A 144,179-nucleotide genomic window follows, 5' to 3' on the forward strand; every position below is an offset into this window, starting at 1 on the left:
TTTCCCTTATGTTATACTATTTTATTTATACATTATTTCAGTAGAAAATTGCAGTATAAAACTTGTCTAATTAGAGCCTGATATACTTCGTATTTTCTTTACTTCCTGGTAAATTCAAGGATCTTGGAACATGTAAATGCATAAGTTACCTTCTAAATAAATACAATATTCTTTAATATGTATGTTATATTATTATTGTCATATATTTTAATTGCCTATATACTTTAGATGAAAAGGGATGTCATGTTTTGTGTCTTAAATAGTCATAAATTTATCTTTTTTTTCTCTTCATTTTTTCTCTTTTTATATGATCAGAAAATATATTTCTTCTACTTGAAGAACTCCTATAACTTATAGTGTGGTTTACTGTTGACACATTTTTTCAGTTGTTTGTCTAAAAGTGAATTTGGTTTTTATTTTTGGAAGGATATTTTTTACTGAATATAGGAATCTCAGTTCACAGTTATTTTGTTTTCACATATAAAAAATGTAATTTCAATGTCTTAACTTCTGTGGGAACTTTTATTTTTTTTAATTAAATTAAATTAAATTAAATTTTTTTGTGTGTGTATGTGTTCCAAAATTCATTGTTTATGCACCTCACTCAGTGCTCCATGCAATATGTGCCCTCCTTATTACCCACCACCAGGCTCACCCAACCCTCTACTCTCCTACCCTCCAAAACCCCGAGTTTGTTTCTCAGAGTCCACAGACTGTCATGGTTTGTCTCCCCCTCCGATTTCCCCCAACTCACTTCTCCTCTCCATCTCCCAATGTCCTCCGTGTTATTCTTTATGCTCCACAAATAAGTGAAACCATATGATACTTGATTCTCTCTGCTTGACTTATTTCACTCAGTATAATCTCTTCCAGTCCTGTCCATGTTAATATAAAGTTGGGTATTCATCCTTTCTGATGAAAGCACAATACTCCATTGTATATATGTACCATATCTTCTTTATCTATTCATCTACTGAAGAGCATCTTGGCTCTTTCCACAGTTTGGCAAGTGTGGGCATTGCTGCTATGAACATCGGGATACAGATGGCCCTTCTTTTCTCTGTGGGAATTTTAACTGTTAGTGTTATTGTGGTCACTTTGAAGGCAATGTGTCTGTTCTCTCTAGCTTTTAGAATATTTTCTTTGTTTTCAAGCATTATAGGTATGATTCTCTTTGTTTTGTTGAGATTAGTGTTTGTAGAATTTCTTGTATCTGTAGCTTGATGTATTTTGTAAATTTTGAAATATAATTAACCGTTGTTTCTTCAAATATTTATTATATTCTATCCTTTCCTTTTGCTTCATTGTATTAAACCATTTCCCAGATGTCCCTTACAATACTTTCTATAATTTTTAAAAATTTTACCTCTCTTGGCTTCAATCATTTTTTTTTTTTTGGTCTTTTTTCAACTTGAGCTACTATACTGAATTGGATTGACAAATCAGATATATAAAATCAGAGATCCTACCCAGAACCCAGTGTTACTAATCATTTCAAGAATGCATGCAATCAAATGGCCTGGTTCAAGGTGGGAGTGTTCTGGGATACCATTATGCTCCTTCTTGGTGATGGCTCCTTACTGCATCAAGCATGTCCCTTTGCTTTAGAATAAATGAAGTCCCTGAGTGAGAGAAAGTGTACAACTTTACCTGTTCTTGATTGAGCAGTTATGTTGTTTCCTGTTAAGTAAACTCCACTTTAAAAAAAATTAAAGATAGCTTCAGTGTTGTCATTATTTTTTTTAAACACTTAGTATTTTGTTTTTGAAATGATTCTCTTTATTTCACTTAATGTATTTCTTAAATTATAACAAAATTTCTATCTTCATTATCTATGATCTATCAGTAAGAGTCTGCCTATAAATCCATCATTATAGTCTTTTCATTTTTATCTTTCCATGACTTTCTAAAGGCTCATCAATATTTCTTTGCTTGGTTCAATACAAATGCAGTCTTGTAGAATATGTCTAAGACTGTGGCCAGCTTAATTTACCACAATCAATTTACAAATGACCAGGAATCTAGAAATTATCAGAATGTGAAACTTCTATACATTTTCAGAGCCTCAGTATATCAATTTGGCTGAATGTTTCGAGAACACTACATCTATGTGGGTAGCACACAAAAAATGTTTAATAATAGAAATGGTAAAATTGACAGGTTTATTTTAAAGCATCTATTCTGGGAAGAAATTCCCTCTCTTCATTTATGAGGTAATTGAATAAAATAATCAGAACTCTTCTGAAGTTAATCTAGGGAACACACACACATAGACACACACCACATTTTCATATTTTTGTCAATTACATTATTTATTTAAACCCCCAAACTTACAGAAAAACTTTATTTTGAAGGATCTTTTGATAGTTTTAAAAATTAATCCCAACCCCTCATGGGAAAAATTCTGTGAAACTAAAAATACTCAGAGAGAGGTTCTGAAGGTAATTCCCAAATTAGAGTGTTGAAATGGTATTTAACAATGGTGATGTTTTTAGGTTAAGATCAAAGCTTCAGGGGCACCTGGGTGGCTCAGCTGGTTAAGCCACTGCCTTTGGCTCAGGTCATGGTCCTAGAGTCCTGGGATCGAGTCCCACATGGGGCTTCCTCTGCTCTGCGGGGAGCCTGCTTCTCCTTCTCCCTCAGCCTTTCCCCCTCCTTGTGCTCTCTCTCTCTCTGTCAAATAAATAAATAAAATCTTAAAAAAAAAAAAAGATCAAAGCTTCAATACATTGAAAAGAAACAATACATTGGATATATACTTTTTAATTTTATTTTAAAGCCTGTGTTATAGTATAGTTATAACTTAAAATATAGCTTTAATTAACCCAATTTATTATCCAAAGAAGATCTTTTATTATTCACTTCTGGTAAGAAAATTACTGTGTCTTTATTTGAGGCATAATTGGACCTTCAATAAAGTAAATTGTAGAGTTTTGTTTTTGACCTCTGTATCATGAGATTTCTTGCAGGTTAGTAGGGATTTATAATACAAATTTGGGCAAAATACTGTAACAAAAATAGGGTGGAAAAGTAATAGAACTTTTGAAATCTACTAAACTATTCTCACAAATCAAATTTATTAAAACTTCCTTCCTTGGGCACCTGGGTGGCTCAGTGGGTTGGAGCCTCTGCCTTCGGCTCTGGTGATGATCCCAAGGTCCTGGGATTGAGCCCCCGCATCGGGCTGTCTGCCCAGCAGGGAGCCTGCTTCCTCCTCTCTCTTTGCCTGCTTTCTCTGCCTGCTTGTGATCTGTCAAATAAAAAAAAAAATCTTTAAAAATATATATATTTCCTTCTTTTTTCCCTTTATGGAAATTTTGGTGTTTGTTAACTTGTTTGGTTAGTTAGTTGATTTCTCTTCGGGCTTTTTCCCTAAGCGTATCACTCATTATAGAATATACTTTAAAGTTTCTCTCTTGAAAATTTGATATCAGTTGTTGACTTTTCATAAAAACTATAGTTTTAAAGAAATAGAATTATGTGCTTATAATTTTAAGCCTCATTGTATTTTTTTATCTGTTCACTCTGTTGATCTATCTTCTGTCTATCCAGCATCCATTCATTTATCTATCTATCCATCCATCTATAATTGTTTGTTCCTTGTTATAAGATCGTTAGCTCTGACTTTTCTAACAGTATTATAGGCAGAGTTTAATTTTCACATATAGACACATTTTCTGAGCTATTGAGTACAGTTTTTAATGTAACTGCTTTATAATTCTTTTAAAGAATTCAGCTGAACAAAGAAATAATTTGACATTATATTAATAGTTTTTTGAAGATCTGCAAATCATGATTAGAGAGTGATTTTCTTGACATTTTGTTTGCTTTTTTTAAATAAATAAACTCTAAGAACAATTTTAGATTTACAGTACAATTAAACAGATAATAACAGAGTTCCCACATGTCTTACATTGTTTCCTCTGTTATTAACATCTTATATTAGCATGGTACATTTGTCACAATTAATGAACCAATATGTTATTGTTAACGAAAGTCCATGCTTAGATTTCTTTAAATTTTAATTTAATGTCCTTTTCCTATTCTAGGATCTTAGCATGGATGCCAAAATAAGTATAATCCACTTATCTTCTTAGGCTCCTCCCGATTTTGTGAGTTTCTTAGACTTGGCTTGTTTTTGATGACCTCGACAGTTTTGAGATGTACTGGTCAGGTTCTTAATAGAATGTCCCTGAGTGAGGACTGGTCTGATATTTTTCTCATGATTGGACTCTGGTTATGTGCTGTTGGAGGGAAGTGCTGTTTTCATCACTTCATATTGAGGGTATATACTATCAACATAACGTTATCATTAGTGATGTTCACCTTGATCACCTGAATGAGATCGCATTTGTCAAGTTTTCTTCTCTATAAAGTCAGTCCCCTTCCTCATGCTCCCACTTCCCATACTGTTCTGTTTGGAAGAAGTCATTATGCACAACCTACAATTAGGGAGTGAGAAATTATGCTCCACCTTCTGGAGGGTGAAGTAGCTATAATCAGCTTTATAAAATAAGTCATAGATAAATAACTTTTATTTTCATTTGGATATGACAGTTTGACATGGCCATTTTGAAGTTTGTGACACTTCGATTTACAGAAAGCAAACTGATTACATTCTCAGCTCTTTACAGAACACATGTTTTTGTTCAACTGTCAAGGTATCAAAGTTTGATTGTTAGTGTAATGTAATCTAGCACATCCTGACTATAATGAGACTTTTAATTTAAAATCTTGATTTAAAATTTAACTTGAAATCTCTTTAATTTGAGAATCTTCCATGCCCTTAATAAACTCCCCAAATTTATCCACAGGGGCAGTCTCTCCTACCTAAATTTATTAGGTAAAAGGCTGCCTTTTTCAAGCCAACAGTGTTTTGATAGGGTTATTACATAAGTGGGAGAGGTCATTCAGATGGTAAAAGACTCCAAGAATATTGATTACATCACTTCAAAAATATTAAGACTTCCTCTTTCCTATTTGTTTTCATTAGGAAAACAAATCATTTATTAAGTTTTTACAGAACCTGAAAATCCTTGCATTAATTAGTGTTTTCCATTGTTTGTGGAAAGTCCTTATCAAATATAAAAATTCTCTGGAGAAACATTAAATTAAAAAAATAATAATATAACTAATATTTTTAAAAATTTTTATTTATTTAACAGAGAGAGCACAGGCAGGGGAAACAGCAGGTAGAGCAGGGAGAGGGAGAAGCAGGCTCCGTGCTGAGCGAGAAGCCCAATGCAGGACTCAATCCCAGGACCCTAGGATCATGACCTGATCTGAAGGCAGCTGCTTAACTGACTGAACCATCTCAGTGTCCCAATACAACTAATATTTAAGGACAGTCCCACATTTTGTGGGTGCTAAAGCTTATAGTTTTCACAGCATCTGCTTTAAGAAAAAGAATGTAAAATTAAGAATTAAACTATCTAGAATAAGAAACAAAATAGTAAGTATTACAAATTTAAAAATATAAATACTATAGCAATCATAAAAACAAAAAAATTATCTCCCTAATATACCTTAATATTACATTTTTTGTTTGTCTACTTACTCAACTGGCAATATTTTTAAGCTATATACTATACAGAGAATAGAAATGTGTCTTTCTTCTTTATGGTTGATCAAAATGTACATTTTATTCTTTGGAGTTTAGAAAAACTTTCAGGTTTATAATTCCTTATCAGTAATGTCATGTATATTTTAGGATTATTGTCAAAGTTGGGAAAGGCTATAGGTTTTCAGGGCATTTTAACTTGCCTTGTGCAGTAGCTAACTTAAATGTCCCTACATTTTTCCAGTGTTTCTTTTCATGAGATTCACTTATCTGTCTCACGTCTCAATACTACCTCTAACCCTGTCACAACAGTGGGTCAGACTCAGCTGGAAGATGCAAGTATTCTCAAAAATTTTTTCTGTGCTGGTATAACCAACAATAACTTGACTGTAAACTCCAGAATTACACCCCATAAACTAAAACTAATATATCTCCAACACAGTTATCTCTTAGCTGGATCCCAAAAAATGTCTGCAGCAGCATCAAAAGCACACTACCATGAGAAATGTCATGGAGGAGAAATTGGAATGGTCATATTTGATTATGTGAAAAATCCTACAGCTTCCAAGAGTCATGTTAAAATATCATACTCTTACAAATTTACAAAAGCATACAGCACACTCCTAGGGATTCTTCCTAAGGAGGAAGGAAGGAGCTTGATCAAGTGAAGGACACTTGAGGTAAAAACACATCTGGTAATACTTTATGCCATGGGTTGTGTTGGTGTTTGTCTCTTTTTACCCAGGAATATTCAATGATATACTGGTAGGAACTCCCCTGTATTCACTACCTAGAAATCAATTAGCCCAAAGTAAGACTGAGGAACTTAGAACTTTAAATAAATGTTGATTCCAGAAGATTCATAAGTTTGGTGCATGAAAGACTACAGACTAAGAAAGTTTGGGTTGGGGTTCCGTGCTGGCAAACACAAAATCTCCAAGAGACTGCATGGAAACTCTTATCTTTGGGGGAAAGAGAGTGAAAGAATCAGGGCATGTTGAAGCCAGTCATCACCATTAAGGCATTTTCCAAGATCTGGACCTGTGAGGTCTTAGGTTTCAGCCTTTGACTCCTGATCGCCAGCACAGCATTCTAAGGTTGCCTAGAGTTTTGGGATTCTCTTCCTGTCTGCTGTGTCTGCAGTCATTTACAAGGTCCTAGACATACTAAGAAGAATGCAGCTAACTCTACTTGAGAGATTTCCTAATTGTTTGATGAAGCTGGAGTAAGAAACAAGGAAGGGCATCCAGGAGATCAGAAAGCATGGTGAAGAGCAAGGACATTGTGAAAAGCCACTACACGCCAGGGAACAGTGATCTCAGTGGGCTTGGTAAGAAATGGTGGTGGTAGTCAACTAACCAGAGATGGAGCAGGAGAGTATGGGTGAGACTAAGGAATCTGGATACATAGGATATTCCAGGCTTGAGAGAACCAGGGGATCTTTGGTAATATGAAGATAGGATGATGTTTATTTCACTACATATAAGCATAGTACTGAGCAATTTGAAAAGCGTATTCTGTCTTCCAGGGCAAGTGACTAATCTACAACTTTTTAAACAGCACTTGAGTAGACTTCGTGAGCTAATACATCTCTAAAACAGATTTGATTCAGGGAAAATAAGAGTCAGCAAATAGTTCTTTCATTTAAAGGTACGCAGTAGATTAGTGATCAGAGACTAGATTTTACAGCTGAGCCTGGGGTGCCTGGGTGGCTCAGTCAGTTATGCATCTGCCTTTGACTCAGGTCATGATCTCATGGTCCTGGGATTAATCCCTGTGCCAGGCTTCCTGCTCAGTGTGAAGTCTGTTTCTCTATCCCTCTGCCCCTCCCCACTGATCATTCTCTCTCTCTCAAAAAAATAAATAAAATCTTTAAAAAAAAAGCGCCTAATCATTTTTACCCAAAACTATTCCAAATATAGGAAGGCACCAGAATGTTCAAGAGAATAAACTCTTATACCACTCATTTCTTGGAAGTCACAAGATGTTTCATGAATTTTAACAATATTAACATGTAGAAAATATTGTTATAAATAAGGTAATACTATGTTTAGTCAGCTAGCCTGTGTATCTTAAAGTCCTCCAATAATGTTTTTTTTTTTTAACCAGAGGGAAAAACTAAACCAAATCAAACAAAAGAGCAGCTTATGTATTAGATTTTTCTATTTTTGCACATCTTCCATAGGATTTTCTTATATATGTTCTAGTGTCCTCTGTGGGGTGGGTATACAGTGCTCCCGCCGCATAGAACACTTGAGCTACCAGAATATGACACAGACTGCTTTCTGAACTTTTGTTTTCTTATCTGATATCTGCAGAAGTTTTATTTGTTCTGAGTTCAGACTTGGTGTGTTCTTTGTACAGATGGGCAAAACTAAAAAAAAAAAAAAAATAATAATAATGTATTTTTTTCCCATCTAAACAGAATAGAGTTACACTATCAGACTTTTCATTCAGACATACCCACAATGCACGGTCTTGCTCTTCACTACAGGAGTCAATGAAATGAAGACATATCATTACTCCCAGGAGAGCTATAGAGAAAAACAGAAATTTTATATTTGGCAATACACTTTGGGTTATGTTTAACACGTTTATATAGGGAGGAGAGTGTACACATAAATGTCATGGACTGAAAAAAATTTTAGCACTTTCCACAGACAATAAATTGTTCTCAATTCAACAACCAGTTTTAAGGTAAAGTCAACTTATTCTAGGAAGAACTAAAGATCTCTGACAGTAAATCTTGTGATACCTAAGATAATTTTTTAATGTACAAATTGTGAATAATTATCAAGCAATTTTACATTTGGTGAGACTTTTTGTTCAGTCTTGTGTTTCTGATTTTTAAGTGTTTACACTGATTCTAGGTGATGCCATGACCACCTACCAGCTAGCTTATTTTCCAGGTTTTTAAAAGTTAGTTAGACCATGTGCTTCAAGGAATTAGAACCATCATGAGATCACATGTAGGCAAATCCTTGCCAGAGAAGACACATTTCATTATTTTTAGCACTTTGTATAAGCCATTGTAAAATTTTATTACAAACACATCTGTAAATAGGGCCACATTTCTCTGTAATACAGAATTGGATAGGTTACACAGATTTCCCTTTACTTTAAGCCTTTGAGTATTACCAACTTGTGGTCTTTGCTGCAACTTCCACAGAACTTCCCTCGCTTTTCCTTGAACTTCACTGATCCATTACAGTCTCCTTTGCTGATGTTTTTTGTTTTGCTGACAGTTTATTAGTCATTAGAATCAGGGATCATCTATCTATGTGAGTCCACTGTACTTTTTCTTACATAGGATACACTGCCTGAAGCTTGCAAAAATGTGCAACTACCCAAAAAGCTCTATTTTTGAAGAATAAGCTTTGTTCTTGCTTGAGAACCATGGCAAAAGTATCAGTTTCTTTGAGTTTATCCTACTCCTAAGTTGTTGAGCTTCTTGGATGTGTATATTGTTTTTCATTATGTTTGGGAAATTTGGAGCCATCATTTCTACAAATATTCTTGCTGCCCTTTCTTTCTTCTTCTGGGACTCACATTAAGCATATGTTGGTATTCTGACGATGTCTGCCAAGTTTTGGTTCATTTTTTTTTTTTAATTCTTTTTTCTTTCTGTTCCTCAGACTGGAAAACCTAATTGACCTATTTTCAAGTTCAATAATTTTATCTCCCACCTCACATATGCTGTTAGCCCCTTCTAGTGATTTTTTTTTTCATTTCAGTTATTATACTTTAATTCCAGAAATTCTCTTTGGTCCCTAATTGTAATTTCAATCTTTTTATTCTCTATTTGGTGACATATTGTTCTCACACTTTTCTTTAATTCTTCAGATACGTTTTCTTTCCATTTTTAAACATATTTTTAATATCTAAGTATTTGTCTAGTAAATCCAAACTCTGGGCTTCCTCAGGGACAATTTCCATTCTGTTTTCCTGAGTATGAATCATACTTTGCTGATTCTTTGCATGTGTCATCATTATTTGTAGAAAAATGAACACTGGACATTTTTAATAATATACACGGGCAACAATGGAGTCAGACTCTCCATGTACCTCAAGACTTGTTTTTATTGCTGTTTGCTGTTTCCTTTATTTCTCACTTTAGCAAATGTGCTGCCAAAGTGAGCACTGTTGTTGCCTTTATTTCTGTATAGTTTAGTGACTTTCTTGGACTGATTCTCTAAAATCTGTATTCCTTGTCATCTGTAGCTATTGAAGTCACTGGTCACTGCTTGGTAGCCTAGCAGTCAGCTAACAACTGGACAGACACTACCTTAAATGCTTTAAACCAACAAGTCTCCTACCTTTTGCATTGTGTTGAAGCACAACTATGTGTGTTGAAGCACCACGTCCACATTCTGAAATTTATAACCTGCCTCAGCCTTCCTTCCAGCTTGCGCACGCCTCAGGGTCATCTAGAAGTGAAAAACTAATGCCTTCTGAGCTCCTTCCTGGGCACTTTTTGCAGAATTTTTCTTCCATTTCTGGGTTGATGGGAGGTTTTTGTTTTTGTTTTCATTTTTGTTTTTGTCTTCAAGGTCACTTGTTGGAATTTGTAAAATACCCTTCTACATTTACTGAGATGATAATGTGTGGGTTTCTTTTTGAGATTGTTAATATCATAAGTTATATTGATTGACTATGATTATAAAATATTTATTGGCTCTGGGGCACCTGGGTGGCTCAGTTGGTTAAGCATCTGATTCTTGATTTCAGTTCAGGTCATTGTCTCAGCATTGTGAGATGTAGCCCCACATTAGGCTCTTTGGTCAGTGCTTGGGATGCTCTCCCTCTCCCTATGCCACTATGCCAGTCACTAAAATAAATAAATAAATCTTCGAAGAAATATTTATTTGCTCTTCCATATCTTCTGCTAATATTATTTGTAATATTTATGTACAGTATAAGCAGAGCAGAGTTTAAAAGTGAATAACTAAAATATACTCAGGATATAATTAACAAAACTATACTAGATTCCTCTGAAGTAGTATGCACATATATAAATTAGGGAAAATTTATATTTTTTTCTATATAATACACGAGATATATTTTCTCTATATATAATACATGAGACATATTTTCCTATTTTGTATTTTTTAAAAAATACAATTGTGTTTAAAAAAATACAATTAAAAAAAATACACAATAGCGTAATTGCTAAATAAACATATAAAATTCTAGTTAAGGCAATAAACAGTATTTAAAATTTTTTTTCCAAGATGGTGCAGCCACTTTGGAAAAACAGTATGGAGATTCCTCAAAAAATTAAAAATAGAGCTACCCTATGACCCTGCATTGCACTACTGGGTATTTACCATAAAGATACAGATGTAATGAAAAGAAGGGCCATCTTTACCCCAATGTTCAGAGCAGCAATGGCCACAGTCGCCAAACTGTGGAAAAAACCAAGATGCCCTTCAACAGACAAATGTATAAGGAAGATATGGTCCATATATACAATGGAGTATTATGCCTTCATTAGAGGTGAATACCCAACTTTTGTATCAACATGGATGGGACTGGAAGAGATTATGCTGAGTGAAATAAGTCAAGCAGAGAGAGTCAAGTATCATAGAGCTTCACTTACTTGTGGAGCATAAGGAATAACATGGAGGACACTGGGAGATGGAGAGGAGAAGTGAGTTGGGGGAAATTGGAGGGGGAGACAAACGGTGAGAGACTGTGGACTCGTGAGAAACAAACCAGGGTTTTAGAGGGGAGGGGAGTGGGGGGTTGTGTGATCCTAGTGGTGGGCATTAAGGAGGGCACGTATTGCATGGATCACTGGGTGTCGTGCATAAACAATGAATTTTGGAGCACTGAAAAGAGAGAAAATAAAATGGAAAAAAATATATAATTCAGTTGATAAAAATTTGAAAATTGTGAGATATTTAGTTAGTTTTATAAGTTTCTAAAATTTACATCTTGTCTGTATTCATTACCTACTCCAATTCTTAAAAAATATATATAAGTAAAATAATATTTATTTCCATGTCGTTGCCTGACCTAGTTGGCAGGAAGAAGCATGAATAAAATGGCAGCAAAATGCTTGTTAGCAGCCTAAGTTAATACAAACACAAAAAAGCAAAAAACAAACAAACAGAAACACCAGGAAATAAATTCTTAGATTTCTTAGCATGGTAGTTCCTCCTAAGCAACACCAATTTATCAGGTAGAACAGGTGAGACAATGCAAATTTAGGGATATTTAATGTACTACATGGTCTTATTTGTAATGCCTTCAGCAAATGGCACATCTGGGTAAAGCCCAAAAAGTTTTGAACTTGTAGTATCAGTGCTACTCCTTTTATTCACTGATCAAATCTTCTGTCCTTATAAAACTTCAACTGCCTTTTTGCACAAACCAACTAAACTATTCCATAGAGCTTCACCTACAGTGGAGGTATTAAATAACTTATCAGTCTGGCCTCGGTTATTACTAATGACTTAGTTTGTAAGTAACATTTTCATTACAGTATTATTAACCTGAAAAGAGGACCCAATCCCTGCTCTACTAGAGAGGCACCAGCCCTAAGCAGTCCCAATCCAGTCCCTAAATACACCAGATTCAGCTTCAGTTGTACTCTTGGCTTACTTCACTCTTTTGATTGCAGGAAGTTTTGCGTTGACCATCTTCTCATTCATTCATAGCTAGTCTCTTTCTCCTGATATCTCTTTTGTGGTGTCTTATAAATATTTTATATCTATTAATTGCAAATTCCCGCTCCAACATAGTTTGTTTGTTTATTTATTTACTTATTTGACAGACAGAGATCACAAGTAGGTGGTTGGGGAGGAGCAGGCTCCCCACTGAGCAGAGAACCTGATGTGGGCCTTTATCCCAGGACCCCGAGATCATGACCTGAGCTGAAGGCAGAGGCTTTAACCCACTGAGCCACCCAGGTGCCTCAGTATATTTATTTATGATAACTACAAACAACAATCTCCCTTTTATATCTTTATGGATTTCTTTTCTCCTTATAGAAAGAAGTCCACTTTTTCATTATTGCATGTCCTCAGTTGGTGGATCATAACATTTTATAAAACACACTGTACAATATAATTCATTCTGTTTAATTTCATCCATATAAACCTGTTTTGAATCCCAGTTAACTTCAAATTGACAGCTGCACTGTTTCTTTTATCTAGCAAAAGTAGCAAGATAATTGCAAAGACAGCAAGGTAAAATGTGGTCCAAAAAGCCTAGTAAAGGGTATATCAAAACAGATTCTTATTTCCTAAAATATTAGTATAATTCCAATCTGAATATTTTTATTTTTCAAGAAGTGAAATTTGAATTGTCTTTTTCTATTGATTTATCATCAATTTCCCCCCAAATCTTATTAATTTAGTGACTCTCTCATTAGAAAAAACAGACTCATAAATGAAAAATGAACATTTATTTAAAGCAGGTCTTTGGATATATGCTCTGGAGAAAAAAAGAAAAAACAACAGAAAACATCTGTAGTGTGAGTATAGATGGAAGACTCTTCGGTCATTGTAAAAACATACAAAGACATTCCCACATGCATCTGTCTATCTTCTCATTGGGCACTGGAGATAACAGAAAAATAGCAGAGCAAAACTGAGCTCTGATCTTCACCAGACCATTCAACCTCTACTGGTAACACCAGCTGTGAAGTCCATGTGGTGCAAAGTGCCTAAAGGCGCAAATGTGGGGCTGCTTGTGCCCTACACATGTAGCCCTGTTGGTATCAAAGCAGCTCCCTGGAGGATACTTCAGCTCCCAAAGACTATTTGACCACATTTCTAGAGCTTTCTGATATAAAACACTTTAAGAAATAAAAGATAATATATGAAGGCTTTCATCCCTATCCCCTCAGACTCCATTGTAATCACCTTGTGAGAAAGCACACCTCATTACAAAACCAAATTGCCTGCCTCCCAAGAGCGACTTTCAAGTCTGGGTGGATTTTACTTATTCTCCAAACAACCAAAAATAATCAAGATGATTGTCTTAGTTTGACAATGTCTGATGGCTTTTGCATAATAAAGTCAGAAAGGTTTTCTTTTCTCTGTTGTTTTTTAAAAGAAAATTCCTTCTGATAAATGAAGACTGTGTATAATTGATGCATATTAAAAATAACGTTATTAATTCATGTCATATGAATACTTATAAACAGTTGTATTATAAAAAAGCAGTTTTAGTTTATCTGCATTTAGAGATCTTAATCACATCATTTAGAAATTAGCCAGAAGTGTCTACTCTTATATTATTCTTCTATTATTTAATCTACCTTTTGTCCTTGAAATATTTCCCCTTGGTATATGTTTGTCTAAAATGCAATAGCACAATCACTAAGACATCTTATATAAAAGTCTTCTTAAGGCAATAAATCATATAGTATTTAAAATGCTTCTTTCTAAGTAAAGTTATTTTCAAGTGCCAGGGAGAATCTCAAACAACTTTTTGGAAGAGAGCCAGCAGAAAAGGTGACCATAAATTTAATGTAGCCTTTAGTTTGAAATTACATGGATCAAATTAGTTGCTGCTTTTTCTGTATTCTTGTGTGGCATTTCTTTGGTCAGTTTTCAGAATTGCTTTGACTTTGTTTTTGCAACCATGATCTGAGCTCATAAGACCTACATCATCAAGACGCTTAAAGAAATGCTACTGCAGTTCTCAATTCAGACATGCTGAAAATATTTGGAGGAGCAGCGTGGTAAGTATATTTGCATGATGACATGAGGGGTCTCCTAAGATGAAATATACCATAAATGTGAGGGAGCAGAGAGAAGAAGGAGAAGGCAGGAAGGAGAGAGAGAGAAGCAGAGACAGAGTTGGGGGGACAGAGAGTGGAGGTAAGGGAAGATGTTTAGCAGTATTCCAGGCCTCTATGTGCTAGACACCAATACCCCTCTATGCCCCGACTCCACCATTTGATGACAATCAAAAATGTCTCTGGATATTGCTGAATGGACCTTGGAAACTCATCCCTGGATGAGAACCACTGATATAATGGAAAGAGAGTTTTGTGCAAAACATTGCAGTATGTTACACAGATGGTCAGTTGGATTGGCCTGCTCTGCACCCCAATATATCCAACCAGAATCAGAAGTGCAAAGTGTACATAGATATATGATGAAGATGAATTCCATAGAACCTATTAGGAATATTGGTAGACCTCATGGCTGCTGCTGGATGAAGAAGGCTGTCAGAATTATATTCCAAAGTATATTGCATCACTTCCTAGGAACTTGCTGGAAAAAATACATACATAATTGTGTGTGTGTATATGTGTGTGAATATATATATATACATATATACATAAGTAAATATATATATTTATATTTGTATGTATCCACACACAAGCACATGTGACTGTTACCTCTCTTTTTTATTCTAGGCTCATGAAATAGTTGTATAGAATTTAAATTTATTACTAATAGTGGCCCTGTTATAATGTAACTCCCAGACCTGTGTCAACTGAGGAAAGGAATATTGTGTTATTATTAATTTTAAACGACACAAAATTATTTCTTTCACTTGCAACCTTTACATCTAATAGTACACATTTATAAGTTTGGTGGATATGTTCGTATTAGAAATTTTTGCCAGTTTTCTCCATTAACTAAAGCCAGAGTGGATTAAAAGACACATAGATCTCATTGTGCCCCGTAAGACTGGTCTCAGGGGTACAAGCACCACCTGGGAATTTGTTAAAAATGCACATTCTTAGGCACCTGACTGGCTCAGTCAGTAGAGCTGACTCTTGATCTTTGAGTCATGGTTTCAAGCCCCACATTGGGTATAAAGCTTATTTAAAAGAGAGAGAGAGAGAGAGAGCAAGTCCTCAGGCCCTTAGACCTACTGAGTCACTCTACTATTCCTAGTTTTTTAAGAGTCTGTCTTATAAATGGATTTTGACTTTTATCAAAATTACTTTTCTGTATTTTGGGAGACACAAATTAACATTTTCTTTTTAGTCAGTTAATGTGCCTTGTTTTAAAATACCTTTTCTCCTATTAAGACAATATATGTCTGGAGTAAACTTAGCTGGGATAAGACATATCATCCCTTTTATATATTGTTAGGTTTGTTTGACTATTATTTAGTTTTCATATTGGACTAGGCATCTATCTTTATGAATGAAATTAGATTGTAGGTTCTTTTTCTCATATTGTCCTCATCTGGTTATGGTAGCAAGTTTATAAGAACCTCCTAAAGCTGGTTGGGAAATACTACCTCTCTCTTACAATGAAATATTTCTACAGGCTTCTAATTTCCTTCACTTGAGTGTTTGAAAGTACTCATCTTTAAACTGTATGGGTAGAAGGTCCTGTTGAAAAAAAATTCAAATAATGATTTAAATGTTTCATGATTATAAGACTGCTTAGGGTTTTATTTTTTTTTTCAATCACTTGTTAATCTACACTTTTCTAAGAATTTTTGTTTGTTTGTTTAAGCTTTTCACTTATCAGCTTAAAGTTATTCAAAATATTTTCATCCTTTTAACTCCTTGCTCTTCCAGATACGTTCTGCAGATAGGCAGTACTAGCATCACCTGGGAGCTTTCTAGAAATGTTCAACCTCAGGTCCCACTCCAAACCTACTTAACCAAGTCCTGTTGTGGGCTGAGTTGTGTCCCCCACCCCTCAAATTAATATATTGAAGTCCTAATCCTCAATACCTCAGAATGTGACTATAATTGGAGATAGGGCCTTTGAAGAAGTGATTAAGGTCACATGAAGTCACATGGTGGGCTCTAATTAAATATAATTGGTGTCCTCATAAGAAGAGGAAGAGGCCCCAGGAAGTGCAGAGGAGAGGCTGTGGGAGGACGCAGATAAGCAGGCAACCATCTATAAGCCGAAGTGAGAGGCCTCTGGAGACACCCAAACGGCCAGCACCTTGATCTGGGACTTTGAGCCTCCAGAACTGTGAGAAAATAAATTTCTGTTGTTTAAGCAACCTAGTCTATGGTATTTTGTTATGGCGGCCCTAGTGAACTAAGGCCATCCTCAAGTTATTTGTAATTACTTTCAGTCTTGAGAAGCCTTGTTTAATCTCTCCTGCATTTGTGTGAATACACTCCTTTTTATTATCAATATTGGTTACTTGTACCTTGTATCTTTTTTTCCTTGATCAGAGTTTCCAGAAGTTTATCCATTTTATTAGACTTTGAAAAGAACTAACTTCTGGCTCTCTTGATGCTCAATATTATAGTTCTCTGAATTATTTTATTATTTTCGTCTATTACTTTTATGATTTGCTTTCACTTTGAACTTATTCTCAGATAGAATCTTTAAGGTTAGTGTTACTGATGGCTACACAATGGGGTATAATATTCATTTTAAATTAGTGAGACATGTCGATAACCTATAGATGACTTAATTGCCCATATGTCTTAGAAATATTCAGCCTTCTTAGGTTTGCCAAAATTTGGAAAGACTTTCCTTTCGTCAGTTTAGGGAACTCTAAGCGCCATGAGCGCTGTAGGGGCGGATCTTGTCACAAGGATGTGGTTATGCTGCTCCAGCGGCAAAGGGATGAGACTGTGAGATGCTGCTTTACAAAGGCTTTGCAGCCATGCAATGCAAGCCTATGGATCCCTAAAACATTAGTAAGGGTGTAACTCTTCTTATCAAAGAGACTAGGTGTAACTTTCCATACTGTACATGGATATTCCAAGGATAATCACCAAGACCTGTTGATTTTACTTTCAGACATTTTTCCATATCTTCCTTCAAAACTTTAGTCCAAATGGCTATCATCCTTCAAAAAATCGCTATAATATCATCCTATGTTGGAGATATCAAATTAAAAAATTGGTAAGTGTTTGTAGGATAATCAGGTTTCTCCCCATGCTCTACAGGTATCTCTAGGATCTCATTTATTTAGCTCAACCTGTGTTGTTTTTTAAAACTCTTTTGTTGTGAATACTCTGCTTTTTTAGGATGTTGACTTCATTAACCTCCCCTAAGGGGCTTCACACATGCTGACCTCTGGGTCAATCTCCAGTGTGCCTTCACCTGATGAATTTTTCTTAACCCTTCATGGTTCCACCCAAATATCAGGGCCCTGACTCTGAAGACTAGATTTGGCTCCTTGGCCGTAAGTTCTGACTGCCTCCTGTGTTGTTGGTGCATGTGATTTTTTTTTCTTCCCCCATAGAAATCTTAAGATTAGCAATTCAATAATTGTGTAATTAGCTATTTCAAGTCTCTTACTTCACTATCATGTAAGCTTCACAGGTCTGTCTCATTCACCACTCTAGTGTTTCAAACAAGTGACAATAAATAGAGACTATCTAAATTAAAGCAAATTTAATAAAGATTTTCAGTCCATTTCTTGCACAGCCAACTTTAGAAACTCAAATTAAATGGTCTTTTCTGAAGTTATAATGAAATTTTCTTTTAAAGATTTTATTTATTTATTTGACAGAGAGAGATCACAAGTAGGCAGAGAGGCTGGTAGAGAGAGAGAGATGAGGAAGCAGGCTCCCTGCTGAGCAGAGAGCCCGATGTGGGACTCGATCCCAAGACCCTGAGATCATGACCCGAGCCGAAGGCAGCAGCTTAACCCACTGAGCCACCCAGGCGCCCCTATAATGAAATTTTTAAAGGATAGTAAATCTGATTGTGACTCATAGTGGCCTTCTGGGTGATGAAATTTTATTCATATTAGTCCTCAAAAGATAAAGATCTCAAAATAAGCCTTGATCCTACATTGCAGTGGTATCCAAAGAGCCATTCTTTAACTTATATAATATGGATTTGAGGGTGTGTGTTTTAAATAGACTATTTTTTAGAGTAGTTTTAGGTTGCAGTGAACCTACACTGACAAATCATTACCCAAAGTTCATACTTTGCATGAGGGTTGACTCTTGGTGTCGTATACTCTATGGATAGTCACAAATGAAAAACATCATATATCTACCATCAGAGTGTCATAAAGAGTAGTTTTTCTGCCCTAAAAGTCCTCCATTCTCCACCTATTCATCCCTCCCCCCACCTACCTCCTGGCAACTTCTCACTGATCATTTTACTGTCTCCATAGTATTGACTTTTCCAGAGTGTTATATAGTTGGAATGGCTTGACAGTTCATTTCCTTTTAGCACCAAATCATCTTTCACTGTCTATCCATTTTGCTTATACATTCCCTACTGAAGAGCATCTCAATTGTGTCCAACTTTGGCAATTATGAAAAGCTGCTATAAATATTCACGTGCAAATTTTTTGTGGGCGTAATTTCTCAGCTTAGTTGTGTAAATACCAGTGTAATTGCTGGATCATCTGTTAAGATTATGTTTAGTTTGAGAAGAACCTGCCGAACTGTCTTCTTCTTGTTTGGATAATAGTCCTTTATCAGAAATGTGTTTTGTAAATATTTCCTTTCAGTCAGTGGCTTGTCTTCATTCTCCTAACAGTGACTTTCACAAAGCAAATTTTTTTAATTTTAATAAAATCCAGCTCATCAATTCTTTCTTTCTTGGATTGTGCTTTTGGTGTTATATCTAAAAATTCTTCATCAAGCCCAAGGTCATTTAGGTTTCCTCCTAGGAGTTTCATAGTTCTGCATTTTACATTGAGGTTTGTGATTCCTTTTGAGTTGAGTTTTGTGAAGATCTGGGTCAAATTCATTTTTTTGCATATGAATGTTCAATTGTTCCACTATGGTTATGGAAAAAATTTATTGTTTTCTATTGTTCCTGGCTCCTTTGTTGAAATCAGCTGATTTTATTTGTGTGGGACTCTATTCTGTTGATCTATTTATTAATTTCACTAACACCACACTCTTGATAACCATAGCTTTAGAGTAAGTCTTGAAGTTGGTTTTCCAAGTCTTCCAACTGTATTCTCTTCCTTCAACACCGTGTTGGCTATCTCACATCTTTTACCCCTCCACATAAACTTTAGAATCGGTTTGTCAATATCAATAAACTTTAGAATCAGTTTGTCAATATCCACTAAATGCCTTGCTCAGATTGAGCAATATTGTGATAAATCTATAGATCAAGTTGGAAAGAACAGATTTAAGTTTTCCTACCCTTGAACAAATATTTTTCCATTAATTTAGTTCTGTTATATTTCAAAATGGTTCCTTTTCCCCCTTTGCTGTCAAAAGCAAGAAGGGACTTTTCTCTGATACTCACAGCAAGAACCTGGTTGAGCTCTTTAAGGTAAAACTCACAAAAGTGTGAGTCCTACCAAGATCTATGACTGGATCCCTCTGGAGTTTTAAACTCTCAGACTTGCCTACACTGAGCCACCCGCAATCCAGCAATTATGGTTCAGGTTTTCCTACCCAGCACCCGTTCCTTCGGAGGTTTTGTGCTCATAGGTTTCTGACCTAGTAAGTTGTGATTCTTTATATTTATCTTGATCTTATCAGTTTGGGGGATAGCTGTTTGCCCCATGACCGTGCTTCTCTGATAGATCTGAGTTATTGATTTTTCAACTTGTTCAGCTTTTTACTTGTCAGGATGGAGTGATAACTTCTAAGCTCTACTTGCTGGACCAGAAACACTTATAATATGAAGTTTTAAAACTTCATTTGCTCATACTAGACACACGTGCTCTCACATATGCCAGGCAGGATTCTCAGGGCTTTCTACATTTTAACACATTTCAAACCCGGGATTACTCCAAGAGATAGTTACCGGTGTAATTCTATTTTACAGGTGAGGAAACAGGCACAGAGGCTAAGAAATTTTCCCAAGATCCCAAGCCTGTAAGTGATGACACTACAATATGAATCCAAGTTGTTTTAATCCAATCGATTAACTGACGTGCTGCTTTTTCTTTGCTTTCCTTTTCTAGAAACTCTTCGGTACCTTCCACCCTTTCTTCTTTGCAGAGTAGTCTAATTTAATTTAGGAATACTGTCTTGATGCAGCCAGATCCTTGAAGGGATCTCATCCTTCCAAACTGGACCTACATCATATTTAGTCTAAGATATTATGATGTTTTTATTCTTGCTTGTAACTGGTTTTGAAATGGTCATATTACAAAATTCTTGTTGAAGATGTTAGAGAAGTTCCAGGAGACCCTTTGGAAATGTTCCTCTTTATTTACTATACATTATCTTGTCTAAATGTGTTATCACATTTTTTTGTGGCTGTTTCTACAGCCATCTTTTGAAGCTAAAAGTCTAGGTGACACGGTGAGGTTGGCAGATTAGCGATATGAGAAGATTGTATCATTTAACCGTTCAGTTATTTTAATCCTGGAGTCAGCCTTGTGAGGAGTTTTTACGCAAGGCTCTCACATTTCCTAGTTGTTGAAGATGATTCGGAAAAACTTTGATAAGGGTTTTTGGTAATTCCTTGTTGAGAGTAACAAACTAATGCACAAACCAAACTGAAAAAGCAAAAGCAAAAACAAAACAAAACAAAACAAAACAGCCCAGAAAGAACTATGAGTGCATTTAAAATCACTTTTTAAGTTATGTATTTTATTTCTCAAATAGAGAGCATTTCCTGCTATAAGGTCCAGAAAATTTGGTCCCTGAAATTAAAAGCATCCTGAAGACAATTTTAAGCAATCTTTTAGGCAAAGTAGTCCTCATAATTAGTACGTGGTAACTGAGGTCAAACTCTCTTGTTTCAAATTTCATTACAACATTTAAAAATATGACCTCAGACATGTTATTTAATTTGTCCATGCCTCAGTTTCCTTGCATATAAACTAGAGAAGTAGTAGAATCTATTCCAGGGTTTCTGGGAGGATTAAATGACATATGCTATGTCAAGTTCTTAGCAGGTAGTGAAACCTCAAAGCACTAAAGAAATGTGAGCTGTTACTGTAAGTAACATTTTATTTTTTCTGGGTAACAACATTCCTCACTAATTTTTCCCTGCCCTACAAGATAATCAAGTTCCTACAAGGGAAATTTACACAGGAATAGAATTAGTTCTAGTTACTATACCTCACTAGGTTTGCTTAAAACATTCACAATATGTGTAATTCTAAGAAAGAAGTTAGAATTGTTTCAACTAAATCACTTTAGAATAACTCTAGATTATAGAATTGGCTTTTTATTCTAGCCACACTGTTAATTTTCCATCATTCAATATAGAACAACAGAATAAAAATTTATATGATGTTAATCTTAAGAATGAAATTTATTGTCAAAAATTTAGTTTTCAGTTTATGCGTATTGACTATTGGATACAAAGTCGAGATTCTGATGCCTTGTATGCTTCTTTTAATTGATTCTTGAAAATGATTATAGTAATGAAATGAAAGTTTCATCTAAATACCCCAGCATAAGACACTGCTGTTTAGTATTAGACACTGACATGTACTAGTATGAAAATAAAATTGCCACTTCCAAGATATTAATCAGTTCCTTTGCTTCTCTTTGTAGCAAGGTTTTAAAAATGCATTTTCCCAAGACTCTTATTCATTTATTTTCTTAGATTTTTTTTTTTTAATCCATAGACCCAATGATTCCCTCTGATAGCCTTTCTCATTTTATTCTCAATAATGACTCTTTGGGGAGCAATGCTATGGGGAATGAGATTGATCACCCATCACTGCTTCTGATGTGCTGTTTAACCAAGCTGGTGAACCATAGACTGTCATCATAGAGGGTATCAAATCAACAGTGTGTGCCATGCCGCCTACACTCCTGTGCACCTAACAATAATGAGAATTCTTGTAGTTCATTAGACAGACCAAGGAATTGCTAAGTAAATTTCAGGACAAAAATGTTTTATGTGATCCTGGGTAATCTATGTTACTAAAGAAGTTGAAAACTAGCGTCCCAAGTATGTGACTTTCTGATTTAGACCCTGTAAGAGGAATTCCAGCATTTAAGTTACAGTAGGCAAATAAAGGTGTTTCAGTTTTGAACTTAACCACGTGATGATATTTTTTAAAGATTCATGATTATTAATGGCAGAGTCTTGTCTGCCAAATCATTTCACCAAAACATGGCAATTTATTGAGCTATTTTGTTTATTTTTAAATTCTTCCTCTTTGGCTTCGTATCATTCTCTTCTTCTCCTAAGATTTAGAAAGCAAAAATATTAAATCATTATATATATTATTTCATTGTTTTGCACATTAACTTTTGCTCCCTGGTGAGACTGTCTCATTTTCCAAGAGACCATCCATGTTTTCTGTTTATTTCATGTCTTACAGTGGCCAGACCTGTCATAATAATTGAACTTTGATCATATGTTAGTAGAATTATGCTGAACATCTTACCCTATTTGAGTAAATAGGCTTGAACTAAATATTCTTAAATACTTTAGTTTAGAATGTATTTTATTTTGAGGATGGTTATTTGTAATAAAAAATCAATCTCTCTTTTTCATACATTATTTGCCATTCATCCTGTTTTATCCAAATATACATTGAGAATGATTTTTTTTAAAAAGTTCTAAGGAGATATAGATTAGGTCACTTTCACTTGATCAGTAAAATCTTCTTGTAGCCAAAACAAATTTTGTATAAAACAAACTTTTATTTATATGAACAGACATATCCAAGGTTAATAAGGTCTTGAATCTTTTGAGAATATCTATAACATTGCCAATTCATATAATGAAGTAATTATATGTTTTATGTATTATACATTATATGTTAATATGGAGTGACATATATATGTTAATATTTAATATATGTTAATGTGGGATGATTACATATTGTGGAGAAATGTTTTCTGAATCTTTTTTTAGAAAAAAACTAAATGGTGAAATGTTTATAATTTCAAGATTACAAATGAATTCTTTATTTGAAAATAAAGATAGCAATAGCATTTCAAAGTAATATACTAATTCTTAACGTATCTCATACTCAGTTGAATGAGAAGAGCGCTTTTCCCCCCTGTAGTTCTCTGTCAAAGCTGATCATTTTCTTCTTGACAAAGCCTATGTTTTTATCCTTTCTACTCAAATTCTGGCTTAGAGAAGAGTGCCTGGGACATAATAGATAATAAAAAAATTTTATAGGAAAATCGATTGAATGAAAAATCATTCCACACACTAATTGTTTTTTTTTTTTTTTTGGTGGAAGTTTTATAATAGATTAAGTTGTCAGCATATTTCACAGGAATTTTGCTTGCCCTTTTCTGTATTAAATTTACCCAACAGTTGTGTGTAAAAAAAAAAAAATAAAAGAAATATAATGGGATAGATAGAAAGCAACCTCTTCGAGCGTCTTTGCTTGATAAGTGTATTTCGACATTGATGATGCTAGTGCTTTTGAAGTCACTACAGGCGGAACTCCACTAAACCTTATAGATAGTCTTTTAACTTTATATGTGCATTATGTGAGGTAGCTTAATGAAGAAGGAGGGAATATAAGAAAGAATAATATGCACTTTAATAAATCATATATCCTTGTGCTATTTAAATGTTTCTTCAAGGTTGATTGAAACTTTAACCTCAGTCTCAATAAAAAAGAAAAGCTTCAAATTTGCCAGACCTTGAATTTTTACAACACTATGTTGAATTATGCAGTGATCAGTCAATTATTCATCTCCCTCAGCCTGAGATAGCTGTGCTTTGAAAAGCATGCAAAAATGGGGCTACAGAATGTGATGCTGTGTCAACACATTTCACTCAGGATTGCTTACAAGACAAATTTTTGTTTCAACATTGATTCTAGTTTTCTTGATGTTTGCTTCTAATAAGGTACCTGTTACAAATCAATTTCAGTTTGCATGCTTTAGTTTCTGATTCAGGATGATACACTGCCAAAATGACATTACTGCCTTTTCCATAGATTTCTACACCCATGTGAGAAATAGAGATCTTTCATATTTCAAGGTAATCTTAACACTGGACTGCGAAACAAACCTACTTTTTTGCTAATGGAACACGCAAGAATGGATGAACTCGTTCCAATCTGTGGAATAGATTTATCTGCAAGAGTTGAAATTCTTAAAAATAACCCATCAATAAAATCAGTAGAAGGGTGGATGCAGGAATATAAGGGTGTTGGTCTCATATCTATTGGCAAACAAGGATTCTGTTTGGGAGGCAAAGAGGAGAGAAACAATATAGCAGAGATCAAGGGGGTAAACCTTGAAATTTGAATCCTGAGCTGAAATCATGATTTACCAGGTCTTTAATCTAAGGCAAGTGGATTTATCTCTCTGAGCCTCAGATTCTTCATTGTCATGAAGGAGGGGAAAAAAAAATCAGTTCGTAGACTAGTTATGAAGATTATATTAGAGTGTGTATTGAGTGTTTAAAATGTTTGGCCCAAGGTAGGCACTTAAAAAATAGTACCTATTTTTATTAACTACTGGACAGAGATGAGAAGGGAGATTCACAGAGATGTTTTGATGCCGGGATGCACACTTCCTAAAACTAGTAAATTTGATAAAATACTCCATGCACTTGAGTAACAAGTACTAGTCATAGTATTTTGTCCAACATCCATTACCATATTCATGTTCGATACAAGGTATCTAAAATTACAAGAGTATCTCATATTAGCCAGTTGCTCTGCTTACTTTTAGTATCATCTTTGTCTGTATCACATTCCCTTTCAATGGATTTATCTTATTCTGATTTTATATGATCTTTCCAGCACAACTAGAATATTCAGAGACCCAACATAAATTATGGAATTCAAATCTCAGTTGATTTCCTGTTAAAAGGCAGCACAAAGTTGACAGTCAAATTCCCCATGTGTTTCAGGGAAGCTGGCTGAATAGAATTGAAAATCTGGGACCTATTCAGTTCAAGTGCACTGTGCCCACAGTTTCAGTTTTAACATTAAAGACTATAAGATTGAGATATCTTTTCATTTTAAAAGAATACTAAAAATGTATATGTTGTCAAAATATTTATTCATGATTACAAAATATACAAATTCTTTCAAAATAAGCCAAAGAAGGTAAATAATTAAAGATATTGGATAACCACCTTCAAAAACCAAAACTAGTTACTGTATTTTAAAAATAAATATCTGCTAACTATAGAATTAAAAGTACCGGAAACTAATTTACCAAGTGCATGAGACATGGAATGTTCCAGATACATGGTATTCCTTCTTAAATATTTCTAAAATAAAATAAACCCAAATTAATTAGCACAAAAGTTATGAGACCAGATGCACACCATAGTCCATACAGAAAGGACACTTGGGCAAAACAACCTGCAACAAACTGAAGTGGAGATTTTTACTATATGGAATATAAACTTATATGCACCATTGCTTTCAAAGGTTTAATTCTCTCTTGTTAGATATACTAAGTAAAAATCAGTGGAGCAGGGGTTAATGAATCTAGGTTCAAATGAATCCCAGCATATGCTCCATTAATCTCAAAAAACTACCCATTTAGTTTATTTAAATAACATCTCAGAATATTTAAACCTGAGAAACCTTAATGGCCCCTGACCTCATTCATAGGCCAGTGTTTACCTAAATTTTCCCAACTTCAAGTATGGTCATTGCAAATTCTTATATATATTTAAGTGATTGTTGCACAGGATTTGACATTAGGAAAGGCTAGATATGTTCACTTTGCTTTACCCAGACTCTATCAGGAAAACACCAAATATGTTGAAGAAGCAAGACCAAACACGGTAAACAAACACACGGGTTTGGGAGTGAGAAGCTACAGATCTATGTCTAGGTCCTGTCACTTCCATACCCATGGGCGACTAACCAAATATTCAACCTTGATAGGTCTCAGTTTGCTAGTGCAAAAAATGGGGGTGATCATATTTACATTGAAGGATTATCCTAAGATGAAATTAGCTACAGGTTATAAAGTACTTCTTATGGTCCTTAGCATCTGAAAAGTGCTCACACATAGTATTTATAGACCTATCATGATGGCCTGAAAATGGAGGGGTGAAGTAACTGGTTTTCAGAAGTCTTTCCCTCGTCTTAGTAACCTAACATGCTTCTACCAAACAACAACGTCTACAGCTCTGTCTGTGATTTTAATCAACATTTGTCTCTAGCCTTTATGTTTCCTTTTCTCCATTCCTTCTTGTTTTATTAAACAAATTCCTATCTATGTATCTATCACCTGTCTATATATCTATCATAAATATACATACACAAGTTTACACCACCCCCTTTTTCACTTTGAAAAGATGATTCATCCTATTTTCTCCAATTATTCATTTTTTTAAAGTGGGGTATATATCAGAGTCTTCTGCTGAGATGTCCCAAAAATATAGATAAATGGGTCCCCTGCTAAGCTGGAATCAGAATTCCCAGGGATGGAACACAGGAACAGTGATTTAAAATTATAAAGAGATATTTTCCTGGGTTGTGCTGATACATTAAGAAACAGGGCAGTGGAATATCTGATGCTTCTTTCAGGTAGTTCTGCTGATATATGAAGCCCAATAAATAGTCAGGGACGAAGAGTAAAAATTATGTAATTCATTAGAAGGAATAGTTTTATTTCTGCATTTATTTATTGATGTCTCACCTTGTTCCTAAAAATGAATCAATCCAGTTTTAAAATAATAGGTATGTTGGCATGCTAAAATAGATTAAATTAAGTGAAACTAGAAAGAGAATAACAGAAAGAGGAGGAAATTAAGATGAATTTGGGATGAAGGTTAGTATAAAACATTCAGTATATAAAGACTTATGTACTTGCTAAATATAGGTCGCAAACTTCACTCCAAGCTTTGTCCAGCCAAATCAAGGAAAGAAAAATGAGCTTTTGTGGTGTTTACCTGATCTACGAAATAAAAATAAGGTCACGGTTGAGGAATCATAATTATTCCTGATAGACCAGAAATAAACTTCTACAGTCTATATGAACATGATATGAGGTCCAAGTAGTCAGGCATAGACTGACATACATTTTTGGGCCAGGAAAATATAAAACTTCTAAGAAAAATCAAGACCTTTTGTGTTTTATACCCAATGCAAAGATCTGATGAAGACTGAAGTCTCCTTGTTCCCAGATCAGTCTGAAAGTTAACTCCAGCTCTAGCATCATCCAGAGAAGCCTATAACTCTCTGGGGAAAGCTTCCCAGCATGGTTCTCTAAATTGTCCAGCTAATCTTAAATATCTTAAAATATCTAGATTTATTTTTTTTCTAGGAAAGCATTTTAGTCTTGGAATGAATTACTACCTCTCCTCTAATCATGCCAGAGGTAATAACATGGTTGCTAAAAGGGCTTCTTCTACTGAAGCTAGTACAAGCAATGAGGCCATTATAATTTAGGGTGTGTTCCATCCTTTTGTAAGAGGTAATTCCACACGAGGTGACTGTAATAGATACAGTATGCTGTGATGTAGTATACAATAATAGAGTGTAATATAGCACTGTAGGACTGTGGACCTTAGAATGACAGTCCTGGGCCAAACAACTCAGGACGATCAATTTGATTTACACACCAGGCTGATGCAAACCAAGGTACATGAGCATCATGAAATCCATTTAGTCCTACATGCAGTGATGGAGGCCTAGAAAATAGTCATTTTCTTTCCATCTTTTCTTGCTGTTCAATTTTGGTTGAGTGCCATATAATGTACTGAAATAAACTGTCAACATCCACTGCCGTTGCTCATTGGCGAAAAGCTCTGCTGCTTTTTGGATGGTTGACAAAGTGTCTATGGCATTAACATGGAATCTTTCTAAGTATAAAATTAGATGTACATCATGCTAGAGCGAAACGCTGCTTTGCTGATCACAATACTATACATACACACTTTTTTTTTAACACCTATGATTTCATTTAAATTCCATTCAACAAATATTTATTGGGCAGTTTAGGCACAAGTACTACGCTGAGTGCTGGAGATGCAAGAATGAATAATACATGTTCCCCGCACTTTAGGAAATCATAATATAGTGGTAATACAGGTGTAAAAACAAATAAATTATAATAAAACATGAACATTCTTAGAGAATGGAAAGGGAAGGTGCTGTGGGAGCTCAGGGAACAGGACAGTTAATTACTTCCAAGAAAGTTACTGAAGCGGTGACATTTGACCTGAGAGGTAGGGATTTTTCCCGTTCTCATCAGTAGGATGAACATTTGCGTACGTCTAGAAACATGAAAATTTTGGGAATACCACAGGCATGTTTCAGGGGAGACTAGACATGGCTGATTTGCTAAGCTCAGGAATTTGGATTTTATTTTGCAGCCAGCGGACAGGCACGGGTGGTTTAATGTGAAGAAGTAACAGAATTTTTTCTTTTTTTTTTAAGATAATCATCATGTGAAGGAATTAGAGAAAGACTATGACAGGACACCATTGCAATAATTTTAGATGAGGACAGACTTGGAGTAAGCCTATTGCATTGGAGAAAAGAATAGAAGTCAGCATTGAAAGACCCTTCTAAAAAAATGCAAAAATATTTGGTGGGCAGTTAAATTGAAGTCTGTAAAAGAGTGGGTAAGATCCAGAGGAGAATCCAAGCTTCCATCTTAGAGGACTATAAAAATGAGTGCTGACCCTTTTTATGAAGACAGAGGATGTTCTGAAAATATTAAGTTGAATTCAGTTTGGCACATGTTCAATTTGAGGAACTTGCAAGATAATGCATGCATGTATGTTGGTTAAGCATTTGGAAGTATAGCGTGGTTCTCAGGAGGGAGGGTGTCTGGGAAAGAGACTTGAGATCAGCTGCATGTAGAGTGTTGTTTCGGTCATGGGCCTGAATCAGATCCTCTGTCAGGGGTTTAGATGCCTCCTCATACCCACTCATTCTTATCCTGCTCATTCTTATCCATCTCTGTGACTCTCAGCTACTTACCCCCATTGCTGTCCAAGCCGCCGCTGCTGTGATCAGTACTGCATAGACGCTGACTGTCTTTGTGCAGGAATACGCCTCATGTCCACACCTTGTATATTTTACCTTTTGTCTCAAGACACCCCTTTTGCAACATGCTGTGAGCCACTGGAGAGATCTGCTTGGCCTCACTGTATGCACAAACTGAAAGTAGAGGAGGCTTAATGCACTGTTGCAGTAAAACTGTGATTAATGGAAACCAAGAGCCAGTACGTAAATTACGTTCTCCTCTTCCTCAAAATTGCCTTCTGCTAGTTCACATGGACTCTCAGTACATGACCCAATGTAATAATCCATCAAACAATTACACTTGTTAACAATGGGGGCCTCCAGCTTAGTTCCGAGCCCCTCATCTTGCTTCTCCTTCCTACCATATCTCACTTCTTCTTTACCCATTCTAACTTCATTGGGAGTCTATGTTCTGATAGAATATCAGATACAGTAGTATATAGTAGTATAGATAGAATACTGAAACAGTAGTAGCTCTTTTTTTTTTCTTTTTTAAAAGATTTTATTTATTTATTTGATAGATCACAAGTAGGCAGGGAGGCAGGCAGAGAGAGTGAGAGAGGGAAGCAGGCTTCCTGCTGAGCAGAGAGCCCAATGTGGGGTTTGATCCCAGGACCCTGAGATCATGACCTGAGCCAAAGGCAGAGGCTTAAGCTACTGAGCCACCCAGGCGGTGCCCCATGAATAGTAGTAGCACTTAAGACTTCATCTAAGACAGTGCTCTCTGGAGAACCTAGATTCTATCACATTGGGAAAACTATATCATATCTGGGACCAAAAGGGAGAAGGAAACCCCTCAGTAATGTAAACAGGTAAAGTTTCATATAAGGAATCATTAATTATAACCAGGGTTTATAATAATAAAGAATTGACCAGAAAGAAAAAAAAATTCTTAAAAAAACATAGAAATAACAGCTATAAGGAGAAGCCACTTCCTATAGGGGTTGAGCAAGAGCACCTGAAGGAGATTTCCCTCAGGGCTTAAATCAGGATCTTGTAGAAGTCACAGCTCTGGCTCACTGAATGTCAGAGAAGTCACTGTGGTACCAAACCACTGGAACATTTCTGAAATCTGCCCCTAGGAGGCTAGGGAAAGCTGTCCACTGGGAAGTCCCTCATTAGAGACACCCCAATCCAAAAATATCTAAGAAGCTTGGTGGGGGAAGTGGCTGGCTGCTAGGTACTACTGGCTACCATACACCATAGGAATGGGACACTGCAGAAGACATTGGTATTGAGGAAACCTGGTACTGACAAATGTGCATGTGCCGTAGGAAATTGCTTTTCTTGCCACCTCCCACCCCCAACGCCCCCCAAAAAGCCCCCACACTGCAGGCACTTGGCCCTGGGAAAGTTGAGTGCACTGTAGAAGCTGGATACTGGCCAAGACATCTGTGTTACGGAAGTTGTCCTGTGAGCACCAGAGCCAGAAAGAAAAACTCTCCTCCTTAAACATCACTCAAGTGCCCTCTACTGACAAAGCTTCATCTTATGCTGGCTGGCAAAGGGCTCAAATCCATTTCCACTGAGCAGACAAAAAGGGTGAGAGAAGCAAATACCAATAATTCAATACCTGCCCACAGACTAAGATAACCACCTTGGAAAAGTGTCATAGGGGATGAGATTGTGAGACAATAAATAATGTAGCCAGATGTATCACGACATTTTAGTGGGTCCCTACCACTTTGAGCCTGTGTGAGAGACAGATGGAAAGATCTAAGAACCAAGGAGAAAGGGATGCTCGAAGGCCAAGGAGATCACAGATTTGAGAAGCAGGATATGGTTAACAAAGACTTTGGAGAGGTGAGAAAGGATGAAAAATGAATAAAGTCCTTTGAATTTGGACATGTGTAGATTATCGTTGCTACCAATGAGTGATGTGTCAGTAGATGATTTAAGGAAGAAGCTAGTATATAAGATGGCATGAAGAGTAATTAGATATTGAGGGAGCAGGTATTCAGGTGATTTTGAGACAAAATGGAAAATGCGGTAATATGACTGATACGTGGCAGAAAGTGTCTTTACTATGATATTATTGCTGTCATTTATTAAATGAGAAAAAATACTTGACCTATTTATGGGTAGAGAAGAAAGACGTGAAGAGATTAAGGTTGGAGGAGTGGGAATGTTTGCCTTGGAAAGGCAAAGAAGGATCCCTTCTCTTCTGAGAAAATATGGAAAGGGTAGATGAGTCATTATGTTGGGAAAAGAGTGTGAGGAGAAGCTCTGGGCTATAGTTAGAAGACCTGGAGTCTGGCATTTTTTCCCCCTCCCCTAATAATGGACTATTGACCTTCTATAAGTCACACCCTTACTGTTTCTCAATTTTCTACAAGTTAATTTTGCGGTATGAACTCAATGCTATCTCAGATCCCCTTGGGAGCTAACATTTCATAGCAATGTTAGGCTCTCCATTTTATAGTTGGAAAACAAGGAGCAGGAAGGATAATTACTTGTCCAAGCTTATCCAGAAAGTCAGTAATAAATTTGAGAGATGCACATAGGACTGGAGCATTGAGACACTGGCAAAGTGCACAGAATGTTTTGTACAAAATCTATTTTATATGAACCCCCTGAATAAGCCAACTCATGAAATGTTAGAATAGTACATCAAATATGCCTGTAATGCAGAAACATAACGTCAGTGGAATACTGCCCAGCCTAATGCCAGCCCACCCAGTGTAACGTACATATGGAATACAAAGCAGGTCTCAAATAAAAGGATATGGTAAGATTTATACCAAGGATGAGAAAGGGGAAAGAGAAACAAAGGGAACTCATAGGTACCTGAGACAACTGCAGCCAGTCCCTAGAAACAATAATATTGGTAGTTTCAAAATGAATAGTAATACAGAGGGACTCCAAGGAATTTACCCTTTCGGTCTCTGCCTATAACAGAGATCTTCAAATTCCATGCTTCTTAAACATTACTGGGCAAACAAGTCACCTTCACGTCTGGCTAAAATGTAGATCCTGATTTAGCAGGTCTGGTGCTTGGAGTGGGGTCTAAGATTCTGCAATTCTAACAGGTGACACAGACCAAACTGAGTAGCGGGGGTCTAGGAAATGACAGTTGGTTGAACTGCAGGGCCAACATTGAATACAAGTGAAATCAACTAAAAAACATGACAAACAATACTGAGGGGGACAAAAGTACAAAGGCATAGACTAGTCTTGGAGGTTCCTTAGAGATTCTGTATGCTCACTTCATATTTCAGCTTTAGTTTTTAAATTCTTTCTTATATTCCCCTTGGAAAAAAATTAACAGCTAATATTTGTAGAAGATTTATGAACTTTAGTGACCATCTAGTGAGTGTTTCTTATAATTTTCTTTGCAAATTGACTGATACCAGAGCCTAAGGGACACTTACAGACCAGAGGAAATTAAGGAGATATAACTAAAAGCAATGTGGGAATCTGGAAGAAAAAGACATAGATGTAAAAACTGGTGACATTCAAATGAGGTTTGTTTATTGGTTAATAATATTGTACCAATGGCAATTTTCTCATGTTAAATTTTATACTAATTTTATATAAAATGTTGATACAGGAGGAAGAGGAATGAGGGGAATAATGGACTCTGCAATTTTATGAGTCTTCTACAAGTGTCAGATTAGTTCAAATTTAAAAGTTTACTTGGGATCCTATGATATTTCTATTTTTAATTTTTTGAGGAACTTCCATGCTGTTTTCCACAGTGGTTATACCAACTTACATTTCTACTAAGAGTGGAAGAGGATGCTGTTTGCTTCACACCCTCACCAACTACTGGATACTTACCTTAAGACAAAAACACTAATTTGAAAAGATTTATGCACCCCTGTGTTTATGCAGCATTAGTTACAAAAGTCAAATTATGGAAGGGATCTACATGTCCATCAATAAATGAATGGATAAAAAAGATGTGATATATAGATACAATGGAATATCAGCCATTAGAAAAGATGAGATCTTGCTATTTGCCACAACCTGGATGAAACTAGGGGGTATAATACTAAGTGCAGTAAGTCAGAAAGAGGAAGGAAAATATTATGATTGCACTTATATGTAGAACCTAAAAAAAACCAAAAAAACAAAAAAACAGAAAGCTGAAGTCAGACCTATAAATACAGAGAACAAACTGATGGGGGGAGGGGAGCACAAATGGGTGAAGGGGAGTGGGAGATAGCAGGTTTCCAGTTAAGGAATGAATTCGTCATGGAGATGAAAGGCACAGCGTGGGGAACATAGTGAGTGATACTGTAATAGCAATGCAGGTAACAGAGGGTAGCTACACCCATGGGGAGCCTAACCCATGATGGACTTGTGGAAACACTACATTACACACCTGAAACTAATGTAACATTATGTAACATTATGTATCAACTATACTCAAAAAAGGGATTGTTAATGAAACCAGATTCTTGTGCTTTATTCTAGACCTACTAACCTAGGTTGCCTGGGTGACTCAGTTGGATAAGTAACTGCCTTTGGCTCAGGTCATCATCCTGGAGTCTCAGGATTGAGTCCCGCATGGGGCTCTGCACTCAGTGGGGAACCTGCTTCTCCCTCTGGCCCTACTCCCTCTCATTCTCTCTCATTCTCTCTCTCTCTCTTCCTCTCTCTCAAATAAATAAATAAACCCACTAACCAGAAGCTCTCCAGGGGAGACCAGGAATGTATATTTTCAACACATTACCTGGGCAATGATTTTGCACAGGAAGGTTCAAGAACAACTTCTCCCACAGCTCCTTCAGGATCTTACTGCAATCCTACCCCCAAGGTAAGGGGGAAGCAGGCAGTTAGAAGGAATGAATGGCTACTCCAGCCTCTCAGCGAGGGTCTGCACAGTGCGGATAATACACCATCCTGCCTCAAAAGGTTGTTCGCCCGCCTGTTGCGTCCCCTTCTCTGGCGTCATATTCTAAACCAGTCTCGTGTTTGGACTGCAGGTTTTTACCTCGTCAGAAGCTACTTGATATTTCCTTAATTTACATAAAGCCTGCCTGCAATTTCTCATGAAGATGAAATCTGCTTTGGAGCATGATATTGAGGTGCCGAGATACACTTCTGAAAGATTCCACAGTGTGGGAAGCCTGTACATCGGAAAGAAATGTTGGATTTTTCGAAGTTGGCTCCAAATCAATCACAAGTCTAATGCCTAACACTGCTGATATGTCAGTCATTTGCCAGAATGGTGTGCCATTCATATTGTTAAATGAACATTTTCATTTCCCAGAGGAGTCGTCTTGCAGCCCATCCTTATAATATGGAACATTGTTCCCAGGCTCTTTACATCAGCACTGCTCCTTACGATGGACCTGTTTCACTGGTTTACATAAATTGAAGGGTGCTTTTAAATAAACTAGGAAAGGACGAATCCTCATGCTGCTTGTGATTAATCAGAGAGATTGTGTGACAACGAGAAGATGCATCAGAATATAAGAGGAATATTATGGACACCAGCTTTAATAATGTATAGTATACATTTAAACAGCCTTATTTGGAAAAGGTCCATATTGACTATATGCATCAAAAGGGTGATTTAGAGGAGTTTCTCTCGTGCATTATGATTATGTAACCAGAACCAGGAAACAGTATTTGTAGTTTCAATCATTTAATGAGGTCTGTCCTAAAATTTAGATTTTTTTAAAGTGTACTTTGTGGAGTTATGCTTTTATGAATTTTTATGAGCTTTAACGAGTAGGTTTAGAAGCTGATGTATTTTTCTTTTCAAATCAAAGATACTACATCATTTTTGTGTAAATTATCTTTATTTTTCTTTCAATTAATATCTCAAACAAATAACCAATCTGGAAATAGGAATGGACCTCCACCCCGTCCCCCATTATTTCCCTGTCGCTGCTGGGTAGAAACCAATCTGACAAGTGAAAATTACAGAGAAATGTTCTGAAATCAAATTTTCCCAGAGAACGAGAAAAACCATTTGCACAGAGTCAGTCATTTCCATGTGCCTCGCTTCAATCTGGAGATCCTGTGAAGTTGTTTCCTTACATATTTTCTTTTTAATTCATCAAGTATCCGTTCGCTAAATGAAACAAAATCCAGTCAGGGTCTGGGCGCAGATACGGACACACCCAAGGCAGACACACAGGAACGCACTGGAGTAAAAGCTTTAACAAATTCTCATTATTCAGGTAGTTAAAGAGGAAGCTAAATAACAGCACCAACCTGCTGTAAATCCTCAAGGCTGACGGAGAAGTGGTTATGACAGCTTTCACATTATCTTAGTGCAGAATCGAGGCAGTAGTCACAGCTGGCTCATATGTCAAAATGTGTCAGGACTTAAATGGTAAAACAGGAGTGCAACAGCAATTGGCTTTTCAATCAATAACACAATCAATATATTTCACAGATATTTTCCCATATCTAAATTACTCTGCAGAGATGAGGGAGCCCGACTGAGTGTTTATAAATCAATAAAACACACAGCTAAAGGACATCTGCTCCTGTTCTTTTACTTCAAGGTGCTGTTTGCCTTTTCTTTCCAACTCTCTTCTTATTTAAGAATGTACTTTTGAGGACAAACAGCCCTCTTGTGCACACAAATCAGCTTACTGCTGCATTTTGTGCACATGATGTTTTTTAATAATTTTGTGCTTGAGCATTCAACTAAGTGGAAGGACAGCTTTTCTTAGCTCCGAATGCTCTGACTGTTAGAATTAATAAAGCAGCTTTCAAATTTCAAGTAATATATGCTACATAAACTTCAAATAAATAATATCAAAGTACAGCATCCAGACTTGCGAGTTGAAATAATAACCCAGGGCATTATTTTTTTTCCTCACAAGGAACAATATTCGTGCCGAAAATTATATATTGTATTTGTGCAGATATGTCACAAATGAGAAAAATGCTGTCCTCTACAAATCTATCCCCTTTGCAGAAAGATAAGATGGGGGCAAAACAAAACAAAACAAAACAAAACTACAATTTAATGCAAAACTCTAATGCTGACATATAATTTTATTTCCATCCTGTATATCAAAATGAGGTGAAGTATGAAGCCTGGTTTAACAAAAGCTGTGGTATTCTGAGTTAAAACTGCCACACTCTGTCAATAGCCTTTATACCACAAAATAATATTATGTCCCACAGTGTCAGTGTTTTTTTTTTTTTTAAACAGAAGGTCATATTGTGTTACAAGTGGAATGCAAATCAAATACATCAATCCATATACTTTTCCTAAGCTTATATTGCCGAGGGAAACATTTCCCAAGTAGCTGACACTAAAACACTAGCCACTAAGGCATCGTGGTGAGGATATCCCTTGTCTGTGCATTTAGGACACGATTCAAAAATAAGGCACCAAAATGGAAGATGTTCCTCCTTGATGAAAGCTCATTTTTGCCACTGTTTTTTTTTTTTTTTTCCTACGAATTTTTAACTAAGAATGTTTACTTCTTATTCCAGTGGCTGGAGTGACTGGTTTACCTATCAAGTTGGCAATGCCTTATGAATAGAGGTGGAATTTCATTCCTGCTGCGAGCGTTACCTTCTGACAATAATTATCCTCACACTTGTAATTGGTTGATTAAAACGTAATTATTTTTGTCAGGTCCCACCTTTTCTTCCGTCCTCATCTCCCACTAGCTCTGTCTTTATACCTCACATCTCAGCTAAGTTGGATCTTCCTCCATCTCTTGAGTATGCCTTGTGCTGTCCAGATTAAACGCCTTCCTTCAACCTGCTGAGAAAGTCTTCAAGTTGTAAACCTATTGCATTTGTCACTGTTGCAAGGCCTGTTTGAAATCCAACCCTTCTGGAGGTTTATCTCACCTTCCAACCAAAACTAGATGCTTTCTTCTGAATTTGTACATTATGTTTCTCATGATCCTATGAGATGCTGAAGTGCGGCCTTCTTCTGTAATTATTCCTTAATGATTGCTTTCCTAAGACTACACTGTAAAGCTCTCTAATGTATGGGACTCTGGACATTTTTTTGATTCTCTAGTTCTGTATAAATATTGAATTGTTTCATTTTTTTCCCTTGAAGGAAACATCTGTTTAAGGCATTTAAAATATTTTATAGAAGACCCTACAATGGGGGTGGCTGGGTGGCCCAATGGGTTGAGCCGAAGGCAGCGACTTCGTCATGATCATGACGAAGGTCATGATCTCAGGGTCCTGGGATGGAGGCCCTCCTCGGGCTCTCTGCTCAGCAGGGAGCCTGCTTCCTCCTCTCTCTCTCTGCCTGCCTCTCTGCCTACTTGTGATCTCTCTCTCTCTCTCTGTTAAATAAATAAATAAAATCTTTAAAAAAAAAAAAAAGAAGAAGAAGAAAAAGAAGACCTTACAATGGACTTTAAACTCCTACAAAAAATTTTACTTTCAGTCATTTCATTTGCATAAATATTCATGAGTGCCTTCTTTCTGGAAAACACTGGACTATAGCACTGGGCAAAACGAACAGATATCCCTGGCTTCATTTTACTTACATTTTGGCAGTAATCAATAAATTGTGAATTGAAACCAAAATGAATATGATTTTTATATAAAATTTCCAAAGATTTAAGACAAGTTTTAAGACCTATACAGAATATATTGTCACAGTTTCCTCATGAGTATGTCCCATGTAATATTTGGTATATACTTACACTAAAAATATTGTGCCTTGTTTACCTGAAAGTCAAATTTAACTAGGTATTGTGTATTTTATCTGTGAACCCTAACTTAAATGCTATTTAATAAATTGATAATAAATAATTTTAATAAATTAAGTTTTAGCCATATACTCTTAATGTAGAATTTAAAATACTGGGATTTTTTTATTTGAGAAAGAGAGCGAGCATGAGTGGGGGTGGGAGGCAGAGGGAGAGGACAAAGCAGGAAGCCCAATAGGAGGGATGTGGGGGCCTCATACTAGAACCCCAGGATATGACTTGAACCAAAGGAAGGTGCTTAACTGACTGAGCCACCCAGGTACTCCTAAGAAGCTGTTTTAAAGATAAACAAAATAAAATAAAAAATGAAATATAGTAGCTTGCAGTGAATAATCTTACTTTTATATTTTCAAATTGTATATGTATACACATTAAGATACACACATATATGCACATGCACACATATGTATATGTATACATATTTATATATACACATATGTATACACACAATCATGTATATCTATATGTATACACACACACACATATGTACATACATACCTATGCATAAATATGGGAAAACACCAAAGAATTTTTGGAAATGCGGGGTTATACATGGAACCAAAACAATACACACCCTTTGAGCATTGGGAGTTTGTTAACTAATTTAATTTAAGTTAATCAAACATAACATGTTGGTTCAGTCTTATCTCAATTGCAAATTGACTCTTCAGCTGTTTCTTTTCTTCTTGTGCCACTGCTTTTCTCTCTTGAAAGCCATAGTCATTTCGCTGAAGTTTTCTATCTAGAAGGCTGACCACAAAACCTTCTCAACAACTCGACCCTTACCACCCTATAAACACACACACACACACACACACACACACACACCCACCCCTGATCAGGTCATACATATACCTATATATTTATATATATGCTTTTTTGTTTTAAAGCTTTTAGCTTCTAATAGTCAAATAGGTAACATATGTTTTAAAGTCGTTGTGATACAAAGCTCAAGAGTTACTTATAGTCATGGTTTACGCACTACTGGAGATAGAAAAATGGAAACCTTAGCTTTTGTTCTTGATGGTGAGCCCTAAGTGGCCTTCCAAAAATCTTGAGAAGTTAAGGACCTTCCTAGTTCTCTTTACGTTTCTGTATAAAGACTTCTCAGGTCAGGCTGAAGAAGTATTCTTTTTGCACAAATATTCCTTTGGCACAAGAGTAGTATCCATCTTTATGGAGATCTAAAATGGGTGAGCTTAGGTCTTTGTGTAGCACAAAAGCATTAAAACAAACTTCTGAAAACTATTATTTTTATTTCTTTAATTCTTTATTATGGAGTAGTAAATGTGTTTTTAAATATTTGTTTCTAAAATAAAACTCATAATAAACAATGTACATATGAATTTAGATTACAGTGAAATTGAAAATTGCCTCTTGCCGACAAGTCAGTGGCCTTACGATGTTCTCAGGTTTGACTAATAACTGAACAGCGACAATAGCAATAACAGCTACACTAACCTTAATTGAGTACTTACTATTTGTCAGGAACTTTCTATAGTCAGTCCAATAAAATATAAATAATAAAATATAACCTCAGTTTAGGTGACAGGATCTATTTATAAAGCTTGGCATTCTGCTAAATATACATGTGCAAAAATAGAGCCAGAAAACAGTGTTGAGAATTTGTGTTCGGGATGAGGGCTCTGAACGTGTTGTAGAGTCTTCAGCCAAAATATAAGATGGGGACATTTTGAGACAGAATATAAACTTGACAGTGGGCAGTAGTTCTTGATGGTTTGCAGAAGAGGAAATACGGCACAAGATTATCCATTCGGCGTTTGGAATTGCATACAGAGATAGTGTTTGTAAAATTATCCATAAATCCTACTTGCCATGAAATTTCCCCCCAAATGTTCAGCCTCCAAATCAGCTTCCAAATCCCTTTCGGCCCTTCAGTGTTTGTATACTTGTTGTGGTAACAAATACCCTTAAAGCTGATGAGGCAAACCTAAGGTGCATATTCAATTAATCCAGGATATAAGCTCGTGCTCTCAGATCATCAGCTGCAGAGTGACTTAAGCAAGGACAGGGTCGGAATTAATCTCGAGGAAGCCAGGCAGAGTAGCAAGTCTTGTACTGCTCTTAAAGACATCGACAGATGAGATCTATATCACGTTTTTAAAACATAGTGAGGACTCAATTTGGTATCTCATTATCGGAAAATTCAATACAAAGTGAAACAGTTCAGAGGGCTCAAAAATATTAATTGATAATGATAGAGAAGAAAGGTGATTGACTAAGGGTAGATTCAATTTGATTCAAAGGCAGCGAATACATGAAAGTTATAAGTAGCAACAAAGGAGAATTGTTTTGTTGACAGTCATGCAAATAAGCATTGACCCATATGCTCAGTGCCTAAAATAAATTTAGTGTTCTTTGTTCACATTTCCTGTCAGCTTGGGTTTTATAACAAGTTACATTTTGTTGGAACTCTGAGAATACTTGTTGCAGGAAGGAGCTTGTCTTCTTTTAACCTGCTGATTGCTAGAACACTAAAAGAGTATGGTTGAATGGAAGGCTGAAGCAATGGTATTTGTAATTTAATTTGGGTCAATGAACATTTGAGGAACCAAATATGACTCTCATGGTCTAATAATTCTTGAAAAGTCTTTGAAAAGCTGGTTTAACATTCTTGTGTATACTTGAAAACATAAGCCTTTAAACTATTTTAATTATACAATATGTCAAACACATATGAATGTACAGAGGCACCTCTATACTCACCAGATAGATGAACATTTTGTCATCTTCGTTTCAAAATTTAGATTTTTAAGAAATAAATAGGGGTTTCCCTGTTATCCAAAACCAAGAGTGTTCCTATGAAAACGTTCATAAACTGAAATGCTATGAAGTGAAGAAGCAATTCCCATTTACTAAAAGCAAAAACCCTCTTCACAATTCTTTCTGTTAGTGAAAACAGGTAGTCAGATAGGTCTTTAGTAAAAGTGAAGTGGTGTGAAGCGAACTTTCAGATAGCGGGGGAAACCTGTATTAGAGAGGGCCTTGAATTGATTCTTTTCATTTTATTCCACATTATCCACTCCTAAGAGAAAACAAATATCCTGAATTACATGTGTGTTCTTCCCTTTAACATGCTAAACTATTACTACAAAATTACATGTCTCTGTATAGCATATATTAATTTTTATATTTTTGATTTCTATAATTATATCATATCACTTGAAACTTGATTTTCTTATTTATCAAAATGTATTAGAGATTCATCGTATCAATATTTATAGAACTAGTATGTTGTATTTGCTGTTTAATATTCCAGTGATCGTAGGACAAATGTATTCATCTGTTCTCTCATCGAATAACGTTTTAAATTGCTTAGCTGTTTGGCTAATAAATGTTACAGTCAACGCTCTTGCACAAGTCTCCTTGTACACATGTGAGGGTTTCCTAGAATGTATAACTCAAAGTGGATTTGTTAAATGTGTGTGCATTTTCAGCTACTAGGTATTGTTAAAATATCTTGTGAAATATTACATATGCTGCTTGCAAAATCAATTTTTGTGTATGTTCTATAAAAGGTATTTTCTTTTTAAACTTTTCTACATGATTTATTTCTTTATCCTAGCACGAAGTTCTATTTATACGTAATTTCTTATAGGGTATTATTTCACATTTTTTCTATAAATGCATTACCAATTGTCCCATTCTAATTTGTGGAACAATGCATCATTTCCTTACAGAGTTATAAACTCACTTTGCCATGTAACAACCATACATGACAAATAGCATGGAGGACATGGGGACTTAGAGTGGAGAAGGGAGTTGGGGGAAATTGGAAGGGGAGGTGAACCATGAGAGACTATGGACTCTGAAAAACAATCTGAGGGTTTTGAAGGGACGGGGGGTGGGAGGTTGGGGTACCAGGTGGTGGGTATTATAGAGGGCACGGATTGCATGGAGCACGGGGTGTGGTGCAAAAATAATGTATACTGTTATGCTGGAAATAAAAAAAAAAAAAAAAGATGTTTATATAATGAACATATATATGTGTGTGTTTTATATTCCAATATTTTCTATTATTTTGTTTCTCCCTGTATCTGTATAAGTCCTTACATATCATATTTTTCTTGCTTTATTGCATTGCCTAGGACTTTTTATTCTATTTTATTTTATTTTTTCAGTGTTCCAAGATTTATTGTTTATGCACCACACCTAGTGCTCCATGCAATACATGCCCTCCTTAATACCCACCACCAGGCTCATCCAACCCCCCACCCCCATCCCTTCCAAAACCCTCAGTCCACCATCTTTCATGGTTATTTCCCTCTCTGATTTCCCCCAAATCACTTTTTCTTTCCGTTTCCTAATGTCCTCCATGTTATTCCTTATGCTCCACAAGTAAGTGAAACCATATGATAATTGACTTTCTCTGCTTGGCTTATGGAGGAAATGTATTTAAATACAATGTTGATTTAAAAAAATGATGTAAAACATCTACCTCACTTTTAAAGAAAATATCTCTAAACTTTCACAGTTAACAATGCATTACAATATAACGATATCGTTACATTACATATATATGTATATGGCTTTTACTCTCTATTTATAGAAATAATTTTCTTTAATCATTAATTTGATAACATTGATAAAATTATATTTATGCTTACTTAATATGATATTTTTGAGACATGCCAGTTTTGCATATGTCAATTTAATAAATTACATTGTTAGATTCATGGAATTAGTACTTTATTTACATACATATATTTATTTTTACACATATATGCATATTTACATTGGTGAGTTTACATTTACATATGTATCTATATTTAAAATCCTATTGTTTTTATTTTTAACATTCTCCCTCTTTAATTTTATATATTTACATATGTATATGTAGATGTGAATATGTATTTACATATGCATATATATTTAAAATCCTATTATTTTTATTTCTTCTCTCCCTCCTTAAATTTAGTATCAATGTCATAGTAATCTCTTAACATTATATGTATTAGCACATTTTTTTCTTTTGCTATTCTCTAATTTTTTCTATGCATTGGGGATTATCTGTATTCTATTTTCTTAAAAATTATCCATAAATTCATCTGTGTCTGACACTTTTATGAGGGTAGAATTTTAACTTCTGATTCATTTTCTTCAATGGGTATAGGCTTGACTCCCCATTTTCTAGCATCAGTTTCTATGCCCCATATATTTCTAGACAAATGCTCAATTCTTAAGGTTTTCTATTTTTTTCCAGAGAGCCAGCTTTTGGTTTGTTCTTCTCCATTCTTTCTTTCTTACTATTACGCTAATGTCCTTTTTCCAAAGGGATTGCTCTGTTGTACATTTTCTAACTTCTCAAACCAGTCATTTTATTAATTTTGTCTCTGTTCTTTCCAAAACATGGATTCGATACTATAAATTTTCCTCTAAGTACTACTTTAGCTAAGTGCTATAAGATTTATTTTATTTGAAATAGTCTCAGTATCATTCTCTTTTAAATGTTTGATTACCATTTTCATTTCTTAAACCATGATGTATTTAGAATGCTTAAAATTTCCAATGGATGGAATTTTATTGATTTATAATTCAGCATAACTTAATCACACATAGACTCATTGTTTGATGTTGATATAAACTTTCTGAGCTAGTGTGTGCTTTTTAATTTTTTGTAAATAATTCATATGTGCTTGGGAGAATGTAAATTTTCTTATTACTACTATACACAGAGATCATAGTTTCTAATATGTCAATCTTGTTAATTTTTATATCCAGACCTTCTAATACTGATATTTATGTGTTTAATCCATCCAGTAATGACAAGTTGTATGAAAATTTCTACTACAATTCTAAAGTTTTAATTTCCCTTTAGTTAAATTTTTTGCTTTGCATATTTTAAATTCACATTATTAGGTCCATATTTTAATAATTTTAATTATTTCAATTCCTCATTAGAAATCATTAAACAATTATATAACGACTCTTTTAGTACCACAGTAATGTATATGCCTAAAGTCTATTATGTTTCAAGTTCAGTTAGCTAAAGTACCTGCCTAATATCTATTTCCCAAGTTTTTACTTTCATCCTCCTGTATCTTTTTTTTTTTTTTTAAAGATTTCATTTATTTATTTGACAGAGAGAGAGAGATCACAAGTAGGCAGAGAGGCAGGCAGAGAGAGAGGGGGAAGCAGGCTCCCTGCTGAGCGGAGAGCCTGATGCGAGGCTCGACCCCAGGACCCTGAGATCATGACCTGAGCTGAAGGCAGAGGCTTAACCCACTGAGCCACCCAGGCGCCCCTCCTTTTGTATTTTAATGTCTGATTTTATCTTTAGTAAATAGTTTCTTGCTGAATGTAATTTTGGAGATCCAACCTGATAATATCTAGCTTTAAGTATTGATGTGTAGAATTTTGTACTTATTATGATTTACAATATGTTTGTATTTATGTCCCATTTTTATTTCTGCTTTCACATGTCTTACATTTTTTGCTCCTCTTTTTTCTTTCTCTTGCCTTATTTGGACTGTTCAGGTTTTTAAATTTATTTTTCTCCTCTACTGCTTTAAAAGTTATAGTTCTATTCTTTTAATGCTTCTCTTTAATTTTTTTATTGTATTCAGTTAGCTAGAATATAGTATCTCATAAGTTTTTGTTGTAGTGTTCAATGATTCATTAGTTGCATATAACACCCAGTGCTCATCCCAACACATGCCCACCTTAATACCCATTACCTGGTTTTTAAATTTTAAACACGCATGCTTTATTGGAATTCTAAAGCTAATCAAATGTCTTTCTTCTGGAGACCTTGAAGTATATACGTAAAGGGATTTAAAGAGAGACAGGAATTTGTGGAAGGACAGTTTCTTGGTATACTATACAACGAAAGAGTTTGTTAGTCTGCTCTCATTAGAAATAGTGGATGGGAAAAAGAGAGATCCCTGCAGTTCTTTAAGCTTCTGAGACCTAGTGCCTGTTAGGATGCAGCAACCTCTAGCCCACCGCCTCCGTCACCCTCATCCCCACCCCCAGTGGAGTGGCAGCATGATCTCCTAGACTGAGAAAATCATAGAGAAGCTCATAAAAGATTTTCATCTCCTGCATAGACATGAAATCAGCAGAGGCTCTAAAACTGAAGGAGAAGTGAGGTGAGAAGGAAAAGATATCTGAGTGGTAATTTAATTGGGCATATGGCTGACACCTCCCCTCAAGAACTGGTATTGTCTAAGATAAGACTTCAGAATGGGGAAACAGAATGACTTTCAGAGTCATGGAAGTGTCATAATGGTAATTTGGGGTCAAAAAGAAATATTAACAATAAAAAACCCTACAATTCTTACATGTCTGAATTTATGAATAAAGACTATTATATATAAAAAAAAATAAATTATTTTTTTAGGGTAAAAGAGATTATGAAAATTGAGAGAGTGATGCACATTTTACCAAACTAAACATTTGTTTAATTATGTACAAATATGTTTAATAAAACATTTTTTTCCCTCTGAAAATAAAGGAAACGTACATTAGAGTTCATGTAGTTTAATAGTCGTGTTTCGGTAGAGGGATGGTGATCCTCAGGGTGCTGGGAGATTTGCTCCTGTTTAACCAGCAGATTGAAGATGAGACTGGACTGAAGTGTCTTGACTCCAAGTTCAGTGCTCTTCCCACAGCCCTCTACTACCTAAAAATGGAGAGGGGAGTGACATCGAAAATGGTAACACTTCTCACTAGTGGAAAGGCACATCAAGAGCAGAGTACCCCCCCAGAATGCCCTTGCCATTAATTATTTGCTAAACCCAACAAGCTGACTAGTGAGAACCATTAGATAGTAAATACTTCAGAATCAAGATTGTACTGCATCATCTAACAGCTGCTGAGAGTAAATATGTAGCTGTAGTTGTTCTTTGTTTTCTAAATACTGTAGGCAAATGGAGAACAATTCTGTAAACCATTGTGATAAACAAAGGCCTTAGGAAGTTACACCAAAAGTTTCTGTTTATTTCAAAGTGTTTACTGTGTTCTGTGTGTATACTAGGCTACTTTACCATTGAGATGGCAAACAACCATGTTTTATGCCACCGTGTGAGAGCCTGAGAGAAAGCATTATTAGCCTATACGTCATTCTATTTCAAAATTCTTAAGAAGTCCAAACATCATTTGACACTAACAAAAGTTAGGAACATAAAATTGTGAAAGGTGGACAAGTCTACAATAGGCAGAAGTAATGTGTTTAAAAAATGTTAGTTGTCTTTGGTAATATGTAAGCTGGAGGGATAAGTTGAAGGGCCAGGAAACAGATGTTTGTGCTAATGTAGACATCCTGACGGTATCTATCAAACCATGATATAGTACTTATTAAGATGTTTAAATACAGAAAGAGATGACAATTGCTTCAACAGGTCAATTTCATATATGTATACTCTGAGCTTCATAAAATATCTATGAAAAAAAAGAGTGAAAATTTAATCCAGAATTGAACAAGGAAACTTAAAATATTAAGTCTGGTATTAATTCATTGATGGTGATATTATTAAAACTAAACATTTCTATGGCCTAAAATATGCTCCAAATGACATATATGCTTTAAATTTGTAGGGCTGTAGTTTGAAAAATTATGTTCAGTACGATGTTCCCAGGACCCTGCAAGATGTTTAAAACTATGTTTCAATATAATGTGTTTACGTGGGAATGAAATTAGCCTGATACTTTACAGTGATTGTTAATACAATGAAAATTAAAGCATAAATGTTGCTTGGGTTAATTAGAAAATTTTATGAATTAAAATACCCACTTTTAGTGATGATTTCAGAGACACTTTATTTTGTTATATGACTTTTATGTCTCAGAAAATTTTTGTTCTAACAATTAAGACTCTTATTATTATTATCGAGGAAACTGGATATCTGAGAGATGATTTGGATAATTAATGAAATGTTGAGTTAAGAGATGATTAATTTGTTTAATTAGACTTCTGTCCTTTTTTCCCAAGTTTTTGTAAGTATGTATACTACCTTTTATATTTTCAAGATAATTCATGACCTAAAAATTTTCAAACTATACGAGTTCTAATTTTGACCCTAACATTGATTTGATTTGTCACTGATCTTCGAAGGGTAAATCATTAACTCCATCTAGTAAAACAGCAAACACGGTCTTTCAGGCTGAGCGAATACACTGTGTTTTAAAGGAATTCCCTGGGTGATACTCCCTACAAACAATTGCCCTTTTGCTTATCCAGTCTTTGTCTGACCGTTTTCTCATAAAAAGGAACAGTTGGGACTTTATATAGTCCCCCCTTTGTCTTCCAGCATTCCTCTGAGAGCAAAAAGAGAACCTTTTGGCTTTAGACTGTTCAATCATTCAATAGCAATCAAATATATAATCTCTCATCTATTTTATTTGTAAACTGTAGACAAGCCAATTACCTCATAGGGCTTAGTAAAATACATATAATGTGTTTCTTCTTATTTGTTTTTTGTTTGTTTGTTTAGCGAGAATTTAATTAGTTAGGCTAGATTCATAACTACTCAATCCATTTCAAAGATGTCCAATGCAGTCTCAGGGAAATATCTCAGACAGACCCATTTCATTCACATTAGTAAAATTCTCATTCCCCAAACTATTTCTCTTTTTAAACTCAAGGCAGGATTGAGGTTATTGATTGCAAAATGATTTAAAAATCTATCAATCAATCATGATTGTTACTAGTTTTCTATAATTTGAGGTGATACATTTAATTTAGAAAACACTGAACACAAATGTATAATAGAGTTACTTGCTAAAGTGTAAAGCATATTATTAATATGGTAATGGTTAAAACAATTCGCTTCTTTTTTTTTTTTCTCTAACTCAGTTTTAACAATATAGACTGTTCTGGGATTCACAGGGTTAGATATCCTTGTGATAAAAAGGGTGCTAAAATTTTGACTTTGACCATGAAATTTGTTCCACTCTTCTAAAGAAACATCACCAACCTGTAAAGGGATTTTAACAACATGTCTTTCAAAGTCAAACAATGCAATTCTTATACAGAGAAGGACGCATTGACTGGTAATGAGGTGTGAGAAGTTTCAAATAGCTTGGTGTGGGACCAAGGTTAATATAATTATGGACCACAAACCCCAAGAAATCATTCACTCTCTTACGTCTGAACTACCAGCCTGCAATAAAAGGTGGTCTTTCAGTCTTCAGTGCACTGATTTAAAATGATCTATTGATCTGGACCAAAGAAAGATGAATATACTGAGGAACGGAGGCCGCCTCCAAGTGATACTGAGCAGAACGGAAGGAATGTAGCTGTGGGATAGGGAATCTTCTTTCTACAAAAGGCTGTGGCAGAAGCTGGGACTTTAAAGAACAATGACAAAGATTGGGAGAGGAATGTCATTCTTGTGGTCCCTGAGAAAATGCATTAAAAGGATGTCAGGAACTACAGAGAAGAATCATACAAGTGAATAAAAGATGGGTTCTTTGCAGTTGGGGACTAAAGCAATAGCCAAAGAGAATCACACAACTTTGGGAACTGTGGAAGCTTTACTTGCTTCTAAAGATTTTTTTTTTCTTTTTTTAGCCCTGGGCAAATGAAAAAATGTGGCAGGGAAAAAAAAAAAGCGCCCATCAAATCATTCAATCATGAACGTTTTCATGTATGTTCTGATCAAGAAAGAATAATATTGAGATACGTGTTTCTCTGGTCTGTGACATCCTACTTTTCATTATTCATGGCCACAGATAAGAGCATATGAGCTTTATAGATAATTGCTTTTTACTAATAATATGTTGGAAAAGAGTACATATATATTTTTTGTATTACAAATAAGCAAGCTTTAAAAAATAGATGTCTAACTTTATGCTGGAAATAAAAAATAAAAAAATAAATAAATAAATAAATAAATAAATAAATAAATAAAATAGATGTCTAACTTTTGGAAACTCCTTGTGTTTGAAGTAGAAAATGCGTTTGGTAGTACAATTTTAAGTGGTTCTATTTGCATTGGTACATGCTGTTTATTATTACATTAATCACCTTTTCTGATATTAAAATGTTAATATATGTGACTCTATCACATTTTTTAGTGACAATTTCCTTAGGTTATAGTGGAAAAATTATTTTAACTCATTTTTCTCCCTCTAGCATAAAAACAAAAAAAAATGCTAGAATATTTGTTCTACTTAAATATCGGTGTAGATATTGTGCAAACATTTAGGTCAGGATTAATCACAATTATGAGCATATTCAGATACTTTAGAAGTTAGAAATTAAAGCAATATAAATAAAATATTTCCATTTTCTCTCTCTCACGCCTCGTCTAGACATGCCTGAACACTCCACAAAGCTTTCCTTCACTCTCTGGTTCCAGGTTTCCTCACTTCTCTCAGCCCCTCGCGGGCTACTCTACAAGGAACAGAACAGAAGAGTGTGTGACTCAGCTCATGTTCTTGAGAGAACACTAAGCAAATATGCTTTCGGCTTGGACTCCAAGCTGGTAACTGGAAATTGGGCAAAGAATAATCATAATTTTGAAGGAGTAAGTGTAATGGGGTAGGAAGTATATGGCCCTAGACTCAGGAAAACTTGAATATAAATTCTGCTTTTGCCACATATTTGGCTAAGGTTTTGACTTTTGCAAGTTTTTCCTATGCAAAATGGGGATAACAGGATTGATTTTAAGGCGTTATTATGGTCTTTTGCTGTCTGTATTTTTTATTGTATATAATTTAGTGGTATATTTATCAAATATATATACAATATGTGTATATAAGTAATGATATATATTGAGTATGTAAATATATGTGTATACATATACACACACATACATTTTAAATACACACACACACACAAACACACACACACACGAGGCATACAGCAAAACAGCAACCTCACACTCCACACATCCCCATTTCTAGTTCCCCAAGCAAATCACTTTTTATGTGGGAAATAACATTTCCTCATGTTTCTTCAGATATTAAGCTCCATATTTCCAAATAATGAATTTGTAATGCTTTTTATAGATTTTTTTCAATTTAAAATGATCTGATTTGTAACATGGTAGATGGTGACTTAGCTCTTATCTTCCACTACCTACTATATACCCCCCCTTGCCACAAATGCACTGGATAATTACCTTTAAAGTAAATTAACTCCCATACCACCAAATTTTGTTTTTTGGAGTTAAAAATGCCTCATTTTAGACTTTGATGGTATTTTGAAACATTAATAATTCATCCTTTTACTATACAAAAGAACTGAAAATATCCTCTTTATATGATAAAACACATAAGGTATTTATTATTTCCTTGTGTGTCTATATGTCCGTACATGATGTTTTTCCCTACACCTGCTGGTCTCCATTTATGCTGGCAAGAGCTTGTCCGTTATCTTTCCGGGCATCTCTTTCACTAGGAAATCCTGTTGCCTCTGTCTTAATTGGATCCTTTGTGTCTTCTTGCTTTGTTTCCCTCTTGTTTTAGAGAAATACATCCTCAAGCATCTTGAAAAGAGTGTACTAGAATTTTGATATCTTGTTTTGAGAACTTAATTGAAAATAATTTTTAATCTCGTATTTGAATGGAAACTTTTCTTTTATTAGAGCTAATTCACTGTATCAAAGGCATTTTTCCTTTTCTTTTAGTTGCCAGGTTGCTATTAATTGGAACATATATAGTTCCAAACTATATATGTTTTACTCTCCCCAGAAATTTTTACTTGTTTTTATCCCACCTACCCACTCCTTAATCATGGAAGTTTTTTGATTCTACTTTTGTTGTTGTCATTGCTGTAGTATTTCTCATGCTCTTCCTTAATATCGATTATTTCCATTATTTCATCTGGCCACTCAGCGAACCTTACCGAATTAGAAATCTTGTGCATTAGAATTTTTTTTTTGCATTATTTTTGACAGTATTCCTCCAAACAATTTTTCAGCTGTTTCAAGTATTCCTATATTTTTGCTTTCTTAAAAAAAATATAGATATAGATATAGATATAGATATAGATAGATATCTCATTTTGGGAAACACACACAAATTGTCTCTTGAAAATTCAATTGAAATTTTCCAAGTATTACTGTGATTTTATTTTCTAATTACCAAGAGTCTCTACTTGAACACATGCCTTTTTTCTTTTTATAATCACTTCTTGTTTATATTTACATCTCTTGTATTTCTCAAGACTTTATAGTTGGTAATGAGTTTTGAACTTCCTGCATTACATTTTTTCTTCATTTGTTTCTTGTTTATTTTGGTTTTTATCTAAGCAGATGGCTGCTAGATCATGTGTGAGTGGGATTGTTGAATGGTGGGCTTCATGACAAGGACAAGAGGTGGAGAATTTCCCTGGAGAATCCTACATGACATACCTGTCGAACTTCTCTCTTGGACCTGGCAGCGTCACCAGTTGGAACTCTGAGATTCCTGCCTCCATGGCATGCTCTGTCTTGCTTATAGCATCTAGGTCTCTGGGAATTGACTGGAAATAAGAAGCCAAGATTTCACTATTTGATGAGTATAATTTCCCTTAGCACCTTTGTTTTCAATATCATACCTCACTCTTGGTTTTGACTGTGCCTGGTTTTTCTATGACCTGAGATTCTTTGATTTACTTTCCCCAGGAATCATTCTTCCAGGTAGTCGTCTTGCTATTCTAAGTAAGGGAGGGCACCTGGTGGAGGTTTGTTCACAGATTTGTGGACCCCCCCCCGCCCCCATGTTTGATTCAGTCCCTAATCTCTACCTTCACAGACACCTGCTGTTGGCAACAATCCTGGGCTGTTCAGGATTCCGCAGTGTAAATCCTGGTACAACTTGTTGTTTATGCACCAGCTTTCTTTGTCAGAATCATTGTCATTCTTTCACATACTCTCCCACTCTCAGTTTTCCAGAATTTTGAAATTTCTTAATTGCTCGTGTCTCTTCTCTTCTTTTCTGGCCTTGCACATTTATATTTTTTAAATAATCATTTTATTGCTACTTTAGTGGAACTGGAACTTATGTAGTAATTAAGATATTTATTCACTCTGCAAAATTTAACCACAAGAATGCCAGTGAGTATTTCTTTTGGTAATAGGACCATTCATTTAAAAAATAATCTAATGGGTTGTCAGAATAAATAAAGAGTGCAGTTTTTCCAATTGGATATGATGTTTGTCACCAGCACCCAAGAAAATGTCAATAGATGCCTAGGACTGGAGCACACTGTACTTCACACAAACACGACCATACCATACTGGGTAAGGTTCAGTTCCACACTATAAAAAGCATTTTACCTACTTAAAAGATAAATTGTTACCTGGAATTTTTTGAGGGGCTAGAAGGATAGGCTCCACAAACAGCTTCGATTTCTTGTAGTATCACTGCTTCAGTAGGATTAGGGAAGTCCCTGCCTCCAATTAAAGAAACCATTGAATTAGGAAGAGTCAGAAACAATACATGCCAGCAAACTAGCATTATCGCCCTCACATTCTCTCTTCCCTCCTCACATTCTGAGCAAATGTATTTCATCAGTGAAACTTCAACCACATCTGAAAGCCAATGGCATCAAAGTGTGAGAAATGTACTTGCCAGCCTCCATGGAATCCTCCTGAAAGAGGCAGGAGTGACTGTTTTAAAAAAAGAAAAAAAAAAAAAAAAGCTAATCTATTATCTAGCTATCCATCTATCTATCTACCCTACGTCTGTGGCCATTAGCTTTGTCCACACGACCATGTAACTTGGATAGTTTAGCTTTGTTTTCTTCCTTTTTATTTTTTTTGTATTTTATTATTAATTTTATTTTTTTTCCTTTTTAAATACAAATAGTTCCAAATGATTGAGTGAGTTCTTTGCCCATTTTCATCTACCCAGGCTTTGGAGTGGAGAAATCAGATGCTTAGATTGATTCATGGTTTGGATTTACAGACTGAGTATAAAAGTAGAAAGAGGATGCAATTGAGATGAATAGTTGATAGACTGGAGTCTTTGAAGAGAAAGGAGATCCAGAAAATACTCCTATCATCCTTAAAGGACTTAACTTATTGATCAGTTTATTAGATAAAATCCTTACCTTCAAAGAGTAAAATCCATTTTAGCTAGTATAAGAAGGAAATAATATAATAAAGTTTATTAGAAAATTCACAGACCTCTTTCAGAGCCAGAAAATCAGACTTGAGGGCTACCCTATCAGAAAGACATAAATTATATTGAAGAATGGCTTCAGCAGAAACCCTATCGCATGGTTTTTGTCGCAGACCCTGCAGACAGCATTGCCAATGGCAGGCACTATGCACTGCTCCTTAAGACTGTCATTTTGCTGTGGAAAAGCCAGATTGCTTTGCCAGCACACTCAGTAGAATAGATTATAGGCAGCACCATTCCTTCATGGTGTTTCTGACTTAACAGAGTTTAGGTATCATGAGTTGCCGCAGAGTGTTTGCTTTTTGAATTTGACAAAGCATGAAACAATTAGGTAGGGAAAATCCAAATGTCCTCCATGATAGGGTTGAAGAGGAGTTATAAGAAATTGATAGGACTAATAAAACAGAATGTTGACATCAGTGACTGTGATATTGGAGTTTAATTTCTAACTGATGTAGCCATTATAGGAAAGGGCAATTTATAATATATAGCAGGCACTAAATGTAGAATAATTAAAGAATAGTAGTACATATAAAATATAAAATATTCCAAATATATATATAATATATATTTTTATATATATATATATATATAAAATAAAAAAATCCTGAAAGGTATGTTTGAATAAAAAGCAGTCACTCTAATACAGAAACCAAGATTTAGAAGATTTTTTGTACATGTCACCTAGAATATATTACAGCAGTTGAGTAGCAGTGGAAAATTAATGGCAAAGTGAACTTATTAATAGCTTATCGATAGAATTTTAATAATTCCAGCATAATGGTGACATTGTTTTGGGCTACTTTGAACCAGACCCAAATTTTCCAAGTACTTGATTTTCTTTGCATTATATTTTAGGATGTATCACACATATATAAGTGATACAAAGTAGTGTAGATAGAAAATAGACCTTTGAATATACTTTCTGGAAATTAAATGTATCAGAAATGATTATAAATGTTTTAAAAATTATAATAAATAATTTCAGTCTAGAATGTACTTCAAATTACTAATATATTTTGAAAAGAAAATAAACTGTCTTCAGAGCAGCAATTTTGATCCAAAACCTCTCACTGATTTACATATTCTGGTAGCACAGGTAGTATTAGGTAAATTTCATCATGCAAATGTCTCTTTCTAAATAAACAAAAACCAACATTTTCTATAAGGCTACACTTCAAACATCACCTAAGATAACTATCACTTTAGATCTTCTGTTTTTGGAACATTTTTTTATGTTATCTCAATAGAAACTGTTTATACAAGTGGAGGATTGGCATACGTGCTTGCTCTTGTTCTCTTGTATTTATTTTATTATAATATTTACAATTTTTTCTAAGGTTATTTTTATGCACTTTGAGATTTGACTGGATCATGTTCTTATTTCATAATAATAAAGAATGTGAGTTAGTCAAAAACAGATTACTGACATATATCTCCTGTATCATAAAGTTTAAAGAAAGGGTTGAAGGTAAATGGCTAGAAAGAGATGAAAGGGTTGGAAAGAGGAAAATAATAAAGATGAAAGGGAGGTAAAGGAAACAATTTTAAGAGAGCTGAAAAAGGAAAAAGCAAAGAGTTTGATATAAAAAAAAATGGGATGTAGAAAGAAGTCAGAAAACAGAAAATTTTCCATGATACTATGAAGGGTCTGAAAGAAATGCATTGGTAGTTTGTTGATGGAAAAGGAAAAGAATAATTTTTCTGAAATAGTTGTACAGTAAATGAATGAGGACTAACCGAGTCTTTAGATAAATGCTATTACGTGGATCAGGGATCATATAGGAAGAATATGAGTGTATAACTGTCATATTGAGTCATATCAACTCAAGGGATCCAGCATAGTTTCTTTGATGTTTTTCAGGAAAACATGCTAGTTGCCCTCCACAGCCGAACCTCAGGGAGTCTGTGATCCCTAACTTCCTTTTGGTAACCCATTATAAACTCAGCTCATGAATTTATCTAAGCCTTTCCTGGACCTATTTATATTTTCAGACTGTATAACCTTTTGGGGTAATGACTTGCATATGTTTACTACCAACTGTGTAAAGTACAAAGCATAAATCCCTTTTATCTTTTATGTTACGTTGGGCATCTTCTAGTTCTGGTGCTCTTTAATTTGGTGAAAAGAATCCATCTTTACCTTTCATGATTTGGCAGAGTTTGAATCCATTCGGGCTCATCTGTAGATTTAAAAAATTGAATCTTCCAAACCTTTTTTTCAATATGCTGACATAGATGGAAAAGTTGTGCCACATAATGTAAAGGACTTTAGTTGCATGAGTTGAGGAAAATTATCTCATATTTCCAGGTCCCCAAATTATCTATAAAACAAAGTGCTTGATAACCTCTAAAATCCCTTCCATCTTCCTATCTGACAGTATACTACTACTCTCCCTACCCCCACACCCTGGGGACAGCAGTGGGGGAAGATATGGAGCAGAGGGACAAAACTATAGTGCAGATCTTTAGAGTGAATCCATGAGGATTCAAATCCCATATTCTCCTCTGCTTAGCTCTATGCCTGGAGCAAGTCGCTTAATTCCACATACCTCAATTTCTTCATCAATAAGTCAGGGATAATAATAGTTTCAACTTCACAAGCTTGTATTTGCTTACCAAACAAATGTGTGTGAATGTGTCTGTATAACTTAAAAACAACAAAGCCACTCAATAAACCCTGTATAAAAGTTAACATGTGTACACACACATACACACACACACATGTGCACCACACACACACACAGGGAGAGAGAGTGCACACAACCACACCTCACTGGACATGTGACTTTGTACAGTACCATTCCATATTGAATCTGGATTTGGCCATGTTACTTGCTCTAACCAATGGGATATCAGCAAAGGAGAACCAAGCCTATTTTGATAAGTGCTTTGGCATGGAGATTACCTTTTTGGAATGTTTTCCTGATCCCACCGTGTAAAGACCAGCCTCACCTCCTTGAGCTATATGGAGAGAGAAGTCCAGTCACGCCAGCTGGAGCTCAGATACTACTTGCCTTACTAACTGCAGCCACAAGAGTTTGCCCAGATGAGGTCAACAGAAGGACTGTCCAGCCATAAAATCATGACACATACAACGATTGCTCTTTAAAATCAGTAAATGTAGGGTGCTTGGTTATATGGTAATATGTATCTGATAGTTTGATCTTCTTCGGTTCTTTCTTATGCACTAGTCTTGAGGATTTATGTCAATGACTGAAAACTCACATAATGCTAAACTAATAAAATCTAATCCCATTCCCTGTTACAAGTATACCCTGTAGATACAAATTTGACAAAGATACGTAATTACATTAATTGGCACATATAAATAATGTCTGATTTTGTGTTTTCAAGGACAGAGACTCAGAGTCAGAGGTTCGCATGCAGGAGGGTGTTTATTGGGAGGTGTTCTTGAAGTTAATGGATGTGAGGGAGGAGGGAAAGCAGGACTGGGTAGTAGGAGAAGTTAAACTGTGATGTGATCAATGCGGTGTCTCAGCAGAACACACATAGGGAACTACAGCTGTGATGGCCTTTCAGAATTATTCCGAATTTTAAGAAAGGGGACCAAGCCTTTGTACCACAACTTTCATCACTCACTGGATGAGGATTACCTTAGGGAAGAGATTTGTAACTTTGGATGATGCAGCTCTTTTTACTAAGGCTTTTTTTTTTCCCCTTTAATTAAATATAGGTCTTATTAGTCAACTATAGTCATAATGTGATCATTATAGATTTCACCTTCTTTATCCCACCAAACACAAAACAGAGCTGTGTCCTAATCTGATTTTCCTCATGTGGGTCACAGCCCTGGTTTGTCAGCAAAATCACCTTTCTCCGTTTCACAGCTGACAGTGACAGAAATTCACTCTTTCACAGATTGAGACATCACCAGCGTTGGAGTGATATGCATGGGCTAGTCCAGTTGTTTGGGAGAGGGGACAGATGTCAAATTAAAGCAGAGCCCAGTGCCGCTTATCTGTGTAATGCTGGTATAATGCGTGCAATGTTCCTGTGAGAGCTGTTTTTCCGGTGACATACACGTTTCTCCACAAGCACACCTAATTGTGCGGTACAACATATAGGAATGTCCCAGTGGGACTCAGCTACTAAAATTCCATGTCACTTTTACCAGTGTAACGTAGGTCATAATGGAATTTTTCACCTCATGAACCCCCATAGATGAAGAGCTTTGTCACTACTGTCATCATAATATGATTATCCCAAGAAATTTCTTTTTCTTAATAGATCTTTGGCTGAGATCATAGTGTTTGCAGCAAACATCCATAACTTCAATCCTTCAGGGGTTCAGTGTCTCATTCTTCTCTACCAAAGACATACAGCTGGTTTCTAAGGGCTTCTAATGATGTGTGGAATGATTTGGGCCATGGAGAGTGGAGGAGTCTGGTCATCCCTAACATGGTCCAGGTTCAGGTTTCAGAATTTAGGACCTATAGGCAATTTTAATTTCCTTATTGACCTTACAGTACTTCCAAACATCCCAATGCCAGATTTATGGGATGCATATCTGATAATCTCCCATTTGGATTTGATCTAGCAGAAATGAAGCTCTTCCTTCATTTGACACCACAAACTGGGAGTAAATGTGAGCAGTTGTGGCCAATCTAGATACAGCAGCTATCTTCATGGCAGACCAAAGTGTACCATATTGCTTTCTTGGGTTTATTTTTAGGCTCCAAGATAGGCGATAGCTTCATAGTGTCCTTGCTAGACTAAATATCCAATGTGGGGGGCCTGTTAAATTCATTCAGATGTCTCCAGAACCCACCAAAGGACCCAACATAGAGTAGAAGTCAGTGAACGATGTATGAATGAAGAAATAAAATGGATGAATGGATATACGGATGAAAGAATACAACCAGGTGCCTAGGCCATTGACTGCTATTCGGAAAGCACAGATTCAACATTGAAGGCTTCTTGGTCATACAGGGGCTCCTGCAGATGCCCTTACTACGGTCTGCTCCCTGAATAACAACCTTGGGAGAAGAAATCAGGATTGGAAAACAACTGATGAGTTCATTGAACTCAGTGTTGCCAGAAGAGTTCAAGGGGGCCTTCTTGAATCCCTCCCATTATGCCCAGAACCACTTTTCCAAAAAGCCATGTTCGAGGGCTAAAAAATACCTTGATCCTTGGGGAGAGAAATCTGTACAGCATTACATGGCATATGTTACCCATGATTTGTCATAATATATTGTAATAAAGAAACTCTGTAGGACTGCCATCTATGGAAGTTTCTGAGAGGCTAAGAAAAGAGTAAACATAGGCAACTGTATTTTGCATGAGGGCAATGTGATTAAGTATCCACTTAAAATACTAGAAATTTAAAAGATATATATAAAATTTATTTTATCATATACACTAAACTATTATATATTTGTCATTGGGTAAAATAAATACCTTTAGAACAGTAAGAGCATGTAAGAACGATCGAGGCAATCTCTCTGAATTAGGCCATTGCACTGAAGGTGCTTGGAATATAGCTCCTCAGGATACATATGAAACATTCCCTTGCCTCTTTGTTTTAATCACATAAGAGAATATATTCTTTGGATTAAGCTGATCATAGTAAACACGAACACACACACACAACACTAAAAATGATGTCTTAACAGAAGAGAAACTGATTTTTTTTTTTTTTTTCAAATAATCTGGAGCTGGTAATGGCAACCCCTATTGTCTTCTACCTCTTTGGCCATTGTTAGTTATGGCCCTCATTGATCTAAGGTGGCTGCTGGAGCTTTAATCATCCCATGTGCTTCCCAGTTATTAAGAATAGAATAAGAAGAGGAGAAAGGCTACATGTTTTTTTGAAGAAATTTACTGAAGTACTAAATCATTTACAACTTTTTACCTGGAACTTAATCACACGGCCACAGATAGTTTCAAGGAAGCTTGTCCAGTTATGCATCTAGCTCAATGTGCAAAGTCTCTTGATGATTGCTGATTCTCTATCAGATCCAGTAGATCTTTATTGTTTGCTGACTTACTAAGCTGAAACAAAACAAAACAGAACAGAACAAAAACAGTTTATCTTCTTGATACACACCCGAAAGAGAAGGAGCAGGGAGAATGAAATAAAAAACTCCATTTAGAACAAATGTAGGGTAGAAAACACTGGTATCATTAGCTCATCAAAATGCTGGAATCCTGCTAGTTACAAATAGTGAAGTCCTTTAACCTGGTAATAGAATGGGTTCCTTGGTTGTATTACCTGTTTGTTCAATGTCTGTTTTCTGGAGAAACTCTTCTGCCATGTTGTCTATGTTCCCTTGTTCCAGACCCTGGTTTCTGAAGGGGTTATTCCTTCCCCATAACCGTCAATGGCTCTTTCTAATTTAGGCAGAGGGTGTCTCTTCATAGAGCCTGTGAAGATTCTAAAGCCCATTTCCTTCCCATAGAGGTTCAGGTATTAAATTTTTAAAGTAACAGACAGCTGTAGTCCAAGTTTATAGTTCTTTTGGCTTCCAGATCTGGTAGGTTTTAAGCCTGATAATGCCTTGAGACCACTTAAAAGAATAGACTTGGGTGGGAAGACAACATACTTAATCTGATCTTTGCTGCTAGCTGCCTCCCATTGTCTGATAGAGAACTATTAATGGAAAGCCTTTTTAAAAGCTTTGGGGCCCATAATTTATCTCCTGGCAATACTGCTTCTTCAGAATAGACTTAAAAGTGCTTCACTTTGGAGCATAGAGAAGTTATCTTCTTTTTTTTTTCCCCTCTTTTTTTCCTTTCCTTTTCTTTTCTTTTCTTTTCTCTTTCTTTCCTTTCCTTTCCTTTTCTTCTTCTTCTACTTTTTTTTTTAATCCTAAAAGTCTCCAAATTTAATGCATTTAGATTGTAGGCCGCATAGAGAGAACACCTTAACATCTCTGCCTGCAGATAAGCTGGATCAAGTCTAAGTTCATCAGTCCTGGAACTTTGTTGAAAACAGTAAAAAGCAGCTAGCACAGACAACATTCTAATTTTCCCACACTTTCCCTTAAGGCCATTTAGTCTGCTTTCCAGACAGCATTTTGTCTGCTTTCCAAAGAAAGGCAGGCGGCAGTTTGACCAAATGTTTTAGCATTGAATTGTAAGTTTTGCCAGGTTCCCAGCCTATAATATCAGTGGTGTTAAGAGTAATCAGATTACACCCTAAATGGAGATACTCATGCTAAACCCCATGTCACTGAACCAAACTTAATGAAGGTTCTAGGCTTGATTCTTCCAAATAAGGAAGACATAGATCAACAAATCAGTGCTTGTCTGTTCAGTCCAAGTTACCCGACCCAGCTCTAGGACTTCCCGTTTACACAAGAAAATAAAGTAAATAATGCTGTTTTAACCAATCAGCAAGTGCCCAGTAGAACTTTCTTTTTCCTGCTTTTCTTTTGCCTCTAAAGTCCCTTGCCACATACAGTTCTTTAGAGGTCTTTTTTACTGCTAGATTGGATGCTGCTCAATTCATGAACTGCTACATGAAGCCAATAAGATTTTTAAAATTTACTCAGTTGAATTTTATTCTTTAATAGAGACACATTTCAGATTCCAATATTTTAATTTTCATGCCCATTTAACAAATTCTATATAAATTAGAATTGTGATAGTCTGACCCAGAAAGTAGTTACTTAAGTAGTTACTTAAGCATCACATGAATTATTTCTCTCTTAGATATTCTAAGTAGTCCAGGGCTGGTGGGTAAGAGCCCATTGCCATCAGGAAGCCTGGTCTCGTTCTCTATTGTGTACCATTCCAGTGAATGATACGTATCCTTAAGTTCACTTGAGGGCTCAAAGATTCTGCCATGGTTCTGATTATCATGTCTTTATGACAAACCACAAAAGGGAAACTATTGAATGGAGCAGAGAAACTGGGAAGCACCCCCCCTCCCCATATACATCATTTTTGTTGTTCCTCTGATTTGAATCATCTTGTTTAATAACTTAACTAATTATTCCATCAATACTTTTTACCATTATTCAAAACATAGTCTTCTGGTTGACTAAGCTCCAAGAGATTTAGGGATTTTGTCTTTTATTCTTGGTAGCAATATGCCCAATTGAAAATTGATTTTTTCCTACTAGGGAAGAAGAAAAGAATGGTGGTTGCAGTAGGCAATTCATAGAGAAAAATGAGAGATATATTTATTATGAATTCTCTAGTACAAAGATACTGCTCTTTTCTTCCCTGACAGACCAGACCACTAGAAAATTATTGTTGATACTCTTTCTAGAAGATCAATGTACTATTGTGTGACTTATCCAAATCAGGATACTTTAACATTGAAAGAGGACAGTATTTATATGCTGGGATAATGGATATAAACTGGGATCCTTTGGGGTAGATAAAAATACATGAGCACTGATATTCTAGTTATGAGCAACCTCAGTATTTCCTGTTACTTACCTTCTCAGTAGCCTGACTGGGGCTAGAATTACTCTAGCAGGCATAATAATCATCATAACGTTAGTAGATCAAAGCATGTTCACAGATATCTTGCTTCCTGTTTTCAACAAACTGTTGAAAAATTTAAAAACAAATCCAATAAACAATTTTAGAAATAAGCTTACTTAATCCAAGAATTGAACCAATTGCTTAAATACACACTAGTAAAGGGTAAAGCTATCATTTGAATCTAGGTATATCTGATGACAAGTTTTCCTCTTGATTTACCACATCACATTGTTAAGAACATTTCCTCCTTGGAGAAAGAGGTATCTTTATGAGTTAGTACCATACACACTCATGAGAATATACATGTACAGGTAGTTTGAAATACCTTCAGTCAGTACTAGAGTGGTAATTCAGTAATCGTGGTGCTCTTCTGGATTATAGTTGACCAAGTGATGTAGTATTTATTTGGGTTTGTCCAGAGTTGGTAAGTTTGTAGACTATTTGCTGTAACACTTTTTTTTTTCTCTGTTATAACAGACATAGCTACTCGATCTTGACATTTTCTTCCATTTGCCTTAGCCTCATAATCCTTTTCGACACAACATTTCCAATGGTCACTTCAAGAATGGACATAAAGGAAGTGACAGTAAAATTGTGGAAGGCAGCTACTAGTTTTCCTCCTCCTATGGAAACATTGAAAAAAACAAACAGAAACTGTCAGAAGCAAATTTGTCAGAACTCTGGAAAATAGTCAAAACATTTATAGTAGCTAAGCAAATGCTGAGTCAAGAAAAAGGTAAATTTAAAGAGTTAGGAACAGTTTTTGTTGTTTTTACTTGCCTTTGTCCCACCCTTCACCACAGCTGTGGAGATCTTTGCATTTCTGGGGAGAACCCACTAATTTCAGAGAGAACAAAGCAGAACTATTTGCAAATTATTCTGTACATCTGTTCTAACCTGTCCAAGGTCTGTCTGAAGGACAATGGAAAGTACTTATCTTGTCTCTCTGTCACCATGCTGGGAACTCTAGTGGTGGGCATTGCTCAAAAACACTATAAGCCAAATTAACAATGTTCATATGCATGAGGAAAAGGATTTCAGTAAAAACAGAGCACCTGAGGCTCTAGAGCATAAACTGAGGAATTTCTCTGGGAAATGAGAATACTCAGAAGCAGCATCTACATTGGGGAATTTAGAAAGCCATGCGCATGCCTTGGCCAAAACACATGCTCAGAGAATACTGGAGTATACTCTAAGTTTTCACTTTGGGCGGATCTATAGGTTCTGTGCAAGCCACTAAGTATGGAATGAGTGACCCAGACCAAAGCCAATTTGAAAGGACTGGCTCCTTTTTAATTGCTAGCTCCTAATATTCAGGATATCTGTGTCAAAACACTAGCTGAATACAAGCTGGGAAGCAGAGATTTTGCTGGCTATTCATGGCAAGGAATGTAGTCTTTATGGGAATAATTTGATGTCACTGGACAGGGAGACTACTATTGTCCTCACCACCTGAAAAGTCAGCTGAGCTTGGGGAAGGCAGAAAATCTAATTTCCAGAGTTACCATATTCTAAGTTAAGTGCCCAGTTTTCAATAGACATAAATCAAGGCATATAAAGAAATGGGAAATGTGTAAAGGGCAAAGTAAATTGACAGAAAATAAAGAAGGTCAGACTTACTAAGTGAAAACTTTAAAACAACTCAAATAGCTAAATAGCTCAAGGAATAGACCAAATAACTAAAGGAATTCATAGATAAAGAACTACAAGAAATCAGGGAAATGATGTGTGAATAAAATTAGAGTATCAGTGAAGAGATTGAAATTTTAAATATGAAACAAACAAATTCTGGGACTAAAAAGTACAGTAACAAATGAAGAATTCAATAGAGGCATTTGATAACAAATTTGAGCAGGTAGAAGAGTTAACAAATTTATAGATAGAACAGTTGAAATTATTGAGTCAGACACAGAAAGAAAGAGTGATGAAAAAAAGTGAATAGAACCTGAGAGACACGTGGGATACCATCAAATGAATCAACATATACATTGCAGGAGTATCAAAAGGAAATAAAGCAAAAAAGAATATTTGAAGAAATAATGGTCAAACAGTACCCCCCTAAATTGATGAAAGACATGAATCTACACATCCATTCAATAAACTATAAGCAGAATAAACTTAGGCAGTCCTCAGGGGAAAAAAGAAATTAAAACTATATATGCCTACACTTAAAGAAATTAAATCAATAACCTAATTTTATATTTTAGAAAAGGAGAAAAAAAGAGTGAACTAAATTTAAAGCTAGCAGAAGAAAATTTTTTAAAAATGTTAGAGTGGAGATAGCTAAAACAGAAATCAGAAAAAAAAAAAAAAAGAATCAATGAAACCAAAAGTACAAAGATTATAAGAGAGCACAGTGAACCAATAAATTGGATAAGTAGATAAAATGTACAAATTCCTAAAAAATACAAAACTTACCTAAACTGAATGAAGATAAAAGGAAAATACTAAATCATCAGAAATAGACCCACATGGATATGTTTGATAGTTTTTTTTTTTTTTTTTTTTTTTTAGGTAGACTCTGCACCCAATATGGGGCTTGACTCCCAACCTGAGATTAAGGGTCACATACTTTATGACTGAGCCAGCCAGGTGCCCTGTTTGACTGATGTTTAACTAAAGTGTCAAGTTAATTCAAAGGGGAAAGTATTAACACTTTAATCCCATGGTGTTGGAAAAACTGAATATTAACTTGAAAATTCAGCTCTTAATTCACAGCACCCACAAAAAATTAATTAAGAATTGATCATAGAACTAAATATGAGTTAAAACTAAAATAAACAAAGGAATAAAAAGAACAACAACAACAACAAAACCTTTAGAAGAAAATATAGGAGAAAATCTACAGAATCTTAGAATTTATAAGAATCTGATCTTTAGAAATTTTAAGAATTAAAATCATTTTTAATAAAATGCTTTTTAAAGTATCAGTTAATTTATGCAGGTACATGATTGTGTGCATTTACTGTTGTTGGTTGATGTCAAGAAAAATCTATCAAAATAAGTCAGTGTTTCAGACTCATTTTACATCTTAATAAGGAGTTAGTCCATATTTACAAGTCCATGAAATGATAAAGGAGAAAGGGAAAAGAAAATAAAAGTGGCAGTCATTATAATAGTTAGTCCAATATATTTTTAAAATAATGAATAACTTGGTGTACATGTGGAGGCAAAGATTGTTTTTGAAACATAACATTTATTATCTATGAAGTTAACAAAGAATCAACTTCTCAATACAGATCAGAAAATTATAATTTTAAAAATAGAGATGATGATGGGCGCCTGGGTGGCTCAGTGGGTTAAGCTGCTGCCTTTGGCTCAGGTCATGATCTCAGGGTCCTGGGATCGAGTCCCACATCGGGCTCTCTGCTCAGCAGGGAGCCTGCTTCCCTCTCTCTCTCTCTCTCTACCTGCCTCTCCATCTACTTGTGATCTCTCTCTGTCAAATAAATAAATAAAATCTTAAAAAAAAAATAGAGATGATGCAAGTTAGAATATGTATAAAATATGATGCTTCAAAATTAGAAGAAAATAGAAGGTGGGAGCTGGAGAAAAAGGGAAATCTGGAATAAAAACATTTGAGTACATCATTTGAATAACAATATAATAATGTTATATCTAGAGTGATATAATAAGAGATCTGTGCAGGTTTAATATTGCCCCAAATAGAAGAATTTGGAAATGACAACATCAAATATTTATTACAAATGTCTGAAAACTGAAAATAGAAATATGTGCTTGCCTCATACTTGACACTTAACGTTTTGCAGACTTCCAGATAGGAGAATTCTTGGTCAATGACATGCAACTTTTTAAGGCAAATTTTTAAGGCAAATTTTAAGGCAAATTTGGTATGAAATCAGTAAGATGAAGCTTCTGGGTCTCTCACTGACAAAGATGCTTAGCAAGACTTGGAAGTTGTCCTAGCAATGTTTTCATGTGGCCGGGCGATTAAAGAAGAACCCCGATATTATTTAAGACTTAGGTTAACAATTTATTAGAAATAGGTATGGGAAGGCTTAGAAAACATGGGCACTGTGAAGGATTTGCAAATGCTTTAGGTTTATTTTACTTTCTGAAAACACAGTGTCCCTCCTCTGTAATCTCAAAGAAATGTTCGTAAATTGGTTTTGCTTTGTTGCAGAGAGTGCACATTTTAAAGGCATTCTTTTCATTTTCCCTGTGTCTAGTCCTGAATCCAAACATTCAATGCCTTCCTGATTTTATGGCCTGGTTTTGTCGACTCTTGTCTCTGGGGTCTCACTGTGATTCTGAAAATGCCGAGTAACTTGGATGCTTGAGATGGAAAAAGCTTTGTTTAAGCTTTATTTAACCTACTCAGCTCACCAGAGTTGGATAGGCATCTCTCAAACACTCTTTTCAATAAACTCAATAAAAAAGGGTTATATAGCCCTCAAGCAATTAATGGTAGCTTATGCCAGCCTGCATAAGAATCAGAGAGAGAACTCTAATATGGCTCTGTCAGGATTTTTTACACATGCCCCCACCCACTGCTCTAACAAATAGTTGGAAGGCTTAGGTTAATTTCAGTTTAGCTTTCTTTTTGGTTTGTAAGCTTTGCCTGCAAAAATCACTGTTCTGTCAATTTCATTTTATTGTCTCTTCTCTAATATTTTTTTCTTGCCATTTCTAATAGCTAGAGCTCATGATTTTTGTGTAATACAGAAGAAATCTGAGATGTTTTCTACTGTTGCTCAAAACACACTTTCCATGTTTCATTTTTAGTCCTCCAGGGATATGAATTCAGCCTCGACATAAGAAATTCAATGGCATGGTTTGATATTAATAAGCTTGGTTTTAAAAATTAGCTGGTATTATGGGGCGCCTGGGTGGCTCAGTGGGTTAAGCCACTGCCTTCAGATCGGGTCGTGGTCTCAGGGTCCTGGGATGGAGCCCTGCATCGGGCTCTCTGCTCAGCGGGGAGCCTGCTTCCCCCCCTCTCTCTGCCTGCCTCTCAGCCTACTTGTGATCTCTCTCTGTCAAATAAATAAAAAAAAAATTAGCTGGTATTAAACTTCATGAAGAATTTAAGAGACGTGCTGGTAAGAACAGGAGCATTCCTGCTTCAGTGAAGGATCACAGAAGAACCAGAGATTCAGAGGCCTGGATCCTTCCCATGTATAAACCTCTCATATTTTCCTAACCGCAGGTTTCTGGCCTCTGCACTTAAACATGTTCTTCAAAAAAGGTAGATCAGAATACCCTTGGAGAATCTCTTTAGATCCCGGGGAATGTGCTCCATATCACTAGGCATCAGGGAAATACAAATCAAAACCACAATGAGATATCACCTCACACCAGTCAGAATGGCTAAAATCAACAAGTCAGGAAATGACAGATGCTGGCGAGGATGTGGAGAAAGGGGAACCCTCCTACACTGTTGGTGGGAATGCAAGCTGGTGCAACCACTCTGGAAAACAGCATGGAGTTTCCTCAAAATGTTGAAAATAGAACTGCCCTATGACCCAGCAATTGCACTACTGGGTATTTACCCTAAAGATACAAACGTAGTGATCCAAAGGGGCACGTGCACCCGAATGTTTATAGCAGCAATGTCCACAATAGCCAAACTATGGAAAGAACCTAGATGTCCATCAACAGATGAATGAATCAAGACGATGTGGTATATATACACAATGGAATACTATGCAGCCATCAAAAGAAATGAAATCTTGCCATTTGCGACAACATGGATGGAACTAGAGCGTATCATGCTTAGCGAAATAAGTCAAGCAGAGAAAGACAACTATCATATGATCTCCCTGATATGAGGAAGTGGTGATGCAACATGGGGGCTTAAGTGGGTAGGAGAAGAATCAATGAAACAAGATGGGATTGGGAGGGAGACAAACCATAAGTGACTCTTAATCTCACAAAACAAACTGAGGGTTGCTGGGGGGAGGGGGGTTGGGAGAAGGGGGGTGGGGTTATAGACTTTGGGGAGGGTATGTGCTTTGATGAGTGCTGTGAAGTGTGTAAACCTGGCGATTCACAGACCTGTAGCCCTGGGGATAAAAATATATGTTTATAAAAAAAAAAAAATCCCGGGAAATGGGTGGTACGGGTTGGTCGGGGAGGTGGGGTTTTAAAGATGAGAGGTTTCAGGGCATTAAGTGGCTCAGTGGGTTAAAGCCTCTGCATTCAGCTCAGGTCATGATCTCAGGGTCCTGGGATGGAGCCCCCCCCCCCCCCCGCATTGGCTCTCTGCTCAGTAGGGAGCCTGCTTCCCTCCCCCTCTCTCTGTGCCAACCTCTCTGCTACTTGTGATCTCTGTCAAATAAGTGTATAAAACCTTTAAAAAAAAATGGGCTGTTTTCTCTTGGTGAGGGGAAAAAGGTTATTTTAAATGGTAGTTACAGAATTTTTGTCAAGTGAGTAACTTTTTTTGTTGTTAACATATAATGTATTATTTGCCCCAGGGGTACAAGTCTGTGAATCATCAGGCTTACACATTTCACAGCGCTCACCATAGTACATACCCTCTTCAATGTCCATCAGCCAGCCACATTAACCCTCTCCCATTCCTCACCCCCAGCAGCCCTCAGTTTGTTTCCTGAGATTAAGAGTCTCTTATTGTTTGTCTCCCTCCCTGTCCCATCTTGTTTCATTTTGCCCTCCCTTCCCCCCTCAAATCCCCACCCTGCCTCTCAAATTCCTCATATGAAAGATATCATAGTGAGTAACTTTTGTAACTTTTTAAAGTGAGTACATCCTAATGGATGTGCTTGAGTATAAATAAGATCTTTAGTCAACTCAAACTAAGTGAAGAAAACATGTCTGCAGAAAAAGTTAAAAGGAGTTTCTTAGGGGAAGCAGAGAATGAAAGAGAAAGAAGAGGAAAAGAGAGAACAGGTGAAAACAGGTGAGGGAAATATACATCAAGGAGAAAGTAGTAGAGACTAAAGGACTCATCAGAAGTTTGCATAATGCTCATAATTTATGTGTTTCTTCATGATAATAGAATTCATTCTCTAAAAACATTCAGTAAAGGTTGTATGAAGTGATATTCTCAAGTAATTATGAAAAACAGGTTGTTTTTCATAAAACAATCCTTGTAGAAAGGAGAATGTCTTCCAAAGGCAAAATGGAAATCAGGTCAAGTTTAGCAGAAGTAGGAAATAGAGCAAGAGATGGGCTTAAGATTGCATGTGCTTAGATATTCACAAACATTGCTGGTACCAGAAAATAGACAGGGAATACTCAATTTTATTTAAAAATTTCAAAAGAGGATTATAAAATTAACCAAAACCTTTGTATACTATTATATTAGTCAAGAAAATATCTTTAGTTGTTTTAACAAAGAACTTCACATTTCATTTGCTCAATACTATGAAAGCCTCTTTTTACTTTCACTTCAATTCAATGTGGCTTAGAAGGATCTACTGGGTGTCTCTCTTGTAGTGACTTAAGGGTCCTTCCATTAGTGTCTGGGCCATCTCAACATCCTGAGCTTTCAGCCAGGTAAATGAGAGATCGAGAGACTAGAGGATTACATGGGACATTTTACAAATGGGCCTGGAAGAGCTTAGATCGGTTCTGTTTACACCATTGGACAGAACCCAGTCATATGGCCCTAAACTCACTGTAGGTGAGGCTGGGAAATCTTGTCTTGTGCGTGCAAGTCTTGCTGTGTATCTGGACTGACTCGGTCACAGGTATGACCATATCTTTGGCTGTAGAAAGAAAGGGGGGGCTACCATTTGGGAGGACACCAAGCTAAAGCTCTAATTGTTATAATTCCTTTAAAATAACAGTTTAAATTTTGTGTTTCTAATATTTAGATTGGGATCAACAGAGCTTAAAGTCCAGGTTTTAGTTGATCCTTAGAAAAACCTATTTTCACATCTTAATACAGGTATCAGTTTTCTTTTACTTTTACTTTTAGAGCAGGGATTGGCATATTGGCATACTTTTTTTCTTATCTTAAACAGTGTCTCTTTAAAATATTGTTTCAGGCTTGCAGAAATACTATGGGCCTTAGTCACTCAACTCTGCCAATGTATCCCAGAATAGCCATAGATAGTTTGAAACAAATGACATGGCTGTTTCCCAACAAGTTTTATTTACAAAACAAGCATCTAGTCTGAAGGTCATAGTTTTCCAATCTACAGTTTAAATAATTGTTGACTTAAAGAATAACCCACAGAAATAGCTTACTTTGTAACCGTATATATATATTACAAATAACATGCAACTTAAGTTTTTAAAAAATCATATGAAAAATTTAGAAGTCCTTTGGAGGTTGTATAAACCTTTTTGTAAGTGACAAATTCTTTATTTAGGAAATAATCACCCTTTGAATATTTTTGATATAAACATTTATCTCATATTGCGTATGTTTGCCATGAGGCACACTATTTCTTGAACTACTATTTAATGACACAAATGTTTCAATTCTTTGTAAGGCCATACATTTTTCAAAATATTTTATATGTTTGAGAGAACAAGAAAATGAGCATGAGCAGGGAGGTGGGGCAGAGGGAGAAGGAGACAACGTCTCCCCGCTGAGCAGGGAGCCTGAGGGAACTCAATCCCAGGACCCTGGGATCATGACCAAAGCTGAAGACAGATGCTTAACTGACTGAGCCACCCAGGCACTCCAAAGCCATACATTTTTATAAATGTGATAAATAGTTTGCAGTCTCTGTATATAGATTAATTTGTATTAAACCCAGGGCATGCTTGTATAATAAATTCAAGTTTTTTTTCTCAAAGAAAAAAATATGTAGATATTTTGAGGAAGCCCTAAAAGGCAGGCATAAATGGTTTCTCTACTACAAGCAAGAGTTTGGAAGGCAGCATTGCTCTTACAACTGGGGCCAGTTGTAAGTTAGAAAATAGTTGGGACACTATTGCCACACAGAAATTGGCCTAAATCTCAATCCTTTAAATAGGCTCAGACTCACTAGCCCAGTAGAAGTTAAGGTACAAGATAGGAACTGCCAGTAGGAGAAGACTGTATTTCCTTCTTTGCTGTCTTCCAGAGGAGCTGACTTTAGACTATGTTTACCTTTATATAGAACCTCACAAAAAGCCACAAGGAATAAACAACAAATAGCAATATTCTGAATTTTCCTGCCATTCCCCATAACATTAAAGATTCAAGGGCTATTAAATATTCTGTGGAATATTAAGAGACTGTTTAATCACGTGTTTACTGCTTCATGATGATCGCCAACTTTCCAGCCTATGATGGTTCAGTTCTCAATTCTGTATGCTCTAATCTGCCAATTCCTGATTTAGGAACTCTTAATTGTACCCACCCACTTCCATTCTCAAATTATGTATTGGTTAGTATGCTTTTGGTTGCAATAATGGAAAACTTGTCTAAAAAGGCTTAAAAACTGCACAGATTTTCTACATATCAAGAATTCCAGAGAGAGGTGATTTCAAGGCTTTCTGAGTTAAATTCTCTACAATTAACTTCACTATCTTCTTAATGTATTTGAAAGTCCATAGCCAACTTGTGTAGCACAGCTTCAGATTTTAATATTAAAAAAAAAAAAAAAAGAATTAAAGGAAAGTCCCCCTTCTACCCCCTGCCAGCACCTCATGTTTTTTGTCAGGATTCTACTCAGGTGACTTACTGTGAAATTTTAGTGGCAACTATTGAGTCATTTGTCCATCCCCTAGATGAAAGAGGGAGACAAGGGAAATGAGTATTTGACACTTTTAGTTTCTAAATGAAAAGGTAAGATCTAGCAGCAAAGAAGAGGGGTTGGCCTGTGAGTTGTTTTTGGATAAATAGATAATAGTGCCTGTCACAGCTCTTAAGTGGATAGCTAGCAAGTGGTATTTTGGTTTCTGGTAGGACTCTATAAACAGGCAAAATTTCACCCAATAGCTGACTCAAATCTCTTATATTGCCTGTAGCTGAGTGCTGAGATGAATGCCCATTACGTGCTATATAGAAGGAACTGAACCCCATTTTGGCTGGTTGTAGATCCCCCTGTCCATGGTACTGGCAAAATATACTCCTGCAGAGCTGTGGTTTTGTTGATTTATTGATCATGATTTTAAGAAAATGGGTAAGAACCCTTACCAAGAATAAGCATGCTTCAGTTGCACCACGGGAGACCATGATTTAGGCCAGTGAAGTGTAATTTGTCATTCTTGGATCCTTTTATGAACAAAAAAATTCTCCCCTCTAAGCAATCCTCAATTGTGTGTATCCCTGGTAGGAAAGAGTGGTCACCCTCAGTCTGAAAACTGAAGGTGTTAAATCTTCACTATCCCTCTTCTGGACTTTCAGAGCTCTCTAAGCTGGTTTAGGCTCAGTCCATTATACTCTATCTCCTACCTATTTGAATCTTAAGTGATTGACATGAGAACATGGTAATGAGATGCCAAAATTACTGCAGCCTCTTCTTTCTGTGAAGTCAGTAGAATTTAAGAATTAAGTTTGCTATAGTCCCTGTTTCCAGCCTTCTTTTTTTTCCTGCTCATTTTCTAAACCTAGTTTTCTAGTCTTTTGTTAATTTTCATGAGCCCCAGATAACACTCTCAATAAATTAAAATCGGCTAAGATCTTGCTTAAGGTAGATGAGGTAAATTTTTCTGCTTGCATATAACCCTCCCCCAACTTACAAGCATGTGTTGGAACTTGACCTAAGCCCCCCGCCCCCACCCCTGCCACCCCCATGCTACAGCTCCACACTGTGTTTGATATCTTGTCCTACCTTGCATGGCCAAGGCTTCCGCAATTCTCGTGGCTTGGACTTGTGCTTGTTTCTGTTCTGGATGAGTTTACTTCCCCTACTTCTAGGCAGAGTTGAGTCAGGGAAAGGAGAGAAGTTGAGAGAGGGCATCCATAGAGATATGTTTAGATAAATTATTTGAGGTTTTGCTACCTTTAATTTGATGAATTTTAGGTCCCCAAACATTCCTTGTAATAATTTCCAGATAAGTCTTAGTAGCTTGGGTTGGCTGAATGCATCAGACACTAAGCACCAATCACCCTTGAAAATCTGTTATCTAGAATAGGGCTCTCCAGAGTCTGGCTAGACATGTGCAAAAACAGGGTCCTTAAGCTCAGGAGCTGTGGGAAACACTTCTTATCTTCCTGTCCAAGGGACAATTTTCTTGCCTCATTCTCTGACTACATTGGCATATATATAATGTGGCAAATGATTACAGGTTATTTTTCTCTCTAACCATCTTCACAAGAGAGGGTCAGTCTCCATGATGAGGTTTTTCAGCTTTTAGAATTGACAAGTAATTCATAATGTCATATAAATAAGCACCACTAATTATTTCTTGGCATTTTTAATGTACAAAATGTAAATCATTATTTTATTTGATTCTCAGAGGAATTTGGAAAGTAAGGAAAGAAGTATTATATTATTTTGTTTCAGAGAAAATAAGAACATTTTAGAGAGTTTGACAGATTTGTCCTAGATTGCTGAAATAATAAATAGATCCAGGATTCAAACCCAGTTTGGCTTCAAATGACAAAGCTCTATGCTCTATGAGAATCATCATTTGTGGTAGATGAAGAAATAACAATTTTTTATAACTGGATCAGAAACATCAACATTCTGTCTGTTTCAGTCAAAGTTTTATCCTCAATATTACTTAGGCTGTGAGAACTTGTGACTGAAAGGTAGAAATAACTACAAAGAAGGAGTTCTAGAAAACAAAGTGTTGGGAAGACAGGAGAAACAGTACCTGGATAGGAAACATAAATGAATTCATATAATAACATGTAAACTGTACCCCAGGACCAGTGAGAATTACAAGAGAAAAGGACTTCCTTCCTTCTAGTCTAATTTCTTTATTTTATGAAAGGCAAAACAGTTTCAGGCACTGAACAAGAACCTTGTTGCATGTATGTTAGTCCACTACAAGTTAATATTATTTAAGCCATTCTATGTGAAAGATGTTTAAAATGCCAATTTTAAAATTTACTAAGTAGAAAATTGAGACTCAGAGAGGTTTAATGATAGGTCTAATGCTATTAGATCTATTAGAAGACAGATAGCGAATGAAAGCTTTCAGCTATAGATTCTGGACTATACTTTTGCCGAAATCTAAACAATGCACTTCAAAATCATCATCAATGCACTGTTTTCAAAGAGAGTGAGATGTACTATATTTTTCTCACACACAAAAGAAAACCATTTGTGGCAAGATGAATGGATCAAATATTTTATTAGATTCATGTAAGGGCCACAATTCAAAGAAAACTAAAAGCACAAATGTTTTATTTTACAAATGAACTCTAAGAACAAAATATTGAATCTAGAATGACTTTGTTCCTAAGTAATTCTGTTTTTTTAACACATAAGATTAATTCTGGGTAATAAAGTTCAATAAATAGTATGCAATTAATAGAATTAGTACAGCTGGGACATGGGTACAAAATGTTACAGCAGATGGAGGATATGTATACTTCAAACAGAGCACAATTGGCAAGCAGAGTAGTTAGTAAAAGCAACAGAAAAAATATATAAACAGTCATATTAAGATGGAAAGCAAACCAAACAGCCTTATTGATGTGGTAATGAATATTGGACTGGAACAAAGATAAAGTGTTTGTTCAAAGGAAAGAATACCAGGAAAAGACTAGAGTTATTATTATTTTTTTAAAAAGAGACTTTAAAGAGAAAGAAAAACTGAATATTCATAAAGGATACTTGACAAACAATCTCAAATGATAGGCCTGATTTCAATAATAAAGTAATAGATTAAAATACATGAAGTAATACAAATGTAATATACATTTATATATTTCATACTTGCTATTTTAGATTAGATATGAAAATTCTTATTTAAAGCTCTTTAAAATCCAAGTGCAGATTTTGCTATAAGGACAGTAAAGTTTAAACATTAAAAAAAAGTGAAATAAAATAGTAGTTTTAAGGCACACGTTTGTGATCCATCTGTTTTTCAGAAATAAAAGGATTTTTAAAATGGATTATTTACCAAACACTGCTAACAATACTACTAGGCAGGCAGTACATTATTTACCTTGTTTTAAAGGTGAAAAACTGAAGGACAGAGAGGTTAAGCAATTTGTCCAAGGTCACAAGGGCCCTAGGGTAAGAATCCAATATATTTTCTAAGATGTACATCTTATAATGGGTCCTACTGTGCTTGCTCCATAGGGGAAAACTCCAGAGAAGGATTGAAGGGTATCCACAACAGTTATATAATTCTTTTTTTCTTTTTTTAAGATTTTATTTATTTATTTGACAGAGAGAGAGAAAGACAGCTAGAGAGGGAATACAAGCAGGGCGAGTAGGTGAGGGAGAAGCAGGCTTCCCGCTGAGCCAGGGAGCCTGATGCAGGGCTCTATCCCAGGACCCTAGGATCATGACCTGGGCCAAAGGCAGGGGCTTAACCACTGAACCACCCAGGCACCCTAGCAATTATGTAATTCTTAATAAATCACTTACACATACAGTTTTTCAGGATTTCCTCATTATAATATGTGTACATTGAATGAGATGGCTCTTTCTTTTTATTAGAAGTTCTCTAATGAGATCTCTGAGTTTTCTAATAATATATTAATAGAGCTTTATTTTAGAAAAACAAAAGAAACAATAGTAAAAACTTCAAATGTCAATTAATTTATTGGCAAATATAAAACTAATATGTGAAATCATTATCATTAGATTTACGAGATCATTTGCTCAACTTTGGGCAAATAAATATAAGAAATTCTATGAAAAACATGATTTATTTTCAAAAATATAAATTTTAAATTTGGTTCAAAGGAAATTGTTTAAAAAACTGAGCAAAAAATGGATACATTTTAAAGTAACTATCTAAAAAAGTACACTAGAACCAAACATTTTTGTAGAATAACCATACAAACTTTAAAGAATAGAACCTCATATTGAAAAGTTTTAAATATGGAGAATGAAGGAAAAAAGATTCTCTAAAGATCTTTTATAAGCACAGCATGCTACTGACATCCGCAGCTAGCAATCCCAACAACAAAAAGACAGGCCCATCTCAATTATAAATATATAAACTAGAATCTTTTAGAAGATACTTATGAACAGACACCAAAGAATGCTAACATGTATAAACAGAATTTTTATCAGGGACAGAAGTATAGTTCAAAATCAGAAAATCTATCAATCTACAATTTTACATGTCAATATGACACAGAAACAAGATCGTTTCTATAGATTCCAATAAGACATCAGATAAAATTTAAGATCAATCTGTGATTATTGAGTGAATCTTTTTTTATTAATTATTTTTATTAGCATATAATGTTTTTGTTTACCTCAGGAGTACAGGTCTGTGAATCGTCAGGCTTACACACTTCACAGCACTCACCATAGCACATACCCTCCCCAATGTCCATAGCCCAACCACCCTCTCCCTACCCCTCTCCCCACAGTAACCCTCAGTTTGTTTTGTGAGATTAAGAGTCTCTTATGGTTCGTCTCCCTCCCAATCCCATCTGGTTTCATTTTTTCCTTCCCTAACTCCTAAGCCCCCCACTCTGCCTCTCAAATTCCTCATATCAGGGAGATCATACGATAATTGTCTTTCTCTGATTGACTTACTTCACTCAGCATAATACCCTCTAGTTACATCCACATCATTGCAAATGACGAGATTTCATTTCTTTCAATGGTTGCATTATATATATATATATATAAAGATGTGGTGTGTGTGTGTTTATATATCTTTATGTGTATATATATGGATATCCATATATATATACACACATACATAAATACATACATACATATATATATATACATCCATATCCATATATATTGATACATATATATATGGATAAAGATGTGGTGTGTGTGTGTGTGTATCTTTATGTATATATATATATATTTATTCATATACATAAAGATACACACACACACACACACACACACACACCCCAAATCTTTATCCATTCATCTGTTGATGGACATCTAGGTTCTTTCCATAGTTTGGTTATTGTGAACATTGCTGCTATAAACATTCGGGTACACATGCCCCTTCAGATTGTTTTAGGGTAAATACCCAGAAGTGCGATTGCTGGGTCATAGGGTAGCTCTATTTCCAACTTCTTGAGGAACCTCCATGCTGTTTTACAGAGTGACTGCACCAGCTTGCGTTAACCACCAACAGTGTAGGAGGGTTCCCTTTCTCCACATCCTCGCCAGCATCTGTTATTTCCTGACTTGTTAATTTTAGCTGTTCTGAATGGTGTGAGGGATATCTCATTGTGGTTTTGATTTGTATTTCCCTGATGCTGAGTGACGTGGAGCACTTTTTCATGTGTCTGTTGGCCATCTGGATGTCTTCTTTGCACAAATGTCTGTTCATGTCCTCTGCCCATTTCTTGATTAGATTATTTGTTCTTTGGTTATTGAATTTGATAAATTCTTTATAGATTTTGGATACTAGCCCTTTATCTGATATGTCATTTGTGAATATCTTCTCCCATTCTTTCAGTTGTCTTTTGGTTTTGTTAACTGTTTCCTTTGCTGTGTAAAAGCTTTTGATCTTGATGAAGTCCCAATAGTTCATTTTTGCCCTTGCTTTCCTTGCCTTTGGCGATGTTTCTGGGAAGAAGTTGCTGCCTCTGAGGTTGAAGAGGTTGCTGTCTGTGTTCTCCTCAAGGATTTTGATGGATACTTGTCTTACATTGAGGTCTTTCATCCATTTTGAGTCTATTTTTGTGTGAGGTGTAAGGAAATGGTCCGGTTTCATTTTTCTGCATGTGGTTGTCCAATTTTTCCAACACCAATTGTGAAGATACAGTCTTTTTTCTTTTTTTTTTTTTTTTAAAGATTTTATTTATTCATTTGACACAGAGAGATCACAAGTAGGCAGAGAGGCAGGCAGAGAGAGAGAGAGGAGGAAGCAGGCTCCCCGCGGAGCAGAGAACCCGATGCGGGACTCGATCCCAGGATCCTGAGATCATGACCTGAGCCGAAGGCAGTGGCTTAACCCACTGAGCCACCCAGGTGCCCCTACAGTCTTTTTTCTGTTGGACATTCTTTCCTGCTTTGTCAAAGATTAGTTGACCATAGAGTTGAGGGTCTATTTCTGGGCTCTCTATTCTGTTCCATTGTCTATGTGTATGTTTTAGTGCCAGTACCATACTGTCTTCATGATGACAGCTTTGTAATAGAGCTTGAAGTCTGGAATTGTGATGCTACCAACATTGCTTTCTTTTTCAACATTCCACTCTGGCTATTCAGGGTCTTTTCTGGTTCCATATAAATTTTAGGATTATTTTTTCCATTTCTTTGAAAAAAATTGATGGCATTTTGATAGAGATAGCATTAAATGTGTAGATTGCTTTAGGTAGAGTAGACATTTTCACAATATCTGTTCTTCCAATCCATGAGCATGGAATATTTTTCCATTTCTTTGTGTCTTCCTCCCTTTCTTTCATGAGTACTTTATAGTTTTCTGAGTACAGATTCTTTGCCTCTTTGATTAGGTCTATTCCTAGGTATCTTATTGATTTTGGTGCAATTGTAAATGGGTTCAGCTCCTTAATTTCTCTTTCTTCTGTCTTATTGTTGGTGTATAGAAATGCAACTGATTTTTGTGCATTGATTTTATATCTTGACACTTTACTGAATTCATGTACAAGTTCTAGAAGAGTTGGAGTAGAGTCTTTTGGGTTTTCCACATAAAGTATCATATCGTCTGCGAAAAGTGATAGTTTGAATTCTTCTTTGCCAATTTGGATGCATTTAATTTCTTTTTGTTGTCTGATTGCTGAGGCTAGGACTTCTAGTACTATGTTGAATAGCAGTGGTGATAGTGGACATTTCTGCCGTGTTACTGATCTTAGCGGAAGAGCTCTCAGTTTTTCCCCATTGAGAATGATATTCACTGTGAGTTTTTCATAGATGGCTTTGATGATATTGAGGAAAGTATACTCTATTCCTATACTTTGAAGAGTTTTGACCAAGAAAGTATACTGTACATTGTCAAATGCTTTTTTTCAGCATTTTTTGAGAGTATCAAATGGTTCTTGTTCTTTCTTTAATTAATGTACTGTATCACATTGATTGATTTGCGGATGTAGAACCAAACTTACAGCCCAGGAATAAATCCATTTCTTCTTGTTCATGGTGAATAATCCTTTGAGTGTACTGTTGGATCCTGTTGGCTAGTATTTTGGTGAGAATTTTCACGTCTGTGTTCATCAAGGATATTGGTCTATAATTCTCTTTTTTGATGGGGTCTTTGTCTGGTTTTAGAATCAAGGTAATGCTGGCCTCATATAATGAGTTAGAAGTCTTCCTTCCATTTCTTTTTTTTGGAACAGTTTCAGGAGAATAGGTATTAATTCTCCTTTAAATGTTTGGTAGAATTCCCCTGGGAAGTCCTCTGACCCTGGGATCTTGTTTGTTGGGATGTTTTATGATGACTGATTCATCTCCTTACTGGTTATGGGCCTGCAGGTTTTCTATTTCTTCCTGGTTCAGTTTGGAACCTAGGAATGTCTCTAGGAATGCATCCATTTCTTCCAGATTGTCAAATTAGCTGGTGTATAGTTGCTCATAATATGTTTTTATAATTGTTTGTATTTCTTTGGTGTTGGTTGTGAGCTCTCCTCTTTCATTCATGATTTTATTTTGTCCTGTCTCTTTTCTTTTTGATAAGTCTAGCCAGGAGTTTATCAGTCTTATTAATTCTTCCAAAGAACCAACTCCTAGTTTCATTGATTTGTTCTACTGTTCTTTTGGTTTCTATTTCATTGACTTCTGCTCTTATTTTTATTATTTCTCTTCTCCTGCAGGGTTTAAGCTTTCTTTGCTGTTCTTTCTCCAGCTCCTTTAGATGTAGGGTTTGGTTGTGTTCTTGAGACTTTTCTTGTTTCTAGAGAAAGTCTTGTATGGCTATATACTTTCCTCTAAGGACCGCCTTTGCTGTGTCCCACAGATTTTGAAAAGTTGTGTTTTCATTATCATTTGTTTCCATGAATTTTTTCCAATTCTTCTTTAATTTCCTGGTTGACCCATTTATTTTTAGTAGGATGCTCTTTAGCCTCCATGTATTTGAATTCTTACCAACTTTTGTCTTGTGATTAAGTTCTAGCTTCAGAGCATTGTGGTCTGAAAATATGCAGGGAATGATCCCAATCTTTTGGTACCAGTTGAGACCTGATTTGTGATTCAGGATGTGATCTATTCTGGAGAATGTTCCATGTGCCCTAGAGAAGAATGTGTACTCTGTTGCTTTGGGATGGAATGTTCTGCATATATCTGTGATGTCCATCTGGTCCAGTGTGTCATTTAAGGCTTTTATTTCCTTGTTGATCTTTTGCTTGGATGATCTGTCCACTTCAGTGAGGGGGGTGTTAAAGTCCCCTACTATTATTATATTATTGTCAGTGTGTTTCTTTGATTTTATATTAATTGATTTATATAGTTGGCTGCTCCCATGTTAGGGCATAGATGTTTAAAATTTTTAGATCTTCCTGTTGGACAGACCCTTTGAGTGTGAGTATGAGTGTCCTTCCTCATCTCTTTTATAGTCTTTGGCTTAAAATCTAATTGATTTGATATGAGGATTACCACCCCAGCTTTCTTTTGATGCATGGTAAATTGTATTCCATCCTCTCACTTTAAATCTGGAGGCGTCTTTGGTTCTAAAATGAGTTTCTTGCAGAGAGAATATTGATGTGTGTGGGTTTTGTGTGTGTGTGTGTGTGTTTTTTTTTTAATCCATTCTGATACCCTGTGTCTTTTGATTGGGGCATTTAGCCCATTTACATTCAGGGTAACTATTGAAAGATATGAAGTTAGTGCCATTGTATTGCCTATAAGGTGGCTGTTACTGTATATTGTCTCTGTTCCTTTCTGGTCTACTACTTTTAGGCTCTCTCTTTGCTTAGAGGACCCCTTTCAATATTTCATATAGGGCTTGTTTGGTGTTTGCAAATTCTTTTATTTTTGTTTGTCCTGGAAGCTTTTTATCTCTCCTTCTATTTTCAATAATAGCTTAGCTGGATATAGTATTCTTGGCTGCATATTTTTTCTCATTTAGTGCTCTGAATATATCACGGCAGTTCTTTCTGGCTTTCCAGGTCTCTGTAGATAAGTCTGCTGCCAGTCCAATATTTCCATGATTGTATGTAACAGACTTTTCTCCCGAGCTGCTTTCAGGATTTCTCTTTGTCACTAAGACTTGTAAGTTTTATTAATAGGTGACTGGGTGTGGACCTATTTTTATTGATTTTGAGGGGATTCTCTGTGTCTCCTGGATTTTGATGCTTGTTCCCTTTGCCATATTAGGGAAATTCTCTATTATAATTTGCTCCAATATACCTTCACCCCTCTCTCTCTTCCTTCTTCTTCTGGAATCCCAATTATTCTAATATTGTTTTGTCTTATGGTATCACTTATCTCTCAAATTCTCCTCTCCTAGTAGTTGTTTGTATCTCTTTTGCTCAGCTTCTTTATTCCTCATCATTTGGTCTTCTATATCACTAATTCTCTCTTCTGCCTCATTTATCCTAGCAGTAAGAGCCTCCATTCTTGATTGTACCTCATTAATTCCTTTTTTGATTTCAGCTTTTTTAGATTTTATTTCTTTTATTTCTCCAGACAGGGTTTCTCTAATATCCTCCATGCCTTTTTTTGAGCCCAGCTAAAACCTTGAGAATTGTTATTCTGAACTCTAGATCTGACATGTTATCCATGTCTGTATTGATTACGTCCCTAGCCATCAGTACTGTCTCCTGTTTTTTTTTGTTTTTTGTTTTTTTTTTTGTGGTGAGTTTTTCCACCTTGTCATTTTATCCAGATAAGAATATATGAGTGAGAGAATAAAATACTAAAAGTGTGGCAAAGACCTCAGAAAAATATACACTAACCAAATCAGAGGATATCCCAAACCAGGGGGTGAAGAAAGGGGGTAAAAGAAATTAAAAATATATATATTTACATATATATTTATTAGACTGGAGAATAGAACAGAGACACCCCCCCTTGATTTTGGGTGTATTTTGGTCTCTTAGAAGAAACTACCTCCTGGGACACCTAGGTGGTTCAGTTGGTTAAGCAGCTGCCTTCAGCTCAGGTCATGGTCCCAGTGTCCTGGGATCAAGTCCCACCTCAGGCTCCTTGCTCGGCAGGGAGCCTGCTTCTCCCTCTGCCTCTGCCTGCCATTCTGTCTGCCTATGCTTGCTCTCTCTCCCTCTCTCTCTCTGACAAATAAATAAAATCTAAAAAAAAAAAAAAAGAAGAAGAAGAAGAAACTACCTCCCAAAATTTTAAAGAAAGAAAAACTTATATATATACAAAAATAAGGGTAAACGTGATGAAGGGATGGAATATGACTGTAAAGATGAAAATTTAAAAAAAATTCTAAAAAAGGAATTGCTAAGATAAGTTGGTTGGAAAAAGAAAGAAGGAAAAAAAGTGGGGAGAGAATGTGCTCTGGCTGAAGACTAGAACAAAAAGCCCTGTGCTAGATTTAGGATATATTTTGATCTGTTAGGAGAAATGATATCCCAAAATTTTTTTAGAAATAAAACAAAACCCTATATGTATACAAAAAATAAATTTAAATACAACAAAGAATAAAATATGACTATAATAATGAAGATTTAAAAAGATTTTTTTTTCAGAAAGGTATTGTTAAGATAAACTAGTTAAAACACTTTAAAAGAAGAAAAGTTAAAAAATAGAATTAAAAAAATACAATTTTAAAATTTTAATTTAACTTTGCAAGACTAAAGAATCATGGGGAGAAAGCCATGAATTCCAAGCATTGCTTTACCCTGTCTCTGGAGTTCTGCTGTTCTCCTTGATTGGTGAGCTTGGTCTTGGCTGGATTTTTTCAAAAGATGCTACTGGATTGTAATTAATATTGTATTAATTAGAGAGATGGGTAGCTTCAAAATATTGAGGGCTTATTAATATCTTCTGTATTAAAGTCACTTGGTAGAATTTTAAAAACTTTTCTCTAAATAGTACTTACACATTTCATGTTGTAGTTTTTATTTTTCTGAGTAGTTGTGCATGTCCTTGCTCCTGTGAATAAAAACTTTTCTTCACTTACATTTTATCTAATTTAGGGTATATATATGACTGCTTTTTAACCAGCCACCATAATCATTTCTCTTTCTGTCTGTCTTTAGTTAATAGTGTAAAATATTGGGATGCCTGGGTGGCTCAGTTGGTTAAGCAGCTGCCTTCGGCTCAGGTCATGATCCCAGCATCCTGGGATTGAGTTCCATGTTGGGCTCCTTGTTCAGCAGGAGCTTCTCCCTCTGCCTCCGTCTGCCTCTCTGTCTGCCCGTGCTCACTCTCTCTGACAAATAAATAAATAAAATCTTTTTAAAAAACTGTAAAATATCATTGTCAATAAAATATCATCTGCTTCTTTAAAAACTTTATATTTTGTTATTCTTTGTGGACAAATTGCATTGAATCCTACTTTCAGAATAATTTTTAATAATAATGATTACAGTAAGCCTTTGTCATGGTCTTGACCTCAGATGGGAGATTTCAAGCTAACTCTTCCTATGAGATGTTTTTATGTCATGTTATAGAGGCAACAGTCTAGTCTACTTTTAAGATTCACTCAATAAGGGAAAGAGACAAGATGGCGGAGGAGTAGCAGACTCAAATGACATCAGGTCATAGGAGTTCAGCTAAATAGTTATGTTAAGTGAAATAAATCAAACAGAGAAAGACAATTATCATATAGTTTCATTCATATGTGAAAAAAAATCTATGACAAAATATATGTAAAAATAAGCATTACAGAAGAATTATGAGAATTGTAACGTATGACTAACACTCCAGCTATTAAAATATATGTTAAAGTACATCAATTAAAGTAGATTGGTATTATTTAACATTGAGTTTCTTGCCTCTTCAATCTGTGATGTAAGTAACCATCATATTTGTTTTTTCCCAAACTGTTGTCTGTAGGCTAGTATCTTTTGTCTATGCAAAAAATAAATCTGTTTGCTGGATGCATTAGAGAAAGACTAACATTACCTTCCACTTTACAGATGTCATGGAGTTTGTTAGCCTTCTGTTGTCTTCATCAGAAATTTAAGTTTTCCTTATGTTCCACATATGAATGAAACCATATGATAATTGTCTTTCTCTGCTTGATTTATTTCACTTAACTTAATCCCCTCCAGTTTCATTCACGTTGATGCAAATGGTGGGTTTTCATCCTTTCTGATGGTTGAGTAATATTCCATTGTATATATAAACCACATCTTCTTTATCTATTCATCTGTTGAAAGACATCTCGGCTCCTTCCACAGTTTGGCTATCATGGATCTTACTGCTATGAACATTGGGCTGCATATGACCCTTCTTTTCACTACATCTGTATCTTTGGAGTAAATACCAGTAGTGCAACTGCTGAGTCATAGGATAGTTCTATTTTTAACTTCTTGAGGAACTTCCATACCATTTTCCAAAGTGGCTGTACCAGCTAGCATTCCCACCAACAGTGTAAGATGGTTGCCCTTTTTCCACATCCTCTCCAATATTTGTTGTTTCCTGCCTTGTTAATCTTTGCCAGCCTTACTGGTGTAAGGTGGTAACTCAATGTGGCTTTGATCTGAATTTTCCTGATGACTAATACCTGGTGATGGGTATTAAGGAAGGCATGTATTGTAATGAGTACTGGGTGTTATATTCAAATAATGAATCATGGAACACTACATCAAAAACTAATGATGTACTGAATGGTGACTAATATAACATAATAAAAAAAGGAAATTTAACTTATTTGAGTTAAATGTTTTGCTTAAAATCACTAATTATTTTTCCCAATAGTAACATTCTAATCACTGTGACTATTCTTCAGTTATTTTAGAAACTCTTTAATCACCAACAGTGTGCATTTTCACCAGGAAATCTTTATGTATTACTAGACTTACCCTCTGCATTATTTTATAGCCTTAATAAGTGGTTCTATATAAGGGTATGAGTAGAAGTAAAGAAATCAGCCATCTCAGCCAAAAGTAATGTTGCTTAGAATTTTATTCATGAACCTCTATTATATTAAGACTGTCAGCAACTCAGGGGACTAAACCAGGAAGATAGTAGTGCTGGCTCCAGAAGCCAGTGCCCCTTGGCTCTCTCTGGTCCTCCAACATTAATAGAGACTCAGCTACTTTCTCTCCCTTTATCCATCTCCATATATCTTGGTGTTCCTTCCTGTTACAGCAGCTGGTTAACTCTCTTGTATAGATGACAACTCCATTTGAGAGATAATGGTCCTATTAATCTCTATAGTTCCTATTGGAGCAAACCCTTTAACAAAATACTTCTAAGTAGATTGACTCCTTTGGGTCAGGTTTCCTACTAATAGGAAGTGTCTATGAGAAGGACTGTGTGATCTGGAATGCTTACTCTGTTCAGGAAACATGAGAATTTCTATGCTCAGGGAAAAATGTTGAATACATCAGTTGTTGGAATGACACTCAAGAAAATCAACATCTTGCAGTAATTTCTATTAATGATCTCTTAGACTTTCATTCTTCCTAACTACATTTATCAAGAATATCATATTTTATTTTGGGAATCCTTGCTAACAACTCCATATACTGCATAAAAGATTATATATTTTATGACTGAGACTTTCTTCTTTGTCACCTTTGAATGAGGCTGGTTTTTTATTTCATAGATTAAGTAACTTTTGTGTCCATAAATGGGTTAATTCTATAGGGATAAATAATATTTGAATTTTTATCACTTGTAAATGTGATAGTTTTCTATAGTTAAAGGTACAATAAAATTTTATCTAAATACCATAAAATGTGTACTTTATACATATAGGGAACAGTTTGGTAGCACATTTCAATATGTAAAATGTATTCATCTATCACATTATCAATTCTAAATCTAGAAAATCTTTTTACAGAAGTACCTGCATATATATGTAAATACAGCTGGCTCCTTGTGTAAAATAGCAGACTAGGAAACAAATTCATTACCTGTAAGTGAAAAATGGATAATTGTAACCATACTGTGGAAATCTATGTAGATGCCAAACTGAATAAAGTAGATTTGTAAGCATTGATGTAAAAATATCTCCAATTCAGAGATCTCTACATACCTTTATGTCTATGAAGATAATGATTTCTTCCACACCATACTATTAAAATGATGGCTTTTGAGGTGGGGAGTATTAAAGTATAATAGAGAAGAAGGAATTTGCTGAGAAATTTTTATTTTTATTTTACAATCTTATGGATTGTTACATTTATTTTAATGTGAAGACATTTACCAATTATGTATCTAGATTTAAAATTTTTCATTAAATTGTAACATATATATGCAAAAGTGCATGAACTCTAAGTTTTCAGCTTCTTGAATTTGCACAAAGCATGAAAATGCTCATCTATTCAGTACCTGGATCAAGAAATAGAATAATACTAACAACCCAGAAGCCTCTCTCCTGTCCCATCCTAGACAATACCTCCCAAATGGCAACCACTATCCTGATCTTAAATACCACTGATCCCTGTTGCCTGATTTTTTACTTCCATAAATGAGATGTTTCAGTATGTGTGCTTGATTTAACTTTATGTTGTTGCATATTTGAGTTTTTAACAAAAATTTATTTAATCCACAAGTTGTATAATATTCAGTTCCGTGAAAATACTATGCATTATCCATCCAAATGCTAAAGGACATTTGGATTGTTTCCAGTTTTTGGCTATTACAAAGAGCTGCTGTGAATGTTCTGCATGTTTCTTACTGAACATAGGCACATGTTTCCGTTGGCTACATACCTAAGAATGCAATTGCTGGGTTATGCTGTATGCATTTGTTCAGGTTTTATGGATCTTAGCAAACAGTTCTTAAAGTAGTTTTCAAATTTTAACACTTATTGGCAATGTATGGGAGTATAGTTGGTTTGATATATTTTTTGTCTTCTTCATTTTAGAAATTTGACTATTTATGTAGTGATATTTCATTGTGGGTTCACCTCTCATTTCCCCTATGACAAAAAAAAAAAAAGATAAGCACCTTTTTGTTCATTTATATAACCACTCCTTAAAGTGTGTGTTTGTGTCCTTTGGCCCATATTCTATTGTGATACCTCTTTCTCTTTTTTTCCCCCTAGACATAATGAGGAAAAAATATATCATTCACTAATAAAATTATTTATGTTTAAGTTATATTGTGATGATTTGATATATGTATACATTTTGAAATGATCACCATAATCAAATTAATTAACACATTGCTCATCTCACAATATTTTTGTGTGTGCATTTGTGTGTGTGTGTGTGGTGAGTACACTTAAGAGTAATTCTTTTAGCAAATTTAAAGTATAAAATACATTATTCTTAACTGTAATCACCCTGATTTACATTATATTCCCAGCACTTATCATCTTATAACTGGAAGTTTATACCCTTGGAAAAATGTCCCTATTTCATCAAGCCCTCAGCCCTTAGTTACCCCTGTGGTAATCTCTTGTTCTTTAAGTTCAACTTATTTAGATTACATATATAAATAAGATCATATGGTATTTATTCTCTGTCTGGCTTAACTCATTAATATAATGTGCTCCAGGTTCATCCATTTTATTGAAAATGGCAGGATTCCATTCTTTTTCATGGCTGAATAATAGTTCACCATGTGTATACGTGTGTATTCTTACATATATGTGTGTAGATATATATGTACAGTGTGTATACACACATATATATTATATGTATATATATAGTGCACAACTGTTTCCTTCTCTCCACATTCTTGCCAGCATTTGTTATCTCTTGTCTTTTTTATAATAACTATCCTAACAAGTATCAGGTATTTGCCTTTTAATTTATTATTTCTTTTGCTATGCAGAAACTTTTTGGTTTGATATAGTCCCACTTGCTTATTTTTGCTTTTGTTACCTGGATTTTTGGGATGATATACAAACAATCATTGCTAAAGTCAATGTCAAGGAGTTTTTCCTCTATTCTCCTCTAGGAGTTTTTCTGTTTCAGGTTGTGTGTTTAAATCTTTAATCCATTGTGAGTGATACTTTTATATGCAATGAGATAAGAGTGTAATTTTATTCTTTTGCTGGAAATATCCAGTTTTCTAGCACCATTTATTGAAGAGACTGTCCTTTCCCTATTGTGTTTTCTTGGCTCCTCTGTCAGAGATTGGTTGATCATACATGTGTGGGTTTATTTCTGGGCCCTCTAGTCCACTCCATTGGTCTATGTGTCTGTTTTCATGCCAGTACTACACATTTTAATTATTATAGCTTTGAAATATAGTTTGAAATCAAATTTCATGATGCCTCCAGCTTGCTTTTTCTCAGGATTGCTTTGGCTATTTGGGGTCTTTGTGGTTTCATAGACATTTTAGGTTTTTTTTTTTTCTATTTCTGTGAAAAATACCACTGGAATTTTGAGAATTCATAATCTACAGTTTTCTTTGGGTGGTATGTACTTTTAATAATTTTGATTCTTCCAAACTATAAATACAGACATCTTTGCCCTTATTGGGATCCTTCAATTTCTTTCATCAATGTCATGGTTTTCAGTGTACAGATTTTTCACCTCTGATTAAGTTTATTCCTAAGAATTTAATTATTTTTGATGCTGTTATAAGTGGGATTGCTTTCTGAATTTCTTTTTCAAATAGTTTGTTGTTAGTATGCAGAAATGAAACTAATTTTTGTATGTTGATTTTGTATCCTGAAACTTCACTGAGTTTATTATGCCTTTATTTTTTTATTAATTTATAGGATTAATTTGTATATTGGAAATAAGTGTTCTGTCAGATTATGTAATACAAGTATTTTTTTCCTTTTTTTGTAGTTCTCTTTTTTTCATTAATGTTTCCAATAGTGTCCTCGATTAACATAATTTTTAATATTAATGAAGTGACTTTTGTCAATGTTTTACTTCTTTATATATTTTGTATATTATATAAGAAATCATTCTTATGCCCATGGCTTTGGAGATATACTATTTTTTAAAACATTTTTTTTTAAGATTTTATTTATTTATTTGACAGAGAGAGAGATCACAAGTAGGCAGAGAGGAAGACAGAAAGGGGGAAGCAGGCTCCCTGCTGAGCGAGAGCCCAATGCAGGGCTCGATTCCAAGACCCTGAGATCATGACCTGAGCTGAAGGCAGAGGCTTAACCCACTGAGCCACCCAGGCATCCCTTTTTTTTATACACTTTTATTGTGTTGCCTTTTATTCAAATCTATAAACCACCTGGGATTGACTTTTATGAATGATGTGAGGTCAAGATTCACCTTTTTTCCCAGTATGGATATTCAATTAACAGAGTCCCATTTGCTAAACAGTCCATGACTTCTTCATAGCGTTACATTTTTCACATTTGAGTTAAATCAAGCGACCATAAATATATGGATCTGTTTCTACATTATTTATTTTGTTACACTGGTCTGTTTGTTTATCCTGGTGCAAGACCAAACTGTCTTCATTGCTATAGCTTTACAACAGGTCCTCAGGTCTGGTAAACTTATGTTTAATGTTTATAATATCTTGATCCTAGAGTGAGTAGCCTGGGCAATGTGGAAGCTATCTTTACATATTCAGTGAAACTTGGGAGAATGGGGCATTAGAATGTGTACTTTTAACTTTCAGTATTTTTTCCCAAAGGAAGAATACTTATGTAAGTGGCTGAGTGTGTTCCTCAAATTATCTGACTCTCTACAGGCTTGTTTTCTGCAGGGAAAAGACATCTGGAAAAATACAGCCATGATTTAGTTGCCTAGATAATATGAAACTTTCATTTTCAATTTTCTTCATTCAAAATAAAAGTGCAGTGTTGTTTTTTGTGCAATGTAACCAGCCACATAATTGTATTTCCCAATTTTACTTAAAGACAAAACATGTTCTTTGATACATTTCTAGAAAAAATCTTGCCCCCTTCTTCTTATACACTTCTCTTCTTGCTTAAAATATTTTCATTGTGTCTGGAATATTGAGCAATCATGTTTTTACAATGACTTAAGCTAAACTTGGAGAACACAGACATGAGAATGAATACCACAAGCTAAAGGAATTGACAGAGAAAGATGGAAGTATGGATGTGGTTGATACAATTAAATTAATTAGGCATTCTTGGACATCACTCTTTGGACTTCTTGTAACATGAGAAATATCTAACACTACTTGCTGGTCTCACATGGTCTGGTATCACATTTTCTGCGGTCAATGAAGTCATAATAAGGGGCAACTCTCAGTTATTCACAGTAGACTTCTTTCTCCCACCTGTAAGGATTATCTCCTGAAGTATACTTATTGGGGAATGTATAGTTATTTTATTAGTGCTAAATAGGTATCTCAGTGTATTGGTGTTCCACTTTTATGTGAGGTGGTTCATTGTTTTGTTACTACTTGTAAGTAAAATATCCAAGTTTCAAAGAATGGTTTTATACATGAGGAAAGATTTCAGATTATCTATAAAATACAGTTGCTCTAGAAGACTTTCATTCCTCTGAACATTTATAAGTAAGAGATCAAAAGTGGTTTTATAGTTAGCAAACAATTTGTTTATGTAAATCTGGTCATTTAGGCAAACTAATGCATATTTGCCTTTAACAAACAGATTAAAAAAAATAAAGCAAATCAGAAAGCATCAGTAAAAACAAAAACAGGTAAAATCACTGTCCTAATGGAATTTTAAATTTAAATTAAAATTTAAAAGGTAGTAAAATACCAATTTTGAAATGAAGTACAAAGAACCAGTAGCTCAATTTCCACCATTCACAATGACTCCTCAAATTACTAATTTATGCCAGACCATACTCATTTTAACAACTTTACAGTTTAAAAAAATACAGGCTTTGTTGTTGTTGTTTGTTTGTTTTTTAAGTTGGGAAAAACATGGAATGAACTGCTTATATTCTCTGTAGTTAATTTTGGAATGTCTCCCACCTCTCACTTGGTGACACTAATTTTCTTCCACCTGTTGGAAAATTAAATAAAATATGAGCTGTTGTCCATTATGATTTGTAGAAATGGCAAATGCAAATCCTTAGTCCAGTTTTCTTGGAGTTAAATACTGTGACTTTCCGGGTTTTGGTTCATGTGTTTTTTGGTTTTTTGGTTCATGTTTTTTTTTTCTTTTTAAATAAATATCAACATTGAAATAAGTGTTGTATTTAAACTTTTAAAATTTTAAATTTACATCTTTTAGTTTTTAAATTAATTAAGCTATTAATTAATAAGGGAACTGACTAATATTTAAGTTCAGATATTCCCCATCATTTCTTTGGATTTAGCAAGCTGATAGAATAATTCCATTGAAGGAAAATCTTAAAATCATGCTGATTCCTTCAGTCTTCAATATTTAAAATTAACAAAAGAAATTCGTACATACATGCTTGGGAAAATCTCTTTTATGCAGAGAAAATAATCTATTGATAAATGTATTAAAATGGTAAATGAGATGCTAATAAGGGCCTATGAAGAAAATAAAGTAAAATAATATGATAAAAAATGTGTGGGAGGAGCTATTTTTTAATTAAATTTATTTGTGTTCAGCATAACAGTATTAATTATATTTTAACCATACCCAGTGCTCCATGCATCTGTGCCCTCTATAATACCGACCACCTGGTACCCCAACCTCCCACCGCCCCGCCACTTCAAACCCTTCAGATTGTTTTTCAGAGTCCATAGTCTCTCATGATTCACCTCCCCTTCCAATTTCCCCCAACTCCCTTCTCCTTTCTAACACCCCATGTCCTTCATGCTATTTGTTATGCTCCACAAATAAGTGAAACCATATGATAATTGACTCTCTCTGCTTGGCTTATTTCACTCAGCATAATCTCTTCCAGTCCTGTCCATGTTGCTACAAAAGTTGGGTATTCATCCTTTCTGATGGAGGCACAATACTCCATAGTGTATATGGACCACATCTTCCTTATCCACTCATCCATTGAAGGGCATCTTGGTTCTTTCCACAGTTTGGCGACCGTGGCCATTGCTGCTATAAACATTGGGGTACAGATGGCCCTTCTTTTCACTACATCTGTATCTTTGGGTAAATACCCAGGAGTGCAATGGCAGGGTTATAGAGAAGCTCTTTTTTTAATTTCTTGAGGAATCTCCACACTGTTTTCCGAAGAGGCTGCACCAACCTGCATTCCCACCAACAGTGTAAGAGGGTTGGGAGGGGTTATTTTTGATAGGGATGAATTGTAATTGAGCTAACATCTTATATAATTTAGGATAAATATACAGCTCCTATAACAAAGTCCCAACTGAAATTTAAACCATTTTTTCTCAATCATGTAACAGTCTTTGGGTTTGCAGTCCATGTGATTGTGGTCCATTTTTTCCCTGGATTTTGGCTTTTCTCCATCCTCTCACCCTCACCCCCAGGACACTGTCTTACTGCTCACGTCAATAAGCATTCAATATTAGATGTAAAAGGTTCATATTCAAGCAAAGAGAAAGAGAAAAGGAGAAAGGAAACACAGGTCTTTTTATTGCTAGGACATCATGGAAAAGTAAATCAAATCCTGTCTATTTACACACCATTGGCCAGCATATAGTCGCATCTGGTACAATGTAACTGACAAAGGATTTCTTCATTTTTGCCATATTCAGTATTTGAGTTCCATTCATAAGGAAATGCTGCATGAATAATTAACAGAGTTTTACGTGAAATGAGGAGAAGGATCAAACTCTGTTAAAATTTTGGGAAATGGTTTTCAGGCCATCATTTCTTCAAATATTTTCTCATTCTGCACCAATCACTTGGCTTCTCTTTCTAGAATGCTAATGAAGTTATTATTATACCTTCTGATATTGTCCCATTGGTGCCTGATCTCTGCTTATATTTTCAGTCTTTTTCTCTTTCATTGTTAAGACTGGGAAAAGTTCACTGAGTCTCTTCTATACCATTCTCACATCTATTATGAAAGCCATGCAATGAAGCTTTTTTCTCCTATATTGTATTTTTCAGTTATATTTATTTCCATTTGGCGCCTGATTCTATAATACACCTTCTATTCCTCTGCTGAAAATTTCTATTAATTTTGAGAGTGACCAACTTTGGCTCATGGAACATTGTGATGAAGAGCTTTAAGTCTGTCAGATGATGTTAACATCTGAGTCATCTGGGATTAACCTTTTTTTTTTTTAAAGATTTTATCCATTTATTTGTCAGAGAGAGAGAGAGCGAGCGAGTACAGGCAAACAAAGTGGCAGGCAGAGGCAGAGGGAGAAGCAGGCACCCGCTGAGCAAGGAACCCGATGTGGGACTCGATTCCAGGACACTGGGATCATGACCCGAACTGAAGGTAGCTGCTTAACTAACTGAGCCACCCAGGCATCCCTGGGATTAACCTTTTTATCATGATTTTTTCCCAGTGTTGCACAGATTTTCCCAGTTCTTTCAATGTCAAGTTATTTTTTGGCTTTCTTGGATATTTTTAATATTGAAAAATCTGAGTCCTGTTAAAATCCTTTGAAGAATACTATACATTTTCTTCTCTGTTGTTTGAGCAGGCAATAGACACAGGTTGAGATCAAAAGTTTCAATTTGCCTTCAGTAGGCAATCCTTCAGAAGTCAGCTCAGGGTTCAAAGTCCATACTCTGCTATTTGAGTTTCCTTGTGCCTGTTCATTCAAGGCTTTGTGTAGGATTTAGGTGTTGGTGTCAACAACAATCCAGTTCTCAAAGCTTTTATCATGCTTATTGGTGTCAGTTCTATTAGTGCACAGATTGGGGTGAGCCTGGGTTTTTGGCAGTTCAGATAAAGTTTTTAAGTATACATTCTCCTCTCTCACTTTCCCAATCCTTCAGCCACTTTTGGCTCTCTGTGACCCCTTTTCCCAGTCTTCTGGTTTGCAAGCCAGAGTTTCTCATGGTTTAACCTTTTGTGCTGGTGGGCAGTTTTGCAGTACTGTGGCCGCCTTCATACAAAGCTAAGAGAAAACTGACAAAATAACCTTGATCTCCCTCACACTTTTTGGGACATTGGGGTCCCTTTCTTGATTCCAGAGGGAGGGTTTTTTCCTGAGATTTCATAAACCCTGCCATGGGAGCATAGAATCTTCATGACTAGAGCTTTCTTGGGACAGGGTTGAAATAGAGAAGGAAAAATGATTTTCCTCCCAATCCATTCTCTGGCTGACAGATGTTCTGTTGTCCCATTTTCTGTCTTGAAAAATGAAATTTTCCTTCCAATTTTCATTGTCCACTTCTTCAACTCTTGGGTAAAAACCAGGAGATAAAGGGAGGGGGGAAGTAAAGTCATGGCATTTTCTTTCTTTTTCAAGTTTGGCTTCCTTGCCTAATCATCTGCTATTGTTTACTTTCCATAGTAATGTAGTCAATCTTTGTATTCTGTCCAAAGGTTTTATTATGATCAAAGGGGAAGATAGGCTGTTATAAGTTTACTCCATCTTAGTCATCCCTGAAACTCTTAAGTTTTAATATTTTATCATTGATGATTTACTCATCAAGCTACCTTTTGGTTTACATTTTTGGTGTATAATTTGCTTAGTGTATTTTTTGGGCTTCAGTGGAAAAGGGAACTTGAAATATTTGGGTGTAGAGAAGAAAATTATGGGGAAATTTAATAGAGATTTTACTTAGTTTAGGCCTACTATATGCTTAAATTATTTTATACCCAATTTTCTGGGACAGAGTGTGAAATAGGCAATTACTAGTGTTTCACTGATTTGTGCTAGCTGGTTGTGGCATTGTACCTGTATCTTGCATTCCTCATTAATCTCATTTCAATGTTAAATTGACATAAGTAATATGTTTTTTTCAACTTTGACTTCTCAAAATGTATTTTCTAGAATTAAAAATAACCTCATAACTTCGTGGAAGAAACGGCAGTGATAAAAGCACATTAGATTCTGCCATTTAATAAAGTATTTACCTAATGACTATTTTTACACCTACTTCATACTCATGTAACTTTCTAATATTTCTTTGAAATCTGATTATATTTCATAGCACAAAAACTATGTAGCACTACACAAAATAGAAAATAGGAAAGTAAGATAATACAACATATACCATGGAGAATATTTTTAATAGTAAATTAAAATTGTTCTGCAAAATTTTTCTGGTGCCTATTAGCATTCTGAAAGATGCTTTCAAAACCACCCTTTATTCTGCCTCCACTTGGTAACTATGTGTGAAATATTTTGATACAATGAGGAGGAACATTGTCTAAACAATTACTTTTTCCTGTTAGTAAACTTTGTATGACTCTATTACTCATAAGCTAAATTTGGACAAAGCAATGGATATAGCAGACATTCAATACTATTCTGGATGGATATAACCCAATCTATATAGCAGTATATTTCCTGGAATTGTTTTCAACAAAAATTCTGCACTTTTCCATGAACAGTAGTTCTCATGTACAATGTTAACCTCAGAACTGACAGGTCAGACATTCCTATCCTCTCATGTCATGAATACTGGTAAAACTCAGAGCTTGATTAAGTTTGATAGACTTCGTGTAAAAAAAAAAAAAAAAAAAAAAAAAAGACAGGTTTCGTGACTCATTTGAATTTATGGCAATTATTACAATGATTAATAAAAGAATTCAGTTTAAAAAATTCTATTAAATCCCATCTCTGCATAAGGACCTGCACAGAGACTACAAAATAAGAAATATATGGAAGTAGCAAAATTGATATCCTTGTGTTCAAGAAACTTATAATTCTAGAAGGGTATATTAAGAAGTTAGGAGAATATTTTTAATCACTAGTGGCTATATAAGAAAATTACTATTTATTGAGAACTTACTATATGCCTGGTCTTCTTTTCTGCACTTTAAGCTGTTATGCTGTTTTATATGAAGTATTTTCCCAACAGTAGAAAGATAGAGTTTAATTTAATCATTTTCCAAATACCTTCAAAAGGTTTAATAGTTTTCCAAAATAGATTCAGTGTGAAGCTTATGATATACTATGAGGCCTCAAACAATATTTTGGGGAAACTTGCCATTATCGTTGCAAACAAAATGCCACAAGAATTGAGGGGGGGGGCCCAAAACTACTTGTTTGATCTCAAGTAGTTCATAGAAGTGGTGCTATTAGATAGTGGTAGGATTTGTTTAGAGTGCAGGAGAGGGCACTGTATAGAGCATAACCCAGAACCTGGAAGTAGAAAAGCTAAAGATTTGATCAAGAAATTGCTAATGGAGTCATAGAGTATTCACAGTGGGATAGTGATATAGAAACAGTAGAAAAAAGTAAGTTTCATTTGAGAGGTTTGTCATTCATCAGGTAGGTGATATCTGCTATAGTTACTTGACAGGAAGAGTGAAGTCATCATGGTTTATCAAGATAAATCATAATTTCTTAAGTAAAATATAAGAGACTGGAGAAAAAGAATCTAGATAAAATACTGTTTTAAGAGTTGAGTCAAGAGGATATTAACAAGGAGACAGATGTGAAGAGTAATAGAAGAGGTAGAATCTATGGGACTTTAAAACTTGCCAAGTATTTTTTGTACATAGAACAGGGGAAACATTAATTAAATAATACAATTTGGGCTTTTATAATTGAAAGAGCAGAGGTGGCCATGAGGGAAAAAGAGAAAAAAAAAGATAAATAGTTTTAAGAAGATGATATTTTATATATTAGATACATTTAATTTGAGGTGAGAATGGGGCACCTATGTGCTTTTATCTATTAAAACACTGGAGATTCTTTTGGGTTTAGGGTGAAGATCTAGGCAGGTTTGAGATACCTCATTATGTAATATTTACAGAAAAATGATCATTGAAACTCTCACAGTGGGTAGAATCACCCAAAAATCAAGTGTATTGGAAACAAAAAATTTCAAAAGTCCTATACATTTAGAAATCTAGAAAACAAACCAAAAATCAACAGAAGAGAAAATCAAAAGCTATATTTTGCCCATTAACACATATAAGCAGAATTCAAAAAGCAGAAAAATAATTGTATTTCCCTCTTTTTATGCTTAAGTGCTATTACATATTATCTCACTTAATCTCAACAACATTCCTCTGAAGTGGGGCTATCATCCCTTCATAGAGGAGAAACTTGGAGCTCTGATGGGCTCCTCTCTGATCACAGGGCCTGTGGATGGCTGAAGTCAAGATTCACACCAAGCAGCCTTTATCTAGATTTTGTACTTTTAATTTTGATGTTTCACTATTTCTTGGTTATGGACAATAACTTATTTTAATAAAAATATTTTATTTTACAAATATACGTAGTTGAAGACTTATAGTCCTTGTTCATAAGTCCTTATTTTACTCTTGGTATCCTTTTAAGCAGAAGTGACCAAGAGAGAGAAGGATTAAAAGTGAAATAAGAGAGATTTCCAAAAGGGGTGTAATCTCTTTAGGGTGGTATAACATCACAATATAAATATAGATATTTATATGTTATTAATACCATGTTCCAAGAGTGACTTTTGTATAACTGATATAATTTGAATTTGTTAAACTTCTAAACAGTGCATGCAATAAATTTCTTATTTTAAATTATTCATGTGATACACACACTATGTCCAAAAAAGTGTGGATCCTCCTAAGAGGTAATTGTTTTTTTTGATAGCCAACAAACTTTTTATCTTGGTATGAAGACTTTTGCCATACTCTAAGAAATTATTAATGAAGAGAATAGGATGTCTAGGTATTGAGATAAATGTTGAGAAAACCACAGTGCTCTCTGCTGTACATAGTGATTCAAGTAAGAATTTTAGGACATCAGTAAGAGGATACCAGGAGCTTCCTGGGAAGGTAAAGCACTAAGAGGAAGAGAATCAAGAGACAGCAGACCTATAGTCCCAAAGGAATTGTTGGAGTTTTCTCTAAGGAAGTAATGTGTACCCCATATTATAAACCCCTTGTTCCATCACGAGGTTGGAAGATATGGTAACTTTTAAATAGCTCATTTATGTTTTGATAATAGTAAAGTTTGGATTTGGTCAGACCTAAAGAAAAGGACTGTGGAATTATTGCATATGAGTCACCAACCTAAGAAGTAGGTTGATGCTTTTGACAAAAGGCAGAATGGCACGGAAGCTGAGTGTGGACTCTGGAGCCAGACAGCATAGGTTTGAATCTTGCCTGTGCACTCACACTAGCTATGTAATAGCTAGATAAAGTTTGGGTGCTCTGTAGGTTTTTTGTAAGGATTACATTAGATTATCCATGTAAGGAGTTTAGAATAGTGCCTACGGTGCAGAAAGTATTCAGTGGTTTTTCACTTCCCAGGATGAACTTCGAATAAATACTTAAAGAATATTTGCTTTAAGTGGTGTTCACTTATTCACCTTCCTGTGGTAGGTCATTGGGTTAATTCTTCATTCTGATGAACTCTGAATTATTCTTACTTTGTACACTGTATTTAGATGCTCCAATATTTTCACCATGAAAATATATTATCTTGAAGTGTTAACCTCTGTTACATATCCTTTCTAGTTTTAATGTTATCTTTTTCCTTGTTACAATTCTCTCTTATTTAGATTTATGAAAGTTTGTCTATTTTATAGATTTTTTTCAAAGAACCAATTTTGGTTATATCCGTGAAACTTATTTCTTTATTATTTTCTGCACTATTATTTTTTCTTTTTAAATACAAGCTAATTTTTTTTAAGATTTATTTCTTTTTTCAGAAATAGAGAGAGAGTGGAGGAGGGCTTAGAGGGAGAGGGGGACCAGCAGCCTCCCTACTGAGTGGAGAACCCAGACTCAGGGTTTGATTCCAGGACTCCAAGACCATGACCCCACTCGAAATCCACAGTCAGATGCTCAACTGACTGAGACACCCAGGTATCTTGATTACTTTTTGTTTTTAATCTCTATTTCTAAAAATTGCTTTTGCTTCTTGTTATTCTTCTAAGTTTTGGAAGTGTAGGTGGATTCCTTTATTTTCATCCATTTTAATTTTAAATTAATAGACTTATGTCTTAATATATTACAAGCAATAGTTTGGTGATATCATATAGGGTTTTAAAAAAATGTATAAGTATTAGTACATACACTTGACATACTTAATAATTTCAATTTTTGTTTCATTGTTACTCAATAATTATTTAGTTATTCCTTAAAAAACAATATAGTCAATATGAGTGGATTGGGGAGGAGAGAAATGGTATCCTTCTTTACTATTGTCTGATTTTCTTCAATAGTCATCTGATGTATAGCCTATAAAATATGCTTTTAAAAATTATTAAGATTTCTTTTGTACTTAAAGTTTCATTTCCAGGACAATTTCATATATTTTAAATAAATGCATTTTCTTTTGGTACATTCAAATGTTCAATGGTTATATTATATTGACACTTTAATATCTATGCTTAGCTTTATCTTAGTATTTTGTTATTTGATATGTCAGTTGCAGAGGGAAAATTGTCATTATATATTTCACTGTATATGTTCCACATTTGCCATTTTGCCCTTTCTTTTCTTTTTTATATTTCAGAATATATACTGATGAACTATAAATTTTAGCAAAATAAAAAAACATAATCCATCCAATTTTGGCTTGAATACTATTCTGCCTGATATTACTAATGCTAAATTGCTTTCAATTTGTAAACATTCCTTGACATACATATATATTTTCTTAAGTCAATTATATTAAATGTTGAGATATTGTGTGTAATACTGCTATTTAATTTCTCATATATAGATTTTTATTTACTCATCATAGATTTCTTTTTAACAATGTTGGATAATCTACATCTCTTAATAAAGGTATTAAATCAACCTCATTTGTTAAGATCACTCATAAATTTGGGTTTGTTAATATGCTATACTATTATTTCTTTACATTTTCTTGATCTTTTACCCTTTACCAAAACCTGTAAGGTTTTTAGTTTTTATCATTTTCTTTCTTCCTTTTTTCTTCCTAATGGCGTAGGGAATATATATCCCATTTAGAGTCTTCTAGTCATTTGCTGTTAATCTTCTTTTGAGACCTTCCATCTATATCCTGCCTCAATCATCACTCATCTTAAGATCAGGGGAGATAGGACAGAATTATAATAATGTTTAAGCAAAGTATTATATGGAAAATTATCCTTGAATATTTTTTCACCCGAAATATCTTTATTTTGTTGTTTTTGTTGTTGTTACACATAAATGAGAATCTAAGTGATTTATAAAACATAGTTTAACATTATTACTTCTTACCAATTTGTTATATGCTTTTTTAGAACCCTGATTTTTTTTAAAGTTTTATTCACTCTACAACATTTTAGGATCTTCTCTTTATCTCTTTGATGTTGAAATGTTAAGATTTGTGTGTAGCTTTTTGCCTTTTCTATTATCCTGCACATTATTTAATGCACCCTTCAATCTGAAGACATGTCAGTTCTCAACTCTTTTCTTCTATTACTTCCTTGAATATTTCTGCTTTTATCCACTTTTGGAAACTTTTATTTATTTTTATTTTATTTCGTTATTTTAGAGAGAGAGAAAGTGGGCAGGGGAAGGGGCAAAGGGAGAGAGAGATTTTTTTTTTAAGATTTTATTTATTTATTTGACAGGGAGACAGTGAGAGAGGGAACACAAGCAGGGGAAGTGGGAGAGGGAGAAGCAGGCTTCCGGCCAAGCAGGGAGCCCAATGTGGGGCTTAATCCCAGGATGCTGGGATCATGACCTGAGCCAAAGGCAGATGCTTAATGACTGAGCCACCGAGGTTCCCCAGGAGGGAGAGAAACTTAAGCAGACTTCCTGCCCAATGTTTAGCTTGTAGCTCAACTTGGGGCTTGCTCTCACAACCCTCAGATCATGATTTGAGCTGAAATCAAGAGTTGGGTACTTGACAGACTGAGCCACCCAGACACCCCTAAAATATTTTTGAAAATACAATTAAAAAATAAGAAGTTCCTCAGCATCCCTGGGTAATTGCTGGATTGTATAGCAATAATTCTTTTTAAAAGGATTTATTTATTTATTTGTTTGTTTGTTTTAGAGGGAGAGAGAGAGAGAGAAATAGCGAGCGCGCACATGCGTGAACAGGAAAAGAATCAGAGATACTTTAAAAGCAGACTGCCCCTGAGGACGTAGCCCAGTGTGGGGCCTAACACCCAGCTCGATCCCATGATCCTGAGATCATGATTTGAGCTGAAATCAATAGTCATATGCTTAATCCACTGAGCCACCCAGGGGATTCTGTATAGAAAGAGTTCTCATGGAACTTTTATGACGTAAATTAGAGTAAGTGGTCTCTCATGCTGTCCTTCTATTCATCTTTCAGAATCATTCTGAACTGATGCAGAATTCAGATACACCATCATGCGTGACTTCTAAGAACACATGCTCTGGGAGCAGATTAATTAGGATCAGATAGCAGTTAGTTCTCTTATTTCTTGGCTGTATAACCTGGGGGTTATCATTTAGTTTTTTAAACAGTAAATTCCTCACCAGCTAAAATAATGTTGAACTACCAATATTTATTACCAATTATTTTGGAGATTAAATCAGATAATGTATAAAGGTATGGAATAGTGCCTGTTACATACTTTTTTGTTTTGTTTTGTTGTTGTTGTTAACCATTATTGTTGTTGGCTGGTTTTTCTAAAATTTTGGAGATTCTTAATAGGGACCAATAGTTTCTATTGTAGAATTGTGGATTACCTTTTCTGGGAATTAGTAGTTACTTAAAATATGGTCCTACATCTTTCTCTCCAGGCACTAGGTCCACTGCTATAGTTTCACTTAAGTATCACTATCACTAATGTTTAGGTCAATCTGGGAATGAAGGAGAGCCTGCCCCACCTAGCTACATCGATGAATCTTCTTGATTTGTCACCTCCTAAAACCAATGACACTGCTGATTGACTTAAGTTCTGATCTGTCCCCAATGTTTCCACGTCTGTCATATTTCAGCCTGCATGTGTTTAGGGTTCAAATATCCTCCAGTTTTATCTCTCTGTGTTTGTACCCACATATATTCTAACCGTTGGGATTCTTCAGTATTTGTGGACCACTGAAAATGCCCTTATTTTTCAAGCAGATGAATTCTTCTTTAATATATATTTTCTGTTATTTGTGAGTTTTGGAGTAGAAGGTATAGAAGGAGGAGTAGAAGGCATAGAAGTAGAAGGAGTAGAAGGAAGACTTCGGTCCTCTCAAACAAATCTCAACAGATTTTGGGGAGTGTCCTTAAAATAAGTTTTTCAGCTTATGTTTTATGGTCTACCCATTATCCTTGCCAGTTTTTTTTTTTTTTTTTTTTTTTTTTTTTTTTTTTTTAATCTCTTGCAACTATATGACTCTGGTGGAGGTTCACCCTTGGATATGGGGACTTTCCAGTTCCCAGTTCACTCATAGGCATCAGTGTTCCAGCAGCATTCCCAGGAAGCTGGTTTGTATTCTTGAAAACCCATACAGACCTTTTCATTCTTTGGTTTCAAGGAATCAATTACTTGTCCAAACCATTCTCCTGGCCTTCAACCCTTGCTGTTCTTCTTCATAGACATTAATATAGGTCCTTGAAATGTATTTACATTAGCCACAGCCTGACAGGCATTGAGCCATGTTTCTTACAATTCTACATTGTAGCATAATATTTTTTCTCTTATGGTAATCTTAAGAAAAAAATACAAATAGCTCTTCCATATTGAAAAACATATATCAATTATTTTCAAAATAATCATCTGCAATTTACTCTTAATAAAAAATTATATTCCACTTAGCTCATAATTTTGAAAAGTAAGATTAAAGGATTAGTAAGTATTATTTAGAGGTCTTTTCTGCCAAGTATTTTAAAATATTATTTAATCTTCAAAATAATTCTATGAAGCAAGTTCACACTCATTTTACCAAATAAATAATTGAGTTTCAAGTATAAGTAGCTTGTCAAAACACCAAGGAAGGGGTGCCTGGGTGGCTCAGAGGCTCAGAAGCCTCTGCCTTCGGCTCAGGTCATGATCTCAGGTCCTGGGATGGAGCCCTGCATCAGACTCTCTGCTCAAGAGGGAGCCTGCTTCCCCCTCTCTCTCTGCCTACCTCTCTGCCTGCTTGTGATCTCTCTCTCTGTCAAATAAATAAATAAAATCTTAAAAAAAAAAAAAAAAACACGCACACCAGGAAAGGCTACATGTTAGATCAGGGATATATAGTCTACTGAACAATAGAGTCTATTCATTCAGTTCCACATAAGCAACTATTAAATGAACACCTTAAACAAAACATCTCTTCCTTTTTTTGAAGATTTATGTGGATGTCATATATTACAATATAAAAATACATATGGCTACAAAATAGACTCAACAAGAAATGATTAGAGAATGATATTTCTCCATTGGGGGAAGGGGTTATTCAAAATGTACACATAAATCTTTAGCCTGGGACTAAAAAGGAAAATAATTGTGAATATTCTAACACTTGATTCCTTTAATCTAGTTGTCCTTAATGATGAAACTCTAATATATTTAATTCATTTTTCTTTAAACATTGAAATATATCAAAAGAGTAATAGTTTAAAAATCATAATACATTGAGTGTCTTTTATTATTCCCACTAAAAAAAATAAATTTCAGAATATAGGGGTCAAAAGTACAATGCCTGCAAAATTAATTTGTATTATTAGGCCAGTTATGTTTTAGCTAAAGCACTGAGTGATGTTAATACGTGCAAAATAGTATCATAATATTTATAGCAAACAGAGTTGAGCTTTGGTACAAAGAGGGAAATGAGATTCCCAGATCAATTTCAAACTATTGTATTGTTTGAGTCATTTCAAATGCCTCCTCTGGGACGTTTTAGATCGTGGGGTTCAGGGTAATTATGCCCTCAATACACATGGACGTTTTCAGGATATAATCATTAGTAAACATGGCTTATGTGATTTATCATTAGTTAAGGAAAATATTCATTGGAAAATCAAATAATGAGAATGCCATGTTTCTCTATAACTTAATAAAGTCAGTACAAATTAGATAATTCAGTGGCAATTACATATGCGGATTAACACTGAAGAAAGTTAACGCAGGCTATTATTTTTAAAATTGCCATAACTTGAATGAAGTCAAAATGTACTTCATGAATGTGTTAGCCTCCAGATCAATTGTGATGGTATATTCCTTGAAAAATAATTTGTTTTTAAAAATTGTATCCTTCAATAACTGAGCAGAAATGATTATGATGGTATGTGGTTTTCAATTTAGATGATAGAAATAAGGATTTGATTTATAGTAATCCAAAGGAGAGGAGAAATATTTGCCCCATAGGGCAGAAGGTGGGAATGTTTATTTAAAGATGTCATGGAGAGCACCGTTGTGTTGGATGATGTAAATGATTTATATTTTTGGCTAAAAATAGGATCCCTCTATCACATCTTCAACCAATTAATTACTTAATGTTCCAAAAGGCTGAAATAAAGCGGGAAATATGAGTATATTTTTAAGCAAGGATTTTTGTTTTTGCAATAGCCTAATTTAAACGTGTTAAACCTGGTAAGCTTATTTAACTTATATGAAACCAGCATTCACTGTGGCATGAGCTCGAAAGTATTGAGGGAATTCTATTGAGGTCAATCAACCACTAACTTTACCTAAACTTAAGAAAGTGAAAGCAATCTTTAAAATAATATTGCCAGAGACTAAACTGTTAACTTCCATTTCAGCTGGCAGCTCCTGTATTTTATTGTTCTCAGTGTACCACAGACAATTGTGTAACTGCTTTCCCTCTGGAACCTCTATAAAAATAGATTCATATCTTAAAAAGCTGTCTAAGGAAGTAGGGTTTTAAGTAAACAATATAATAACTTGTCTTAAGGCTAATCAGAGTTTTCAAATATCAGAGAAACAAGAGAAGCAGTTGGGTTGAATTTTTAGTTACCACTTCTTTAAATGAAATAACTGTAGCCTAAATCTTTTGAAATGTAAAATAATATAGCTTATTTGAAATTCTCATAATTATAAAAGGTTAGCATTTTGTGTGTGTTTCTCTCTATTCTCCATTGAAGTGTCTCCAATACACATTTTAAGTTAATGGACAATACATTTGTGAATGCATGGAATCACAAGCAAGTTAGTAAATACAGAAAACATTTTGAGAAGAATGAATTGAAATATAATAGATATGTAGATAATGACACATTTCAACTGAGAGTGTGCAATAGTTATCTTCCAAGCAAAGTGTAAAGCTTGATTGAACAAAAGATAAAGTTAATACTATCTAATAAGAACAGACTATTATAGATCAGTGAAACTGCAAAACAGAATTATAAGACAAGGGCCAAGCCACATTATCTAAATTAACATTTTTCCAGCATGAACAAGAAGGGCCACTGTAGGAAAGCAAGAGCTAAATAGTATGGCCTGCATTTAGTCAACCTGAAGTAATTATTAATTTATGGTTGTCTGTGATTTTAATGAAAATGAAAGCTGTGAGGAAAGAATTGAGAGAGATAATGTGCCGTGAAATTGAGTTTCATTTATTTAGGGGCCACCTTTTCCTTTTTTGTTGTTGTTAAAGGAAAGAAAGTTAATGCAAGATGTCCACATTAAAATTTCACTAGGATTATGTAACCACCGAGTTAAATGGTAATCATTATATTCGAGCAGAGTTAATGCAAAAGAAATTGAAGCCTGGATTTAGGGCCTATTGGCAAGGGCAGGAGGAAAAAGCCACCGATGGGCCGAAATTAATGTCAGAGTAATAATTATTGTCTTTACAGATATGACGAATCCAAAAGCTATTTCGTCAGATGTTTTATCCTTATTGTCATCATTTGAAAATGCCCCTTTTGGTGATGGCACTGTTGGGAGGAATATATTTCAAGAGTAGGGAGGAAGCCACAGGAGGCAAAACAATCATCAAAACGCAACCTCTTCCTCTGACCTCAAACAAAGTGTTTCTAAATAGTCTTAAGAGTGACAAGCCTTCCAGAGAATAACAGGCATGTCTAGTGTAATAGTGTGGAAAGAACAACAGTTCCTGAATTGAATTTTGTATTTTCACTCTGCAAAAATAACCACTCTGTTTCCAGAAACATTTTTAAACAAGTTGAGTAATTGTTCTAAATTCCTTTCACTAATTACAGTAGTAAAAGTGCTGTTCAATGACTGTTCAGCATTTCTTTACTTTTATGAAAGGATTTTCTGATATTTTAATTTCCAATTTTAGGAAATATAAGAAAAGAGTCTAAAAATGGGCAATGTCAAGATTTATCCCAATCTTAGATGTGGAGAAGTTCTTTGCTTTAGAAAAACTTAGGTGAATCCCATGGAATGGGATGCATTAAAAGCTTTCAATTTTTCTTGAAAATATTGTTGCAAAATATATTTTATCATATATATGTTATGTCCTATGCTTTCTAGGTTGGACATAAATTTATCTATTAAGAATATATTGACTACAGGGCATTGTGGGAGAAACAGAAAATACTTGTCCTTTAAGCATTAAAATGTAGTAGGGTCACTATTCCTGTCTATTCTTTTCTCTTAACTTCCTTTCCTTCCTTCTCACATTCCCTAGTGCCTGCCTTCCTTTCTTTCTTCTACTGAATCTGCAAGCATTTACTGGGCATTTATTGAGTGTTTGACATTGTGCTGGAGTGTTGGGAATACACATTTAAGTAAGCATACACAGGTGGGTACCCGGGTGGCTCAGTCTTCAGTGTCTGACTTTGGCTCAGGTCATGATCCTGGGATCAAGTCCCAAGTTTGGCTCTCTGCTCCACAGGGAGTCTGCTTCTTTCTCACCCTCTGACCCAATCCCACCCACTCATGCTCTCTCTCTCTCTCAGTCTCTTTCTCTCTTTCTCTAATAAATAATCTAAATAATAAAATCTCTAAAAAGAAATAAGAGAAATAAGTAAAGAAGCATTACTTCTATGATTAAGGAGTCTATCTGTACAAACGATTCCATGCTGCATATGGTAGACTTCTGCAAAAGAGGAAAGCTCTAAGTAAAATTGAGAGAATGTAGTCTTGCTTTCTGGGATGAGAGGAAAGGATTGATGGTTTTTTTTAGCATTTGAAAGGCACCTTGGTGGGTGAGAAGAATAGAGCAATTGAGAATATTGACAGGAAACAATGGAGAGCAAATGTTTTCGAGGTACAAAATGGGAGGACTGGAATTCAGATTACCATTTTCCAGAAGCTACCAGAGATCTAAAATACTGGGAATAATGCTTAGAAGAGTGTATTAAGAAGGCTATGTGGCAACTGAAGCCTAAAATGGGAGAAATAGTTATGTCTCATCATTTGGTGCTTAGGAATAAAATCAGGCAGATTTAAGACAATAGGGCAAGGTGAAGGTGGGTAGAGATGGGATAAAGTTCCTCTCCTTGTGGAAGAGAAGATATTAGCCATTTTTGTTTATTTTATGTAAGCTATCTACTGGGACTATAGTGTAGGGAAAGCAGTGTGGAAGTAAAAGCAACTGATACATTTTACTTCATGACGCAAAGACAACTCTGAGTCCCCAGATGGTCTAGTAGGACTCAAAGAGCAGAAATTCTGGATGGTTCTGATCTCAAAGATCCAAAGAGCTTACTTGCCTACATGGTTTTCTAATGGAGAAAAGAGACTTAGGTTGTATTAGCTTGTCTTTCCTGGGCAATTCCCCATGTATTTGCACAGAAGAGCAACTCTCTGTATGAGATTGATAAATAAAATTCTGTATGGACTTGGGATTGTTTAGCCGATGACTAAATATCACTCCAACGGCTTCTCCAAAATTTTCAGGCATTAGAATATCCTGAAGTAAGAACTTCCCAACCCAGACAAGAAGTGCCATATTTGATTAATATAATAAGGAGATAATAGCTCAACAGCTCAATATTACATTAGATTTAGGTGTACAACATAGTGATTCAACAAGTCCATAGGTTATGCTGTGCTCATCACAAGTGTAGCTGCCATCTGTCACCATTTAAAGCTATTACAGTATCACGGATTGTATTCCCTATGCTACACCTTTTATGCCAGTGACTTTTTGTTTCTATTATTTGGAAGCCTGTACCTCCTATTTCCTTTTAACCATTTGCCATCCTCCCACCCACTTCTTTTCTGGTAGCCATTAGTTTGTTCTTTGTATTTGTGGGTCTGTTTCTGTTTTTCAACTCGTTTTGTTTTGTTTTGTTTTAGATTCTACATATAAGTGAAATCATATGATATTTGTCTTTCTCTGCCTGAGTTAGCTCAATACACTATAGGTCCATCCATGTTGTGACAAATGGTAAAATTTTATCCTATTTTTACGGATAAACAATGCTCCAGTGTGTGTGTGTGTGTTTGTGTGTGTGTGTGTGTGTGTGTGTGACATCTTCTTTATCCATTCATCTATCATGGACACTTGGGTGGTCTCCATATCGTGGCTATTGTAAATAATGCTGCAATAAACATAGGCATGCATAGGTCTTTTTGAATTAGTGCTTTCATTTTCTTTGGGTAAATACCCAGTAGAGGAATTATTAACTCATGTGGTAATTCTGTTTCCCATTTTTTGAGGAACCTCCATACTGTTTTCCACAGTGGCTGCACCTGTTTGCATTCCCACCAACAGATCACGAGGGTTCACTTTTCTCTACATTCTTGCCAACACTCATTATTTCTTGTCTTTTTGATACTAGCCATTCTGATAGATGTGAGGTGATAATCTCATTGTGGTTTTGATTTGCAGTTCCCTGATGATGAGTGATGTTGAGCAGATGATAGCCCATTTGAATGGAAAATATTCCTTTGCATTCTTAGATAAAACAAGGAGAAACAGAACCTCTTTCTTAAAATGGAAAAATGGTTTTGTAATACTACTTGAGCTGATCTTTCTGCACATTCTTGAACTGAGTGCTCTTTCTCCATCTCCTGCTCATCTTGAAAATGTCCCTGGTGAAGAATTTCTTAGTACCTTCTCTCAAACTAAGAGCTCTCGCTGTACTTTTTTTTCCCTTTCCCTGAAAATGCAACATTATCACTTCTTGTTCAGGTTAGTGGTATCTGTTCCTACAGAGTTTCATACATGCTTCTTTCACTTTAGGATACCAGAACATTTTATCATTTAAAAGACACATGCAATAAATGATGACTGAATGCTAAAACTAAGGAAACCAGACCAGAAAAGAAATTTTGAGGATCACGATTTCTCCTGCTTAGATAATGCAAAGATTTTGGAATGGTCATGACTCAATTTAAAATACAATTGAGTTGTCCTCAATTGTATAAATATCTAAATATATTTGTTCATCTGTGAGGGCATCATAGATAGGGAAGGGTAAACATTTTTAAGAGGGAGACATTCAGCAAAATATGAGGATATCCACTATTATTCTATTGTCCCACTAAGTTTCATCAAGAAAATGAGAGAAAATAAAAAGAAAATATTTTTGATAAGAAATAATTATGAAAAAATATTATTCGAGATACGCTGAATCATTTATTAAAAAGATAGAATTGATTTGTACTAGCACCATGCATTTCCTTCAGAATACTTTCTTATTGAAGAGAAGGAAGTAATGAGTCTATACTGTTAGGTTTTCAATAGGTCAGTCATATCCTAGTGCAGTTTAATTTTTACATTTACACAATGATGAATGAGAAGAGATTTCTCTTGTTAGGTATTTGAACCTAAGAGAAGTTCTATTTTATATTCTTGAGTCAAAGTGCTGAAATCTGATGTATCTGCAGAGACAAAAAAAAAAAAAAATGTAGTCCACAGCAATAATTTTGTTTTTCATTCTTATATTCCATTATGAATACTTTCAAATGAATTTCCCCTCTGGATTTGCCTACCTGCTAGAGTTCAAACACCTCTTTAAGCAAAGTGGCAATAAAAAGCTTTAATAAATGCAAGCCTTGCTGAGTGAGGAATCATTAGTGTAGAGGTGCAGAAAAACACACTTTCTTATTTGTAGGGAAGTGTTAGGAAAGCAGAGTGTAAAAATAAGAGTCATCAAAATGCAAATATAATAAGCTATTTAAATAAACAAATCTCACACTAATATAGTACACTAAATCCTGTTTTCCCTTGTTCCCCCCAAAGTGGAATTTTCATTTCTTTTCCTGTCCTAATCTAAATTTTTGTTTACTTTAGACCCTTTTGGAATACTTCCACCTTAGCAGGGTTCACATGTGAATAACTGTGAACTGCTGAGGTTGACTCTCTAGTGTTGATAATTTCTTACTTCTGTATATGTCTTTAAAAAGGGAGCAGGAATTCCACTGTTACTCTTGGCCTTCTCAACAGTATACCCATCGTACAGGATCCCAGGGGAGAAGAAAAACATGATACTTGAAACTAGAGAATTTAAGAAAATTAGTTTACTAGCTACCCCAGGTAGGGGCCTGAGAAATACAACTGAAATGGTAGCTCCAAATCATTCTAGATATTATAAAGCAAAACATATTTTCCTAATCAAATGAGTAGCAATATTTTTCTGCCTTAGTAATATCAAATCAATTAATTATTAATTTTACGTAAATGGTAGTTACACAGGAAATGATGCTTAAATCACAGGCCACATACCTGGTTATCTGAAATTTTATTAGGAAGTCCTGTTTTCTTAAGGCCCCGTTATACTGACATGGTAAGTCATGACTGTGATGGTTGTGAGACCACCATACTATGCAAACGAGGACGTATGATAAACCTCTTCAAACCAGGGAATAGGAAGATCTGAAATTAGATAATAGAATTGAGAAACAGCTCAAAAGGGGTTTTAAAAGATCTTATTTGCCACCAAGATATAAGTGGGTATATATACTAGCAGTTAATTTAAGAGAACTGAAGTAGAAACACAGACCTGAGAAGTATTTATACATACAATTTATGGAAATACATACATTGTTTTTCTTAGAGCTGAATGATGATTATTTTTGCTTAATTGACAATTTGTATTATTCTTTTCTTTGCTGGGTAGAGATTGAGAAATGAAACAGATAGATTGAAGTTCAAAAGAGACACGATTCTCAGTTTTCATGATTTTGAAGATGGTATGTTTTTATTTCTTCTCACTTAATTAAGATGCAACATTATGATGGCCAAACTCGGGAATTTGATTATCATACAATTTTAATTTTTTGCTGGTTAATGATTTTTCTTTTTTATGTCTAAAATACTATAAATATTGTTCATGAGTGATTAGACCATGGAGCGTTTTTAGATAAATACATTCTAGCATCCTTTTCTGAAAAGTGGAGGTTTTATTTCCTGCATTTTGGGGCAGCACTACCATTTGCATATATATAATTTGTTATAATAAGTATCATCCATTAAGTACTTATAGTTTGTCAGGCACTGGGCAAAACACTTTTGATTCTCAGAATATCTTCTGCTAGAGATATTATAATTATTATTTTTTTCAACTTACAGAAGAAGAAACTGAGGTCAAGAAAATTTTAAAATTGGTGTAATGCAATCTTACTCAGGGAAAGAGCCAGAGCATGAACCTACAGTATTTGAGGTGAAATCCAACTTCTTAACTACAATTCTACAACTGTGGCTACCAAAAACAGATCTAAAATTTTTTAATGGTGCTATCAAAAGGTATTCCAGGAGAAATTAATTCTAAGGTATTAAAAATGAACAAAACATGTTCATAACATTCTCTTTTAGAAATTGAATTCAGCTGCAAACATGATATTTGAAAAATAATGATTTAAACAAGATAGAACATTGTTTGTTTTTCTCACAAAAGTAGAGAATCCAGAACATATATGGAAGCTTTTCTGAATGAGCCTCATGAATATTCTCAGTTCCTTCAGTCTTTTCTCTCTTGCAAACTTGAAGACTGGCATACTTCATGCTTAAATGTTTCATACTCAACTTGTGATTCTAAGATGACTACTGAAGTCCAGGCAATAAGAAAGATCAAAAACAAAAAATAGGAGTAGATGGTCTAAAGCTACCTACCAATTGAGTCAGATCCCTTTATCAGCAGTTACTTGGAAGCCCCAATTAAAACCTCCACCAATATCATGCCAGCAAGAAGTTGGTCACAAGGCTACTCCATCAACGATGATGGGGTGTCAAATGAAATTTTTCACGTGGGCATGTTGCCATGAGCTCACCCCTAAAACTGTATGCTGATAAAGAAGGAAAAGTGTTTTTTTTTTTTAATTTAAATTCAGTTAGCCAACATATAGTACATCATTAGTTTTTGATGTCGTGTTCAATGATTCATTAGTTGCATATAACATCCAGTGTTCATCTCTCTCATAAGTAACATTGTTCCCAATGACTAAATTTATAAAAGCTTTATTTTTAAATTATATGTAAATATGTACATATGTATGTATATTTGTCTGTTGCATCCTCTTTTTCCTCCTTAAGCATGATCCAGCAGGTTTTATATTTTCTCATATTTCAAATATAGTACAAAGAAAAGATTATAATGAGGCCACTTTTAATAAAAAAAAAAAATTTCTGAGGGCTAGTCTATGCCCAGATGAAGGCATCTTTCCTCAAAATCTACTAGTTCTTAATTTCTCCAGTAAAACCCTGTTCTGCCTGAGAAGTCAGGAGGACATAATTAGGTTAGTGTTCTTCCAAAGTGGGATCACATAAGAAGGGACAACCTAGTTTTTTATTTTTGTTATTATTATTACGCATACTATTACTATTATTAATTTGGTAAGAGATCACTATATTCAAATAGAATAAATGCATTCAATTCATAGTATATTTAACACCTCCTTCTTTGACTTAATAAAGTTGTCCTTGTAATTTTATCGATGCATACAAAGTTAGCTACTTCATGTCACTTTTCCTTCTTTGGTATTAGAAGTTAACCCTGGATAGCTTAAGAAAACAGAAAAACTTCTGGGAAAGTTATGAACATGAGTGAAGGGAAAACTGAGGGAAAAGATTTGAAAAGTACAGAAATCAGGACAGCTATATGGTTCCCAAGTCTGCAGTAGCAGAAACCAAGGGACAATTCCTTAAGGTTAAAGCAGCCCCGATCTCCAGTCTTATCCTGTGGGCAAGTTTCGGATCCAGGCAGAGAGGAGACGGCGGCTGGTTTATTGAGGACCACGTATTAGTGGGGCAGGCATTTGGATCAGCAGAAGGACCAGACTGTCCCCAACGGTAGAGAGAGTTCTCCAATACAAATTCACAGTGTTTTTACCCAAAGTGGCATAAATGACTCATGTTCAGTACATCGTATGCGGGTTTTGTCTTTGTCTGAGGTGGCATACTGAGTTTTCAGTAACTCAAACATGTGAATATCAGGAATATTTGGAAACGCACAGTAATACTTGGACCCACTGTAAAACAATAGGCTGTCCTTACAACATCTTTAATGTTTAAATGCCAGGTGCTGTGGAAACCTTTTATATTTGTCTTATTCTATCAAGATGAAGGTCACATTTTTATGACCATTGATGTCATGCTGTTTTCTTCCTTATTCCTTATATATTTTCAGGCACTCTGGCCAAAAATGAAAAGCACTTCCCTTTGTTTTCCTATGGGATCACATACAACACCGTAGTGGCAAAGGATCCAAATGACTTTTTTCTACTACTAGTCTGGCACCAGAAACTATTTCATCTCCACAGAAGCACCTGCAATCCAAATTACTTTTTGATCCATAGATACATTTATTTTCCTGTTTTCTTCTTGCTGTTGTTTCCATTTCTCTCCAAACACAAACCTAATACAAACTTTAAAATTTACCTCTGAAAAGAGGGGAGGCAAATATGCTTTTTGTATAAACTGGGATAACATTCACATTTACAAGCCAGTCCTTTTATTTGAAGTTTCTATTTCAGCCAGGAACGATAAGCAGAAACCAACAATGTGACTAACATTATACTTTTCATTACGTAATTCATACTTTATGTCAATGCACGTAACCTGACATTTTCAACTGCGTCTCCTGTTTTTTTCTCAACCATTTTTTTTTTAAGATTTTATTTATTTATTTGAGAGAGAGTGAGAGAGAGCACAAGCAAGGGGAGCGGCAGAGGGAGAAGCAGGCTCCTCACTGAGCAGGGAGCCCAATGTTAGGCTCCATCCCAGGACCCTGCATCATGACCCGAGCAGAAGGCAGACACTTAACTGACTGAGCCACCCAGGCGTCCTTCAACCACTTCAGATAAGTTTTTCATAGATGAAGTCTTGCTAACTTTATGGTCTATTGTTACAAAACTTATGGAAATCACAAGGAAAATTTGAAAGCTAAAACAACTTTCAGTGACTTAGCTTCGCTGGTAAAAAACAGTGACTGTCGATGCTGGCACTGGATCAGGTTTAAGAACCAGTGGTTATTAAGAAACAGAACTGAGGGAATATATGAAATGTATTCATAGGTACAGGCACATAGGAACAAGGCCTGAAAATACTTATAAATATTTTTCATTATTAATATCTTTTCATATTAACATGTTTTTATCAGGATTTTAATTCCACTAGTATGATTGTTGTAGGTCCTCATAGGATGATTAATCAAGAGTTCCTCTTCATGTAGATTTTCTTTTCACTTACACAAATTAAAAAGTAAATCCTAAGCTATCAGGAAAATGAGCTGAAATAAAAATACTCTTGCTCAAATTCTTTTTGTATTGTCCTTTCTTTTAAAAAATCTCTTAATTCATATGAATAGAATGCCTTTTGTGGCTCTTTATAAAAACAGAGACAGTGAATTACTTTCAAAGTCTACAGATAGGTGATTGTATAAGACAATACTAAGCTTAAACAAAGAGAGGTTACCTGGCTCACAGTTTGAGTGAGGACATAACAATTTTGTGAGACATAATCATCAATAATACTTCAAAAAGAAGAACTAAGAATTTGGTACAAAATGTCACAGTTTATGAGAACAACAGGCAAGAAAATTGTATACATGTGATCATCCTTATTGGTATAAAAGTGAGATTAGTTCAAAAAGACACTTAGTTGATTCGTGGGCTCTGAAAAGCTGCAAAGCAGAGCATGAAAATGTTACTGTTCTAGGCAGAAAGAAATTTGGTGATTTGAGTATAAGCTACAATAAGAAGAGACCAGTGATGAGGTACTAACATAAACATTTGCACATGATCACGGAAAGAATAAGTGTCCTTTCTCAGGCAAGTTGCTAACATAACTATTATAACACACTTCGTTTGAAAGAACAATTTCTGGGGAAGTAAAATCACACTCATTCCCTGAGATGGACCTACACCTTCCAAACTCTTCTTGCCTATTATCCTCTTACTGGATTTTCCCAAGATTTTGTGTCAACTGTTGATTATCTTCATAATACCCAATTACAGTTCTGTGTGTGTGTGTGTGTGTGTGTGTGCGTGCACGCACGTGTGTGTGTGCATGTGTGTGAGCACGCATGTGTGTGTGGGGGGGGCACACGGCTGTGTACATTTAAGCCCGAGTCAAGTCTCCTGAATCAAGGCAGCAGAACCACATTTTACTTTTGTCAGAAGTGATGCAGGACCTTGATGAGCATGTTGAAAATGGTGTAGATAGAGAAGCTCCCTGTGTAGATTAATTCAGTGCACAGCTGGGGCTGGGAAGGCAAGCCCATTCTAGGGAATGAAGAATGGCCGATCAGGGGTGGAGCTGTCCGCCTCCCTCTCCACAATGTACTAATCCTCAATTTGGCACTGCTTTAAAAGAAAAGAAATCTAAATTGAGGCCAGCTGATTTCTTACTGAATCAGCCAGCTGGATGTGGAGCCAATTTCCTCAGCTTCCACGCTGTGGTAGCCAGGAAATATTTTAATTGAAAGAACTCGATGTTGACAAATACCGAAGACAGCCTATTTATAACTTTTAACCAATATTTATGGAATTCCCTGATTTAATAACATTTCTCTTTAAACTCGATTGCAAAATAGAAAAATTGTCAAGCGAGAACCAAAGCTAAATGATGTGGAAGGGGTAATGAGTAAAACCGGAGAAAAGGAAAGAGAGAAGGAACGAGCAAATGTACACAGATCAACAGGCACATGTCAGTGAGGCCAGTGATAGAAGCATATTCAACCAAAATACTTCCAAGTTGTAACATTTTTAAATATTATAGTTTAGGAGGTTTGATATGATAAAATCAGTGATGCTATGTTTTTAAATACAGCAGTCTCTACAAGGTATGTCGAAATTCTGCAAAGAAGGTGGGGAATTTCATTTTGTTACCCAAACTGAGTGATTTGGCTTAGTTAGTCCCTTTTTGAGATAAAACAACTTGTGTTTAAAATGGCCTTAAAACACAAAATCCAATACAAACTTTCTCTCTTCTTTAACATGGACACAGTGATCTGAAAGTGCCAGCCTTGATCGTAAGGAGGATATTATAATCTTTAAAATATATGCCCTCTTTTCTTAAAGATCATGGCAGAGTTTATTTACCTTGCTCCCCAATTAAAGCTATGTAGTTTTGGAGTTGTCTTTTTATCAAATGATGTTTAATATTTGAAGACAGTGTTTTGCCTTTAAAAGTCGTTCCTTTTCCTCTAAATCTGTTTTTCAAAGAACTTTCTATAATATTTAATGTGATGCACAGAGCCATTTTTTCTTATAATCAAAGATACTATTGTTATAAAGTTACTTTTACACAGCTAAGAGGCATGAAGAATTGGAAAGTAAAAAGGGTTTGGAACATGGCTCGTTCCATAGTGAAACGGTAGTAATATCCAAAATCGATGATTTGTGCATTTCCAGAAACCTGTGAATCACAAATATAATCACATAATGATATTGGGTATTGGGAAGATGGTATTACTAAACATACGTAGCTGGGGGAACTACCGGTGTGTTTTCCATTACTGCTACTGATGATGGAGAACTAGCAAGTGTGGCATTGCTGGTCGCTGTGGTCCGTCTGCTGGAAGGCAGCTCTCCCTAGTGGACACTTTGCTAGCCTATGCCCGGTCTATGCCTCAAGAGTAAAGAACATCCCCATGAACTTTCTGAATACAGATTGATCTACCTGGATAAATAAATATAGAGATGTCAGGTATAGCATATATGCATCTTAAGAATATTGTTACCTTAAATGATAAATTGGTTTTGGGATGGGAATGTTAAAAATCCAATGTCATCTCCCTCTTTCAAAATAAGCAAGTATGTTTGAGCATCGTCAGCCTCCAGATTAGTTATTATTTGTAGAAGTAAATAGTAAGAAGTGATAAGAGACATATTTTAGTTCATTCATGGGAGAGATAAGAGGAATATTTGAATTCATGGAATCTGGTATAAAAACATTCACAAATAAAACCTCAGTGTAAATTTTTTTAAAAATTTGGCAGAGAACTGTTGAGAATTATTTAATCATAGAGGAATGTGCCTGCCATAGAATTTCATAAGTAATCATATTGGGGAGATAGATGCACCTCATTACTCACTTTCCATTTTTATGAAAGGTTCATCCACATGTGCAATGATGCATTTATAGGTTTACACCCTCTTTGGAAAAAAAAAAAAAAAAGGCATTTTGCATTTAGATTGCCCTTCCTCTTCCTAAAGTAGCTCTGAGAAGGCTAGGAGCCTTAAAATAACAACATATAATAAAAATAGAACAATATTGAACATAGTTTGAAACAGTATGTTTTAATTTCATATAACTCATTTAGTTTATTAGATAACTTTTGATAGCACAAAGTTGTGGACTAATAATTATAGGGGAAATATCTCTTTTATAATACTTGCAGCAAAGCGATGGATAATGATCTAGCCATTGGGGTATACAGTCAGCTATGGAGAAGGCCAATTAGGCACATGGATTTTGTCCATTGCTAAATCTTTACATGATCTCATTTAAAAAGTAAGAAGAAATTAAAAAGACATTAAGAAAAATAGAATTAACCCCTGTGCAACCCTCTATACCCTTCTGTTTTTCTCCATTCCTGGAATCCCTTCATTTTTGTTGTGAGGAGGCATCTTTAAAGTTATTATCTGGCTTTGGTCCCCTGTTGTTGTCAAGGGAAGTAGAGATGGTGTCCTTAAATCAGTTTTTTTTTTTTTCCTTTTTTTGCAGAGTGGGGAGTCTCCATTAGCTCGGGAGTCTACCAAATAATGTTCAAAAAGTAGCCCATATGCGCTTATTGACTAGGTACTGTCTAAATCTATGAATAAATTAACACTATGTAAAGAAAGGAGAAACTCCCTTTCCTGGGCTGCCTCGGCATCCACGTAGGGTTTTTGTTTTGGGGTTTTTTTGTTTTGTTTTGTTTTGTTTTGTTTTTGGCCTGGGCTTCAGTTAAAGAACAGATGAGAAGAATAGGGATCAGCATTAAAGCTAGAGTTGCTTCTTCAAAGTAATACAGGAGCCTCAAATTAGCATGTCATTTAAAAAAAAAAACACACACACACACCAGGAAACATAAAATTCGTGTTGTGAAAATGCTCCTTTCTGTCTTTAAAATCCTGGGCCAGCAAATTTCTACTCAGGAAAGAAATGAGAGAGGCAAAGAGAGAGGCACATAGAGGTTGATGGGGAGCGGAGAGACAGAGAAAGATTTCGGAAGGAGAACGCTGTGTCACTCAGTCGTCTGCCGTGGGTTAGCTGAAACCAGAACCCTCTCCAGATTTCTGAGGCTGCCATGCTCATATGGAGAAATTGAAAAGGAAAACAGAGGAGTCATGTTATGGACGTAGACTAACTAAAGTGACTGGGGTGTTGGCATTTCTTAAAAAAGGATTTTTTCTTCCTTTCTTCCTCTGCATGAGCTAAAAGAGCACACTTTGCAAATAGCTGCTGGAAACCAGCGCGTGTTATCTGGGAGCGGGAGGATACCTAGTGCATGGGACAGGCACTTTAGAAATGTTGTCCTTCTGGTCCCTGTGAAGACTTCTCCCTCTTGTTATCATGTTAAACTCTCACTTTCAGAAGCCAGATTAACATGAGAATAGACAAAAGGAAAGAATCTTGAGATGGTCCCCGTGCTTAGGAAGGCTTGGGCTTCTCCCTCTCTCTTACAATTATTTAGAATGATGTTTCAAAAGTTACTTTTGTATCATTAAATTTCTATTATTGATGCATATTTCCTGATTTAATCTTTAATGACTTTGAATATGAGAAGTAGTGCAGCAGTTGAGCTTTATTTTATATTCATTATACATGCAGATTAGCTATTATTGAATAATTTATTGCTATTGTCAGGAAATTTAGGATTATTGAATAGTTAAGCAAGTACTGTTTTTACATGTGAATATAAAATTTCATGTGACATTATCCAAAGATAATATAGTGTTTCTAGCTCACATATTTTTTAAAAGTATCTTGAAATCTTTCAATACTCCTGCGAGAAAAATCTGAGAAAAGAAAAATTTAAATAGCTCTTAAAATTATAGAGTTATTTAGTGAATAACTTTTTTTTTTCACTACTGGTGACACTGGCCCTTTAAAGGCCAATAACACATAATCAGCTATTCCTTGACCATTCAAATAGAAATCTAAGGACGTTTTCAGTTGAATAGTTGCATTGCAATGTGAAATGGGGTGTATCAACAGAAATAACCCTTTTCATTTTACCTAATCCCAGGAAATAAAAGCTTTAGCTAATAATAACCCATCCTTACATTAGAAATGTAATTCTAGTAACGGAAAAATCTGAAATAGCTGACCACATACCATTCATCATGGAATGTCAAACAGCCATCAGTTCAAGAATGGAATTGAGGTGCCAAACTAGTAGATATGAAAGTAGTTTATTTTCAGGCCCTCTTCCTATGAAAAGAGAACAGCATTGGAGAGAACTCCTTAGTCCATCCCCTTTACAATTTTAGCATTGGTGTTGGGGTCAGAAGGATTCAAAACATGCTTGATGTCTTCCGTGTAACATTTAAAAGTATTTATCTGACAAGTATACAAAACTAGGCAACAAAGTTATATGAAAAGGAGCTTTAAGACACATACTTAGAGAAGTGTTAAAAATTATCAGCTAATTTTGAATAAAATGATAATTAGTATATAACCTGAGGAAACGAATTTGCTGAGAAAGCAAAAATAGCTATCTTTCCTCTCATTCACAAAAGATTCATAGATTAGCACACTGAATAGTAAAATATTTATTTGATTTTTATTTAAGTATAATTCTACAGTTTGTATAGTGATACGTATTTCAGCAATTGATAGAGATCCCTGGAATATATATAAGCATATATATATATATATATATATATATACACACACACACATATATATATAATATAGGTATAACTATTTATTGCTATTATTTAATTATGCTTTTTAAAAACATAAATATGTTGATATTATATCGATTCAATTTCCATTAGGCAGTAAGTTAAGACAGATTTGTCGAAGTAATGAAAGGGTATAATAAGAGATTTTTTTTTTAAGATTTTTTTATTTATTTGGCAGAGATCACAAGTAGGTAGAGAGGCAGGCAGAGAGAGAGAGAGAGAGAGAGAGAGAAGCAGGCTCCCCGCTGAGCAGAGAGCCCAATGTGGGGCTTGATCCCAGGGCCCTGGGATCATGACCTGAGCTGAAGGCAGAGGCTTTAACCCACTGAGCCACCCAGGTGCCCCTATAATAAGAGATTTTACCAAGGATTTTCACTTTAAAATGGGTGTTAAAGATTAAAAGTTTATACACATAACCCCAATCCAAAGTAAATATCAAGAAGGTAAATAATTCAGATATTACTTGCATTTCAGTACTGCACGAGTCATACTGTTTCTCAATTAATCCCCTCCCACGAACGTGCTGATTTTGACAATAATGTTCTTGTTTTCTTTAAAGTAAGTTTAACATTTATGAACATTTCCTCAAATAACAGGGTTTAGTTTTGCTTGTTTTCAGAACTTGTAAAATGGAAATCACACTGTAATTGGATTTTGTGTCTTGCTTTTCCTTTTCAAAATTATATTTGTGAGACTCATCAACATCGTTGGGTGTAGCTCTAGTTGATTCATTTGCATTGTTATTGTTTCATTGTATGCCACAATTTATTTGTCTGTTCCACTACTGATGGCTATCTAGGTTGTTTCCAATTTAAGGTAATTGTAAACAGTGCTTTTTTGAATGATTTTAGATCTAGATATCTAGATATCTAGATATCGAGATCTAGATAGCTAGATCTAAAATCATTCAAAAAAGCATATAGATATATAGATATAAATATATAGATATTTATATCTAGATATCTAGATATAAAATCATTCAAAAACATATAGATATCTAGATATGTATTTATATAAATATATATATTTATAAATATCTAGATATAAAATCATTCAAAAAAGCACTGTTTACAATTACCTTAAATTGGAAACAACCTAGATAGCCATCAGTAGTGGAACAGACAAATAAATTGTGGCACACAGTGAAATACATAACAATGTAAATGAATCAACTAGAGCTACACCCAATGATGTTGATGAGTCTCACAAATATAATTTTGAAGAGATGTAAATTTTGTAAATATAATTTTGAAGAGATGTAAATGTAAATACATCTTACATGCACCAGGATATCTAGAAATCTATATATATATCCTGGTGCATGTAAGATGTATTTATTATGGTTACATATTTGGGGATGCAATTAATTAGTGGGCCATAGCATACACATCTCTTCAATAGTATGAAATAATATATATGGAATTTTTAAAAGATTTTGTTTATATATTTGAGAGAGAAACCGAGAGAATGAGAACACCAGCAGGGTGAGGGACAGAGGGAGAAGCAGACTCCCCGCCGAGCAGGGAGCCTAATCTGGGGCTCAATCCTGGGACTCCAGGTTCGTGACCTGAGCCTAAGGCAGATGCTCAACCCACTGAGGCACACAGGTACCCCTATTTATGGATTTTAAAGTGTTTGTGACTATTTAAGTTCTTACTAGCTTTGAGGTCTGAGGTTAACACATAAATCTGTGTAACCCAAATCTCTTCTAGGTACAAAGTCTTTCTTTCTTTCTTTTTTTTTTTTTTATTTAAAACTGTGTGTATTTTTTTTATTATTATTATGTTACGTTAGTCACCATACAGTACATCATAAGTTTTTGATGGAGTGTTCCATGATTCATTGTTTGCATGTAACACCCAGTACTCCATGCAATATGTGCCCTCCTTAATATCCATCACTGGGCTAACCACCCACCCCCCCCAAAACCCTCAGATTGTGTCCAGAGACCATAGTCTCTCATGGTCATCTCTCTCTCTCTGATTTCCCCCGCTTTCATTTTTCCCTTTCTTCTCCTAATATCCTCCATGTTATTCTTTATGTTCCACAAATAAGTGAAACCATATAATTGTCTTTCTCTTCTTGACTTATTTCACTTAGCATTATCTCCTCCAGTTCCATACATGTTGATGCAAATGTTGGGTATTCATCCTTTCTGATGGCTGAGTAATATTCCGTTGTATATATGGCCCACATATTCTTTATCCGTTCATATGTTGAGTGGCATCTCAACTCCTTCTACAGTTTGGCTCTTGTGGACACTGCTGCTATGAACATTGTGGTGCATGTGTCCCTTCTTTTCACTGCATTTGTATCTTTGAGGTAAATACCCAGTAGTGTAATTGCTGGGTCATAGGGTAGCTCTATTTTTAAATTTTTGAGGAACCTCCACACTGTTTTCCAAAGTGGCTGCACCAACTTGCCGTCTCACTGACAGTATAAGAGGATTCCTCTTTCTCCACAACCTCTCCAACATTTGTTGTTTTTTGCCTTGTCAATTTTTGCTCTTCTAACTGGTGTAAGGTGGTATCTCAATGTGGTGTTTTTTTTTTTTTTTTAAAGGTTCTATTTATTTGATACAGAGAGAGATCACAAGTAGGCAGAGAGGCAGGCGGGGGGGGGGGGAGCAGTCTCCCTCCTGAGCATACAGCCCAATCAATGCAGGGCTCAATCACGACCTGAGCTGAATGCAGAGGCTTAACCCACTGAGCCACCCAGTCGCCACTCAATGTGGTTTTGATTTTAATTTCTCTGATGGCTAATGATGATGAACAGTTTTTCATGTGTCTGTTAGCCATTTGTATATCTACTTTGGAGAGGTTCATGTGTTCTGCCCATTTTTTGACTTGATTTTGTTGTTGTTGTTGTTGTTGAGGTTCAGAAGTTCTTTATAGATCTTGGGTACCAACCCTTTATGGGTAGTGTCATTTGCAAATATCTTCTTCCATTCCATAGGTCACCTCTTTGTTTTGTTGACTGTCTCCTTTGCTGTTCAGAAGCTTTTTATCTTGATGAAGTCCCAAAAGTTTACTTTTGCTTTTGTTTCCCTTACCTTTGGAGAGGTGTCATGAAAGAAGTTGCTGTGGCCAGTGTCGAAGAGGTTACTGCCTATGTTCTCCTCTAAGATTTTGATGGATTCCTGTCTCACATTGAGGTCTTTGATCCATTTTGAATTTATCTTTGTGTATGGTGTACGAGAATGGTTAAGTTTCATTCTTCTGTATATAGCTGCCGAATTTTCCCAGCACCATTTATTGAAGAGACTTTTCTTCATTGGATGCTTTTTCCTGCTTTGGTGAAAATTAGTTGAGTAGAGTTGAGGGGCCATACTTGGGCTCTCTATTCTGTTCCATTGATCTATGTGTCTGATTTTGTGCCAGTACCATGCTGTCTTGGTGATCACAGCTTTGTGATATATCTTGAAATCAGAAAACATGATGCCTCCAGCTTTGTTTTTCTTTTTCAATATTTCCTTGGTGATTCGGTGTCTTTTCTGGTCTAGGTACAAATTCTTATTAGTACCCCCAAAAGTTCCCTCTTGCCTCTTTCCTGTTACCTCCACCCCTGCAGAAGCAGCCATTGCTATAATTTTTCTTTGCCATAGATTAGTTGTGCATGCTTTAGAAATTCATATAAGTGGGGGTGTCTAGGTGGCTTCATTGGTTAAGTGTCTGCCTTGGCTCAGGTCATGATGCCAGGTCCCTGGGATGGAGCCCATGTCCATCAATCAGGCTTCCTGCTCAGTGGGAAACCTGCTTCTCCCTCTCCCTCTGCAGCTCTCCCTGCTTGTGCTCTCTCTCTGTCAAATAAAGAAAATCTTTAAAAAAAAAAAAAGAAATTCATAGAAGTGGAATCATATGGTATATGTTATTTTAGGTAAAGTCTTTTTTTTTTTCTTTTACATGGTGTATCATTTGGAGATTCATCCATGTTATTATGTGTATTAGGAGACTAGTTTTATTGCTTAGTCATATTCCATTTTGTGAATATACAATATTCACAATATTGTATGTAAATATACAATATTTATATATGGTTATCCATTCTCTTCTCAAGAGGTATCAGGACTCTTTTCAGTTTGAGGACATGAATAAAGTTTCTATGAACATTCTTGGTCAAGTGTTTTTGTTTGTTTGCTTGCTCTCTTGCTTGTTTGCTTGCTTGCTTACTCATTCTTTATGTGGGCTGCATTGAAACCTAGGCATCAAATGGGTGAGCCATAGGGAGTATATATTAATTTTTTTTTATAAAATAACTACCCATTTTGCATAGTATTAGTTCATTTTTACTCTTATTGAAAGTGTATGGAAAGTTACATTACTCCATGTTCTTGCCAGTATTTGGTGTTTTCTTTTTTCTTTTTTTTTTTAAATTCTACCCATGCTTATTGACATGTTGTAGTAACTCACTACGGTTTGAATTTGCAATTATCTGGTAAGCTATCACTTGACCATTTCTTAATACAATTTTTTGCTATGGTACATTTACTTTTATGAAACGTCTATTTATATGTTTTACCAGGTTTTTTTCAGGGGGGAGGTTGTCTGTCTTCTTATAACAATAATGATAATTGTTGTAGAAGTTCATTATATATCTAGGAGAGAAATACTGTGGCTTAATGTTTTGATTTTCCAAATGATGTGATCATGATGAACAGAAGCTTTTAATTTTTTTACATTTTTTTTAAAAACTGAGATGAGGTTTACATAACATAAAATTATCCATTTTAAAGGGTGCAATTGGGTGGCATTCAGTATATTCACAATGTTATGCTTTTATCTAGTTCCAAAACATTTTCATCATGCCAAAAGAAACTCCCATGGCCATTAAGCAGTTACCCCCTATTCCTCACCCTCTGCAGCTCCTGGCAGCCAAAAATCTGCCTTCGTCTCCATGGATTTATCTCTTCTGGATATTTAATATAACATTCTTGTTATTTTTCTCTTCTTGTTTGGCTTCTTTTACTTAGCATAATGTCTTTGAGTTTCATCCATGTTGTTGCATGTATAAGTACTTCAATATTTTCTTTGGCTAATATTCCATTGTATTTTATATACCACATTTTATTTATCCCTTCATTTGATGTATACTTGGGCTTTTTCTGCCTCTTAGTTATTGTGAATGGAAACTTTTAATTTTGATTTAGCCTAATTTATTCTTTTTTCTTTAACAATTATTGTGTTTTGTTTCTTTTCTAAATTTCCTTAGAGTGCTCTGAATAAATAAAATATTTTCATGTTTTCTTTATTGTTTTAGCTTTTAAATCTAGGTCCAGAACTCATCTCAAACCATTTTTTATGTATTGTTACACAAAGATCAAGACTTCACTTCTTTGCCTCTACATCACCCCATTCCCATCCTCTCCCCTCCCCCATCTCTTCTCCTCTTTCTTCTTTCACATTTATTTCTTCTAGCCCCCTCCTCTACTTCTGTTACTCTTCTTTGCATCTTGTCTTTCTTATTTTTCTTCTCTTTTTTTCTTCTCTTTCTTCTTCCTTGTATGGGCATCTAGTTGTTCCAGATCCACCTTTAGAAAAAACTTTTCTTTCCCAATGGGTTTCTTTCCTTTGATTCCTTTGTCAAAAACCAAATATAATACTTTATCTGGACTCTGGTCAATTTTTTTTTAAATTTTTTAATTTTTTATAAACATATAATATATTTTTATCCCCAGGGGTACAGGTCTGTGAATCACCCGGTTTACACACTTCACAACACTCACCAAAGCACATACCCTCCCCAATGTCTATAAACCCCCCCTTCCCCCAACCCCCATCCCCCCAGCAACCCTCAGTTTGTTTTGTGAGATTAAGAGTCACTTATAGTTTGTCTCCCTCCCAATCCCGGTCAATTTTTATGACCAGAGTGATCTACTGGTCAATTTTTTTTAAATTTTTTTATTTTTTATAAACATATATTTTTATCCCCAGGGGTACAGGTCTGTGAATCATCTACTGGTCAATTTTTATGCCAATATTATACAGTCTCATTTAGTGTAATGTCACAGTAAGGTGGGTAGTGTAATATCTCAACTTTACTATTTTATTAAAGATGGCTCTCTCTATTCTATGTTCTTTGAATCACATATGAATTTTAATATAGACATGGTCTATTTCTCCAAACATGTCTGCTCAGATTATGATTTAAATAAAATTGAATTTATATATCAATTGTTAGAGAGCTTATTTCATTTTTTATAGATTTTATTTATTTATCTGAGAGAGAGAAAGACAGAGCACAAGCAGACAGTGAGACAGAGGGAGAGGGAAAAGCAGATTCCCCACTGAGCAAGGAGCCCAATGATCCAAGAACCTCAACATAATGACCTGAGCTGGGCGCCTGGGTGGCTCAGTGGGTTAAGCCGCTGCCTTCGGCTCAGGTCATGATCTCGGGGTCCTGGGATCGAGTCCCGCATCAGGCTCTCTGCTCAGCGGGGAGCCTGCTTCCTCCTCTCTCTCTGCCTGCCTCTCTGCCTACTTGTGATCTCTCTCTGTCAAATAAATAAATAAATAAATAATCTTTAAAAAAAAAAAAAAGATAATGACCTGAGCTAAAGGCAGATGCTTATTAGACTGAGATACTCAGGTACCCTGAGAATTTATTTTTAATAATATAAAGTCTTCTAATTCATGAATATGGTATATATATCTACATTTAGTTAGTCTTTCTTTATTACCCTTAACAAAGTATTATAGTTATTAATGTAGAGTTCTTTCATGTCTTTTGTGAAATTATTTCTAATTGTTTATATTTTTTATGTAACTTAATATAATTTTTAAATTTTGTGTATTGTATTTTTGATTGTAGAAAACTGGATTTGCAAACCTCAGCTTACTCTCTTGTAAATACTCTTAATCATATTAATAATTCTTTTGTACATGTCTTAGGATTTTCTATGTAGGCATTCATGTTATCTCCAAAGGGAGAAAGTTTGACTTCACCTTTTCATCTTCGTGGTTTTTACTTCTTTTCTCTGCCTTACAGTAATGGTTAGATACTTTGTTATAATATTGAATGGAAGAGTTGAGAGAACATCGTTTCAGTGTTTCTAGTTTTAAGCAAGGAGCATTCAATATTACATAATTGTGACATTTACTCCCAGATTTTTGTAGATTTATTTATCTACAATTTGTTTATCAAATTGATGAAGACCCTTTATAATCTTAGATTACTGAGAACTTTTATCATGAAAACATTTTATCAGAATGCTTTTTTTTTTCTTTTTCTTTTTTTTTTTTAAGATTTTATTTATTTATTTGACAGAGAGAAATCACAAGTAGATGGAGAGGCAGGCAGAGAGAGAGAGAGAGGGAAGCAGGCTCTCTGCCGAGCAGAGAGCCCGATGCGGGACCCGATCCCAGGACCCTGAGATCATGACCTGAGCCGAAGGCAGCGGCTTAAACCACTGAGCCACCCAGGCGCCCCTCAGAATGCTTTTTTATCTATTGAAATGATTACATGTGTTTTCTGATTTGTTGATATGATGACTTACATTGATTAGATTTCAAAAAATAACCCAACTTTTTATTATAGGAGTAAATCTTCTGGGCCATCAAGTATTATTCCTTTTATATATTGCTGGATTCAATTTGTTGATATTTTGTTAAAGATTTTTGCTTTGTGGTTCATGACAGATGATCATCTATATATGTATTTTTATAATATTAATTTTAGATTTTAGCCTTAAGATTATAGTGACCTTGGGGTACCTGGGTGGCTCAGCCAGTTAAGCGTCTGCCTTTGGCTTGGGTTATGGTCCCAGTGTCCTGGGATCTAGCCTCAGGTCAGGATCCCTACTCAACTGGGAGTTTGATTCTCCCTCTCTCTCTGCTTCTCCCCCATGCTTATGCTCTCTTCTCTCTCTCTCACTCACTTTCTCTCAAATAAAAAAATAAATAATCTTAAAAAGATTATGGTAGCCTCATACAATATGTTCTGGGGGAAAAAAATTCTACCATATTGTTTTTTTTTTTTTCTTGGAATGTTTGATATAATTCTCAGCATAATAATCTAGTTTTGGAGTTTTCTTTATGAAAAGGATTTGATAAACAACTAAAACTACTTAATGTATCAAATGTTGTATATTTTCCCTCATTAGGTGATAGTTTACTCTTCTCAATCACTGCTTTCAAAAATCTCTTTTTAGCATTGGTTTTAAAAAGTTTTTTTTTTTTTTAAAGATTTATTTATTGGACAGAGAGATATCACAAGTAGGGAGAGAGAGAGAGAGAGGAGGAAGCAGGCTCCCCGCCGAGCAGAGAACCCGATGTGGGGCTCGATCCCAGGACCCCGAGACCATGACCTGAGCCGAAGGCAGAGGCTTAACCCACTGAGCCACCCAGATTCCCCTGGTTTTAAAAAGTTTTATTAGAATATATTAAGTATAGTTTTCTTTGTACTTACCCGGCTTGGGGTTCACTGAGCTTTATCAGTTTATAGTTTCATGAAATTTAGGAAATTTCATCATGATTTAAAATCTTCTCTGCTCTTCTCTCTCTCTTCTCCCTCTGTGACTTTAATTACATACATTTTATAGACTGCTTGATACCACACTGAGGCTCTTTTCATTTTTTCTCAATATATTTCCTTTCTATACTAAAGATTAGATAATTTCCTTTGACCTATTTTAGGTTAATTGGGCATTTGTTTTTATTTTCTGCATGATGTTAAGTCCATTAGTTAATACTTAATTTCAAATATTTTGTTGTTTTTTTTTCCCCCTAGAATTCATATGTGGTTTGTTTTTAATGATCTATTTGTAGGCTGAGAATCTTTATATTCATTAATTATTGTTAAATTTTTCCTTATGCTATTATATACAGTAAATAGATAATTTAACATCTTTTATACAAGACCTAATATCTGGGTCTTCTTTGGATTGTTTTCTCTACTTTTTTCTTGCCTTTGGATCACATTTTTCCATTTCTTCAAGTCTTCAGTAATTTTTAAAATATATTTTGGGTACCCTGAGTGATACACTGTAGAAAATCTAATAAAATAAGATAAAAACAGAGAAGAAGGCAAAGCATAAGAGATTCTTAAATGTAAGGAGGAGACAGGGCTGCTGGAGGGGAAGTGGGTAGGGGAATAGGGTTATCTGGTGACAGGCACTAAGGAGGGCACTTGATGTAATAATGGGCACTGGGTATTATATGCAACTGATGAATCACTAAATTCTAACCCTGAAACTAATAATACACTATTAAAAAAGAAGAAGAAGAAGAAGAAGGAGGAGGAGGAGGAGGAGGAGGAGGAGGAGGAGGAGGAGGAAGGAGTCATGAGATCAGACCTGAGTAATTCTAAGAAAAGAGGCAGAAGAAAATGTACTATAGATAATGTAGAAATTATACCTTGAAGAAAGAAAAACTTTCTCTAAGAAGTTTTGGGGTTTTTTTTAAAAACTGACAGTTTACTTGGGTAGGCTCACATTCCAGAATCTGTCTTTCTCGTGGTAGGCAGCACTGAGATTGCTCATCTCATATAGTTTTTCAGCAGTTACTTATCACAGAAAAATTTGCAAATACATTTCAGTATTCAACCCAGGGTTTGCGTTGGTAATGACATGCTAACTGAATTTCAGATCTGACTCTCCTTTATGTCCAAGACCTTCTTGCTGGGCAAAACTAAAAAAATATTTGATTAGTAAAGGCTTAATAAAGTAAAATTATCCTGAATTGGATAAATTTGATATCAATTAAAAGGCTCCTAAATTGTATAAATAGATATTTATAGTCTACTCTAGGTTTTAAGTATAACTGGAGATGATCCCAAACAATTTTGTCATTGGAGAATATGTTAAACCATCCCAGCAGAAGAAGTCTGAGCAAAGAGATACATATGTACAAGTATGTAAGGAAGTAGACAGGAAATCCGTAGTTGGCCCATGTTAGTTCTCCATATAGGTTTTGTCATCATTTTTATCCATATCACTGTCCCAGAATTGCGAATTTTGTTCAATCCCCTCTTTCAAAATCTATTTTATATATAACTTCTTTGATTGTCATTATAAAAAAAAAAAGCTGAAACATTCTTACAAATTAAATTAATATGAAAATGATACAGACATTAAACCCATACCAGATGTGGATGACAGGGGAGAAACTGATTTTTATTTTCTGCTTTAAAATTTAATACAATAAATGATACAACAAGAACCTGCAAGGGGCACCTGGGTGGCTCAGTGGGTTAAGCCTCTGCTTTCAGCTCAGGTCATGGTCTCAGGGTCCTGGGATCGAGCCCCACACTGGGCTCTCTGCTCAGCAGGGAGCATGCTTCCCCCCTCCCCCATCTACTTGTGATCTCTGTCTGTCAAATCAATCAATCAATTAATTAATTTAAAAGAAAAGAAACCATAAGGCCCAATAAGACTTAAAGTGTAGCTTTCTGTATAAGAATGGCTTTCCAATTATTGAGCCATTATTTTGGATATTTCTTTTGTTTACTTCTCACTCTCATTGGTTTACATTTTTTTTATTCATAAATAGATAATATGTGATAGTGGAGAACATCTAGAAGTTGTATCCTTGGGGTTTTTGTTCAGGAATTAAAAACTTTAGGTTTTGAAACTTCATTTGGGGGGAAAAGGATTGCTATTCATGTATAGCAATGAATTACTGTATAAAAAAATGGTACAGGATAAACAAGCAAGATTATTTTCAGGCTGTTAGAAGTTAGGAGAGAGGAAAGTTAGCTCAAAGAGGGTGTCCCATGAATTCATAATATTTACTTTCTTGATATGGTTGTTTATTAAATGAGCAAGTTCAGTTTGTGAATTCATAAGTGGCAGAATTATATTTTCATATTCTATATGTATAAGTAAAGGGGTATATACACCTGTCTATCTAGATCTATATGCTAAATTAGGTAGTTGTATGTATTAGAAGCACTAAGAGAAAAATACAAATTAAAGAGATGGAGAAATGTATATTAAAGTTTCTTATTAAAACGAAGAAGGAAGAGAGTCATGAGAGTTATTCTAAGAGAATAGGCAAAAGAAAATGAGCAATGAAGGAGACCGACAAAGGTAGGGCAAATGGTAAGTTAGAAGAATGATGTACAGGGGAAGTCAGGATAAGAGTATTTCCAAGAGAGAATTAACTATATAGAATATTTCTGAGTAGTCAAATGAGATGAGATATAAAAATATTGATCATTGATCATAGCATTAAAAAAAGTCTATAGGAACTTTAGTCACAGCAGGTTTTCACAAAATGTTGGCAATCAAATCAAGATAAAAGTTTATTGAAGAATAAATGAGAGATAAGGAAGAGAAAGCAGTATATATGGTCAAAAAAATGTTGGTTTTTATAAAAGAAGTTGAGCAGTGGTAAGAGCTTTATGTGGGATATGCAAGATGATGTGTAAATGCTGGTGGTAAAGATGCATAAAAAATTAGAAATTGAAAATGTAAAAGAATGAGGAGATAAAGAAGAACATGGTACCTTCAGGAGATGGGAAGTTCTGGCATCCAGAACAAATAGAAAGGGTCTTGCCTTTATTAGGAAGAGAGATAGTTCTCATATGGGGTGGGGGTGGAGAGGGAAAGCATAGAAAACTAGTGTGATCATAGGTGGCTTTGAAGATGACTGGTATAATTTGGGGAACTTTTCTTCTGCTGGTTTCTCAGTGAAAGACAGATTGAGGTGGGGGGGAAAGGGATAGGGACTACTAGTGTAAAGAGAACTTAGACTGTATTAATGAGTCATAGTGAATGAATCCTTAGGAGTAAATAGGTGGAATGGAAGTAAAGTCCCTGGAGGACCTTCATGATGGTATCAAGGACCTTCATGAGGGTAGAAGAAAACAATTATAATAATCTTCAATGAATAAGATGCAAATAACATAGTCCATAGATGATAGCAGCAAGAAGGGGAGTACTGTGAAAGAGTCTAATGAAGTTCAAAAAAACAGGAATTTGCACAAAACTGAAGGAGACTTAGTGGCCTGGGACAATGAATAGGAAAAAGAAAAATAACATGAATGCCATTTTCAGACCAAATGTAAAGAAAATATTCATTCAGGAAGCATACAGGGAAGCCAGTTTTATTTTTGCTGACACAAGATAGTGTTCAGAGAAGAGTTTTAAAGTGGGAAGAGTGTGAAGCCCTCGGATCCAGAGTTCAGGGAGCACAGGAGGAGTGTACAAGATGGAGGGAAGTGTGCAGAACTTGGGTCAAAGAAACCAATGCACAAAGAATTATGGGATGGAAAATAAGTTAGTGAGGATACAGAGGCATTTGTTTTGGCAGCAAACAGTGCAAATATGTCTGTGAGGCCCAATAAATTCGGTGGAGATAATGTCTTAGAACTATGACTTCCTTACCTGCATGTTTGTTTCAAATATGGGGGTTTTTATGTATATATGTATGTATGTATTTATGTATGTGTATTTGTGTGTGGTCAAGAGTTCCTCACTAATAGTTTATGTGTGAGAGAAAGAGGATTGAGAATGAAAAACACTGAGCATGATCATGAGGAATCAGGTATTAACAGATAGTTGTAACAGATCCAACCTTCATCTTTGAGACTGCTTTTGATGGGACTGTTGGAACTGGCTGGTGATTGATGCTCTGCTCTCTGTATACAAGTGGGTGTAGTTTTAGATTGGAACAAGGTTGGAGGCTTATTGGGACAGTGTTGGTGCTAATTCAGGAGAAAATTTTTTCTTTCCTATAGGATGAAATATTGCAATCAAATAGGATAAAAAATACCATGTTAATGCCCCCCGTCATTTCCCATGGAAATTTGCAAAGACATTTTCAGCTGTTTTCCAATACTTCAGATTCTTTTTAATGCAAAGGAATATACATGAATACATAATATCTTCAAGATATAAAAAGATCATAAGATTTAGAATTATTTTCCTAAGACAGAAACAGAAATAAATGGGATAATCTACTATTTAAATCCCAAATGTCACCAAGATCTGACTTTTTCTCCAGCACTCCTTCAGTGGTATATATCAGTCTGACAGTGAAAGGACACTCTAATTCCTGTGTCATACCCTGGGGAGTGACATTTGTGTAGAATGTCAAGTTCTAGGAACTTGCTGTTAATTACTATGCTTTCCAAGATATTCTTAATTTAAGATGAATTAGTAGATTTGTGTCAGTGTCTTCTTTCTTTACATGATACAATATCATTTCCAACGTATCTCAAGCCCTAGCCCCCATCAAATTTCGAAGTGACCTTTCATTGAATTGACAGATCTAAGATTATATCAATTATGAATTGTAATGTATTATCAATCAAAATGTAACTCATCAAGCTGCTTTTCTGCTCTGATCAAATACATCCCCAGAAGTGAAAATAAGAGACATTTGAAAATAAGAGACAAAGAATTTTATTCTATCAACGAATGCACATAAATTATTGTTTTCGCTAATATTAATGGGTAACTTACTTGTATGTGTCAAGTATAGAAAAAAATCTTATAAAGAGATACTAAATAAAGATTCATCATTAATTTTTTTAAAAGGATTAAAAGATGAAATGACCTGGCAGAGTTTTAATATATAAATTATTAAAGATTATCATACCTAAGAAAAAAAGTGACACATTAAAAAACAGACTCGTAAAGACAGAGAACAAGCTGGTGGTTGCCAGAGGGAGAGTGGGTGGGAGATGGATGAAATAGATGAAGGGGATTAAGAGTACATGTATCCTGATGAGCAGAGAGAATTATTGAATCATTATGTTGTACACCTGAAACTGATATCATTGTGTTTAATTATACCTCAATAAAATATATACATAAATGGAAAAAATTAAAATTTAAAAAAATTAAAATTACCTGAAGATATTTAGAGTTTTGACAAAGGCATTTTTAAATTTTATAGCTATCCTGGTTACAGTTAATATGATGCTTTGTGCCACCTAATATCTCACAACTGAAGTGAAGCACAGTATATATTCATATACCTGGAAACTTGGTTTCCAAACAAAATGACCAGTCCAACAGGATGGATAGTTGCATAAATGCTGAGTTGAAAGTGTACAATAAGATGAACAAAATTCAGAGAAACAATTTTTCTATTTTTTTTTCCTCTGTGCCGAGTATTTTCAAACCAATTATGCATTCTCTATAACCAGTGGAGCATGAGAATTTAGAATGGGGGAACACCCAAGGAAACGGAACCACTACTCTTTAACCTGCTTTGTGTATTGTCCTCAGGCTAGATTTCAGATCTTGGTGATGGAAATGCTACATAGATTTTATCCTCCAAACTCTTTGTTGCCCAGTGCCTTTATACAGTGACAAACTATACAACCACTGAGTTATTGAAGAGTTATAAAGTAGGTGCACTTGGTGAAAATGTAATTTTTCCTTAAATTATGTGTAACAGATATTTAAGGTTTAATTTAGATTTCAAGTTGAAGTTCCCTTATCTAATTTCTCATTTTCTGTCTCCTGCTAGTGTCTCACTGAGAAGGAAGGTGGCTTTCCATATTGTTTCCCTTTAGAGAATGATCTCTCCAGACTGTCATGGGTGTTAAGGTTTGAGGTAGGGTAAAACTCTTTCCCAGTTTCTCCAAATACTTAGAAGGATATTATGTATACTTGAAGTACAGAGTTTTAGCAGCCTTAAATTTATTCCCCTGGTGCCCCAGCATTCCCATTTGGCATATAGAAGTCTTTTTGTGACTGGCAAATCAGGGCATGATTAAAGTATTTTTATATCACTTGGATGTGTTACCATGAAAGGAATCCAAGAATTGGGTAAAAATTGGAGAATGTCATTCGAGGGTCACTGAACTGGTAGGGCTAAGGTGACGATCTAGAAGACCAGGAGAATTTGAGGTTGAAGCAGTTATAACAATATCATGCATTGAACATATAGGATAGAATAAGGATAGAAGTAGGGGAAGGGGTACCTAACAAAAGTCAGGAGTAGAATGAACAGATTTAAGGAATGCATCCAATAAGAAGTTGACCTATTCTGTAAGCTCACATGAATACAGGAGCAGCTGTTTACTTCCTGTTCTGTGGGAGTAAGACCATATAGTCAAGAAGCCATGTTAAATTAGACATTCAATTTTGTCCCCTTTCAGACACTTCTGTCATTACTGGTGACTTCAGTTTCTCCTTGTCTACTAAGCCCTTCTCCTTGCAGACACTTAAGGTGATTTTCAAAGCAACAAGCTCATTGTTTTTTGTTCTGTTTTTCTTCTGTCAAACTTTGGTTTGATCCATTCAAAATATTAGTGATGGAAATCAATTTCCTCTGACTTGTGACTTTCAGTCAATTTCAAACCCACGTGGCAACATCCAAAGTACCCTTGTAATCCTGTATCCATTCTCCCCCCCCCCTTTTTCCCTCTAGTAACTTCTCTGATCAAATGTTTCCTTTTTTCCCCCTTCTCATCTTTATTCTTTTTCCTCTTGAGTAAATCATTTTTTTTCTGCATATCTGTCAAATGCCCTGTCATTTCTCCTTTAGTTCTTTCCTGCCACAGAGCTTAGTCTCAGACATCTAAAGACCAAGGTTGAATCAGCTGAGACCAAGGAAGAATCAAAGAAACAAGACACCATACTTCCATGGGCTTGTCTTTTCCATCCATTGTTTTTACTGCTTTTTATTCTTCTAAACATGAATATATTAATATCCTCATTGTTATTACTCACAGAAGACAGCATCATCCATTTACTTTAAATTTTTGGCTAATGCTTTGACATTAAAAGTTTATTCCTTTTACTTGTTTATTTCAGGGGGGAAAAAAGCTTTATAAAGTGCCAAGCAAAAGGAAAATGCTAAGCCAAACACAAGTAATAGTGAAGAATTATGTTGTTTGTTTGAGTATAATTGAATAGCATTTTAGATTTGGAAGGTTTTTTTTTTTTTAAGATTATTCTATTAAAAACTTTCTTACAAAAGAGTAAAAGCTAAGCTAATGTAAATGGTATGCCTAAGGTGGCTAGTATGACAATCTGTTCTCTTTTTAAGCTCATTACTTCAGAAAATTAACAACAGAAATTGATTGTGCATATACATATACTTTATGTATGTGGCAATTTTTGAAGAAAGAAATTTTATGAACTCATCCCACATATAGAGGTAAACATGATATAGCTATATAAAGTGGGATGCTTATGTTTCAAAAATTATTTCAGGCAATATTAACTGAAAATTAATTTCATTTAATTGAGGTAAGAATATTACCACAAGACCTAAGACTGACTAAAAAAAATAATGATGAATGGCTGTTCATTGAGCTGAGATGCTAGATATCTAGTAGAGTGAAAAAAGAATCCATGTAAGATAGGTTTTATTTAATATCTTCATTACACTTGAAAATTATAAGAATAAAAATGATAAAGGATTTTCAAAGATTGATTCATGAAAAAAGATTAAAATCACATAGTACTTATAGCTTTGCCAAAAAATGACTTGCGGGTAATGATGAATATTTACAATGATTATGATTAATTATTCAAGGAGATAAAACTAAATAAAAATAAACTAATTTGTTTTCCAATTGTTTTTAGTGTGCCAGGACATAATGTATCTTCCCCAGCTCCGTATTGTAGAGAACACCATTACTTTAGAATTGGAGATTATAAAAACACAAGCATTTGTTGAGTTCGTGACACACCTTGAACTGGGTAGAGTCAGGACTTAAAATGGGGCAGGTCTACTCCATTAATTAGTAGGTCTACTCCATTAATTAACCTCTACTCTGTACTGTCTTTCATTATATTTCCAAACAGCTATAAAGTAACTGCAAGACGTCTTTGGTGTCAGATATGGGGATTTAATACACTCCATCAAATGGTATTTGTTATTGAGCACATACTACATTCTAGGAACTGACAAGAGCAACAGAGACCTTGAGAGAAAAATAAAATTGCAACGTGTGTATTTCCTTCTCTTTCTTTTGAAGTCTAATACATTTGGATTATTGTCCCCTTACTGAATTCATGATCTTACTACATCTCCCTCTAGCAAAATTTGGTCTCAATTAATTGCCATATGTATCTGAAATATTAAGCTGCACCAAGGGAGAAATAACAAATAATAAATAGCATTTTGATTTTAATTGCCTGTAGCCCCATTTCTCAAAAAATAATTCCTAAACCCATATCATCAACTGTGGAGAGAGAGTTTTGAGTCAGGATCTTTCTAAGCCTATATATGCTTATAACCTTAATATAAAAAAAATATGACTCTCAATAAGTAAGTCCTTGCATGGGACAGGTCTGGAATTGCTTGAACAACTCAGGCATAATCCCAGTTGGGCTCCTTTCTAAACTACCTTGGTTATTTGATTTGATACACTTATGTATCCAAGTCCTGAGAAGAAGGGAGTTATGAAATTCTTACAGAATATTATTTTTAATTGAATGTGCCCTCTTAAAAGAGCATTTTAATTGAGATTTAATAACTCCATAAAAGATAAATCTAGCCACCATGTAATAAACAGTAATTAATTAGTTAATATCAATTAAATACTAAAAATATTAATTTACATTTAACGTCTAACTACTGTAATTTGCTATAGCTATCTTATTAAATGCTAATTAAATTCCTAAATATTCTTACAAATTTAATGCATTAATAACAAGAACGTAAGTACATATTTACTGTATCTGCACTTCTGAGTTCATTACATGGCAACGAGATTTATCTCTTTTATAGTAATTAAATATTACTAAGCAAACCTCAGTAACTTTTCCTAACACATACCATAACTGTTTTATTAATTTCAAATTAAATGCTCATTTAAGGTTTTTAATCAACAGCTGCCCCCAAACAATCTTCTACAGGCAGAGCAAAGGTTATTATATGTTTAATTAAACTTTAGTTTTTAAACTTGGACTGAACCTATCTAAATATGACTTTTGGTTTCTCACTATAATCAATATTACCTTTCTGATAATATTTATTAACATTTTCTGTACATTCTATATTTTTTCCTTTGTCCTATCTTTGTACCTTTGTTCTCCAACTACTAAGTCTATATATATATTTTCCCCTCCATTTAATACAAGCCAACAAAGTTTTTTGTTTCTATTTCTGTCATTAAAAAGCAGAGCCTTTTGCTAACATCTTCTTCAGGTAGCTTTTCTTTCCATTAATTACTGCTTCATTGTTAGGGAAACATACCTGTCAGGAAAACTTAAAAAGAAGAGAAGGAGCAGGAAAGAAGGAGAGAAAGAAAAGAAAGAAGAAATGGGTCCTGTGACATTGGTTAGCAAAAGCGAGTCCAGTTGGAAAGGCTACAAAAAGCAATAAGCCTCTGCCAAGGTTCAAGCCTCAGGATGATTTTTGAAAGACTAAGAGAAAATACAGTCCTTGCATGTATCAAATGATTTAGAATCTTCAGTCCTTCCAGATATGATGGCGGATGTCATAAAGACAGGAGGCTGCTGAGCAGCAAGGAAAGCACATTAGCTATTAACCTTCCCCCAGCCGATCAACTTTATTTTGCAATCTTCCCTCAGAACCATTAGAATACCCTGAAGAAATAACTTTCCAATTAAAAAGGATCTCAGAGAACAAAGCCATTTTATCTCTGACTCCTGGTGTTCTTTATTCCAATAATTTAAATTGGAATTGATTTTTCAATTTAGCCGTTGACTTGCTATGGACACACAGCTGAAAAGGCCGAATGGAATTGCATGGCTGAAATATTTGTCTTTGTGATGCACTTCTCATAAATTCACAGGAGCCCTCTTTTTTTTTTTTTTTAATGCATTTTCTTCTGCTGCCTTTGCCTTAGACAACAGCTTTTTAGCACAGCATGGGCAAACTGAGAAAACACATCCACCATGACCTCGGGGGCCTCATCCGCCATTCCTCATAGATTTATCTAATTGTTACATCTCCTGGAAAATAAATAAATTCAGTCTCTCTGAAATGATAGGGATTCTTGAAGCCCAAATATTTGTTTTCTAATTCACATAAGAGATTTAATTTCTTAAAAGAAGAAAATACCTTCTCAGTGTATTTTACCTCAAAAATATGTTGTAATGGAGATTGAACTCTCCTATAATTGTTTGAATTATTAGTAGCTAAAAATAATGGTTTTTCAATTAGCACTTACTAATTTTGAATTAAATACTCTAAATATTAAACTGTTCTTTATTACCCTTTTATATTTTATAATAAAAGAACTAGGAATATCCAATTATTAAAGCACTTGATTAGCAGTCAGAACTTTCCAGTCTATTCACACTGCTGATCGTTTTCTCACTGTGACCTTAGACGAAATGCCATAGTCTTTGTCATCGTCTCCTTCCTGTTTCCTCACCCTGTCACTCCAGCAGGTGTCTCTACTTTCCTTTGTCTTATAGGCTCAAGTCCTGTTCTGAGATCAGTCCTGATGTGAATAGCAGGTATGGAAGGAAATCCTGAGCTCCAAACATTGTTTTATTTTTTACTAAACACCATATTGCTTATTACTCACACCCCTTGTGATTTTGCTATGCATTGTCTTTTACATAACTGTCCAAATGCATGGTCTCAGATCTGTCTTTGACTATTGGCACAATCTCTTTTATAATAATCTAAAGCAAAAAAGAACATAGAACCCCTCGAATACAGATACCGTGACAGCATGATCTTTACAGGCATATTTCACTTCCCCTTCTATTCCTTATGCCAAAGCAGTCCTTGGTACCTCCTTGGTACTCAAAAATCTGTTCAGTGTATGAAATACACTGTGGGTCCGCTCTTGACTTTTCTTCCCTACACCCAGTTATGAGTTAATGCAGGGAGAGAAAATATTTATAGTAAATATAATAAATGCACTTTGGAATTGACTGTTGCAACAGAGTAGCTATTAGTCACCAAGATTAAAAGTATTTTCTGGGACACTTGGGTGGCTCAGTCGGGTAAGCATCTGCCTTAGGTTCAGGTCATGATCCCAAGGTCCTAGGATCTAGTCCCACATCGGGCTCCTTGTTCAGCAGGGAGCCTGCTTCTGCCTCTGCCTGCTGCTCTCCCTGCTTGTGCTTGCTCTCTTGATCTCTCTCTCGATCTCTCTTTCAAACAAATAAAGAAATAAAATCTTTAAAAGAAAAAAACAACAACGTATTTTCCATAGCATTATGCTAAAGTTTGGAGGTTGGCTCCTCACCTCTGGGTATTGCATTTTTAAATGTACTTTTAATTTGTACCATGATTAAAATAACACCTCATGGCAGCATTGGTCATGTGCCTAAGAGGAGCATGAGTTTCTCACCAACCAACATCAGAATGCAGAAGAAATTTTTTTATGATTTTTTTTAAACAAATTTACTGTGTCCTGTTATGGGCTTGGCACTGTTCTATGTATTTGTGATACACCAACATAGAAGCAAGACAGAACGCCCTCTTCTTGGGGAACTTAGAGTTCAATGGGCGGAAACACATCCCGTGCGAGCGTACTTTAGAAAGTGATACATTTAGAGATTAAAGATGATGTAGTAGGTTAAAACGTAAATAGAGCAGAGTAAGGGGGTTCTGGAGCCTTGCAGGGGAGAGACTGCTTTTTAAAGAAGGCTAGTCAGAAAGGACTCTCAGAATGTATTTGAACAAAGCCTTGGAGCAGATGAGGAGGGGAGTTCTGTTGATAATCTGAGACAAGAGCCTTCCAGGAGGAAGAAGCAGACTGCCAAGGAGTGTGTTTGGTAGACTTGGCAGAAAGAAACCAGTGTAGCTGGAGCCGAGTGAATGAGGCTGAGAGTTTAGGTCAGAGATGAACTGACATCAGATCCCGGAGCACCCTGAAGAGCCACCACAGGAGCTCTGGCTCCCATCCAAGAGAGAAGTGGAAAGCCACTGTCAGCTGCTTCCATTCCATTCTGGCATTCCTCTGATTACATGCGATGTTCTCTGCAGTAACACCTGATTACACCACTGCCTTGCATTTCTGGGGAAGTGGGGAGTGGAAAAGATTGGGGGCATTTCTCAAAGGAAGACTTGAGTCTTCATTCTGATCAGAAGTTTTTCAAAGATCACACTTCTTGCTTTTCTGTTTTCTCTTGACCCTAACCATCTACTTTGCTTAACTATTGTAGTCAGCCACAAGTGTGAGTCTATTTACACATTTTCCTCACTGAAATGTAGATGACTTAAGGACAGAAGTTGCTTCATTTCATTTATCTGCTTCCAGGGTATGACACAGGGTAAGGGCTCCACAAGTGTTTGATGAAATACTGAGTTATATGAGAAGAAGCAGAAAAAGAAAGGCAAATTGTGTAATTAAAACACCACTGGCTAATTTTAACAACAACTCGGGGCTCCCATGCTTGAATTGTCAAGCTAGATTTTTCTTGGTAAAGTAATTTAGTAAGGAAATTTTCCTAGAAACTTCTTAATGTAGACAATGATTATATTCCAAAAATTGTTCAGCATTCTCTCAGATATCCTCCTAATTTGAGATTTCCCTAACTTCTAGAATTTCAGGATATTGGTCTGATGTCTGTATGCATTGAAATTCATTGACACACATATAGAGAGAATCTCTATTTGCCTGGCTCTGAGAGAATTCTCCACTCAGTCAATGACATAGAGAATGTATATAAAATTTTCTTCATTCTTCTGACAGTTCTGGGAAAGCAAGAATCTTTAGAACATCTCCCTACTACAGATGACAGTTGGGAAGAGCAAGGAGAAAAATGTTTTGCCTTCTGCATGTTAATATCTAGCATAACATAAATGCACATACATGCACATGTCTGTGCACATACATGTACACTTCGGAATAATGGTCTTTGATTTGTTTATACTGAAAGTCATTTTCCTGTCCAACATTCAACAATGTAGACTATCAGTAAGAGGGAGGCTCCTTGCTCTCCATGATAACAGCAAGGCATACATGTCACTATGATGACTTCCATGGTGTCACAGGTTACAACCTTTTATTGTATTTCATGAGGCATATTTAGCTGTCCACAGAATAGTTTTTAAGGAATCATTTACAAATTGAATTTTATAAGTTTAAAGAGGATCGGCTAAGAGGATCACACTTGCACCTTGCATGACAGTTATATACCTCTTTTTAGTATGTTAACCTGGCCATGAGGAGTTCAGTTAAAAGGATATGAAAAGTTTTGATAGTATTCCTTCACATGAAGGCATGCTTGATGCAGCAAATCCCACACTCTCCTGACTTTTCTAGAGACATATCTCTATCAACCTTCTCATCTCTATCCTGAGTCATTGCACATTTTCCATCTTTATTGGATTTTCCCAAACAGATTTAAAACATACTGAAATTTCAACCCCAACCCAAAATCCTTGACCCTGCACCTACCCCCCATCTACTGTCCTATGTCTCTGCTCTTCCTAGAGCAAAGTTCCTCAAACATTTTATTTATAATTTCCATAACTAATCCCCTTTGTCCTATTTTCTTTTTAAACCCATTCCAAGCCAGTTTTTGTCCTAACTACTCAATGGAAAACACTCTTTGTGGTAATCAATGGTGGTGCTAAACCCAGTGGTCAAATCTATATTCCTGACCATCAACCAAACTGTTTGACAGAGTTGATTGCTCCCTCCTCATTAACACATTTCTCACCCCCATGGCTTCCCAGGTATAACATGCTCCTCATTCATTCTTCCTGACTAACCACTTTTCCCTGACCTTGGACATGTGGCATGGCTCAGAGCTTTCCTCTCCTTTATTTAGTTATATTTCCTTGGTGATCTCATTATGTCTCATGGTTTAAAGTATTCTCCATACATAGATGTTCCCAACCTAGACTACTCCCCTGAACTCTAGAATTATCTATCTAATTTCTTACATGTTATTGCTGTGTATTTTGCTATCTCTATATTGCTATGCATTTGATATCTCTATATTATCTCTATATTAACACAACCTATATATTAACACAACCTATATATATATATAATTATTATAAAACATATACATATGTTTTATAATAATTATATATTTATAATATTTATACTATATATTATATGTTAAATAATATATAATATTTATATATTTATAATATTTATATATATTTATATATATAAATATGTATATAACATATACATATGTTATATCAGATGTCATATATATATATATATGACACCTGATCTAGAAGAGGGGCCTCTTCTACAAACTATCATGTCTAAGGAAATGATAACTCCATTCTTAACAGTTCTCTACATGAATGAATTTAGTCATCTTGGGATTTCCTTTTCACCCCACATTTAATCAATCAGGAAATCATGCTGTTTCAATCTTCAAAATATATGCAGAATGCCGCCATTTATTGCTGCCTTGAATACTGCTCCTCTGATGCAAGTTATCAACATCTCTCAACTTGACTCCTGCAATAATCTTCTAATTGGTGTCACTGTTCCCCTCCTGCCCTACACTACCTGTTCTCTATAGAGCTTCCAGAGCAAACCTTTTTTTTTTTTTTTTTTAAAGATGTTATTTATTTTTTTGGCAGACAGAGGTCACAAGTAGCCAGAGAGAGAGAGGGAAGCAGACTCCCCACCGAGCAGAGCGTCTGATGTGGGGCTCGATCCCAAGACCCTGGGATCATGACCTGAGCCAAGGCAGAGGCTTTAACCCACTGAGCCACTCAGGTGCCTCCAGAGCAAACCTTTAAATATGTAAAGCAGACCAGGTTGATCTTCTGCCCAAAACTGCCAAGAGCTTTCTATCTTGTTTAGAGTGAAAACGACACCCTTACAGTGCCCTCTGATTGCTCCTGATCACACTATGCATAGCTCACATTAATAGCGTGAGAGGGATTTGGGCAAATAATGAGAGAAAAACCCAACCTGCCACATTACGCATTTGGCCATTCTCCTTGCCCTGTTCCTGCTACCTCCTACCCCAAACTTGTCTTCCTTCAAGCAAGTTTGACATAACTCTACTTTGGTGCCTATACACCGGTTGTTCTCTCTGTCTTAAATGCATTTTCTTCACTTGCCTTAATCAGTGCCTCATTTCATGAAGGACTTTTTCAAGTGTCTCTTCCCACTTAATACCTTTTCTGACTACCCTATTCAAAGTGCACCCCTTTCTCGAAATCCCCCTATCCATTTCCTCACTTTATATTTTCTTTATAACCCTTATCATATGTGACACATTATATATTTTACTTATTTATTTCATAGTTATTTGTCTTGCTTCACTAAGTATACAGTACATGAGGGCAGAGATTGGTACCTTTTATCTTTGGGGTGAATATTTGTTGAAAGGGAAAATGTTTGATATCAATCTCTGATTTAACAGTTTATTACTACTTGCAGATTATTCATATTTGTGACTAAAATAATTGTTCAATGTTTACTTCCAATTACAAATTTTTTTCATTTTAATTTCTTTGGGGATTTTTTTCTTCTCATGTGATCAATAAATGCCTGCTAAAATTGATATGTTAATCTAGAAATTATTTCTTTCTCTAATATTTTTACTTAAACATATATTTGAATTCTCTATCATAAATGTAGTTTGACTTATATGTGGTTTCAACTTATATAGTTTCAACTTATATGTGAGCATAGAATAAAATATCTTTCCAATTTGGCAGAAAACTACATTTTGGTAGCTCAGGTTTTTTCTGATAAACCATTAGTCACCAAATTTATATAAAAAATATTTAAAGGGGTGCCTGGGTGGCTCAGTGGGTTAAAGCCTCTGCCTACGCTCAGGTCATGATCTCAGGGTCCTGGGATCGAGTCCCGCATCGGGCTCTCTGCTTGGCAGTGAGCCTGCTTCCCCCTCCCTCTCCTTCTCTCTCTCTACTTGTAATCTCTGT

At 35.2% G+C, this 144,179-nt stretch overlaps 2 long non-coding RNA genes across 3 annotated transcripts; both read right to left on the bottom strand.

Moving 5' to 3' along the window:
- Positions 1 to 45,383: 45,383 nt before the first annotated feature.
- Positions 45,384 to 63,944, bottom strand: LOC116574327. Of its 2 annotated transcripts, none has more exons than XR_004279217.1 (7): positions 63,904 to 63,944; positions 61,811 to 62,108; positions 61,438 to 61,548; positions 58,901 to 59,035; positions 52,199 to 52,288; positions 51,270 to 51,379; positions 45,384 to 45,592 (listed from the first exon to the last, which is right to left on the bottom strand). It is a non-coding gene; the product is annotated as an uncharacterized LOC116574327 (long non-coding RNA). The 2 variants fall into 2 exon arrangements; XR_004279218.1 differs by having other exon boundaries at positions 52,199 to 52,292.
- Positions 63,945 to 88,091: 24,147 nt separating this feature from the next.
- On the bottom strand, positions 88,092 to 107,896 carry LOC116574009. The gene is made up of 3 exons (XR_004279100.1): positions 107,816 to 107,896; positions 89,586 to 89,593; positions 88,092 to 88,102 (listed from the first exon to the last, which is right to left on the bottom strand). It is a non-coding gene; the product is annotated as an uncharacterized LOC116574009 (long non-coding RNA).
- Between the last annotated feature and the right edge of the window lie 36,283 nt (positions 107,897 to 144,179).

The sequence above is a fragment of the Mustela erminea genome, chromosome 15 (genome assembly GCF_009829155.1).
Source record: "Mustela erminea isolate mMusErm1 chromosome 15, mMusErm1.Pri, whole genome shotgun sequence".
In the NCBI taxonomy this organism is placed as follows: Eukaryota; Metazoa; Chordata; class Mammalia; order Carnivora; family Mustelidae; genus Mustela; species Mustela erminea.